This window comes from Astatotilapia calliptera, chromosome 9, assembly GCF_964374335.1.
Source record: "Astatotilapia calliptera chromosome 9, fAstCal68.1, whole genome shotgun sequence".
NCBI lineage: Eukaryota > Metazoa > Chordata > Actinopteri > Cichliformes > Cichlidae > Astatotilapia > Astatotilapia calliptera.
Window position 1 is genome coordinate 3,791,022 of NC_137430.1, and position 144,179 is coordinate 3,935,200.

The 144,179-nt window shown below is 42.3% G+C and overlaps 5 protein-coding genes and 1 long non-coding RNA gene across 12 annotated transcripts in view; 3 read left to right on the forward strand and 3 right to left on the reverse strand.

Moving 5' to 3' along the window:
* Positions 1-1,595, forward strand: part of aoc1 (amine oxidase copper containing 1) — a 5,027-nt gene extending 3,432 nt beyond the window's left edge. For both annotated transcript variants that reach the window (XM_026180217.2, XM_026180216.2), the window contains 2 exons: positions 39-171; positions 659-1,595. In XM_026180217.2, the coding sequence (XP_026036002.1) occupies positions 39-171; positions 659-928 (403 nt within the window). In that variant the 3' untranslated portion in view covers positions 929-1,595. The remainder of the gene's footprint in view (positions 1-38; positions 172-658) is intronic.
* A 3,179-nt stretch (positions 1,596-4,774) lies between these two features.
* ift74 (intraflagellar transport 74) lies at positions 4,775-19,771 on the forward strand. Of its 3 annotated transcripts, XM_026179691.2 has the most exons (21): positions 4,776-4,796; positions 4,875-4,949; positions 5,702-5,835; positions 6,315-6,456; positions 6,543-6,591; positions 6,827-6,925; positions 7,068-7,128; positions 7,421-7,480; positions 7,575-7,636; positions 14,656-14,794; positions 14,895-14,957; positions 15,042-15,185; positions 15,730-15,770; positions 15,852-15,931; positions 16,009-16,062; positions 16,536-16,633; positions 16,706-16,832; positions 16,970-17,133; positions 17,289-17,414; positions 17,538-17,598; positions 17,871-19,771. In XM_026179691.2, exons 3-21 carry the CDS (start codon positions 5,707-5,709, stop codon positions 17,984-17,986), a joined length of 1,815 nt encoding a protein of 604 aa, XP_026035476.1. In that variant the 5' UTR covers positions 4,776-4,796; positions 4,875-4,949; positions 5,702-5,706; the 3' UTR covers positions 17,987-19,771. The 3 variants fall into 3 exon arrangements, with proteins under 3 accessions (XP_080161987.1, XP_026035476.1, XP_080161988.1); XM_080305861.1 differs by lacking the exon at positions 4,875-4,949 and having other exon boundaries at positions 4,775-4,874; XM_080305862.1 differs by having other exon boundaries at positions 4,784-4,949; positions 17,497-17,598.
* On the reverse strand, positions 7,382-12,745 carry LOC113029081 (leucine-rich repeat-containing protein 19). Of its 2 annotated transcripts, none has more exons than XM_026179693.2 (6): positions 12,618-12,745; positions 10,908-11,263; positions 10,585-10,696; positions 10,319-10,406; positions 8,860-9,066; positions 7,382-8,761 (listed from the first exon to the last, which is right to left on the reverse strand). In XM_026179693.2, the coding sequence occupies exons 2-6, from the start codon at positions 11,252-11,254 to the stop codon at positions 8,448-8,450; spliced, it is 1,068 nt and encodes a 355-aa protein (XP_026035478.1). In that variant the 5' UTR covers positions 11,255-11,263; positions 12,618-12,745; the 3' UTR covers positions 7,382-8,447. The 2 variants fall into 2 exon arrangements, with proteins under 2 accessions (XP_026035478.1, XP_080161989.1); XM_080305863.1 differs by having other exon boundaries at positions 10,316-10,406.
* Positions 19,056-38,831, reverse strand: zcchc2 (zinc finger, CCHC domain containing 2). Of its 3 annotated transcripts, none has more exons than XM_026179367.2 (14): positions 37,851-38,831; positions 33,322-33,442; positions 32,876-32,946; positions 31,661-31,732; positions 30,712-30,812; positions 28,814-28,917; positions 28,304-28,366; positions 27,591-27,645; positions 27,366-27,492; positions 26,569-26,636; positions 26,346-26,407; positions 25,184-25,276; positions 23,652-25,106; positions 19,056-22,419 (listed from the first exon to the last, which is right to left on the reverse strand). In XM_026179367.2, the coding sequence occupies exons 1-14, from the start codon at positions 38,640-38,642 to the stop codon at positions 22,358-22,360; spliced, it is 3,246 nt and encodes a 1,081-aa protein (XP_026035152.1). In that variant the 5' UTR covers positions 38,643-38,831; the 3' UTR covers positions 19,056-22,357. The 3 variants fall into 3 exon arrangements, with proteins under 3 accessions (XP_026035152.1, XP_026035151.1, XP_026035150.1); XM_026179366.2 differs by having other exon boundaries at positions 23,652-25,100; positions 28,283-28,366; XM_026179365.2 differs by having other exon boundaries at positions 28,283-28,366.
* Positions 38,832-50,353: 11,522 nt separating this feature from the next.
* Positions 50,354-118,079, forward strand: LOC113029812 (uncharacterized). Its single transcript, XM_026180828.2, has 31 exons — positions 50,354-50,542; positions 50,655-50,791; positions 50,939-51,058; positions 54,602-54,718; positions 54,968-55,154; positions 55,259-55,424; positions 55,520-55,742; positions 59,381-59,554; positions 61,464-61,541; positions 61,681-61,692; positions 61,816-61,887; positions 62,910-62,963; positions 63,044-63,097; positions 63,790-63,843; positions 63,927-63,980; positions 64,628-64,681; positions 65,016-65,069; positions 82,981-83,034; positions 90,821-90,856; positions 90,950-91,003; positions 95,299-95,352; positions 97,508-97,561; positions 99,967-100,038; positions 100,470-100,505; positions 104,316-104,360; positions 108,662-108,694; positions 110,067-110,222; positions 110,496-110,550; positions 111,729-111,923; positions 114,108-114,185; positions 114,677-118,079. The coding sequence occupies exons 1-31, from the start codon at positions 50,464-50,466 to the stop codon at positions 114,862-114,864; spliced, it is 2,799 nt and encodes a 932-aa protein (XP_026036613.1). The 5' UTR covers positions 50,354-50,463; the 3' UTR covers positions 114,865-118,079.
* A 7,022-nt stretch (positions 118,080-125,101) lies between these two features.
* Positions 125,102-127,093, reverse strand: LOC113036897 (uncharacterized). Its single transcript, XR_003274518.2, has 2 exons — positions 126,909-127,093; positions 125,102-125,972 (listed from the first exon to the last, which is right to left on the reverse strand). It is a non-coding gene; the product is annotated as an uncharacterized LOC113036897 (long non-coding RNA).
* Positions 127,094-144,179: the final 17,086 nt, after the last annotated feature.

Consider the following 144,179-nt stretch of genomic DNA (forward strand, 5'->3'; position numbering starts at 1 on the left):
GACAGACAAATGTTTCCTGGTGAAATGTTTCCGCCTAGATATCCTCTGGCTGTGACACGTCATAAGGATAGCGAAGCTACCAGCAGCAGCATATACACCCAGAATGACCCATGGGAACCTGCGGTGTCCTTTGAGAACTACATCCGCAACAACGAGGACATAGTCAATCAGGTGCAGTAGCAAACCTCGATCCACGTATACCTTATTGTCCCATATTTCCACACTGTGCTAACCTCAGCATGAAGTTAAACTGAGAGCTTTCTCATCGAAAATAAACCTGAAATATATTCCACAGAAAAAGCCAACATTAATAATGTTGTTTAAATCTACTTTTTTAGGACAAACACATCTCAGTGCTCGCTAACAGGTTTAGCAAGCTCCAGTAGCTTAACCGATACAGTCACCTATCTCAAATGTAATTCACATCCTGTTTTTACTGGTTTCAGAGAGTAACTATGTAATGAGTGACAATACACTGATGGACAGCGTCCTTGTAAGAGTTTATGTCGTTAGTTTAGCTTTTCTCTTTTCAAAAGAATCATTCATCATCACAGTAGCTCAAGAATGACACAGGTTCTTTCGTTTGGCCTTTAAGTAGATAAAAAAAAACAGCTAATCTGAGCACTATAGTAAAAATTCCACGGTCTTCTGCATGCAGGACCTGGTAGCCTGGGTGACAGTGGGTTTCCTACATGTGCCTCACTCAGAGGACATCCCCAACACTGCAACTCCGGGAAATGCCGTGGGCTTCTTTCTCAGGCCTTTCAACTTCTTCAATGAAGACCCTTCCGTGGCGTCCAGAAGCACCGTCATTGTCCGGCCAGGCCAAGACGGCAAGCCCAAGATCCAGAGATGGACACCCGAGGTCATAGGTCACTGTGTGACAGATCAGCCTTTCTTCTACAACGGCACTTATGCAGGAGTCTAAAAGTGGTTGACACATATCATCTTTATTAAAGAAAACTGAAACAATTGCATAAATGTACATGTAGTCACAGTAATTTGTTGCCAGATTATAAAAGTGGCACTTAAATTCTATTCTGTGTTTCATGCAGTCTTGTTTTTTACTGCCTCAAATGAAGATCAAATGAGCTAAATATTAAAGTATGTATAACACCAGCTCGACCCACTCATGTAATACGGCAGTGGTGTAGAAGCTGAGCCTCGAGAGCTCTGATAATCCTCCGATGCGTCGCCATGGATGAGGTTTAGCAGCAGCGGGTATCCAGGATGCTGGATGCCCTGTATCCGCCCTGCTTGGTCTGAACTGCTACCCCCTCAGCGTGCTCTGCTTGCCCCCATGTCGGGAATGTTTTTGCTGAAAGACAAAAGGCCCCAGAAAGCAAACAGCCTGATTCCAGATCGTTCCCGGCAAACAGTGTGGGATACCACCTAGCTGCGGCGTTGCCCTTGGGAACCTGGCTTTCCATACAGTGCACATGTATCAGCAGCACATGTAAATGTGTTGGCCTTGTGTTATGGCATTTAAAAAAGTGCTACATAAAACTTCTTTAAATCATATTGTGTTTGATTTCATTTTGATTCAAACTGTTTACACTCAAGAGCAACCAATAAAAACAGGTGTTAAAACTCAATTCAATTCAATTTTATTTATGTAGCGCCAAATCACGGCGACTTTTGTTGTATCCATTGTATCCAACAATTGTATCCATTATCATGTTTGATATATAAAAAAGTATCAAAATGAGTTTGTCTGAAAGGTAAACTGTGGTTTTAGTTTGGGGAAAAGGTATCCAGACAACTGTCGTGAGGATTTTTGCATTTGAAAAGGAAAAAAAAGAGAAAGCATTTAATGTGTGTGTGCTGATGTTTAACAGGGCACACGGTAAAGGAGGGACGAGTGTGAAAGCTGTGGACAGCGTTAGAGGAGGGGACAGAGGAACAAGCATTCCTACAGCTATCCCCATAGCAATGACAGCTTTAACATCTGCAGTACTGAACAATAACAGTGTGAAATTTGATTTCACACATTCCTCATGTAAAATTTATGCTTTCTTTGTTTCTTTTTCTTTCTGAAAGTACAGTTATACAAGACCCATGTGTGCTAAAATCTCTATATGAAATACCACGTTACTGTAAACAAAGGGTCAATCTGAATTTTAATACCTTGAAGGGAAGCCAACAAAAAATGAAACGATGAGAAGAAATGTGACATATATTTTGTTTCTTTATTACAACAATAATTAAAGTATTAGTTGCTGAGAATAAAAACTCTCATTACTGTCGTTTAACAAAGAGAGGGAGATGCTGACCTGTTGCCATCTAGTGGTTTCTTGAATAGTTGTTCTGCTTCACGAGAATCATGACGTCGGGGTTGGATCAAAATGCTGACCCAGATGAGGCATAAAGCCCAAACTTCTTGTCTTATCTCTGATTTCTTACATTGCAGCGTTTATCCTGTTTTTCCTCTCATAACATCATGTTTCTCATTTTTTGGTCTCATCTGTCCAGAAAAACATTTGTTGACACAGCCCTGTGATCTTTGCCATCATCCATCAGAGGCCTTTGGTTGTTTACAGGACGTTGTGTGTTCCTGTGACCTTTCAGAAGATTAAACTTGTTGTTCGAGCATGCATGCAGATCCCTTTGGGACCCACTTTTGCTTTTGAGATTCCCTTAGTTCTTCATGGCTGTTATGTAAATTTGAAGTTTCGTGAGGTTTAAATTTGCTTTTGCAAAGGAGCCAGATGTGCAACAGCAGTCTCTGTGCCTTTTGACCGAGAAGAATAACAAGCACAGAAGAAATTGTTCTGTTATCGACTTGCTGTGGTCACAGAATATAATCAGAACATTCAGTGGAAAAGATAACTTGTACAGGTGAGTACATCATGTGTTGAAAGATTATATGTTGACATGATGCTATGGATCAGATTCAGTCAGGACAGCGCCGCACAGGAAGTACACTCCTTCCTGTTGATCACTCACTGATCACACAGTTACATCCCGTTTGGCACAAAGAACAGATCTAAAAATCTAGGTCGGTTTAATTTCTGTCCTTTCTGTGTTCCATGCGGAAAGCAGATGAAATCTGTAACTTGTCTTTCATCTTGGAGGGTTTGTATTCATCACATTTAGGTATTTAGCATCAACACTTAGTTCATACATAATCTACGCAGATGAAGTCCATCATACAATCCTGTTCTGTTGCCTCCGAGTTGACCAGGATGTCGACCAGGAAGTAGAGCAGGTCATCTACTCATCGGAACGTTGGCGGTTTGATCCCTGGCTGCTCCAGTCCGCATGCCGAAGTTTCCTTAGGCAAGATACCGAACCCCGATCATTTGAATGTGAATGTTACACACTCCACTCTTGATGAGAAGCTTGGGCTCGGGGGAGCCCTGATTGTCCTGCAGAGACATTTGCTGCCGGATACTCGATGGTCAGTTTGTGTGCTTGGAGACACTCTCGATGGAGGACACTGAACGAGAGCTACTGTTATGAACCATGGTAACTGAGCTCTGGCTGATCGGAGTTGCCTCTGACCTGGCTTATCGAAGAACAAAGAAAGCGGTTACAGCTTTCCAAAGCCCCACTAGGCTCGCCGACATGGTTGACGATGGGCAAGCTGTGAGTACTCAGACTGTGTTTCTGGAACACCATATGGGAAGCTCACGGCTTTGCGATGGGAAATAGTTAGACCTGGTGTCCGCATTAACCCAAACAATCATCTCCCTCACTCATGCAGCTCCTGAACAACAAATTCTTGTCCCTGATAACCGGACTATGTTTAGTCTCTCTGACCCGATCCTTCAAGGACACCTGGTTTGGCTGAAGGACTGCTGACTTTCGCTCAACCGGGTGAAAGGACACTCTCCCTCAAGTTGAACACAGGATACACACACACATACACGTGTACACTGACACAGATGCACACTCACTCCCTTCCCTATTCCAAACGCCCTGATGCTTGGCCCCCATCTGATGCAGACGGCGGGTCAGCTGGACCTGGGCAGAGATGCCACGACTCGATGCTGCTGTCTACATTGGCTTACTCTAGCCCTACTCATCCAACCCTGTTGCTTGTCACGTGTTTTCATGGTGTCACGGTGTGAAGATTCATGTTTTCTGTTCTCATACTGATCCCCTATCAGGAGCTCAGTTCTCTTTTTTTCTCCTCTCCTGTTTTTCTATACCTTACCTGTTCTGACCTGTCTCCACAATGTGATGTTTGTGTAATGTATGTATGGTTGGAAGAGGTCCGATTTCGCTGCAGGCAAATAAAGGCTTCATCATCATCATCATCATCATCATCATCATCTTCAAAAGAACAGAAAAAAGCGCTTGTATGGATGGGTGTTGAATGGGTGAATGAGGCATACCATAAAAAGAAATACACTAATGAACCATCAACCACTTACTCCTCCCTTACCAATGAAGCAACAAGGCTGAGGTGTAATGTTCCTCCCTAACCTAATGTTCTGTGAAATAGAGCGTTGCACTTCCTGATTGACTGCTCTTATTGGCTGTCAGATAAAGGTGATGTTTAGTCGCATCTTTCACCTCTCCACGAAATTGGGATAATACAGAATAAACAACTAGATTTCTCCTCGTTTCCTCTACACATTTCTCAGTCTTTTCTCATAGACATATGTGAGAGGCAGTACAAAGAACACAGCTACAGTTGCTTTGTTTGTTTGTTTGTTTGTGTGTGTGTGTTTCGGCGTACAGATAGACTGGAACCTCATGTAGTCCCCCTGTTGGCCGGTGGGGGGCAGACGTACATTCTCCAACCTGCATTGTTCCCATTTCAGGTGAAGAAGAAGATGGTTACTGGGGTAACGTCAACATCATCTCGAGCCGCTGACTTTCTCCCAGCTAGCGTTTCATTCTTTTTCGTTTATTTCTCTTTTCAGGTAAACCGCCGCACGCCTGCTTCGACTGGAAGTTATACAGGCGTATAAAACAGACCGCAGAGAGACCATTTTCAGGCAAGAAGCTGCGTTATCTCACGGCTAACGCCGGGACGTTTACCGAGGCTTCCGTAAACGAAGCTAAGCCAAAAAGTGTCAGCTAACAAGTTAGCAATAGCCGAACTAAGCTTCAAAATTGTAGGTTTTAACAGACTGCGCTGTCATAACGATGCACAGCTGCCGGTACAGCGATGCGGGTCAGTGTAATGTCAGTGCAGCGTAGATGCAGTGTTGGTGCACACGAAACAAATCATGTTTCTAAATCAAAGTAAACATGTGACATGTGTTATTATTTAGAGTTTGGTTTAATCACCCCGAGGAGCTTCTTCCCTCTTTTTAGCAGCGTGCACATCTTTATTTCCTTTACAAGCTCTGTGTTACTGTGAGGTACAAATCAGTCCCTTTATTGCCTTCAGCCTTTCGCTACCACTCCTAATCACGTGACCGCCTGATCTGTTGTGCTAGTAAAATCTAAAGTGTCAGTATATGAATCAACAGGCACCACAGGGTTAAAGGTTATTCTTTAGTGTCTTCAAGTGTGGCCCTTTTATTTCACCAACAAGCACCGAACTGTAACAGCATCTGGAAATGATGTGGTTACTGTTGCTCCAAGGCAACAGGAACAGTAACAGACTGAACTAAATTAAATAATACAATAAATTACAAAGTTAAAAATATAGGAAATAACATAAAATGGCTCAATCCAGCCAGCAGCTCCACGTGTCTGATTTGTTACTCAGTGTTCCTGTTTGTGTGTCCACGGGTTTTAGGCATCATGGCAAGCCAGCGGCCTCCATCCAGCATGGGCCGGCCGATGAGCCGCAGCGGATCTGTGGTCCCTGGTGCTGGGAGACCCCCTACAGCTATCCAGCCTCCTCCTACAGCTATGCGTGTTGCAACTGGGGTTAGCCATCAGCAGCATGGATATGCTGTAGCTTTGAGATATTATCAGTCTGAGTGTGTTATGTTCAGTCTGAAAATACAATTGTTTGCTGATTCTGTGTGTTTCTGCACGCCCAAGAAATGAGTGCCAGGTTTTACTGAGCCTACGTGTAACACTATAGACCAGTTTTGGCAAGAAAAAAGACCAAAAATAAAATGGACATTGTGCTTATGATGCATTTTCATTGCATCATGCTTCTTTTGTAATCTTGTGTGCAGTTATGAGTACAGACTCTGTTTTCCCCTCCCTACATGTGTGTTGTATCTAATATGAGAAAAAAGCTGAGTATGAGGTTTAGAGAGAGTAACATGGTTATTGTCAGATGTCCTTTAGATATCGTGATAATATTGTCACTGTGAATTCTTTCAGCTAAAATAATTTCAGAGTGAAAATGCAATTTTGTGACAGCCACAACTAAGGCACTGCATTTCCTCTTCCAGATGGTCCCAGGGACCAGTGCTCATCCAGGTTTGAGGGGTGGCATCCCCGTCACCACCCCCGGAGTCCTGACAGCACAGATCAAAGTGACTGAGAGGCCGGTCACCCAGCAGGGGCTCAGTGGGATGAAAACTGGCATGAAAGGTATGTTTTCTTCTTGGATATTTTTCTGATTGTGTTTAATATATAAATAAACCTGTGACCTCCCTCCCACATTTCCTTTACCAAAGGGCCTCAGAGACAGATTTTGGACAAGTCCTACTACTTGGGTCTTCTCAGGTAACACATACTCACTGGCATTAACAGTAACTACTTATGTCAAAGTAAAGGAGTGCACAAACCATAGGTCAGCTAGACCGCTTCACAAAAGATGCAAACATGCTGAGCACATTCACATTTCTTAGAGTTGGTCTTGAGTTAAAATGTATTTTCTATTTTCACCATAGATTCAAATGTGGTCTTTTTACGCTGCTCGTGAAAAATTCTATCGATGTGAAATTTGTTCTTCTGTCAGGAGTAAGATCAACGAGTTGACCACAGAGACCAGCAGACTGCACAAAGAGATTGAGAGCTACAACCAGGAGAACTCCGTCTATCTCTCTTATGAAAAGAGGTGGGTGGTGTTCTTCTTCTTCTTTTATGACCAAGTTTCTGTCTTCATTCCCGTCTTTAACAGTTATAGTTGAGTGAAAGATGAAATCCACTGAATCCAGATGAACTCTGTATAATGTCCCCGTGATGTGTGTCTGCTGCAGAGCTGAAGGCCTCGCTGCTGAGATTAAGGATATGCAAGGCCAGCTTGCTGACTACAATATGGTAAACAGCAACAATGTTGTTAAACACTGAAAGATTGTATCCCCTTTTTCACTGTGTTGTTGAGGAATGTCTAGCTTAAGCAGTCGGCCATGATGACTTAAAATAGACGATGTAAACTTCCCACTTCAGGGACAGTAATTATTTGATTGCAGGTGTTACGATGTTATGTTTGAGAGCAACTGCACGTTTAAAACCTTTATACTGGTGAGGTTGTGTTTTTAGTTTTCAGTGAATGCGTTAAACACTGGACTCGTTTTTACTTCACTTTTGTACATTTTTATTGTGTTTCCAGCTCGTGGACAAGCTCAACACCAACACAGAGATGGAGGAAATGATCAACGACTACAACATAGTAAGTAATCCATCAAAACAATATAAAAGGGTTTTTTCATGAACTGGAAATATAGGGGAAAATTCTCCCTTTAACTTTTTGATCTTGTGTTTAGTTGAAAGCCGAGAATGACAGCGAGGCAGAAAGCATCGATAACATCTTCACTGAGAGGAGAGAGTAAGTGCACGTGTTCTCATAAAGACACTTGTGTCTCCATTAGACAGTTTTATGTTCACAAATACACTTTAACGTATTTATTTTGTGAAGTATCATTTTCAGAATGAAGTACTAGGACATTATTTAATTTAGCCTGATGGCTAGTTTTCATGTGAGTCATAAAACATTTAAAAAGACTCAGATATGTGCAGGTATGAGACTTTTGAACACAAACACAACAGGAAACGACTGCTTGTTATGTAAAGATGAAGCAGCAGTGGAGTTTTCTTAATAAAAATAAATGCCGTGTAGATCCGTGAGCAAACAAACACGTGGAGTGTGTTTTATCTGAAACACTTGCAAACTGTTTTCAAACCACCGTAAATTGAGGTTTGTATAACGCTGCACATTGCTGCTGGTGTTGTCGAGTCATGAAGAGGTAAAAACTCTTGTAAACCATGTGACTTCATCGTTCTAGTGCCGTGCAAACAAGGATAAAGCTGTCGATCTAACTGGGCGCTCACACACTAACACTAATGGCTCAGATTACAGGAAGTGTTCTGTACTTGAATATTGTTCTTCTAGTGGTCAAAAAGTGGAGTTGGGGTTGTTGCAGACTCCTCGCAGCTGACAACAGTGTACTAATGGAAGTATCCGGGCAACAATGCAGGCCGTGGAGTTAAGATGTTGCAAAGAAACTCCTTCAGTGACCAACAGTACAGCTCTCACACAATGATTTTGTGACCCGTGAAATGATAATACTCAGCGGTGTTTATCAAACAGCAAGGTTGCCACTGAATGGATTGTATTTGCTTTCTTATCATCGTGCATGTCACTCTTCTCTCCTGATATATGGATCCTCAAAGTACTCCTGCTCCTCCTGCTCCTCGTCTATCTGTCTGTTCATTGGTTCAAAGCTGAATGTTTGATGGGTCGGGTGTCTTCCCGTCGCCGAGAACTCTGTTGACACAAAATCCTCGTCGCCCTCCTCGACTTCTTGTTGTAACTGCCGATGCCTGTAGTTGTGGAAGAGCTTGTACCAGGACGGCCCCTTGACGGCACACACGATGAGCATGGAGGTGGCCACTGCCAAGATTGCGACGGATGCTGTGAATTTCCACGTGTTGCCGAGCGCAGGAGTCGGGTCTAGTTTGGGTTTGAGGATGGAGACGGGGTTATAAGCTTGCATTTGTGCGTCCACATATTTAAGTGGAGAAAATGATCTGCAGCTCTCGATGTCGTACCTTTGCTGGTGCTGTTGTTCTGACCGGTTGACTGTGTGGTTGTCATAATAACTGATGGGCCCGACGTCTGTTGAGGGTGGACCGGTGTTTTTGGTTTCTGAGGGTCTGGAGTGACGCTGGGTAATAATGTGGAGTACAGTGCTGCAGCATTAAGAAGATCTCGTCCAGCCTGCTCTGCTGGAGATGCACAGATGACCTGTGGTCCTCCTGCAGCCACACACCATTTCCTTCAGTACATGCTCTTTAAGTTACTAAAGTTAGAGAACAGTTTCTTCACATAGAAAGGGATTTTAAACACTGGCCTCATTATCTCTCTATACTACACTCCTACTTGTCTCTACTTGTACTTGTTTTCATTCAAAGTAGTGTTTTTGGCTTTAATACTGGGATAAATCTTTAAGAATGATGTGAAAATAATGTAGTTCACTGATTGATCCAAGAGAATCACTGAAATCTGCAACATGGGACATATGATTTAATAATCAAGCTACCAACATTTTCCTTTAAGTAACCAGACCATCGCTCAGTTTCCCCAGTAGACATTTTTGGCTCACTAAGGCAGAGCATTCAACTCTATATGGGAACCAGGTTGTATATGGTGGGTGCTCTCCTGCATATATGCTGCTCTTTTTATGGTACGGCTTTATGGTAACCATCACCAAAGTGTCACCACATCACCTGTCTGCAGTTTAAAAGGAAGCAGACAAAAGCACCGGGTGTTCTTATGTGTTGATCAGCAGTGTGAGCTTTAGGTTCTTTAGGTAATTCTGGCTTCCAGTAACATCAGTTGCCAAAAATCTTTCAAATAAGGTTCAAATAAAACCTCCATACCAGCCGTGCGAGTCTCTTACATGGCTCATAGATTGTAAGTAAAAATGTGCCACTGCAGATTCAAGCAAGATACTCCGTGTCTACTAAAATTCCTTCAAATAAAGATCCACTGCTCAAAGAAAGTTCAGGAACACTTTGAACACATACTGGTCTCAGTGGGGGGAAAGCCATGCTGGATACTGATATGGACCGGGGAATGTTTTAGGAACGAAAAGATGGGAATGAAAATGATCAACCTAGAGAGGGCCGAATTCAAAGACACAACACAAATAAAAGTGAAGCAATGATGCAGCCAGTCTGTTGTCCCGATCCCTGATATCAGGCAGGTGCCGTTGCCTAGCCTGTAGACATCTGTGTGTCCCCCCATAGATATGCCTCCCCAGACCATTCCTGACCCACCACCAATCTGGTCATGCCGAACGATGTTACAGGCAGCATAACGTTCTCTACAGCTGCTCCTGACCCTTTCACATGTGTCATGTGTCCTCAGCACACTCATGAACTGTGTTTGTGTTCCTTTCTTTTTTTGAGCAGTGTTTATAGTTTTCAAACTGCTGTAATTGACTCATTAGCTCCCAGAAAGGGTCACAGGTCAGCCAACATTTAAAACTGTGATGAAAACTACTACCCATGGTAACATTTGCTGCATCGATCTGTCCAATGATGGTCAGCAGTGGACAGGAACAATTCCAGGGGTTTCCCTGTAGGTTCAGTACCTGATGGGACCAGACAGAGCGAGGTAAATGAAATAATAACACATCCTGTACAGGAAACACTTACATGTGCAGCCCTAAATCCCCATACACATGCATGCATTTCTTTATGCATGTCATGTCTAGATTAGTTCTAACTAAACTCTAAGTTAGCAGATTCTTTTTGAAATGCTCGTTTTACCTGTAACTTGTTCAGCCCACTGATCAGCTGTGCAGGGAGGCTTGTTAGCAAGTTGTGGGTCAGGTCCAACTCTGTCAGGACCTCCAGGTCACTGAAAGCCTGAGGGTGAAGGCTACAAAAACAGCACAGCAGAATTATATTACACTTGATTACATACCACACTGTACTTGGATATATTACTAACATGCAACAGTAGTAAGTTTTAACAAGTATGCACCAATATCAAAATCAAACCAGTTTAATGGTTGGTGTTTAACACACAGTATACTTAAAGCAGCTAATTAGCATTTAGCTAGAAGTTAGACTTTTGCTAGCCTACTGACCTGCTGATGTTGTTTCTGGCGAGAGACAGCACTCTGAGGTTTGGTACCACAGAGAAGTATTTGGCTGGAATAGCAGTGATCCAGTTAGCATCCAAGTGAAGCTCTACCAGGCTGGGATAGCTAGCTAGTGCTTGTTGGTCCGTGTCATTCAGAGTAATTAGGTTCCCTTCAATCATCAGTTTGGTAACATTTACATTTTCAGAGTTTTCAGGGATGACTTGAAGATGTTTGTTGGTGAAGTTTGCTGTCAGCTGATGGGTGGAACAGGAACAATTCACTGTCTCATTATTTTTCACGAGCCCTACAGTGAGCCACAGCAGGAGGAGAGGCTGCCAGCACCTCTCCATCACACCACACTGAAAGGAAATGCATACAAAGTCCTGTAACCAACACGTGACAGAGAAAACACGCTCATTCCTTAACAAAACCAGTAATTAATTCATTTTTTGCCTGGTAGAATTCAGCTTTTTGATTGAAAAAGCATTACTACGGCACAGATATCGACGGTTGCAAATTATGTAGTTGGACTAAAATAATCTGACTAACATCAACTCCATTTATACACAAGGTTTGCATAAGTTACAGTTATTTAGCCTGTCAGTAAAATGTATTTTCTGAAATACATGTTTAGCTCCTCCCCCTTTAAGCCAGCGTTCTTTGGATTGGCTGTGCCTCTTAAAAACAAGGTTGCGTGACACGGTAGCACCTGAAGACCACAAAGAGGTGAAAAATCTCAGTGTATGCTGTGAAAAGTGTGAGACAAGATTTTGTAAATAAGTATTGGCCAATGTTTACACTAAGCACAGCATGTCATGAGGACAAATACTCACAAATACTACGAGTGATACAAAGTGCCGTAAATGTGTATTCTAATGGCCAGCAGGGGGTGCTGCAGAAAGTCTAATATATGGCGACAGTAAAACAGTGCTTGGGTCTCTTGATCACTGACCTTATTATCACTTTCACGATAAGCTGATGGTCTCAGTTTCACGTGAAAACAAAACTACACTGATTTTTCAATGATGGCCCCTTAGAATCAAAAAGCAGGATAAAACTTTACCACAACGTCCGTGTGTGCCTGTTACCAAACAGCAGCATGGTGACAGCTTGAGGCTTTACAACATTTTGTTTAAAGTGTTTGATTCAAACAGCAGGTAGGCGGAGCGCAGCTCGCTGACATGACTGTACCTGTTCTCACTGACATCACAAAGAGCAGAAGGAAAAAAAACTGTTCAGAATCTGATGAAAATACCCTTTAGAGTCGGGAGCTATTAAGCCATCTAACCTGAGGATAAAAACATTACCCATCATTGCACGTCATGTTCCTCTTTAAATATACGACTCAGCGTTGGACTCCATTAACAGAAAACATTATGCCCTCATATTTCTATGTGAATTCTTTGTATGTGCAGTGAACTGAGAAATCGGGCACTTTGCAGCATAAGCCCGAGGTCAGAGTACAGTAGAGATAAAGCACCATGTTAGGGAGTGAGTGCACACTGATGCTGGAGTGTCTTTTTCACGTCTTACAGAGAAAAGAAACTTCAGCGCATGTTCTCCTTTAAAGGACACGTGTAGAAACGTGTCTGCTGCCTAACCTCGCACTTCTGCATCTCACAATCACAATTCCTGTCTGGTTTTCACACTGTTTCTCTTTATACTTGTTGTGTAATCATCTTTTACTAATGAAAAGTAGCAGAAGAATCTTACCTGTTCTTCTACACGCACTAAGGTGAACCTTTAGTCCTCTGTTACTCTCACGCAGTCAGCGTACGAGTGACCTTTGTTCCTTGTAAAACAAGTGTGCACTCTGTGCTAACTGTTTATGATTGATCAAGTTGGTCCTCCCATCTTTGCTGTCTTCCTTCTTCTGCCTACAAGTATCTCTTAGGTTACTGTTGGAAATGGCTCATCTAAATATATATGTGAACTAGTTCAAGGTATAATTCTGCAAATGACTGAATATGATTAATGACAAGCATTTTAGTTCTTTTAATGACCTCTTCTTACGGAGAGATGACGGCTGAATGGAAAAGAAAGCATAAAGTAAGGAGAAGAGTGTGAAAGATCAGACGGAGAAAAGAAAAAGTGGATGAAAAGCAGGTAGAAGATGAAAGAGGCCAGTGTTGCTGCTTCTTCGTCTCAGCAAACATACCTGTGCGCCTGTGTGGACACGGCAAACCCAAGTGCGTGTACTCTCACTCTTGATATTGTAAAATGTTTCAGCAACATTTGCAAACTATTGTAAACATTGTAATGATTAATAGTACTGTGAAAGTGAGCAGGCACACCAGCAGCAGCAGACTGGGTTACATACAGCTGAACAAGAATTCCCACATTCCTACTCTTCCATTGAAGTTCTGCTGGAGGTTTCTTCCTGTTAAAAGGGAGTTTTTCCTTCCCACTGTCGCCAAAGTGCTGCTCATAGGGGGTCATATGATTGTTGGGTTTTTCTCTGTATCTATGAAGCGCCTTGAGGCGACTTTTGTTGTGATTTGGCGCTATATAAATAAAATTGAATTGAATTGAAGTAGAGACTGATGTAAATGTGATGGAGCTGCATTGCAGCCCGACTGCACCGTCTCTGGGAAAGTCGGGTTTCAGCACAGAGGAGGGAATGTTGAGACTGGAGGAGCTGATCTACATCACAGGGGTCAGGTTCAAGTGTAACCGTATGATGTGACTATTCAAGAGTTTGGTGCTGTAGTCTTCCTCCACCAGTCCCAGAGCAGGGGTGTCAAACATAAGGCCCATGGGCCAGGATCAGCCCTCCAAAGTCTTCAGTCTGGCCCACTGTGGAAAATGTGAAGGAGGGCATAAATCTTCTACGGTGAGGACGTGCTCCATGACCACGTACTGTACCAAAGTAAATAAGTCGTAGATAAAGCAATAAACGGCAGAAAGTTCCTCGTTTTTCACTGGCTGCTATAGAAATGTATCATTCTTATGTTCGATTCACCAGAAACAGAAACAGAAAGGACAAAAATGTTCATTGTTGAATTACAGGACAGTCTGCACAACACAGAACCCAATTTAACTTATTTATGGTTTAGCTCAGTGGGATGATCAGGAGGTCATACGCCGTGTGGCCGGAGAGCGGTAGGCCCGGGTTTGAGTCCGAGCCGCACTAAGCTGCATGTCTCCCCCCCACACACACACACTCATGTCTCTATGGAATAAGGGCTGAAAAGGCCCCAAAATTAAAAAGAAAGCTTATTTGTTTCTTACAGTTTAAGTGCAAAGACACTGAGATGTATTATTGAATTGCATTTGTGTTTTTATGTTAAAATATCTCAGAGAAAGAGGCGTTTCACTGATGCGGCCGGCTTCACATCATAGTTATGCTTCAGTCCTGTGATGTAGCTGAGCAGGAAACAGGAGGAAGCTTTGACCACCGCTGCTTGATTCTGTCTCCGTTTGTCGTTGGTTGGTGTAGTAAAGAATGAAAATTAATTTAAGAAACAACAACAGTTTTTTAGGTTCTTCGTCTGCTTTGCCTTATTTTTCATGTGGAACGTTTTGCTTGTGCAGTGTTCAGTCAGGGCCTCCGTAGACTCAGAGGAACCCGAGGAGGTGGGTTGCAAAGCAGCTTGTGCATGTGCCACAACTTAAGCAGCTTAGATAGCCTGACCCGATGTCAGCTGATGTGTAGAAGCATGTCAGCTGATGTGGGCTGTTATTGAACTGTATACTCTTTGGCTTCCTTTATCTGTCTGCGTGCACTCTGTCCACTCTGTTTGCTCTGCAGGAGAGAGGAGGCAATCAGGGCCATCGAGGAGGAGATCAGGAGAGAGAGGCGCGTTGCTGATGAAGTCGTCCAAGCAATGCCGGCAGCAAAGCAAGAGAAATATTTCACCATGACAACCACTAATGAGGAACTGCTGCAGGTGAAGCTGTAGTTGTTATGGGGAAAGAGGAGATTGGTTCATGTCAGGCATGATGAAATCTCACTCTGGCAAGTACTCAGCTGATTCTTTTGTTTTGCAGGAGCTGACTGTTCTCCAGGAGGAGCTGGACGTGCTAATAACGAGGAAGGAGGACTATGAAGCAGTGAGTCGGGTGGAGGGGGCGGTGTGAGCGAGGTGGAGGAACAGCATGGCTGCGGGTGTTTTACGTGAACGAACCTCGTTGCAGGAGCTGTCCCACTCTCAGATAAAGCAGGAGATGGTTCGGCTTCATGAGACCTTGTCAGCGCTGGAGGCCAAACGAGACACGATGGAGGCGGAGCAGAAGAGCCTGGGTTCACCCCAGGAAGAGAGAGAGAAGTTATTTAAGCAGGTGTGCGCGCTGGTCATTGCTACATCAGAGGACGGGAGGGATTTGATGAAATATCACAGAAACTTTTACAAACAGGAAATAGATTTGTTTGTGTTCCTGAAACGGGCTTTTACAAGGATATCACATGAATTCAGTTTCAGTCTGGTTGAGTAGTTTTAGTCATGTTGAGGAATTCGGTTCCTCAGCGTTCACTGCCTCCACACATTCAGGGTCTGCACCGGCAAAAACCCTCTTTCAGCATTAAAAAGCAACTATAGCTGCGACATTTGGGTCCTGGTACTTTATTTTGTTCTCTGATGTTCTCTGGTTAAGTAAACTTAATAACACTGAAGTTTAGATGATCTAATGCTAACCCAGGCTACTGTGGTAATGTGCAGTAGGGCTGTTCTTCATCCTAAACGTGTGCATTGATTCAGAGAGTCAACAGCACCATCATGTGGTCAAACTGATGAATGGCTTGTAAACAGCAGTGAGCAGAGCTCCTGAAGCTTGATGTTAGCAGACGTGAAAAACCAAAGACTGAAGCTGTGCTTCTGTTCTCCAGGTGAAAGAGGACAACCAGGAAATTGCCAGCATGGAGAGGCAGTATGTACTCATTACAAGTACTTAGATACTCGTCACTTCTGTGTGTGCGTGTAAGAATATGTGTATATTGTGTGTACTCAGGCTTACGGAGATACGGGACAGGAGAAGACAAATCACAGAGGAGATCCGACACCTGGAGCAGGACTCAGAAGCAGCTCAGGGTAACCCACAGGATGAAGGTGGACTCTAAACCTGAATCACCTTTGATGTGATTTCAATATTCTGAACATTCCTACAGGCGAATGTCAACAAAAATACAAAGAGCTGAAGAGGAAGGAAGAGGAGATCAACCGTGAGTCCCAGTCGAACCGAACACGTGTGACATAGGCAGCATAGTCGAGCTCATTTAAAGTTAAGGTGTTTCGAGAACATTTCTTACATACTGTGTCCGTTTATTGCAAAAGAAAAAAATGAACACATACAACAGTTAACGGAGCGACTGAGAGGAGACGGTCAGTCGGTCAGCGTCACAGGCGACTGACAGACACACAAACTGCATCTTGATGTCTTGGACTGTGGGGCAGAGTAGTTGAGCAGATGCAGGCTGACAGGCATGTATTTGTTCATCTGTTTAATCAACACTGATGATCCCACATTTGGGAATGTGGGGGCTGATGCAAACACTGCATGTGAAAGCATGAAGCCTAATTGATGACAGTTAGGAGTCACCAAAACACAGTAGTTTGATTTCCACTGTCAGGAGGAACTAGAGGGAACCTACTGTCTACTAGCAGCGCATGGATATAACCTCTGTCCTCTTCTCAGGGTTCCTCGAGTCATTTGAGGAGTCCAGGGCTCAGGAGGAGGAGAGACTAAAGCAGGGCCAGGAGAACATTGTCTCACTCCTGGAGCACTGCAGCAGGGTGAGGAGCACTGATGAAATGGGAGGACAAACACAGCGTGGTCCACTGCACTAACTGTGCATGTCTTTGTAGAACATGTTGCGGCTCCGTCAGGTGGATACAGTGACAGCCAGTGAGCTGAGGGACATGCAGGAAGTGCTGGTAAGCAAGGAGACCGAGGTGGTCCAGTCAGAGAGCACCGCTAGAGGACTGACGACAGGTGGGTGACACGCACACAGTCGGGTTTCCCTCACTTCTAAAGAGATCACATTAATTTATTTCTAACCTTAAAGTCTGGAACATTTACGTCCCGACAACACGAGCACTGAACAAAGCCCCTTCTCTGCCCCTGCACAGAGTCCCAGCGCCTGCAGCAGGACCTGGAGAAGGTGCAGCAGCTGGAGGGGAAGATCACAGGTGAGCTGAGCACCCTGCAGGAGCGTGTCAGCACCATGCAGTCTGAGCTGCATACCTACAGGGACCTGGACACCCTCAGGCTCACAGCTGAGGAGAGGAAGAAGGTAACTGCAAACTCTTTGTGCTGAAGGTCTCTTCCTGTTAAAAGGGAGTTCTTTCTCACCACTGTCCCCGAGAGCTTCCATACTGGAGATCAATAATGGAGCTCCGTTTTAAAAAATGAACTGACTATACTTTGTTTTCTCTCCTTGTGCTGCAGAGGCTGCAGGAGGAGCAGGTGTCGCTGACTCAGCGTCGAGATGCATTTGGACAGCTGCTGGAGGAGATGAACCAGAAACATGAAGCCCTGAAGACCAGACTGCAGGAAAATGAGACTCATGCTCAGGTTAGTCGTGTTTTGGTACACAGGAAACAGACTGAATCTTCTGACTCAGCTCGCTCCTCACCACCTGCCTTCCCGTCTTCAGCTCACAGCAGTCTTGTGTTACTTTATGTGTCTGAACGTTAGCTGGCTAACCTGGAGAGGAAATGGCAGCACCTGGAGCAGAACAACTTTGTGATGAAAGAATGTATCCTTTAGAAATATGACGTATGAATTCATCCACACTAGAAGCCCTCTATTCAGTCTCCAGCATCCAGAGAAAGTGAGATTTTTAAACACTGGGACCAGTTCTTTACAGCTTTGGTAGCTTTTGGAGGTAATTAAAGGAGCAGTACTTGTCAGATGTGTGCATACATTTAATTTTATTTTCCAGCTCTCGGTTTGTGTCTTCTATAAACCTCTGGTCTCTGAGACACCAGGTCTGTGAGCTCAGTGATTTTTCCTTAACTGCAGCGTCAGTCATCGCCTCCAAATCCCAGGAGAGCGACTACGCCTCAGTTGCCAAGAGCGTCTCCCAGCAGGTGGCCGATTACAACAAGAGCCTCATAGAGCTGCTGCAGAACAACATGAGTTAAAAACAAAAGGCTTTATTCATTTGGTTCCAGGTGACGCTTTCTGACAGGCTCATGGTCATTAAAAGCAAAATGTGTTGAGTGTTTATACCCAAATAGCTTCTCAGTCATTCAAAGGCAGAGATTGTGCTGCATTCTGACAGCAGCTTCAAGTAGAGATGTAAATGTAAAACGGTGAGCTAATTTAAATGTTTCATAGGTACTGTCTGTTTATTGCAAAAGAAAGAAATAAACATACTACAATTAACTGAGAGACGGAGACATACAGATGCATCAGTTAAACGAACGTACATGTCTAATGCATCATGGGAATCCCCGGCAGCCTGCGTCTATTGCAGCATAACTAAGGGAGGATTCAGGGTCACCTGGTCCAGCCCTAACTATATGCTTTAGCAAAAAGGAAAGTTTGAAGCCTAATCTTGAAAGTAGAGATAGTGTCTGTCTCCTGAATCCAAACTGGAAGCTGGTTCCACAGAAGAGGGGCCTGAAAACTGAAGGCTCTGCCTCCCATTCTACTTTTAAATACTCTAGGAACAACAAGTAGGCCTGCAGAGCGAGAGCGAAGTGCTCTAATAGGGTGATATGGTACTACAAGGTCGTTAAGACTGTATATAAAAGATGGGCATAGTTTCCAGGTCTAGAAATTGAATGTATAGAAGTGTTTAGGCGTTCCCTGTGCCTGATTTGGCACCGTTCCTTCCTGATGAATCCCAAAAGTAATTTGTGCCGCTAGCTGGAATCAAACCAGCAACTTTTTGCTTACCAACTAAAGCTTCTTAAAGACAACAGTCCACCTTTAGTTAGCCTGCTAGCATTCACTGCTACTTTCAAACTATCGAGCTAGTTAGCTGTACAGAAGCTAAAATGTTGACAAAGCTGTATGTTTAACCACAAAGAGACTGATTGCAGATGTCAGGGTAATCTCGTCTTGTCACAGTAAAAGCTGGAGTTGATCTTGATAATATCTGGTTTTCATGGCTGGTCGTTTACCCAACCAGGAATCTAAACGGTGCATCTTAATGTGCACAGCAAAATACAGGCTGCAGCCAAATCTAAAGGACAGACGGACACGTTTTATTTTTATTTATTGCTTTTAATTACAGAAAAAAAACAGGAACAATTTGCATAAAATCCAAATTCCACTCTAGAAATATTTGACCTTTCTGGTGTGCAGATATCAAAGAGTACAGTAAACATTGATGAACAGTACAGCATTTTTCTAACCATTCAAAGGTCAATAAAATGAAACTTGGGTTTATTTGGTGTCCTCAGTATGTACACACATGAATCCCCTCTTCTTCATCCACATCTTCTCACTGCTTGTGATCCAGAGCAGTGGGATCGTCAAGCCTTGAATGAAAAGGAAGAACTTCAAAGGGAAACATGAATAAAGCCCATCTACAGTTTTTTGTTTTTGTGCATCTCTTCAGCAGTTTTACATGAAATATCTTGTCGTCGCCACCACTTGCTTCTCTTGTCACCCAATTTAAAACATCGGGGGGGGGGAGGATCCAAACATGTATGCATAGATCAACTAATGCACTGACAGCAGGCTGAGCAATGATGGAGGACAGACGCGGCACAAAAACAAGCACCATATCCACAAAGCTCTGAAAACAACCACTGAACAGCCTGAGTGCATCAAATGGCGACCAGAAACGTCAGCGTCTTCATTAATAAATAAAACAATCCTACATTTGTGTTAGCGACGAGTGTTCTCGAACTGATCTCATTTATTTTGTACTGACAACTTAATTGCTTAAATAAATGTTACATATGGAACCCAAAGAAGAGGTGGGAATTATGTTTTTGTCAAACTGCATTTAAAATTCTAATATTAAAATGTGTCAAAGCAAGCTCATCACCCGCTTTCAACTATAGCCAGCTAGCTGCTTGGAGCAAGAACAGCAATGGTGCTGAAGACATTCAATGTGGGAACAGCCTCCTCTGATTATTTATAACCAAGTTTGTTTTACAAGGCAACTCGTGCTGCTCAGTTAAGCTGCCAAGCTTCTGAATGGCTGCTCAAAAGGCTTCAGACGTCACTGGTTAATAAGCTAATGTTAGCTAAACAGAAAACTAGATTATAACCTTATCCAAGTCGTTAGCGCTGCGAAGGAATATTACACTAGCAGCTAGATTCAGCATTAGTTACTCTAAGCTGTGCTGACTGACTAATGTGGGCAGCAGTTTGCTTGGAACAGTAAAGACTGATGTGAAAAGTGAAGCCAGTGCCTTAAACGTGCAGTATTATTCTCAGTGGCCATCAGGGGGCGACCACTATGGTTATCGAGTTGTGACGTGTCACCGACAGGTCATCAAGCCGTGTCACAGATTCTCCTCACCTGCCAGTTTGAGGCCCGGTAACAAACATCACTAACCAGTGGGTGATATCACAGTGGGTGGGCCCATTGTGTACACCGTCTATGCCACAGGGTTGTAGTGGCATAGTTGTAGTTATCAGCTAAAACATAAGGGAACAGCGACAGACAAACTCCATTATAAACTAAAAACAGATTAGAAAAATCTTAGATCCTCCTTAAAAACTTAACATTGGGTTATGAATTAAGCCACCTTTAATTACACTTATATTCTACATGATCAACAATTAATTGATGTACTCTCAACCACTTTGGGGCTCCATATTCACACCTTGCCTTCTTTAATCTGTGTCACAAAAACCTCAAGAGAATATTTATCGCTTTAAATCTGCTGTTCTGCTTTTCCACATCAAAATAACTCTAAAGTCCACCTTAAAATATTCAGAAATCAAAACTGTAGATCTTTTCAATTGATTCAGTTGAATCCAGAAAGTGTCAGGTGTCTGTGACAGCGTTGAGTTCAGCCTGTAACTGTCAGAGGCTGGACCCACCCAGTCTGCGCTCTACAAGTCAGTTTCCATGTTACAGCTTCTGCCCACAGCACGAGCGCTTCGTGGGAACGCTGTATGACACTTTGCCATTTAGTAGATCAAATTAAAGGCTAACTTTGGTTGAAAGAAGACGAGTTTTGCCTTTCAAACACTCCTATGATAATATGTCTGGAGCTTCCCGGATCGATGACGATTCCAACAGGCCAAACTATCAAACTGGACCCACCTCAGACCAGTAGTTGCTGTAAATACACCGGCCCAGGTAACGCTGGAGGAGGGGCCCGAGGCAACACTTCTGCTGCTCGACCATGTTTGGGCAACACAGGGTAGCTAAAGTTGGCCAAACGTGAACATGGTTACAGCAGAGAAAAGGATGTTTCCCAACAATGCAAGTGGCCTAAACTTTAATACTAATTAATGCAAAATGTTGGAGGGGGCTTGGATATGAAGTAAACTGAACACGTTTGCCTTTCTGACACGACGAGCCAGCACGTCTCAGTTTGATGCACACTCCGAGCATGGATGCTAAAAGGAAACAGCTACTAAGGTTTAAGAGAAAAATAAATAAATCAGAGCAACATGTTGAGGACCAAACGTGCTGCCTGGAACAGAACTGGTCTGACTCATTACCTGGAATCTCAGTTTTATTTCTACAGTATGTCGCTTCAACTTTTTCCACTGTTAGCCATCAAAATTGGTTCTACACCTGAAACGACGTTTTACACAAAATGCTGATCAGTTGGCCAATTCATGCAGATTTCAAATGAACACCAATAAAATGTTTACGTGAACGTGTATCCGGTGCACAATGTTGTAGTGGCTCCTGTTTCTCTATAGTGCATCTGACCAAAAAAAAGAACTTTTAAAAAATGGAAAACAATAAGAAAATTAAATTACAAAGCAGCAGCAATTACCCTTCAACTAAAAACACACCAAGTGGCAAAAATGCGTGAGATCCGTCCACTCTGAATCAGCTTCCTCTTTAAACATACATTCAAAAACCTTACAGCAAAATTGAAAACAAAATCCATCTTTGATTCGTAGTCTTTGAAAACTGCTGTACAATAAAATCGTGAACAGTTAAGAAAAGGCATAAATACGCTCTTACAAAGAAGTGTTTAAGAAGCTCCCAGTCGAGACCGAAGGCTCCGCTTAATGTTAAAACTAAATATCCTCAAAATAGCTTTCACTTCCTAAGAATTAATAAGTTAATCATTTCCAACCCTCAGTGCAAAAATATCAAAAACCAACTGAAAGGGGGTGGGGCTTCGAGTCACATGGACAGTTTGCGTGTGCAATGAGTAATCCCCACGGGATGAAGGTTTCTTCCAGGCACGAGTACTCGGGCTTTGTCCACGGAGCCCTTGGCAGGTCGGTCCTGTTCAGAGGATGCGGTGGCGAACACAGAAGCTTGATCACGCTGCTCACAAACAGCTCCCAGGGAAGAGGCTGCCGCCATGGAAACGAGGTCGCAGGAACTTCCTCCATCATCCTCGTGTTCTTCAGTCAGCGTTGTCAGGGCCGTCTGAGATGTGGGACGGTGCGTACTTTAACCGGAACCCACCTGTGACACACAAACGCACAAACATCAGCTCGCAGTGGTTCATCACAGCACGACTACATGACACCAACAGTGTTCAGTGATGCCGAGCGTGTTTGCTGAAGAACAAACAGAGAAAAGGAAAACGTTACTATTTCACGGCCCGCTCTTCAGGTTTGTGTTATGACTGTGGTTCGACAAACCCACACACACTTATTTTGTGCACTACATTACTCTACCTGTGAGGAAGGACAACTGCAACTGTAAAACCCATCACAGCCCTGAAGTGTGAGCTGGTAATACTGAAGATTATACATTTGTACACAGTAGTGCGATTTATACCAATACAGCGTGAATGTGCAACACACTACAGCAAGCTGTGCGGGCAGTATCGCCTGCATCACCTGCCAAGACTGCAGACGCACTAATGCAGAAGAACACAGCAGCGCTAATGGCCAAACAGGAGGATGGAAGCGTGTCACAGAAAACAAAGTTCAATGCTTTCACTCCACAACAGCATCACTGCAGCGCACGAGCATGTCAAACACCGGCACCCTGGAGCTGTAACTCTGAATGGGTCCATGTTGATCCCTTTCATTTATTTTGATGGTCCTGTCGAGTAACGGTAAAAATACATTTGATCATTTTTAAATTCATGCGTTTCCTGAGTCATTAATTTTCCGTGGGAAGACACAACGGGGCGATATTCATAAGTGGGCAGAGAACGCGAGGTTTACCCACAGGAAGTGGAGGTTAGTCGACTACCAAAATAATCTTTAGTTGCAGCCCTAGGTGCCATCAGCCTGTCCTAACCAAACTGTTTCTGTGGAAACGTCAAGCAAAAGTGCAGATAAACAAAAACCCTACACTGCCTCGTTTGTGTTCAAAGTACCTTCAGAAAACCTGACCTTTGATCTTGAGGTCAAGGTCACTGAGATTTGAACTTGGACCCACAGTATCAGTGAGAAATCCCACACCGCCTCATTCTCGTACACTAACTTTGGCCTTTTATGGCTGATAACTGTACTTGTTTGTATTCAGCTATTACTTTGATTTTAACGTAGGAGGTGACACTGCGGTGTTGCACACATGCTGCATCTCACTACAATAATGTGAGCGACGCAGATTCTTCTGCCATATCTGAAAGCGCATGTTGTGAACCATGCACAGCTGAGTAAAGACAGCTACAAATATACTTCATGTGGAGGATCAGCGCTGCCTTCTAGTCTTTGCTGAGTGTTGGGTGTCGCTGTTACCTTGTTGTGTGGAGTCAATGGAGGGCTGGTTGCATTCGTGAGCAAAGTGGCCGCTCACACCGCAGTTATAACAGGACACGTTCCCGTTCTTCTTATTGATGCCACCTCCCCCCAACAGAGAGGGAGGCAGCATCCCCAGGGGAGGGTACACATGCTGGTAGACATGGTGGCAGAACGAAGTGTTTGGAGCCATCGGCTGCTGGAGGCTGTAGCTGGCGGCTACCACTGCTGTAGCCTGCGTGGCCAGCATGTGCGATGGTACCTCTGCATGACTTTGGGTGTGAGTGTTAAGGTAAGGGGATGGATGTGCTGGAGCAGCACTGGGGAAGTAAGGGGGCATGGAGGTGGGTCCGTTGGCCTGGTGAGGAGGGTGAGCCTGGGTGAGGTAGCTGCTATTGCACAGGCTTGTGATCTGGAAGAGCGGTGGAGGAACACTGAACATCTGGTGCGCTGCTGCCATCTGGTGGCCAGGGAAGAATAAAGGCGTCTGACCCGAGGCGACGCTCACACTGCTGCTTCGGCTGCCGCAGTTATTGTGACAGCCACACGTCCCGCAGCCCATTGGCAGCTGCTGCGGTGCTGCTGGCTGCTGGAGAGTGAGAGGGCTACCAGGAGCGACCGGGGTGCTTCCAGTGGAAGCACTGCTGTTACTGTAGGATGTAGAGTCGCTGTGTGCCGTGCTGTGTGTAAGTGCTGGGCTAGAGCTCGGGGCAGGTCCAGGGGTGTGTGTGGGCACAGCTGGTGGAACAGCAGCTTGTACTTGTCCAGGGGCCACGGGTGCCCCCAGAGATGGCATTGGGACGGGGGGCAGGGCGTAGGGAGAAGGCAGGGCAGACGGTAAGCCTGGGCGCTTGCTTTGCGATGTCTCCACATGTGGTAGAGAAGAGGCCAGGCCCGGGCTGATGTTGGCTGGGTCTTGGCAGGTTAGTATTGGAGAAGACATGACGCTGACGGGTCTGATTGGACCCTGGTGTGAAACCTGCGGTGCAGCAGGTGAAGATCCACTCCCCGGCGCTCCGTCAGTGCCGCCCTGGCTGTGAGACAAAGCCGTTTTGAAGCCCTGGATCAAGGGCTGCATGGCAGAAGTTCCTGCAGGATGCAGTCCAGTAGGTGGAATCCCAAAGGTTTGGACAACATCCCTCTTCTCCGGGTCGTCCACAATTCCAGAGACGGCTGGAGGCAGTGTGGGCATCGGAATCATTAGCGGCCCTGGTGAGGGCTTTCCCTCTGGAACCATGCTCTGGCCAGGAAGTGAACCCAATGGGAGCCCAGCATCCGCAGCTCCGTTGGGGAGTATGTAGCTCACATTATGCATGAAGGAAATATGGGGGAAGTCTGCTCTCCCCTCCAGGCTGCTAAAGGAGGCCTCCGCCAGCACAGCAGAGTCAGTCTGGCCGGTGAAGAACATGTCAGAGCCTGGTCCTTTACAGAGCTCGTCACAGGGGCTATCTGTATCTGACAGAGGACAGCAATGTCATCGCTTATCTTTACAGTGGCTGTATTTAGAAAAAGGGCGTGTGTGATAGTTTTACCTTTGTTGTGTTCATCCTCACTTTCCAGGCTCTCTGGTCCTCGGTGCTGTGGGCTGGATGGGGAGCTGCAGCTTTCTGACGATGAACCGCCATCTGCAACAACAACGTGTGTCAAAGCCAACCAGCGCCCATCTACTGTGTATGCAACAGGAAACAGCACGATTGTTAACGTGTCCTTTACGATACGACAAGATTACTGATGAGTTTATTAAACTGGTGACTGAGACTCTGCTTCAGCTGCAATTCATGAGGAACTCCAGCCTGTAAGAGACGGCGTTATTATTAGTCATTTACTGTCTACGAATACCGTACCATGCAAGCAGCCACTAGGGCCATGTCACATGATAATACAGAAAAATAACTAGGCAACATAAAGGTGTTACATCGCAGTATCATTGCTACAGCAATACCATGTGTTTACATTCCTGGTGCGCACAACAGCGAGACAAGCCTGCACATGCCAGAGAGGGACGGCCTCTGATACAGTGTTGCCAACTCATCAGTAAGGAAAACAGCTATTGGCTGTCCTAAAAGTCGCTAAATGAGGTCATCACCTAATTTGCATAACTGGTCATGCTTATGTTAAAAAAACCAAACCACCCTAAATGCATTTAGAATATATTTAGAACTACAAATGAAATTCTTTTAAAAATTATTGTTTTAATGTCACGATCCCACCTCCTTCATCCAGGCTTGGTACTGGCAAAAGTGACCTGAAACAGGCACTCTGGCAGAGTTACTGTGTGTGTTTACGTCGTTTTAAACCTTCTGATCCACAAAAAGTACTGACTGCGTTACAGTCAGTGCGGGAGCAGCGGCTTCGCTCCTGCGCGATTCATTTGCAGTTTGGGCGCGTAGGGGTCAGCATCTCCTGCTCCGACTGCAGCTGTGGGCGACTGCTACGTGAGAATGACCCGCCGCCTGTGAGCGCTTTGGCACGGGCGGCACGCTGCTTGTTGAGAGGAACAGCGATGCGATACGTGCTTTCACGTCAAAAAGTGGTCATAAGTCTGACTAATAACACCAACAAAAGTCGCTTTTTAGAAAAGAAATAAGGTCGCTAAGTTGGCAACACTGCTCTGATGGACTTGGAGCTGCTTCAAAAGCATTCAACAAAGCACCGTCCTGTTGAAGTACACTGCCTCCTGCTACAGACGCTTACCTTTCCTCGGGGCTGCCACCAAACACCCGTTGGACACAAAGGACTTGCACTTCACCTTCTCCCTGAAAACAGGAGCACACGGGAGACCATGTCATGTTCATGTTAACACAGATGCAGCACACTGTACACTAACGCACAGACTGACAGAGCCAGAGTCTAATGACTGCTCAAACGTGTCACACAGGGTAAACGTGGAGCCTCTTAGCTCGTGAAGCAGACCTACCCTTCTGTGGGCAGCACTCTGCTCTTGGTTTTGGTGGCTGGGTGGCTTCTCTTGTCTGTGTCCTGGTGCTGTAAGAAAGCGAGGAGTCATTAACATGCAGCTCACAGCTCCCCTGGAATGACTCGATTTGCCATTAATCACTTTCAGCTGTTCAGCTAGCAGCGTATTAGGGGATCCCTACCAATTTACACAAATACTACACAGAGCTGGAGCATGAGTCAAAACAACAACAACAAAGAAAGAAAAACGACCCTGTGTAACACCAGTTTACACTGAGAGAAGGATTCTGAGGAGTCAACCCCATCCAGGGCTCTGAAATAAACGGGTTATGAGTGAGATGAAGAATGTGCTTTGTCAGCAGACTGTCCTCCACCTCTCAGTGTTTGAGCGTGTTAGCGAGATAGCACAGAGCACTCCCCTTCACATGGCACGTCCAATCACAGACACAGGAGCAGCTGGGTTAATGCAATCATAGCGGCCTTCAAACCTCTGCAGCCCATAATGATTAACAGTGTTGGTGAAATGGTGCTCACTGTGCTCTGAGCTTTACTCACAGGACTGAACCGAGCTGCTTCTGACAGCGGCTGGTGCAGCGAGGAGCTTACCTGCTGCACAAACGGAGCAGATTGCAGCACAGCAAGCTACCATTTCTACAACACTCGTGCCAGTGTTAGCAATCATATGGCTGCTGTGTGTCTCAGTGGCACGCTGAAGTACTGCTGAGCACGAGTAAGAACTTCTTTAATCAAAACAGGTTTCTGTATACGCAAGACAAAGAGACTGGCAAATAACCCGACCTGCTCGGCTTCCTGGCTGCTTCGCGGTGCGCAGCTCTTCTTCCTCCTCTCTGCAGGCCCATTGAGCTCTGCGGCGTGTCCTCCCCTGCGAGGGTCCACCTGGGAGCCTTTGGCACCCGACAGACCGCTGAGAGGAACACGTGCTTTTGGTTAATACGTTTACGTGCAGCTTTTTTCTGCTTCACTAACAGACAAAAACAGCGGTGAAGCAGAGATCATACTCACAGCTGGCATGGACTCTTGGACCCGTGCTTCTTCTTGTGTCCCTGTAGATACGACTCTAGATTTCACAGGGTTTAAACAAGAAAAAGTCAATGATGGAGGCGCTCATCCAACTCATTGTTCATTACAATTCACACATTATTACCCATCAAATGACAAATGTGAGCACAACTAGGGTGAAGCACAGTGCACAGGTTTGATTACATTCTGACAAAGGAGAAGCGATTCATGTGTACTGTTAGCAGTGGCTGTAGGACCAAAGACTCAAATTTCATTTAATACATCATTTTTTTACAGCTGGAAAGAGATAGCCCATCTCTGTGTCTGTAAGGTAAATGGCTTTAAAACTAAAAGTCGTCCAGGATTAACAAGCTTTATATAAAGTATGAGCAGGACGAGGCCGTGCTGACTGCTGCCCGTGGCACATGATGGGGCAAATATAGCTGTGAAATATGAGGATTGGAAACAGACTCAGCTTTTCCGACTGACCTCCAAAAATAAACACTAGTAAGACTCGAGCAGCAGGCCTGGTTAGCTGGCCACGCCTTTGTTTTGTCAGTGCCCACAATCACTTCTCAATCAGCGATTTACACACTTCCATGCACTCCTCCCCTCATCATGCTGCACTGCCACCAGTATCATAGAAAAACAACCCGCTCCCCCCAAAAAAAGAAAAACCAGAAAAAAGCGCGGACCTGAAAGCTGCTTCTTCTCACCTTCCTCCTGACTGGAGGCATCGGAGCAGTCTCCCTGGTAGGCTGTGCCCAGCTGACAGTTGCCTGTTCAAAAAACCCCCCAAAAACACAGAAAAGGTGAAAACTAAAGCACAAGTGATGAAAACCACTTTGTTCCATATGTCTGATCACTCAAGACCAAAAACTGCACATCTGTAGCATTTTATTACTTTCATTACATAAATAGAGAAAACGAACTAAACAGGAAGCCAGAGAGGTTCAAAATGTAAAATCAATAAATACAACATTACACGAAACAGTTCTTGTTGCTTTCTCCGGCTATTGTAAGGCTCCATACATGAACCTGAACTGTGACTGCGCTCCCTCACAAAGGACCAGAGGACATTATGCTGGTGGACATGCGTGTTTCAGTGAGAGGAGGTGAGACCACCGACTCTTCTGCAGGATGATGCTGCAGCTTTCATTAACAGCTGACCTTTCAGACAATTGCATGATCTAACATGAATATGAGCATCTTGGCCTTATACTCACATCTGCTACAAGTAGGTTTAGCAGCGTAACTGGAATCACAGTTGAAGAAGCTGCAGACCTTCCTGGCCTGCCTGAACAGCGGAGGTGCAGACAGGAACCTCTCTCTACAGGTGAGAGCAGAGAGACGGCATGAGTGAAACTGTTCATGAACAAACAAAAACCCTAAACTTAGACTTCAGAATGACACCATTACTCTGAACACAAACTCCTCCTCTGAGAACGTGTTTGGCACGATTATTCATAGAAATAGTCACTAGGACATAAAAACTGCACGCACAGGGTGGAGCTGACAATATTTCCGTTACATTACACGATCATAAAGGCTTGAAGAATTCACAAAAATATCCATGGACTTTCTTCTGCTTATCAATTTCAGATTTGCGGGAGTGCATGGAGAGGCTGGGTACAGTCTGTACCAGGGTTAACACAGTCACACTAATCACTGGGTGCCCCCGTTCTCGTAATGACTGTACCAACCCCCCAGTCCATAAACATTGAACCTGTCGTGCACTGTGCAAGTTTTAATGGCCCATAACTGCAGCCAACAGTGAAGCAAAAAGCTTTGCTCCAGCACGAGTTAAGCCTCGCCTTATACAAGATGAGACACAAGACAAAAGTCTGACAGTGGGCCGGACTTTGGATGCAAACAAAAACAGTCCAAGCAGATAGGTTTCAGTTTCCCCACTCGCTCCACAGTCTCACTTCACACTAAATGAAACTGGTGGAGAGGCCACACCCACTGTGTGGGTGTGTTTTATCAGGAATGAAAGGGAAAACAACAACAAAACCCTCTCTGGGTTGACTATCCCTTCAACCAAGAATGAAAACCAGCCCTGTTTAGCACGCCTGACATGTATTACAGGGACCCTTACAAAGCTTTGCAGATAATGGTCAGACCCATTTGACAGAATATCATGTTCAGCTGTGCTTTCTAGGTCAAGGGCCCCCGCTCCTTTCCCCACCCTCCAGTACTGGCATGATGGGGGTGACGGGGGTCCAAACACAGCCCCAAGTCATGTTTTACAGTTTGTCCTGCTGGTTTGTAGCAGCAGCAACAATAACTGACACACAGCACACTGACGGAAACGAAGGTACTTAAAATTCCCACGGAGCTGCTTGTTCACAGCTATTTTAAGCTCAAGCTTTCAAAATAATACAGCGATGCTTAGCTAATTGTTTTGGTTTACATTTTAAACTGGCTGTATTGATATATAAAGAAAAGACAGACGATGCTGTTCGATTTGCAAAATCGTGTCAAACAGGAGGATTACAGTCTGACACTAACATGCCCTTTGTTTCTCAGTCTGCCCTCCTCATCACATTGTGACTACATCTTAATCTCTGGTGACATTTTCCCTCCACACATGCACACACACACCTGAGATAAATAACCGCAGGACACTGAGAATCTCATCCAGCGTTCCTTCACTGACCTGGGGTCATTCCATTCAAGTCTACTGAGCGCCTCAAAATGCCACAAAGCTTCTTGCTTGTTTTCGAAGTAAACTGCGGCACAGTGAGGAGTAGGAATGCATGTCAGATTTTTTACACACAGGAAATGATGCTGAACAACGTCTTTGGGTAAAGCAAGACAGATGGTGACCTCTTATCCTTGGAGAACTCAGAATAACAGAACAAAATGACCACAGTCGCGACTGCGGCAAGTCCTCGGTCAAAGCTGCAGTCCACAGTGTTTCCACGTGATCAGATATGCGAATGTCAGAAAACGCCAAACAAGATGGAGCCGAAACATTTGAACACAAGCTAGCCACAAAAATGCTCAACAAAAATAGATATTCCTCATCAGAAACTGGCTCATCTAGCCAGAGGTCAAAAGGAGAATTTGTCCCGCAGCTTTTTAAGATTTCAGGTGAACAAGTGGGCTAGATGTAAATTACCTGAGGTTCTTCTCCACCTCCCTGCTCTCATACTGGCCCCCCTGGTTCAAAAGACTCAAGATGCTCTTCTCAAAGGACTCCGTACACTGATCCTTCGGAAGCTGCAGAGAAAAAGAGGGAAGGTGAACAACAGGAGGGATGCACTGAAGCATTGCCTGCACATACAAGTTTTCATTATGTGTCTTCAAGACCTCGACTTCCTTTTTGTGCTAAATAACCAGCTTTGGGTTCAATGGCGTGGACTGAAGCTGTATTACCATAATGTATATACGATGGTACATCCCGATCACCTGTGCACAGATTAGTTTCGTACAGGACGACGAATAAACTTTAGTGAAACCTCCCACTGTGAAAATGCTTCTTTTTTAAAAACTGGCCAAACATTTGAAATTGGCATCTGGACTCATACAGCTGTTACTGATGGAGGTAAGACCAATCAGAAAGTGGTTCGATTGCCAATGACAACTACTCCACAGTATCCTCAGCAAGGTTCCCCGGATACAACCGTCAGAGCTGGTGTGCAGATGTTACACAAGAAAAACATTTGTGTAAATGCTTGAAGTACAAACTGCTGAGAGTGCTCAGTGTAGAAATAATCAGTAATTACCAGTGTATCAGTCCTATTTACTAATGACACTGCTGTCACTTTGTTCTGCTGATGTGTCTGCTGAAGTTCTGACAGTGAGCCATTTAACTGTGCTGATTAAATGTTACCTACAGCTTCGTCCATTTGCCACAACGTCTTTGCATCGTTTACAACAAAACAGACCTAGTTGCACATGTGACAGAGACACACTCAGACTGAAACCTCTGTACAATCAGAAAACCGTCTTAATTATATATCTTTAAAACAAATAACAGTTCAACAAATAAAGGAATATAACAACACTCAAAGTCCTTTACATATACTTCTGCAGCTCTTCTGCTTTAATATTACTGCTGTGATTACCTTCAGGAGGAAGTTCTCCAGCTCAAAATGGGTTTTGGTCACTTTGCTGAAAGAGGAGTCGGACCACTTCACCTGAAACAGCAGCAGGACACTCCATCACTGCAAAGCCACAAGAGCCAAAAACACCACACAGAAGGACTGCACTAGAAGTTTACCGCACAGTAACGGCGTGAAGACACCCAAGCAGGGCAACGATACTGAATAAAAAGCAACCTGTGAGCATAAGTGGAAAAAACAAACAAACCATTCAAATAATACAAGAAAAAACAAAACTTGTGTTAAAAGGAAGATTGGCTTACTCTCCTGCTAAGAAATCGAGGTGTGACATCTTTTCTAATCTCAGGAGTTGCTCATGTCAAAAAGATAGAATAGAATTCAAAGTTAAAGTTCTGTTTATGAGTGAGTGCACTACAAAGATACGTCAGAGTGTCTGTGTCTTATGCATCAGCAGCTCCTTCCAGTCCAAACAGAGCTGCTGGCTTTACTGTCAAAGCTTAGAAAAGCCAACAGGACAGTTGGGCTCTTCTCCAATTGTTTAATGATTTCTCTGCACACAAGCAACAATCAGGTTACTTTGTTCTATAAAGATCTAAACAGACTTCTCAAGGGATAAAGTCACCAGCTGTGACACTGACACGCACCACTGAAAACGGGATTTTTCTGAGCGCAACGGCCAAGTAGGTCAAACAAAGTAAAGAAAATACAGGAAACTATCTGGGCGTTATAATAGGCACATAACTGTGTGTGTGACAATAGGGGCACGTGTAAAAGCTGCATTTTTCTTGCATGATCAAGTTCACAGCTGCAGGTGTTGGTGGCAGAGCAGAAAGCAAGTTTCTGTACGTGGTACTGAGCAGGTATACGAACAAAAAAGGAACAGACAAAGTTTCTACAAGAAGGAGGAGCCTTAACTTTCTGTCACTATCACATGTGGTGAATATAAGGGCAAACAAACTTGTTCAGACCCGCCTGAGAAGCAGCAAGTTAGCAAAACAACCAGTGACCCTTTGCCTGTATACACGTGTATTTGGAAAAGCCAACGACAGGAAAAAGACAATTTATTGCAATAACAGACTTCTTATTTTGAACTGTCAATCATGCAAAGCTACTCAAAGGTTAACAGTAAAAATTCAGATTTGTAACTTAACATCACAGCTCATCTTTGACTTGACCTGATCTGAAGCAGTGCCCGAGAGTGCGTGTGCGGTTACCTACCTCAAAATTGTATTCCTTGTCCGTTCTCTTCCGACAGATGCCCCTAAGCACAATTCCCTCGATATGCACAGCTGCACAAACACAGAGGACACACTAATGATATCGTTTTTCCATAAAAACAGCAACATAGCTAATACCGTCTTCAGACACAGTAGTACAGGTCTACTGAAAGCCTGTTGAATCATTTAAGCCCATACAATATCAGGGTCACTTCAGCACCTGCCATGAATAAATCAGCAAGTAGAGAAAAATGTGCATTGGCTTCTCTGCGGCTGTACAAAGTGCCAACATAACAAAAACCATTAGTGCCTTAGAAATGATTACAGCAAAGAAAAAGAGCTACTCGTGAAACTGACTCAGGGCACATATCAAAGCTGCCACGATCTCAGTTGCACCTGCAGCACATAATTGCCATCGTGTTCAGTATGTGCACCCTTTCTATTCACCTTCTCTCTGTGTTGCCCTGCGGCTGGACCGTCGGCTCTGGCAAGGTGGATGGGAGGCTGGACACTCTCCTAGCCCAAGCCCTTGAGAGGCCAGGTAATCTCCCTTCTGGCCCATCAGCTCCTGGAAAACAAACACTCAAAGTTGGAAACATAATAATTCACTGCACGCTGAGCTCTACTTAGAAAGTACTGCATTTCACAAGTGTCACAGTTACCTATGACATTTCAATTTAAACAACTGTGGGTGCAAATTACTAAGGCAAAGTTCGATCAACACCACCAGTGGTTTGTTTTACTTTTCCCACAATACACAGCTGGAGATCAATGAAGGGAATTGGAATACTATCCCAGGATCTCTGATGGACCGATCCGATATTACGTATCAGTATGTAATCCGATACTGACGTAAATTACTGGATCGGATATCGGAGAGAAATAAAAAATGTAATCCGATCCATTAAATATCAAAAAAGCACCTCACAAAACTTGCGACACGGCGTAACTCGGCTCATAACCGTAGCAGGTCGGAGCAGTGTGCTCAGTGATAGAGCAGCTGTGTGTATTTGTAGCCTCACTACCAAACCAGCATTTCATCTCTGAAGTGATCCCAGAGAGAAGTAAAGCAAGTGTGTAAGTTCATCTCTGAATGTTTGTAAAGCTTAACAAGCGATATATGGAGCGACTGCCTCTCTCTCTCTCTCTGCTGCTGCTACTTCAATCGTGAAACTGATCAATGATCAGCTGATCGGCTTTTCTGTCGTGAGTCCGTCTCTCTTGCTTGTTTTTGGTCCACTTTGCACCAGAAAGAGGAAACCAGCAGCTGAACAACAGCAGCACGTTTAAGCTTGATCAGCTGTTGTTAGAATTGATTTAATATTACTTTCTACTCCAGGATCTTTTTCTACAGCTGACGGCTGTAACTGTGCAGGGGCGGATCTAGCAAAGTGTAGCCAGGGGGGCCGATAGGGCATGAACAGGGAAAAGGGGGCACAAAGACATACTTTTCTTTCTTATTCTCATTTAAAATGTCGAGCTTTCAATAAATAATTATCTGACTCTTACACCCAAAGTTTTAATCTGATGTAAAATATATAGAAGTCCATTACTGCATATAGTAACTGTTAAGTCTAATATACTAGTAAGCTATAGTACTTTTTCCTTTGGGAAGATACCATCTGTGCAGTCTGCAGTTCTGTAGAAGAAAGATGTTGAATCTATTTTATTATTGTAGAAAAATTATTTATTTCTGTGCATTTTTTCTTTTTTCCACACTGCATCATATTAAAGTTGATTACATCGATTAAGCATCATGAGGTGGAGGGTGGGGGGGAGCTGCTTACTCTTTAAAATACCAGAATAGGGAGGATGGTGCAGGTTTAAGTTTATTAGATTGATCAGTTTTGCTGAACTATGAAATATTTTGGGTGCAGTGTGTTTTTTTACATACAGATATAACAGAATAGCCTTACTGGGTTTTTTTTTTTAACGTCAGTATGAACTTATACAAAAAGCAGCAAGATATTAAAAAAATCTGTTTTATTGATTAAAAAATTCACTATATTGGATTCATATCGGTATCGGCAGATATCCAAATTTATGGTATCGGACATAAAAAAGTGGCATCGAGCCATCTCTAATCTCTGAGTACATTTTTCAGCTTTTTCTACGGAGTGTAAGACTAATTGCAGTGACTTTATAATTCACTTCTGACACAAAATGAAATCAACGGCCCAAAGCAAATATTAGTCTGTGATAAATTACAAGCCAACAGGAAACATGAACCCACAGAAATGCTGAGCAAAGAAAGGGAAAAGAGCACATATGCATACATAATACAAATAGTACAGAACAGAGCCAAGCTACAGCATCCGTCTGTGGGTACAAGAAGGCCAAGCAAAGCACAACATTGTGTCAGTCACAAGGGATGAAACAGATTATGTATGCATAACAAAACCCCAGAACCCTCCATTTGTTTCAAACCCTTCACTTTCTCTATGTGTTTGCCCACATTTGACAGTGGCACAGTCCAGAGACTATTCTTTAAAAAGGGCACGAGTGATTTTATTAAGAGCAGTGCATCTTCATCAGGCAGGGTTCTGGCTCACAATGACTTCATCCCGGGACTCGTGGAGCAGAAAGCCTTCGAGTCAGAGATACAGACACGTATGCTGCTACTAGCATAATGTGACTGGGCTGGAAACTAAGTCTCATGACCAAACAACTCACACTTTGTTCTATTAAGTATCTTACATGGGGAATAGCGACTGCTATTTCCTGCTACATATCCCCCACGTGTTAGGCAGCAACATGCAAACTCAGATCCCTTAGAGTGGCTGAGACTCTAAAACGAGTGAGGGGTTTCTCATGAGGCAGAGGGAAGGTCTCACCCTTGAGTGGCTACAGAAGAGCTTTGCATTCCTCACATGACTTCAGGATAGTTAACTGAGGTTTTGTTCATTCCTAAAATAAAGCTGAAACAATAGTTTAATAGATAAAACTATTAAACCGTTTTCTCAATACGGCCGATGTTATTATGCCCTCCTGTACGCTTCAACAGAGCCTGTGGTTTGAACTTTATCCACTTATAACACAAACCTGTGGAACCAGGTTTAATGACTGAAATCAACAGTTTGTACCTAATTGGAATCAAATGAACTAACAACTGCTGTTTGAAGACAAGAGGGACCACCATGTTTACACAGAGCTACAGGACGCTCACATCAAGAAACAGCTAAATACTACAGAAACGATATTAATATTTCAGTTTCAGTCATTGGGGAGCAAAGTGAAGCCTGTTAAACAAAGCAGGCTTACGGAGTTGCTTGGATCCTCTTATAGAACAGAGAAATCACTGAAGTCTTAAACACAGACTGGTGAGGAAAGGTAAGAAAATTCAGAGTGGATGTCACAGTAAACCTGCTTATAAAAAAAGAATATTCAGGTAGACAAAATGTCCTGGCTTTGTATGCAACTTTGTGATGCATTTCTATGGTATATCTTTGAATTATATTAACAAATCTGGAAGCAGATTAGACGAAACAAAAAGCAGCCAGTTTAAAGGATTCAGTCATAAATGGTGTTGATAACAGCCCAAGGAGGTATGCTAAAAAAGCTATACATTGATAACTCAATATACTTATTAATGTCACGAAGGAATCACTTAACTTGGCTGGGTTATAATGACACCTTATCCACTTTATAGGAGGTTGTGTTCAGGGGTGAGATTTAAAAATCCAATGAAGAGAAAAAACAACAACAACATTTTTTGCAATTTTTGTTGCCAATAGATGGAGGAAAAACAGATCAAAGGAGCAGGGGTCACACTGCATCTCTGCTGCTCCCACTGATATGTCCGTGATATTGTATACAGTGTCATCAGGTCCCCCAGCAATAATGTGTCAAAAATGTCGTGCTGCTTGCAGGTACATTAACATTACATTGGCAGTGCCAGCAGTGGGAACCTTCTTTCCTTTAGGATTAACATCCACACTGCTCCATGTGCAATGCTTTGGACAAGTGGTTTTACGTGACCTTCCACAGGCATTAGCAGAGAACTACTGAGCAGATAGACCCTCAAATCAGATATGGGGTTTTAGCTTTGTTGAGCACTCCAAGCCCTTTTCACCAGAAAAAGTAACCAAAGATGAAAGCTGAAAAATTTAAAAATGATTTTAAAAAAATACTTCAATGCAGTTTAAGCCTGACATGAGATTTGAACCACACTTCCCCAAGTGAAAGCTTTCTGCATCTTTCTTTTAACGTGCAATTCTTACAGTTAACACTACTCATCTTATCTGGCTGATAAGATTATGAGATACACTTGCAGGGAGTCCATTTCCAACTCGTGCTTTATTTTGTTTGTATATATATTCTAAAGCGTTTTAAAATAAGACACCAAAACATGTTACCAATCCCACCTTTCATAGAAAATCAAGACCACACCAGCTAAAAGGAGTTTTTTGATGGATGGATGGATATTCAGCTGTGTGGCTGGGTGATTGTTGGGAGATCGGCTCTTTATCAAACACCTGCTACAGCACAGAGGCGCTTGGAAAGCGCTCTGTTTGAGAATTAGTGCTGTCAGAGGAGCGCTTGGCATTGCATCTGAATATAGCTTTAATAAGGGCACCACTTACCCTCCAATAAGCTTGTTATCGACTTACACTGTAAATGGCGGTTAGACAGATGATGGTAACCCATACAGTTAAACAGCAGGCTACAAAACAGCTCCGAGCGTGCGACAGCGTGTAACAGCTGCCCAAACTGTAGCTAGCAGCAGGGTAACCGGCTGGCTTTCATGTTAGTAATAGCATAGTATAATGGCAGCTAATGCTAGCAGAATAATGTTTGCTCTGAGCCTACTCTACCAGTATGTGACATCATTTTCATGTTACGTAGTTTGAAATACATGTATCTAACGTTTTCCCCCACTTTAACCAATTCTGCTGAAGAACACATTTTAAAGTTGGGCGAGTTTAACAAGCTAGCTTAGGATTTAGATGGGCTAAAGTTGGTTTGTTGCTCATTACCGTTGCTTGGACGTTTGATCTACGCTGGCGTTGACGCTTTCCCTCCTCCATAGCAAGCTCTATTTTGTCGAGCAGTTCCCGAACAACTTGGCGTTGGTGGAAGTGGAAGGCTGGGTGCAGGGACGCCATAGTAAAAAGCAGCGCAATCTGCTCCAGAGGTCCTCCGGCTGTGTCGTTTGCAGAGAAGCCGCAGTCTTCTTCTGAATCTCCGTACATACTGTCGGCCTGACACGGCGAGTGAACGTGAGAGTCCCTAAATGGAGGGAGGGGGCAGTCGTAATTTCTGCAGAACAAGGCCGGGTTGACATGGCTGAGTATCCGAAAGAGTATTCCAGCACATTCCCTGCTGTCAGACCCGAGGAGGGACAGGCAGACTAGGAGTTTAGACCTGATCACTGGGTCAACCACGTCCGTTAACACTCCCAAATCGCTCGGACTATTTGCTCGAAACTCAAAGTCCCGTAAAACATGGTAATCTTTTCTAGCGAGATCCTCCAAGTAAGATCCTAAAAAACGGAGCTCCAGGGGTTGGCACATATGCAACAGCCCGCACATGAACTCGATACGCTTAGCAGGGTTTAGGTGCAGGCCGAACCACTCAAAGACGCTCTCCTTGTCCAGTTGTGCTGGATGCACCGGAGGTCTGGGCGAGTCCCCCAGCTTGTCATACGCCACGGAGGGAGATGCCGCCCCGAGAACATGTTGGTGCTTCGGCCGATCCAATGAATCGTTCTTAGCCGTTTGGTTACCTCCTTCCTCGCCCGTTTTCGTCGGTAGCTTCATTTTCAGCATTATCAGTGCTACGAGAGAGCCTTCAAAGTGTAGACGACGGACCAATATACATTACTGACAACCTCACACTGCCTCGTAATACTGAGCGAGAACCGAATATCCGTCGTTTTACCGTGTTATTACTGTTAGCTAAGCATCTGACGCGGCGCCACTACAGAAGCCCTTTTCACGAAGTTACAGTCTTCTTCTACTCTGCATTAACGGCAGTGTGGCAACTACTGTTAGCTCATTGCTGCCACCGCGCGACTGGAGTTACAGTGGCACAATGAAATACTGTACTTGAAAAACGTAAAATCAAATTACAGGCCTGTAATTTTACTGTAATAGGCATACTCTAATGCAAAACAGCGTATTCTGCTACTTAATTTGTTCAGTGAGATTTAGTGTAGTGCATGAAACACTAAACTAAATCGAGGGCCAGAAAAAGATGCTTCGTGGGCACAGCCGACATACCCATCACCCATTTTTAAAGTGATCTTCAGCAATAGTTCTCCACTATAGGTCACTGCATGGGCTCAGGAAAACTTCCAGAAATCACTGTCTGTGAACAGTTTGCTGTGCCATCCTCAAATCCATGGTTAAAGCTTTATGATGCACAAAAGAAGCCACACATATGAACATGAAACGCCACTATCTTCTCTGGGTCAAACAAGAACTGAAGCAAAGAGAGAAACTGCTCTGTGGTGAAACGAACCTACATTAGAAATTCTTTTTGTAAAACATGGAGGCTGATGATTCGTTTCTAAATTCCACTTACTGATGAAACTTTATTGAACTTTATTGAAGTGCTGAAAACAAGACTTCATTAAAACACTTCTATTTAAAATATAGGATCACCTCACATTTAAAATTGATCAGCAACCCAAAGGATAAGTATTTCTTTTAATTAATCTGTATCTGTCCAAATGTGTTCCAATCCCTATTTTAGGGGCAAAATATGCTAAAAGGTTAATATCTCCTGGACAGTTTTTCCAGTTTAAAGCGAAGCTCACGAGCCATCAGTACTGTTCCTTGAGGCAAGACCGCCCTCTGGAGGAAACATCTGGAAATTACAAGAGTGGCAGTAACTACCAGCAGCACCTCCCATACAAAAGTGTGACAGCGGTATCCATGTAACTAATGCTGTATGTTGAATCTTGAACTTCAAGCTCATTAATAATGTGTTCGGTATATATATATTAACACATTATTTTTTCACTGCTGTGCTCATATGAATACACATAAATAAAGAAAACAAACAAATTATACTACAAAAAATTATGTCAACTACTATAAACAGCCTCCACTTTGCACTTTTCACAATTTTATTGTGAATTTTCAATTAAATCGATTTTCTTTTAGTAATAATGGGCTGAGATTACAGAGAGACAACACATTAGTTTCTCTCAGAAACATGTTAAACATAATTCTACTTTTTTATTGAGCAAAGGTAACCTCAACCTTCCCCGCTCTGCTGTTTGCTGTTACACACAGTTGAGTCTTTTGCTTCAGCTTAATTTTTAAGTACAGTATATGGTTTGATAACACATGTATCCAAATGTTATTGTAGAAAATGATGCTAAAATCCAAGTTTTCCCATGGGTTGGTCTGTGAGGAGCAGACGGAGTGTAACGTGTCATTTCCCTTTGTCAGTGATCGCGACCTTATCGCAGTGATTCAACGTGAGCCGCAGCTGCTTTTTCATCTCTCGCTGCAGAGCTTCTGTAACCCTTTAATTGAACTCATCTCCTGTACAGCTGCAGAAAACAGCGTGCTGTGAAACCACAGTGCTGCCGTGCTTTATTACACGACTGCTGATCACAGGCTCAACACTTGATCCCCTTTATCTCAGACTCAGAGAAACTGTTGTTTAACTTAACAACCTTCACTGAATGAGGCTCCTACTCTCACTTAGCTCAGTTAAGTTTATTAACTGTTTGTTGTTTATTTCACATTGAATGTTAAATGAGTCATTTATATAGTCAGACTTGTAAGCCTTTTTCACACATCTAGTAGCACCGTGCATGTAAGTGTGTGTGAGTAGATCCACACTGGATATACGTTGGTCTTAGTTGTGTCATATTCCGTGGTGGAGTTGGCCACAGTTTACAAAGGCCGCCCTGACACTCCCACTGCACCCTCTGCCAACCAGGAGGAGGACTGTCACTGCCGAGCCAGGCGTCCTCTCTCTTCAGCGTCTCCCAGCAGAGTCGCATTCATCATTGGCTTGTTGCAGCTGAAGGAGAAAAGGAGAAAGGTAAGGACCTGTCAACACTTCTTTATTACACATGCTCTCACACAGTGTAGCTTTATGAGGAGGAAGCCTGGACAGAGTAGCTGTCCATTAGATTGCCAGCTACTCTTCCTTTCCTGGACTTCTCTGTTCTGCCCATCTCTGCTCAGGATAGTGGTTGTTGTTTCATTTACTACTTAATCTGCGATATGCATGCATCTTGTCTAAAATGCGATGTTACCACAGCGTCAGTTTGGTTTGGCCAAAACTGACCGGCCATCAGGACAACAAGAAGCTAAATATACTGCAGAAGTCATACATCAAACTCTGTGATTATGGGTCAGAGAGTTGAGGTCCTCAGCTTTACTGGAAAGCACCAGCCTCCCTGTGTGTTTCTTGGCATGTTTAAGTTACGCTGTCAGTTATGTCTGTTCCCTGAAATAACTTCTAATTACTGTATCCACTGTACAGCAACACAATAAATTGGAAACGATGGAAAAGGTGTGTGCCGGACAGTTTTTAAGATCGTCATGGATCGCATGGAAGAAAAGTGCAGTTTTCAGATGCAGTCACCAAATATCTTTGAACAAGAGATGACAGTGAAAGTTCTGCTCGGTCACTGCAGTTATTTTTGACATCAGCTGCTCGTTGGTTTTTGACAGAGGAAAGATCGGATCTGGTAAAATATTACCTGGTTTGACGAGCAGGAGATACAAAGCAGTGTATTTGTAAAGGCTGTGTTGCAAACAGAGCTCTTTCACTGATGTCTTTGTACCTTTACCTGTGCTAGCTGTGGCTGGTTGAGCAGGTCTGTAGAAACATTGGTTTAAAATGTCAGGTTACCCTGAGCCAACATGTCATCACTCTGGGCAGACAAGATGAATCTATGAACTCTAACCCCTTCATTGTCCGAACACAACCCTATCGCATTATGTTACTTCACTGGGATGTTTTCCACTCTTCAGATCTTCAGGTCAGTCCCTAATCAGAGCACTAATCAAGTTCATGTAACTGTAACACAAATCTAGAAAAGGCACAAAACGTGCTGTTACGTAGAAAGAAGCAATAACTGAGCAGAGAAGAAGCAAAATGTGACTTGAAATTGAAACAGCATCTGTGAAATCTCAAGTAACTGGAAAACCTGACATAAATATTGAGAATTTCATTTACCAAACATTCTTTAGTGAAATCAAAAGTGTACTGCTCATCTTTTAAACAGGAGGCATTTAATCCGACAAGATTAAATCCAGATGTGAAGTTCTCATCACAGAGAACCTCACATCTGGATCTATATTTCTTTTTGTCTGTTACTGCATATAAGTGTTACATGACAATAAACAGGGATAATCAGGCTGCAGTTCCAACGGAACAAAATGTATTTGAAGGATCAGTCCCTGATCTACCTGTGAAACCGCAGGAAATATGTTTTGGACAGTGTTCAGAATATAGAGATAAATTAATGCCAGGATGTAGCCGACGGCATGAGGTCAAAACCGAAGCGGCCTAGCAGAACTACAGGCTGTAAATAAAAGATGGACACTGCTTTGGGGTCTTACAAAGAGAAAACTTCTTCTCTAAACAATAAGAGACAATCGATATATTTCAACTGTCAGAGTTTTATATTGGTTTTGTGAGTAATATTCATGTTCGGGCACATTAACGTTTCTGTTGGGTTTTGATTACACTCATAAAGTGTCATTATCATCTGTTAAAGCCTGCATCGAGTGTTTGTCGTATTACTGAGCTGTTAGCATGCACGAGTAGAAGGCTAGCTTTTTATGTGTGAAACTGGCTTCCATTCGTTATCATCAGTTTATTTCAATTTAAGAACATCTTGCAAGTTTCTTGTATTGAAGCAGGTGTAAAATTCACTTTTTTTAGGCTTGTCTCCAATTTTCTCTACAAGGTCATGAAGAGGAAGTGGAGTTGCTTGTCCAGATCAGCTCTGGTGAAGCACACGTACCCTCTTTCTTCTTTTTGATAAGGCTCGTACTTATTCTGCTGACCCTGAATCCACCCCTAGTTATTCTGCGCTAGGTACTGGGAGCTTCCCATGATGCACTGCCTCTTCTTCACTCTCTGTGTTTATATACTCCACTTTGCATTTAATCATTAGTTCTTTTCCACAGCGTGTCTTTAGTCCTGTCTCCCTCCCCTCACCACCATCAGGTCACGGCAGATGGCCCCGCCCCTCGCTGTGCCTGTTTCTGTTGGAGGTTTCTTCCTGTTAAGTTTTCCTTCCTACTGTAGGCAGGTACTCGCTCATAGGGAGAGATCGAATTGTTGGAGTTTTCTCTGTATTGCCCTCTTACAGCACAAAGTGCCTTCAGGGACTGTTGTTGCGATTTGGTGCTATAAACAGTGGAATGAATTGAACTGAATTAATGTCAAGCAGCGTGATGCGAAAGAAATGTAGGAGCTCTTTAACATCAGGAAACACTTTCCTGTTGAGTCTGTGGGCACAATCCCCATGTGTCAAGTCACAATTATTCTAAAAATGATATTTAGTTTGTCAAACATGCGCCCACCTTTTAGTAAAATAGACAGTAAAGCTGCTTTAGGGCACGAGTATCTTCTGTTTGATACGTTGCCTCAGAGAGTCACGTGCCGTCTTTGGAGAATACTTTTTGTAAGACGCAGTGGCATTAATTAAATGATGTGACACATTTATTGTTTGTTAAGCTTTCAGAGGAAATGAGTTACAAGTAGGTAAAGTGTGTGTAGAATGCAGGCGTCAGCATTTGAAAGCATTTTCTAAAGCAGATACAATGTGTCTAACTTCACGGCTAAAATAATACCGTTCCAGATTTATCCACTCAAAATGTATTGGAAAAAAAAATCATATTATTTTAACTGAGAAAGCTATAGTGTACTTGAACAGGTTGGGATCCAGTAGCAGTGCTGCTCTCCGCAGTCATCATATTACATGGACCAGTGAAAGGCGCTGAGCAATCCCAGCAACATTTATGCACCAGGAATGTTCTGGGATGCTGAAGCCAGCGGAGGCTGCTCGTGTGGTTGGTAAACTGCACTTCTGGTTTGCTAGAAGAAGAGTGAGGTTTTGGAGGAATTCAGGTTCAGTACACACCTCTCCATGTCTACTGACTGATGTGTGGAAAAGAAGAAGCGAGGAATGGTGGATGCAAAGAGAAGAAGCAAAAAGAGTGTCTGTGTGGTTTTTTCCTGACCTGGTAAAGATAAAAACAGTGAACGGTTATGAATGATCTCCACTGGTGTGTTGTTTCCCTCTTTTACTGTTGATGTTCTGTCTTTGGATGTCTTACATCTGTATCTTTTACTTTCTTTTATCCTTTTCCACCTCAGCCATTTAAAGTTGGGTTAAAAGTCCGCCTACTCTCTAAAGGAATCCAGCTGCTATAACGAAAGAGCTGTTTAGGATTTGTACTTGGACAAATACTCTCAGACAGTCAGCCCATGTTTAATATGAGCATCTGCCATTAGAGCAGCATGAAGACAGAAATGGGGAAACAGCATAACTTTAAATTTCACATCAAATCAATTGAATTGCGTCTTTACGTAATTTGTACATGGTTATAATTACTTGTATTTTAAAGTGTTGATCAGGAGTGTGTACGAATCAAGTTCTGTTCTGAGTCTTAGCCGGTCCCATCCAGTCTGACTTATTGCTCTCAGCTTGGGACTCAGCTTCACTCCAGAAAAGAGGACAGGTTGAGCTGATCTGTGCAGGCAGGCAGTGCCTACTTTTGAATCCAGCAGCCATTCATGTGGTGGAGCTAGTTCAGATACGCTGTTATCTAACTGGACAGAGGCTGCTCAGGGAACAGTCGCAAAGCTTCCCTCTTAGCTTAAATTAGAATTTGCAAAGTCATGGAAAAACTCAAGCATCCCAGTTATGGCAGCGTTCGTGCGATGCAAACATTTATCATTTAGGTGAATTAGCCCACTCTGTAGACCAATCGTTCCCATGTGTCATATAAGAGATGTTTGAATTCAGTGCCCATGTGCCAAACACTTCCACTCGCTATAGTAGGAAAAGCACAGGCACAGCTAATCACCTTAATTAGGGCACTGTGCCATTTAGTTGTACAAATAAGCCATTTCACTGAGCTCACAGGCTCATGTCTGAAGAAGAAAGGGTTAGTTGTACCAAAAATGTTAGTGTCTTGAAAAATACTTGCCAGTGTTAGCAACGATTGCCTGCTTTTATGTGAAACCCACAGCTTATGCAGGTTTGTTTGGTTCTTCTCATTAAAGTGGGAATGTTGTCTCTTTTATGGTCGAGCAGGATGATTTAGAAGGCCGGTGGCTTAATCCCCGGCTCCTCCTGTTGCTCATGATGTGTCCGTCGGAGTGTGAGTGTCAGCAGTGAGAGTGCAGAGGTACAGATGAAAGCATTGTATGAGTGTGTGTGGGGGACTGGGTGAATGAGACTTGTAGTAGAAAGTGTTGTGAGTGCTCAAATTGAATAGAAAAGCGCTATATCCTCCTGAGAACCGAGGGAACGAGAATCTTCCCATTGAACTTTTTTGTGATTTCCTTCCTCTCTGGACGTTGTGGAGGCCACCCAAGCAAATGAGATATCTGTGGAAGGCCCTGCATGTCCTTTATTTAGTAGATCAGGACGTAGGAGGGTAGCTCAGAGGACATAAATGAATACGCTGGTTCTCGATAAAGAGACTTTCATAATAGGAAGCTAAATAACACTTTGGTACTGAGGCTGGTGAATTGTTCAGAAATGTGTAGAAGCCATGATGCACAGTCCAGCTGTAGTTTTATTGAAGGATGTAGGTATGAATATACATCTGTGTGCATATGTGTGTGTGTGTGTGTTTGTGGTTCTGAAAAGAAAGATTTGTACAACAGATGCTTAGTATTCACACATAAGGATGAAACATCCACACAAAGGATACTTTATACTTTCAACATGTTAGCAGTTAGCAAAGGGGGCTAGCAGCAGCCTGACATGAGGCTAAAAGCAGCAACTATTCCGGCGCATGTGGTGCACTAACACTGTAATTAGCACACGCTTCTGCACAGGCTGCACTGCAGCCTTCAAAGAGGCAGGACTCATTTCTACTATTACAGCCACTGCCTCCACATTAATCACAGTTTTCCATCTTTACCCAGGATGCTATACAACTGAACAGGCTTACACATTCATAATACAGCTGTGAGACTTTGGCTCAATTAAATATGTGTTTGCATTCAAACCATCAGTTCCAGTTTTATCAGCACATTCACAGAAAATATAATTGCTGCAGTTAAAATTACCAGGACTCAATATCTAATATTACAATAAACAATATAACTACAAGTATAATGCACACATAGCTCAGTCTGTAGCTTCAGTCTGATATTTCTGCCCCTGGGGTACCTGTGGATCTCCAGACTTGCTGAATGAGTTGAGCTGTCAGGGATGCATGTGCTGAGAGCATGACCTAGTGACAGCTGAGGTCAGATGAAGCTCTCATTTGGACAGATAAACTAGCCTCACTCTGTAGACCTTTTTCATATTTTTGCACATCAGCATGGGGAAAGCAGAGGTATAATAGAGATGACTTATTCCCATTAAGTGTCTCCATTAAGCCTCATGAGACATGACAGTGAATTAACATGCACTAAATGGAATGTAGCTAACATTACTGTAGTTTTTCTCCCTGTGAAAGTTCTATTGAATTATAGTAAATATTAAAGTTAATATTGAATAGTTTAACATTTTAATGTAACAGTGTGTCTTTTCCTTTCCTTAAGTAAAGATTCGGTGTTTGCTTACAGCTGTGCACTCACACGATTCCATGACATAAAAAGTGATAGCGAGGTAACTCTCCCACCTTGACATACAGCGGACAGTGAGAAGACCTGAATAATTATATTTGGGCCTTTAAATGATCAACATGGTCAATTATTCAATTGCGCATGTTTTTTCTTTATTAACGTGGCCTGATAATGTTGCACTGATTGGAAATGTTGCAGAAAATAAAAGCTGCTCACTGTATAGTGGGTGAAAAGTATAAGCACCCTTCAAAGCTTCAGTCAATTCAGAGTCAGTATCTGTGAAAGCCACGATACATTTCCCATTGTTCTTTTTACTATTCAGGGTGCAAAATCCCAGTTAAGACCAGTGTTGAATTTTTACATTTTTACTTATGTCTGCTTATGCAGCTTAATTATCACAATAAAAAGAACATTAGCATCTCAGATTAGCAATTTTTCTACCATTCAGATCAGTCAGAAGCTAGCTACCAGCTGGTCTACTAGATAAAATGAGCAAGCAAGCTATAAAGCTAACCAACTTTAATCTAAACTATACAGTAATAAAATCTGGCACTTTCAGTCGCACTGCTATGGGCAACAAACACAAATAAGAGCTGCCTCCTAAAAAAATCTGCTGGAGTATTTTTAAAAGTAATGATATAGTAATTTCTTGCTGGAAAAGTACAACATATGGTATGTTTTTACCCCAGGACCTGGTATGTTGTCATTTGTTGTCCAACAAAATAAAGACTTTCCATGACATATTGTCCCAAAACCTGGTTCAGTCACCCGTGTAAACAAAAACAAGAATGGACAAGAAGGCATTATTATTCTGGAAGAGATCCTCCCCAACACGATAGAAACGTTTCATGGTCGTTAACAATAATGATTCAGAACAACCTTTATCGATCTTCAGTGACTCTGCAAGTGGCAACAGACCCAAACTACACAGAGATGTTTGCCTGCATCTCATATGTGGCTCGAGGACTCCATGTATCAACCTGATTAACTCACGAGTGATAAAAACAGCACCCAGCTCATCTTTTCAGTGGCTCTTAATTCACTTTAAAGCAGAAACTGGGATTCATTCTAAAACTCAGAACACACCCATGATGAACCCATGCTCCTAAACACACAGAGGCCTTTTATAGTAAACATAGAGTTTGCCCATTTCAAGCCTGTAGCAAACTTACTACCCATGTTACCTACATATAACTTATATGGCGTTTAATTTAAATTTATTCACCAGTTTGATCTTGTAGAGAGGAATATGTAAGCAGTAATACAAAAAAGTTACTTAATAACAATTCTTAGTGATTCCTGTCAAGGTTTTGCACACACTGCCTATTCTTTCGGTGTTTCTGGTTTAAAAATATTTCGGAGAACAAGCATTACAGGGAGAGGACCATGTCAAAGAAAGGTTGTGGTGGCTGTACTCTCTGCAGCCCACGGATCCTCCCCTGTCTTTAAAGCCTGTGCCAGCACAGCGCAGCCTTCTCTGCCATGCCTGTGTTTCTGCTCACGTTGTTATTTTCTCTGGGCCTGCCTTGTGGTTGGTGGAGCCATGTTTGTGCTGCCGAATGAAAACAGGGAAAGCTCCATCATGTGTTGCATGGTATGGCATGCAATAAAAAACTCACAAAAGAATTTTACAACACAGAGGAGGAGGAGGTGAGAGGAGAGGGGACAGAGGAGAGGGAGAGACAGAGATGTAGTCATTTCACAAGACACTCTGGACTCATTCTCACATCATATATCACATGCAGTATGTACCAGCTGCATATTACAACACAGTGTGTCCACTGGACGTGGGCTGAGTCCTTGCATACATGTTTTAGTGCTCAGTGTCTGTTGCTCAGGACAGAGTTCCTCTGGTAGCATGATTTAGCTCTAGCTGAAAACACACACAAAGCCAGTACGTAATGACTGTAATAACACTGAAGCATTTAAAGCAGTTATATCTTGCTCTAGCTGACCTCCAGCTCTTTGACTTCTCGTTCATGCTGTACTGACTACACACTGAGCTCGGTGACAGCAGTGAAACATTTGGTTACATGCAGGTGAAAGCGAATATGAAACAGAGTTTTTCAGCTTAGTGACAAGTTACTCCTTAAAGGCAGGCTAAATGTGCTCCAGGGCTGCAGGGTAACTGCTCACTGGGGAGCTCCCCAAGGTGGCTTAATTGCAGCCAGCTGATGGCTGGAATAGCAGCAGCTAGCAACAGCTGCAACAACATGATGGAGTGTGTCAGAATGGAAGTGTTGTACTTTTTGTTTGTCGTGAGTTTCGTGATGACAGTGGGGTAAAAAAGGAAAGGTTTCTTTCACAAGAGTTCTGCTGGCTTCAGCTGGTCTGAGGGGGGACGGCTAACCTACACATCTCCCTGGTGCACTATGTGTGGCACAGAAAGGGCAAAGTGCTGACGATGAAGCTATTCACGTACACTGATTTACTTTGAAGTAGCAAGTTGAGATAAAAATGTGTGTATTTACGTTTCATTTTGAGAAAAATGGTGTTGTTTTTGTGCTGTCTTGAGTGCAGGGAGCCAGTTTAGCACGTATTAGCGAGCCATATTGTTTCAGCACATGCAGAATATGGTTTCAATCACTTAGAAATGATAACTTGCACTGATTAACTGTTAAAACCCACGTAGTGTTTCACAGAGTGGTGAGCTCCTCCCTATCTGTACTTCTGAAACACAGCTAATGACCTGTTGCCAATCATAAAAAGAGACCAAATCAATGCTCTGAGAGCTTTGATAGTTTCTAGTTCCTGGGCTGGGAAATCCCTCTATGAGTTATGACAATGATGAGCAGGTTCATGGTTTGAAAATCTCTTTAAGCCATAGGCTCCTTAGCTACACAGGAAGTCTCATTTCCTCCTCGTGTTTCCACCACATCTGAGAAACTGTGAACAATATTCAAACTGATAACAGAGTGAAAAACAGCATCAATGACTGTCATATGTTTTCACACAGGAAGGAACAATGTGACAGTCAGAGTCATTGTGTCCTTATTGTGTTTGATGTGGCAGAAATGGAAAAGGAGAAAGCAGGGGTGTTATGGCCAAACCAGCAGTGATTGGCTGACTGATTTATGAGTCTTTATTTCTGCTTCTGTGTGTAACTGCATTGAATTACAGAGCAAACACAGAGTTATTCTTGCTGGCTTTCATTCTCAGCTCATTTGCATATGCCCACTCTGGTTCCCACAACTCAATTATTTTCTGACTATAACTTTATATCTAAATAAATATGTATCCACGGATCGAATGGACCTGCTTTGTGTGAATCCTGGGAAGTCCAGGGAATTCAGTAAAGATCCGCCCACCTAATTTCTTTTTTATTTGAAGTTATTAAAGATGTTGTACAATCATTCCACTCTGGAACAAGAACAAGAAGAGCCCCAAAATCCACATCCATGGTGCGTGTATATAAACGTGTGACCATAACTGTGCATGCAAAGACTTTTCTATGTAAGGAAATTCTGCACGTTCCACACACAAACATGTGCATTTAACTGCTGCAGCATTTTGCCGTGCAGTTGTTTACTTCTTATTTTTACTTCTCATAACTCAGCACCTCAGGGAAGCTCATTTACTCCTGTAACTGCTGTCTGATTGCGTCAGAAATCAAAAGTGTCGAGGAACGTTTTAGCACTGATGGCTCAGCTCACAGCTCTGTGCTGTACAGCGTGCTCGTAGAGCTAATACCTCAGCAGGTTTTGGGGGCGTGGTCATAGTTTAGGCCATAATTTAATGGTAATCTGTTCATAGGTGTGAAAGAATGTTTGCCTAATCGTTACGATAAGAAGCTTTCTTTTTGTTTTTATGTAGGTTGGGCTGGCCTGCGGTGCACTGTTCTCCTACAGAGCCATGTTGCTGTGGTCAGTATGGAGTGTAATTTTACTACTGACGACAGTGGATGCTGCAGAGGAGGAAGATGTGAGAGCAGGTACTGATGACATGCACCTTTGGATGAAAGCAGATCATAAAACTGATCTGTTAAGTCTCCTGAGTGTAATGGCTTCTCTTTAATGACCGTGTATATATCTTTATGTGCACAGGCTGCAGCACGGCTGTCAATGACCTGGTATACATCATTGATGGCTCATGGAGCGTTGGCGTCTCGGACTTTGACACTGCCAAGCAGTGGCTCATCAACATCACCAGCCAGTTTGATATCAGTTCCCACTACACACAGGTAATGCTGCATGCTGTGCATAATGAGAATGATTTGAACAACCTCCAATTTCCTTTCAGATTTACTGCAGTTTTCCTCACTCGAGTTATTTGGTGCATTACACACAACAGAGATCCACTCAGATAAGTTTTGTTGTGTCACCTGTAGGTGGCTGTGATACAATACAGTGACACACCTCGGCTGGAGATTCCTCTTGGGAAACACCAGGGAGTAGCAGAGCTCATCAAGGCCATACGGAGCATCAGCTACCTGGGAGGAAACACACAGGCAGGACCTTTTCTCCTTAAATGTCCTAATTTGCAGAAGAACATATAAAATCATGTATCGTGGGGATGTGTTTAGAATAAACAGATGCAGCAGCATCGACATGTATGTAACACATGCCGATATTTGTATTTCTTGACTTATTCGGTGACTGAATAGAAATGAGCTAACCTGAGGTGAAGGAGAAACTCACAGAGGGGTTGGCAAGTAGCTTTAGCTGCTGCAGGTTGCTTTGGTGTCAATGGGGGAAATCCAAAAAGCGCTTTGTGATTGCTGCAGTCGCCTTAGTTTGCATGGAAGATGCAAACACCTGCTTGCAAACCAGCAACACAAACAGCAGTTTGTCTCCAAACTCTTTGTTACCAACATTTTTCACTTTGAAGGGAAAGTTTCATACTATTTCCGATCGTGGCTCAAAGAGTTGGCAGTTCGTCTTGTAATTGGAAGGTTGCCGGTTCCAGCCCCGGCTCGGACAGTCTCGGTCGTTGTGTCCTTGGGCAAGACACTTCACCTACCGCCTACTGGTGATGGCCAGAGGGGCCGATGGTGCCATATGGCAGCCTCACTTCTGTCAGTCTGTCCCAGAACAGCTGTGGCTACAACTGTAGCTGCCTCCACCAGTGTGTGAATGTAAGAGTGAATGAATAGTGGAACTGTAAAGGGCTTTGAGGGCCCCGAAAAGCGCTATATAAATGCAATCCATTATTATTATTATTATTTCTGTCTTGATGCATTCTCAATCATCCAGGAAAGTAAATCTCAGTCAGCTGAGACTTGGATGAGAGACGAAACGTTTCTCCCACAAAACGCTACGTCCAGATGAACAGAATCAACTTTTGGAGGTTCATATTTCTGCTTCATGTTGCACTCTTCACAGTTCCACACACCCTGAGTGTGTACTTGGCGAGTGGTTACACATCTAACATATTAACCAACCAGACAAACTTACTAGTAACAAAAGGAGTTATGTTTTTCCTGCAGTCACTGTGAAATGAGCTGCAAATAAATGTATTTGCAGCCAAATACACCAGATGACAGCCAGCAGCCCTGACAACCACCTTACCAACTGGTTGGAAATGCACACTTTTCCCTGGTTAATGACCAGACTTTAGGCCTTCATGACTGAGGTACAGCAATTCATTTCACAGTGACTGCTAGCAACTCCCAGTACCCACTCACAACCCACTGGGGAATATTTTTCCCTGTTGATTGATGGTTTCCAGGTGGACACCAGCTGTTCTGTCGGGCTATGTGACAGGGGGCATCACATTATTAATATCCCATTAAATAATCATCATAAAATACAAACATATAACTAGATAATAGATAACTGTCTACTTGTGTATCGGTTAGCACAGGGGAAATGTGATGTGCTAAAACTGTATTGTGATGAACTGTGATTCTTGTGCATTTGTATGTCCACAGTGATAATACTGTGTGACACATGTGCGTTAACTTTGTGTGTTAGGACCATTGCATTTCTACTGTAACTGAATCCCCTCCCTACTCAAAGCCGTCCTACTTCTTCTGTACGATCCTTACGACACGCTCAGTCAGTGCAGTTGTGAGGCAGCCGTCTCCACACACTTGACCTTTGCTTATTGCATGAGCGAAAGGGCAGGCGTTTCTCAGTGCTGCACTGTTTCCATAAGCAGTGAAGCTTTGCTGCCAATGTTATTTTGTTATTACATGTTACACGTTATCATAGCTACGCTGTGAACTTGATCAGTTTTTGTTTTTGCAAACTAATTTAGTAGTTTTAGGAAACAGAACAGAGTATCTCTGCTGTCCAGCTTGTCTGTTATGAAGTATTTTGCAAAACTATGTCTTTAAAGAAGCTTCCCCAACATTGTGCACAGGACATGTAAGCAGAATATTAAGACTTGACATAAATAAAAGGATTAGTAATTTAGATCATTTATATGTAAATAGTAGAAGTGCAACGATACACAAAATTCACGGTTCGGTTCGATACTTTGGTGTCACGGTTCGATATTTTTTCGATACAAAAAAATGTTCATGCATTTTTAATTTGTCATTTATTAAAATTATAAATATATATTTTAACTCAAAGGTACAGTTTTTAAATTTAATGTTGCTGAAACAACAAAGGGATAAAATAATAAATATATCTGATGGAGAAATCACTCATCTTTGGAAAAGAGAGTTTATTACAGAGAAATGGCTCTTTCCAAAATAAAAGCTATACTATACGCTTCTTCTGGGATATATTCTCAGCAGCATATTAAACATATCAGGTCCCCATAAGGAGAATCATGTGCTAACGGCTGTCTAAATGACTCGGGTAAAGTTTGTAGCATGCGTGCTTGTTGTTTTTGTCTGCTTCCAGTTGTCTTTGCACTAGGATGATGTCAGAGTAAATGTGCAGTCATATTCGTTGTGTTCCCACTAGTGCTGTCAGCGTAAATCTGAAATGACGTTAACGGCAAATCTCCGTTAACGAGCTACCGCGGATCGCCCCATGCGTGGGGCTGGATGGTGTCAACACGTTAACAAACAAACTGCGCTAACGCACTAGTTCCCACCCATGTAATTGAGCATTGCGTGGCACATCCAACATACTGTTTTACTTTTGTCCATGAGCACTTACCTTCAGGGTCATACGTCACATGAAGACCAAAATAGTTCCAAAGGCCAGATCTGAATGAGGGTGGGGGAGGTTCAATTTGCCATGTTGCAACGAGTTTAGCTTCTGTCTTGCTAGCTTGCGCTGCGCTCGACAGTGCAGCCTAGGCGGAGTAGTCGAACGCAGATCCACTGAGCGCTCAACACAGACAGCATCGTCAGAAGAAAAGTTGATAAAATAAATGAAAAATTTTGTATTGTTCGATACATATGCGTACCGAACCGAAAGCACTGTATCGAACGGTTCAATATTGATACGAGTATCGTTGCACCCCTAGTAAATAGATATAGGAATATAAACAATTACGCAGAAAAAAAGTGCACAAGTTATAAGCAACACTGCTTGGTTGTAATAGCAGAGTGGAGAGGGAAGGAATGAAACTTTTGACTCCACTGGAAGCGAAGTTAAACAAAGCATATCAAAAATTATGAAACAATCGGTGGGAAAATGGGTAAAGGATAAATTATTACACAGGTGGCCAGCTCCTACAAACTATTCATGTCAAAGCATAGTGAAGGAACAAAACAGACTTTACTCCTATGATGCAACCTTTAAAGCGTCACATAAAAGCAGACTGCACATTTAGGCATGTTCACTGGTGCCACTTGCCAACATTGCATCTGCAGCAGGATGACCACACAACACGGCCACAAGCATGGTCACCAAACAGACTTGCACATGCATCCCTGTAAATTCTGCAGCTGTAATACTCAACTTTTGCATTTCCAAAGACCTCTGTTAAAATGTCTATGCTTGACTGGGAATGGCTAGTGGTTTCATTGAGTAGTCTTTAACATGTTCACTTGGCAGATCAGTCAGGGACACAAATAACCTTTGGGGTTGTGTAAGGTCTGGTGTCTGGTGTAAAATTATTTTTTTTAATTCACTTCTTTTTGTAGACTGGCAGGGCCATCAAGTTTGCAGTGGACCACGTGTTTGCCTCCTCCCAGCGGGGCAATCTGGTCAAGAACCGCATCGCTGTGGTGGTTACAGATGGCAAGTCACAGGATGATGTGGTGAGTGGTCCTTTGCCTCATGGGTAAAACCACGTCAGTGTTTTTGGGTGGCCTTTAATAACAGAGGCAACATAAAAGAAGTATCAACATGGAAAGAAACTTCGGCATAGAAAAGCCACACTGTGAGGTTTTAATACTCTAGCTAACCAGTACTTACCCCCTAACCCTAACTGTAACCGAGACCCTAGCACTTCTTCCCCAGACCTGGGAAAACAATTTAAACCAAAAGATAACCTTTTATATCTGTAGGTTGACGCCAGCATGGAGGCTCGAGCACAGAGTATTACTGTATTTGCTGTGGGAGTTGGCACTGAGATCACCACTTCAGAGCTGATCTCCATTGCCAATAAACCTTCATCTACCTATGTCCTGTATGCTGAAGATTACACCACCATCGATCGTATTCGAGACTCCATGGAGCAGAAGCTTTGTGAAGGTCAGAAAACTCAAGTGTATCTACAAAAGCACAAATTAGAGTGTTGCCAAATATCATATAGCTGAATGACCACTTGACTGAATGAATCACCCTGGTGCTTCCAGAGTCTGTTTGTCCCACACGAATCCCAGTGGCATCCCGTGATGAGAAAGGCTTCGAGCTGATGGTGGGCATGAACATTCAGACCAAGGCAAAGAAGATCCCTGGCTCTTTAGTTTCTGAGACTGCCTATGCCCTTGCTGCCTCCACAGACATTACTGAGAACACCAGGTAACATGCTATCGCTATCATTACATTCATTCTAAACAGCTTTTGGGCTTTGGTCGACAGCTATTTACATTTTTCATTCTTAATCTTTAAACTAGGGAGATTTTCCCAGAAGGACTTCCTCCATCGTACGTGTTTGTGTCCACTCTACGTCTGAAAGGGATCTCTAGCAAGCTGTCCTTTGACCTTTGGAGGGTGCTGTCAAAGGATAAGGCGATTCAAGCTGCAGTAACACTGAGCGGAAAAGACAAAACTGTTACCTTCACCACCACCAGTACGACAGAGAAAGAGCAGAAAGCTGTCTTTAAAACAGGCTTTCAGGTTGGTGTTAGGATTGAGTGTCCATAGAGACCAATGATACCCCCTTGGCTTCAGGATAAAGCTACAACAACAAAAACAAGTACCGTATTTTTCAGACCATAAGGCGCATTAAGCGAAACAAAACAGTCAGATAAGTCAAACTTTACTCAACTCATTCTTCTTGCTTCCTCCACTTACGTACCATTGATTCATTAATGTTGAATCCTCTGCAGCTGCTCTATTCCAATGTTGTTGCAGTACATTAATGACTAACCTCGTATTGTGGATGGATTATCTCAGTTGTTCTCCTGACTGAAGTTTGGTCCGTTTATAGCATCCTGCGATTGCATTTGTCCCTAACCATCAGGGACCCTCACGTTAACTTTTATCGAGGGGAAAAGTATTAGCATTCATCCTCCAGCTTCACTGTGCTAATGTTATGCTAACATAGCTGTGTCGCTAGCGATCATATTGCACATCATTATATACCAGCTAGCCAAACTTCAGTAACCCTACAAACGTCACTGCTGTTTAGTTTTCTGTCTTCATTTATGTTGGAAGTGGTAGCAGAGTTGTACGTTTGAATTTTTGCAGAAATCTCTCAGTCAGAACATGCTATATCATGTTTAAGTGGAAACTAGTGAGATAGCCTCCTGCTAACTTCTAATTCTGTTAAATTTAATAAATTCTGTTTTCATGGATGTCTGGATGTTAAACTTAATTGTTACACCTGGTAAAGCAGCAGCAGCAAAAAGAATTTAGACAGTTTTTAACAGCCAGTGATGCCGCAGCGATTATTTGACTTTGGGACCTGAAGTTAACAGTTTAGGACCTAGATTTCTCCGCGGTAGCCGTAATGCTCCAACAATCCATCAAGCGGTGAGGCTAGTTTACCAAACTCCTACTAAAACATTTGCCAAATTTTTGAGCGCTGTGTACCACATAAAATCGGTTCGTTGGTAAGCACAACCAGAATTCATACATAAGGCGCACTGTCGATTTTTGAGAAAATTAAAGGATTTTAACTCATTCACTGCCAGCCATTGGCAGTGAATGAGTTAAACCCATTGACTCATTCACTGCAATTGACGGCTATAGACGTCAATGGCAGTGAATGAGTTAAGTGTGCCTTATAGTGCGGAAAATACGGAACAGTTTTATTCTTTATGTTTTGATTTTAGAGATGCAAACTCAACCAGTTTCTCTAACCATACCGAAGCTAAAAATAAACCATAGGATTTTATGTAAAAGAAGACTAACAGCTGTACTGTTCATCTGGCCACTGAGTTTGACAGATTGAATAAAAAGAATAGCTTTTCCATGTTGTATATACAGTGAATATTTTAAAGTAGTAGTTTACCTTGATTTGGTTCAGAAAAAGTAAAAGTAAATCAGTACCTCAGTACATAAAACGTAATAAAACAACACTTATTGCAATAACAGTGTCTCCACTCTGCTCTCTAGAAGTAAAACATTTGTTGATGCTGCTTTAATAAGTGTGGCTAAAGCAGCAGACTGAACTAGAATTGGTATTAATATATATATATATATATATATATATATATATATATATATATATATATATATATATAAAAAACACCCAGCACGCCCCTGCGGGCGGTTTATCCTTCAAGCTCGGGTCCTCTACCAGAGGCCTGGGAGCTTGAGGGTCCTGCGCAGTATCTTAGCTGTTCCCAGGACTGCGCTCTTCTGGACAGAGATCTCCGATGTTGTTCCCGGGATCTGCTGGAGCCACTCGCCTAGCTTGGGAGTCACCGCACCTAGTGCTCCGATTACCACGGGGACCACCGTTACCTTCACCCTCCACATCCTCTCGAGCTCTTCTCTGAGCCCTTGGTATTTCTCCAGCTTCTCGTGTTCCTTCTTCCTGATATTGCTGTCATTCGGAACCGCTACATCGATCACTACGGCCGTCTTCTTCTGTTTGTCTACCACCACTATGTCCGGTTGGTTAGCCACCACCATTTTGTCCACTTGGTTATGGCGTTCCATGTATGTCTTGCCTGCTAGCATCTTGCACCCTGCTGTTATGTGCTGGATTGTCTCTGGGGCATCTTTACACAGCCTGCACCTGGGGTCTTGCCTGGTGTGATAGACCCCAGCCTCTATGGATCTTGTGCTCAGAGCTTGTTCTTGTGCTGCCATGATTAGTGCCTCTGTGCTGTCTTTCAGTCCAGCTTTGTCCAGCCACTGGTAGGATTTCTGGATATCAGCCACCTCCTCTATCTGCCGGTGGTACATACCGTGCAGGGGCCTGTCCTTCCATGATGGTTCCTCGTCTCCCTCCTCTTTCTTGGGTTTCTGCTGCCTGAGGTATTCACTGAGCACTCGGTCAGTTGGGGCCATCTTCCCAATGTATTCTTGGATGTTCCTTATCTCATCCTGGACTGTGGTGCTGACACTCACCAGTCCCCGGCCCCCTTCCTTCCGCTTAGCGTACAGCCTCAGGGTGCTGGACTTGGGGTGAAACCCTCGATGCATGGTAAGGAGCTTTCTTGTCTTTATGTCAGTGGCTTCTATCTCCTCCTTTGGCCAGCCTATTACCCCAGCAGGGTACCTGATCACGGGCAGGGCGTACGTGTTGATGGCCCGGATCTTGTTCTTACCATTCAGCTGACTCCTCAGGACTTGCCTGACCCTCTGCAGGTACTTGGTGGTTGCAGCTTTTCTAGCGGCCTCTTCATGGTTCCCATTCGCCTGCGGGATCCCCAGGTACTTGTAACTGTCCTCTATGTCTGCAATGACCCGAGATTATATATATATATATATGAGTAAGTGTCATAAAATGATTAATCTGAATGTGAGAAACATAAACATCTAAGCAGGATGTAAGAAGTGTAGTTTGCTGTACTGCCTTGAAAGGACTCATTGTGCTATTAGAGCATCTCCACCTACCTCAGCTTTCTCTTCATATTAGTGAATGAGTCTTGGCAGCTATTTAAACATCACTCCACATTTACTTCAGTGGAACCAGAGAAGATGCAATGTGATGCCAGGAGAAGCCCAAAGAAATTGTTTCCTACTCTAAACCACTGTATTTTCCTGGTGGAAACCATTTATTGGATGTGTAGAACTTGGAGCGCATGTCTCTATTTCCGAGGCAGTTCTGGGTAATAATCGCCAGGTTCAGTCTAAGAAGCACCCACCACCCTCCGTCCTTAGACGCAATGTTCAATGTGTAGGCCTGAACAGGGTTGTAATTATATTGAATTTGTGTTTGCATATGTTTGATTTGGTTTGATGTGGCACGAGCTAGGAGCTTGTGATTTGTCCTTTCAAAAGTGACTCTCAGCCCCAATGGAACAATCGCTGCTCTGTCTCTCTCTCTGCCTATGGCCTGAAAAGTCCTCGGTCTTAGTACCTGGTGTGTCAGAACTATTTGCAGAGCATTTAGGGAACACACGTTTTTGGTCTTGCCCACAAAATTATATTTAATGAAATGCATGAACACAGTTAAGGCTGGCAACAGAAACAGAAGACTGACTGAAAGAAGAACTGTAAGGTTAATAATTGTTTTCACATCCAGTTTTACTCATGAATGAAAGCTTGACCAAAAACGTGCTTTAAACTCTTAATTAAAGCATCTTTTTGTTCTGACAAAAGGCATTTTTTCATGAAATTTATATCATCTCTCTCAGACTCTTTATGATGGAAAATGGCATCAGATTAAAGTACTAGTGAGGCATCGCCAGGTCACCGGTTTCCTTGACGACCAGCGCATCCAGGAACTAATGCTGAAACCGGTGGAGCCAATTTACATCAATGGGGAAACGCAGGTGTCTAAGAGGCGAGGAACAGACATCACTGTACCTGTGAGTAACACATGTAATTACACTGGAGCTTTGAGCCCTGACGCTGATCTTTTACTTGATTTGATTTGAGGAGATTGGAGTGTTTTTATATGCAGAAAGAGTTTAGATCATTGGCATGTTTAGCTTACTTTCTGATGATCCTTTTTGTTAAAGCAATACGTTATTTCAGTCCAGTACATTCATTCTGGGAGCTACACCACACCTGACCAAATATAGTATAGGAAATGCTTCTGGTAAGAAATTAGCCATGATAATCATCCATCAACTTCCTGTCACTTACCTGAGTTGCAGAGGCAGGAGCCTAAGCAGAATATTTAGATGTCCCCATCCCAGGCTACTTCCTCCAGCTCTTTTAGAAGGATAGTGAGATGTTCCTGAGCAACCATGCTTTGGAAAAGCTATTCCAGAAGCTTAATGGTTTACATTCCCAAACCAGTTCTGATGTGTTTCTGGGATCACTGTCCTGGTGGAACATCCACTCGTGTCCTGGGTTTAACCATCTGTGGTGAATTTGGTGAATTTTGAGGTAGCTTCTTGTTTTCATTGTTCTGTCCACTTTGTGCAGTGTACTGTAGCACTGGGAGCTAAAGAGCTCCAGAGCATCATAGCTGGTGCAATGTTCTTGGGAAGGCTCCCCTTTATTTCTCCAGACATATCTCTTGTCAAATAGCTAATCTTTGTCTTGTCTGACCATAAAACTTTCCCAGAAATCATTTGGCTTGTCCATGTGGACGCCCACTGTGAACAGTGACACTGATGCTGCAGCAGTTTCCAGTTCATGGCAACCCTAAGCCTGGGTGGTTCCTGGATTTTCTAAGCAATTTCCTATTATTTTAGGGTGACATCTGGGTATCCTTCCAAAAAAAGGAAATCTGCCATAGAAATGGCTCCAAGAGTCCCTCCCAGTCTATAGTGTATAAAGCTACAGATTTCCTTTTCAGACTTTCTGTGACTTCTTGCACATGATCAATTTTTAAGTATTGGTCATTCAAACGAGCCAAACGAATTCTGTTTTATGCTGGCACAGACAAACTACCAGTCATAGTTAATCATGATCATCAGTGGGAAGTTAATAGGCCTTGTCAAGTTAAAATGTATTGCAGAACCTTCAAAACCACTTCCTAAAATATTTTCAAGGAGATGTATGTATATATTTAAGCCTGTATGTAAATAAATTAAAATTGCACAACCAATGCTTTTTATTTAAGTAACTTAGGATGTATGCTGTATAATCATTCCACCCTGGAAAAAGAACACTTCAAAGAAAGCCCAAAACAGGACAGCCATGCCCATGATGAGTGTATGTAAACCTCTGACCACAACTGTATATGACAACCAGACCTTTGAGTCTACATGAGGGGAGGACTGTTAGCTGGCAGAGCACTATTTTACCTGAGCAAGAGCCCAAAATACTGGTGCTCATCCAATCAGAGCAGCAACACATCCCCAACCTCCGGAAGACAATCCACGCTTTCACTCATTTTGCCATGACTGATATGAGCATTCACTGCTTCAACGCTTTATATACAAAAAGAAATATGGAAAGCATAATTGGACCCCTTTAAAATGTTGCCAGTAGGTTGGATATATTTTGTTTAATATGCTTGACTGTCCAGAGAATGATATTCTGCATAAATGATCCTACAATTATTATTATAGTTTGCAAGGTGTTACAATCATTAGGATACCATGCAACATTTGTTTTGTTTTTAACACACGGCTATTGCATGTATGGATGTAGATATCATTACTATTATCATATGAAGCGCAGTTTGCAACATTTGTAACATTTACATGTTGCAAAATCAGCCTTCAAAGCATCGTGTCACGCATCAAAGATGACACTAGTTTCTGTTTTTACAAAAAGCATGTTTGAAATAATCAGATCGTCCATGTTGTTTCGATTCAGGTGGAGATTCAGAAGCTGCGTCTCTACTGTGATCCCCATCAGAGCGAGAGGGAAACAGCTTGTGAAATCTACTCCGTCGTAAGATCTCTGCTCTCACTCTCTCTTCGTTTCCACTTCAAAGGCTTTGTACTTGAAAGGCTGTGTATGGCTGCGTGTATGAGCCTGCGATGACGATAACCATTATGTTTTCTCTTGTCTTGTCTCTCCTGATACGCAGGATGATGAAAGGGTAAGGGTGAATTCACACATATTTAATCTGAGGTCGCTAATAAAAGTTTCACCACTGAGGTGTTGTCAGGGTAATCCGTTTGTGACCCACTCTGTTAATTTAATTGTGTATGTGTATCTTCAGTGCCCTCTGAATAGAAGTGCCACAGTGGAAGAAGAAGACTGCGATTGTGTAGTCGGCCCACCAGGACCCACGGTAACACACATAAAGACCTACATTTGATAGATTACATGTCTGTTTCCTTTCCTATGGTTTTAACACCAGGCTCTGATGTCTGCAAGATCCCTGCTGCTCAACAAAGAGTGTGCTGATGAGTGTGATCCATCATCATTCTCATTTAACAGCTTGGTTATTCTTTGATTTTGATGTTCACATATAGAATGTGCTGCTAGTTTACACAACATTCTTTGTTGCTTTTTTGGATGCAATAATAATCAGTTCTTTACTGTATCATTATATTGGAGGTCATTACACACCCATCTAAAATGGTATATGCTACATAGAGACCACAACAGGGCAATTGGAAACTAGGAAACTGCTAGTTTATTTGATGTGGATTTGGAGCCTCATTCAAAAAACATACATATCAAGACTTGACTCCTCTACTAATTACCTCTAATGATGTGTGGTTGTGATGAAGCCCAGTTAATGAGTCACAATAGTATTTGTTTGGTAAGGAAAGTGCTGGAAAGTGTCCACGATGTAGACAGCAGTGCACGCCTAAATCGCATCTCTTGCAAACTTGTTATGTTTCCTGAAAAGTCTCCATCGTGTCTGCAGCCAAAGCCATGTACAGTCACGTTAGGAACATTAAGGTTTCTGATTTACAAGGATTTGAAAAATGAATTCTTCCTAGAATTCATGAAAGATATTTGCAGCCAAAAGATCCCTGGTTCAAGTCGCACCGTTTCAGGGGGTCATGAGCCGGTGAACTCCCAGTGCCAGTCCAAAACCCAGATGGGACACTCGCATCAGGAAACCACTCGGTGTAAAATCATACCTGTGATTCCATCACTGTGGTGGAGCGTCTGAAAGTACTTTCCATTAAATGTTATGGGATCAGTTGTTCCAAATTTGAAGGCAGTTCATTGTCATATTCTGGGACGGTTGAAGCGATGGGCAGCCACAGCCTTGGTATTCATAGAGCCAATGGCATAGCTGCTGTTGTGTCTTAATGTAAGAAGAAAGTTTCTGATTAGAATATTTTTATATTACAGGGTTCACCAGGTGAGAAAGGGACACATGGGCCACGAGGGCCTGAAGGCAAGCCTGTAAGTACGGATATCTTTGGACGTTTTTCATTCTGTTTTATCTTTGGATGCATGTTTGAACATGATGCAATTGTTCTCAGGGTAAAGAAGGAAAACCTGGTGATCCTGGCCCCCAGGGGTTTCCAGGGATGAAGGTATAAGGAAACACCACAATAATACCTTTGAATAGACGCATTTCACTTCTCTGTTTCTGTGTGAGTTGTACAGAGCTGCATGTCCTCAAAGAGTTACTCCTCCCTGTATTATTCACCCACCCGCATCCTTTATAGCACATTATATATCAATTTGGTTGTCTTTCCCTTTGATTAATAATAATAACAATAATAATAATACAACATTATTATTATTATTATTATTATTATTATTATTATTATTATTATTATGTCTGACACAAGGAAGAAAACTGCACTTTACATAAAGCATTGGAGACTCATCGATTCGCTGTTGGCTTTAACTCGCTTTTTAAGTCTGTGTTTCACCAGCAAATTAATATTTGCGTGATGAGGAGTTCAATGCAGAGCGATAATTATTGTGTACCCAAGAATGTACACACAACAGCCACAATTTCAAAAATTAACATGTGGTGACTGTCATGGATGATCTGGAGGAAAGTCTTTCTGCGTGCCTTTGTTCATAAAGGACGTCTGAAATAGTGACATCACACATGTTTGTTCAGATGTGATCAAACTATAAGCCTAACAAGTTATGTCTTTGAATATCCTGCAAATGTATTAAGTTTTAAATGTATTATAGAAAACAGGCAGATCAAAATACTTTATGCTGTTTATTTCGGTGAACACTTTTCTGACCTGTCTTCCCTCTGCAGGGTGAAGCAGGTCCGACAGGAGCAAGGGGAGCACCTGGTCCTAAAGGTGCAAAGGTAAGTGTTAGAAAACCAGGAGCATTCGTGTGTGTTCTTATTCACACTGGTTGTTTTATAGACAGTTCTTCAATGTGTTGCAGGGAGACAGAGGCGAGCCAGGCTTAACAGGAGAACCAGGTCTCCCAGGACCTAAGGTAAGACTGGGAGAGCAACAGTCCCACGGACGTTTTGAATGATATATATTATAGATATATTTCTGCAGCTCTCTCTCGTTCATTGTGTCTTGGCCACTTTTTCTGTTTTAGTGCTGCTTTGTGTCGCTGTACTGCAAGGCACAAGAAGCCACTGATGCTTTACAATATTTTAGACAACTTAATGATTTGTATAACAAATTGTTAAAAACAAAATGAATTGTTAAAAAATAACGTTTGAAATTAGAAGCATTTGTTTTCCTTTTTTTCCCCACAGCTAATCTTATAACATTGTACATGCTGCTGTAGCAAATAAAAACAAAATCTTTCTGCATGATTCTTAAATTCACTCTTAAATCTCCTAAATTGTAAGAAATAAATGTTCGAAAAAGTTCAGGTTCAAGACACGAGTCTTTAAATGCTGCCACATTTAGCACGGACATTTAAAACATTCACCATGATCATCCTGTTGAATTTAATTTGTTTCTAACAAATTTTCCTGCACAATAACAAAACTTTGCTGTTAATGTGAGTTTGAAACTCTAGAGAAACTTTTTCTATGTCAACCAACAGAATTAAAATTAAAAGATGGTGAAGTTATTATTTAAAAGTGATCACATTTGAATGTTAGCAACATTCTTCATGTGCAGGGTCTCCCTGGTGAGAGAGGAGAGCCAGGACCTCCAGGAGAAGCTGGGCCGATGGTAAGCTCTAGAGGGAGTTAGCTGATGCTCATAGGATGCTAAACCTTTCAAATGTAGGGCTCTGTCTGATGTCACGAGATCATCAGATTATTCCAAAACACTCGATAAGAAAGCTATGATAAGTTAAAAGCAGTTTAAACACGGCAAGCAAAAGTATTTCAAAATGTAACAAATCAAAAATATCTTGAATGTGTTTATATGATATTATTTCTTCTCCTAATTGAACAGTAGTGAAGAGACGAGTTTGCTTGTGGATGGGATTTCTTCCACCTTCTGTACCATTTCCAGGACCCTGTTGTTTCATATTGCCTCACAGAATTTTTCATCCTCCTAGGGGGAGCCTGGAGCTCCAGGCCGTGTCGGACTGGTTGGCGCGCTGGGACCAAAGGTCAGTGCAGACTGTAGTTTCTGAGACATCAAGTCCGCTTCACGTTGCAAACATTGCACTCTGTGATTGTCAACATCTCGTGCCAACACTATAGAGAATATTTCTGTTACAATTAACATGTGTGCTGCTGTTAACAGCTGCCAGTGTTTCTGTAAGCTGTCTGAACAGCTCGATTTGATTTGACCACAGTGGCATTTGTGGTCCAGCATCTGTCTGCAGCTTCATCACAAAAGTGTTGGGAAGCACCACACTCTGCATACAGGAGAGTTTGTTTGGCAAAGCAGTGGTTTTGTAGAACGAACCTCCTTTAAGCTGATCTTACAAAGCTGCACGTTTGTCTTTATGGATATTCATACTGAAACTGAAGGCAATGAATGCCAGCAAGTGGCTGCCATTTACTTTATGTGACAGTTCAGACGCTGACTGATAGCAGAACTGAGCAGGACATTAAATGTTAAAAACATTTCCGACCTCTGTGTAAGCTGCCCTCGTTTAAACTTTGCAATAGTACCAGTGCATCTCAAAGACATTTAAATATTGTGAAATGTTTTTTCATAATTCATTTAACAAAGGTAACGATGACAATTACACTCTGAGTACTTTTTTGGGACTCCTTTATCACAAATGACTCTTTCAGTGTGCCGTGGCCTGGAGACAGTCAGCCTGTGTCGCTGCTGAGCGGTTACTTTATAGCCTCACTGAGCTTTGCTGTATTTGTAGCCCAGGTCTTTCTCATCTTCCTCTTGACACATTTTAACAGAAATCAGAAATTTAAATGTAAACATGTTTATTTGCTATATGTGTAATAACATTTATGATGTCATTAATTGCACATTGATAAAACTAATGATAGTGTGGAGTTTAGCTAGCTAGCTGTAACTTGGCTATGTAGCATAAGTGATTGTAAGATTAGGTGACAGCATTACTACAGTAGTAGCAGACGGTGGGCTAGCCTTTTCATTTCATGAATGATCCTGTTCTGTCAAGGAATTAGATTTAAGAGTTGAATGTGGATAATGTACCACAGCTAAATTTGAATTAGAATTTAAGCTTGTATAGACGAGATCATAAAACAACTGAGAAGCGCAAACATATTAAACAAAAGAAGACTTTAAAGCAGCTTTATTGTCTTAGCGTAAGTTAATGCAAAGCATGCTGTGGTCTCAGACTTGAAAAAACCTAAAAGGTTTTAAAACTGCAAAGTTGGCAGAAAGACATAAAGATATTCAACTTCCTACTTACTTTTTTGTCTTCTGGAAAGCGAAATAGTTTATAAAGATCCATCTGGGTGGGATAAATATTTTATATGGGAGGCAGGGAATAAGATACTCCCTGTGCTCCCTGGTAATTTTAAACTTTACTGATAGATATGTACATTTGACAGGACAAACAAATAAAGGTAAACTCTTATATAAAAAACTAAAAAAGGACATTAGGCCCCACCTAAGACTCAGCACATTTACAAGTTTTCTTTAGCGGCCTAGAAAAGTAATCCAGCGACAGTCGTCCATAAATCCATGGGCTGCATTAGAGAGGATCTGCTAATAGCTATTTCAGCATGCTCCTAATGGGAGTAATTTGACCAAATGGAAGCTCATGCAGGGTAAAAATAAAGGGCCATAAAGAAAGAAATACCTGTAACTTAAAAAGTCCATGAATTAATTTTGTAAACAAATCTCTTTGACAGATTTTATTTCTCGCTGCTCTGATATGAGTCATAGAGTCGGGCTGCATGTTGTTATAATCTTATCCACCACCATTTCTGTCAGTTAATTAACACTAGTAGTGGGCTACAGCCACACACTACATGGGATGTTCTCCTGTGGCAAGCTGGCTGTGGCTAAATGAAAGAGCAAATGCACACATCTGCAAGCGTGTGTCCACACCCACCAGCTACAAGTGTGCACACTGCTATTTTGAGTTTTCTCTGAACTCCACGCTGACTCTCGGCCACTCTGCTCAGTAATTTGGGCCTGTTCCTGCTATCACAACAAACTACTTTCTCCAAGGATCTGGAAGTGTTCTCTACCAAGTGGAGGATGCTGGTACACATTTGGTGTCCATGTGTGGGAACATGTGGCTGCTACTGTCTCCAGAGCACTCCCTGTGGAACGTATCTGCATTTTTGGTCATCTGGTCATGAAGGTACACGTTAACTAGCTTAATTTAGCATCAGACTAGAAGCAGTCTCTGCAATCTGTCCAGCATCAAGGTGATTGTTGAACAATTACTTAATAAACAATAAACAATTACTTTGTAAGTGCACACATTTCCAGCTGTGCATCATTACCAGAGACCAGGCTGTTGATAGGAATTAAATAAAGGAAAACAGGATATAAATATGAATAGATAGTAGAGATGGCACGATACCACTTTTTTATGTCCGATACCGATACCGATATCATGAATTTGGATATCTGCCGATACCGATATGAATCCGATATAGTGTTTTTTAATCAATAAAACTGTTTTTTAATATCTTGCTGCATTTTGTATAAGTTCATACTCAAGTTTAAAACAACAACTACACTAAAGCTATTCTGTTATACCTGTATGCAAAAAAAAATATTTCATAGTACAGCAATACTGATCAATCTAATAAACTTAGACCTACACCATCCTCCCTATTCTGGTATTTTAAAGAGTACTTAGCAGAAATATTAAGCAACCTAACTAATAGGGTTGCAAACTACCAGCAAAAAAAAATAAAAAATAGGGAACCACCCCCCACCCTCCACTTTGTGATGCTTAATCGATGTAATCAACTTTAATATGATGCAGTGTGAAAAAAAAAAATGCACAGAAATAAATTATTTTTTCAAGAATAATTAAATAGATTCAACATCTTTCTTCAACAGAATTGCAGACTGCACAGATGGTACTTTCCCAAAGGAAAAAGTACTATAGCTTACTAGGGTATATTAGACTTAACAGTTACTATATGCAGTAATGGACTTCTATATATTTAACATCAGATTAAAACTTTGGGTGTCAGATTCAGATAATTATTTATTAAAAGCTCGACATTTTAAATGAGAATAAGAAAGAAAAGTATGTCTTTGTGCCCCCTTTTCCCTGTTCATGCCCTATCGGCCCCCCTGGCTAAACTTTGCTAGATCCGCCCCTGCACAGTTACCAGCCGTCAGCTGTAGAAAAAGATCCTGGAGTAGAAAGTAATATTAAATACATTCTAACAACAGCTGATCAAGCTTAAACGTGCTGCTGTTGTTCAGCCGCTGGTTTCCTCTTTCTGGTGCAAAGTGGGCCAAAAACAAACAAGAGAGACGGACTCATGACAGAAAAGCCGATCAGCTGATCATTGATCAGCTGATCGTTAAGCAGTTTCATGAAGTAGCGGCAGGAGAGAGAGAGAGAGAGAGAGAGAGCACTTGCTCCATATATCAGTTGTTAAGCTTAACGTGGGAATGCTTTACAAACATTCAGAGAGGAACTTACACACTTGCTTTACTTCTCTCTGGGATAACTTCCTCGGAGATGAAATGCTGGTTTGGTAGCAAGACTACAAATACACACAGCCGCTGTATCACGTGACCACACTGCTCCGACGTGCTACGGTTATGAGACGAGTTACGCCATGTCGCAAGTTTTGTGAGGTGCTTTTTTGATATTTAATGGATCGGATTACATTTTTTATTTCTCGCCGATATCCGATCCAGTAATTTAGGTCAGTATCGGACCGATACCGATACGTAATATCGGATCGGTCCATCTCTAATAGATAGTAATGGCCCTTTAAATCCATATGCTATTTTCTCATAACATCTACTAGGTGACATTAGGACCATTAGGAGAAGGATTATGGTGGTAGTAGTCTTGTGCTAAACGAGCAGCGTTTCAGGAATGATAACGTCTTCCCTTTCAAACAGAGTTTACTGCATGCACTTTGATCTTAGAGCTCTTCTATTAAGATTTCCATTTGTGTCTGACAAACATGTTTACATTCCATATGAAGGACAGATGGGAACATTACCCGACCCTAAAGAGATTAAGTATCAAATTCAAATTCAAATTTTATTTGTCACACACACACAACCATACACAGTATGACATGGGGGTGAAATGCTTGTAGCTGTACAATGCCCGACCATTAAATGACAGAAGAAAAGTTTTACAATATTTACAATTTACAGTTTACTACAAAATTTACAAATTAACTTAGGAATTTACAGTAAAGAATGTGCAAATAGCAGAAGAGATTATAAAGATAAGGATTATAAATTATAGGAATTATAGGATTGTGTGGTGGTGCGTGTGGTGACGTGTGTGGGAGAGTCCAGTCCTACACCTGGTTCAGGCCCCGAATAGCCTGGGGGAAGAAGCTCCTCCTCATTCTCTCTGTTTTGGCCTTAAGGGAGCGGAAGCGCTTCCCAGACCTCAACAGTGAGAAGAGTCCATTGTTGGGATGGGAGAGGTCCATCATAATCTTCCTAGCTTTGGTTTTGCACCGCTTGGTGTAGATGGACAGCAGGTCAGGGAGCTCTGATTGAATGATGCGTTCTGCCGAGCGCACCACCCTTTGCAGATCTCGTCTGTCCTGCTTGGTGCTGTTCCCAAACCAGGTGCAGATGTTTGCCGTCAGGACGCTCTCGATAGTGCAGGAGTAGAAGTTCTTGAGCACCTTCAGTGGCAGATGGAAGTCTCTAAGTCTTCTGAGGAAGAAGAGACGCTGACGGGCTTTCTTAACCAGGGTGTTGATGTGACAGGACCATGACAGGTCCTGAGTGATGTGGACACCCAGGTATCGGAAACTGTCCACTCTCTCCACTGGCGTGCCACTGATGATGAGGGGTTTGTAATTCCTCGCCTGCTTTGTAGTGAAGTCCACGATCAGCTCCTTAGTATTGCTGATGTTTAGGAGGAGGTTATTCTCCTGGCACCAGGTCTCCAGGTTCCTAATCTCCTTCAGGTAGGCCGTCTCGATGTTGTCGGAGATCAAGCCCACAACAGCAGTGTCGTCAGCAAACTTGACAATGGAGGTTTTGTCTGATGTGGCTACACAGTCATAAGTGTACAGTGAGCAGTGTTGGTCAAGTTACTTGAAAAAAGTAATCAGTAACTAATTACCGATTACTACCCCCCAAAAGTAATCCCGTTACTTTACTGATTACTTATTTTCAAAATTAATTAATTACTTAGTTACTTAGTTACTTTTTAAAAACATGATTTACAGCCTGAAGAGGTGATAAAGCGATAGATCTTTCAGCCCAATTCTACTTTTTCTACATAATCCATCATACAAAATGTAATCAAATGGAAAAGTCTCTTTTTTAAACTTGTTTTGTTAGTTTTAATCTTTTAACTTTATGCATCAAGCAAAAATTTAATTATATGCAACATTCTCTGACTGGAAGAAATTAGTTTAATATTTAAACCTATTTTCTGCACATTCCAGCACATAAAATAAAATATTTTGTGTGTTTACACTCAGTCTTTCAAATAGATGCAAGTAAAACACAGCAGAAAATAAATAAAGTCAAAGACTCAGCGGTCCTGTTGCTCTATTTTCACCTGTAAAGCAGGAGTTGGGTAGGCGGAGGTTTACCCTGGTGCAAGTGTGCCGCGGTCAGTTGAAGAATCCGCGAGTTTCTCTGTGAGTTTCCCATTACGTCGTAGCTACTCGGTGCTTGCTCAGAAGTTTAGGGGTTTTTTTCGGTGTAAGGTCAGTATTTCCACGCTTTAAACACTGCACGCTCATACTCTCTCCCGCACTCGATATATGATCCACTGTTGATCTGCACACAGCTGTTGTCACGAACGTCGCACTCGCTTACGTCACTGTCGTGAGACATTCTCGCAAAAAATCACGGTTTTAGTAACGCAGTAACGCAGCGTTCCTACAGGAAAGTAACGGTAATCTAATTACCATTTTTGCAATAGTAATCCCTTACTTTATTCGTTACCTGAAAAAAGTAATCAGATTACAGTAACGTTACTGCCCATCTCTGACAGTGAGTACAGCAGGGGGCTTAAAACACAGCCCTGAGGCACTCCAGTGCTGAGTGAGATGGAGGGGGAGACTTGTTTTCCCACCCTCACTGATTGGGGTCTGTCTGTGAGGAAGTTGAGGATCCACTGACACAGTGATGAGCTGAGTCCTAGATCCGTCAACTTAGAGGGAATTATTGTGTTGAATGCTGAACTGTAGTCCACGAACAGCATCCTAACATAATTCCCTCTGCCAGTGTCCAGGTGACTCAGGGATGTGTGGAGCAGGTGAGATATGGCATCGTCTGTGGAACGATTAGTCCGGTAAGCAAACTGAAGTGAGTCGATGGTGGCAGGAAGTGAAGAAGTGATGTGATCTCTCATCAGTCTTTCAAAACACTTCATCACAATTGAAGTCAGTGCTACTGGACGGTAGTCATTGTGGCAAGCGGGCTGTTGTTTCTTTGGAACAGGAACAATGATGGACTGTTTGAAGCACGTGGGAACCACAGCTTGGGCCAGGGAGAGGTTGAAGATCTCCGTGAACACCGGTGCTAGTTGATCAGCGCAGGCTCTAAGGACCCGGCCAGGGATTGCATCTGGTCCTGCTGCCTTCCTGGTGTTCACCCTCCTGAAGGTGTTCCTCACGGCATGCTCTGTGATGACGAATGCATTTTCTTCACTGGTGCACTCCGAGCGCGCGCAGCCGTTTGTTGTTTTAAATGCTGCGGCGTCGAAGCGAGCATAAAACGTGTTCAGCTCATCAGCCAGTGAAGCATCTGCATTCATCATTGAAGAAGCTGGTCGTTTATAGTCCGTTATAGTCCGCAGTCCTTTCCACAGGCTCCTAGAGTCGCACTGTCGTAGCTGTGACTCTAGTTTTTCCCCGTAGCTCCGCTTTGCCTTTCGGACCGCGCTGCGCACGTTGTAGGACGCAGCCTTGTATAGGTCCATATTACCGGAGACAAGCCCTTCATTGTAGGCAGCGGTGCGTGATCTCAGAGCGTCGCGGATGTTTTTATCCACCCACGGCTTCTGGTTGGGAAATGTTCGGATGATAGTTCTTTCTGCTGTGTCGTCCGCTAGTTTCCCGATAAATCCCACAACCGCTTCCGTAAACATGTTGATGTCATCAGAGCTGCGCCGAAACATGTCCCAGTCTGCGTCATCCAGTGCGTCCTGCAGCGCGGCCACCGATTGGTCCGTCCAGCGAGCGACCTCCCTCCTGATTGGTGGTTGCTGCTTTAGCCTTTGTTTGTAAGCAGGCATGAGGAAGATGGCGGAATGGTCTGATTTTCCAAATGCCGGCAGGGGTTGAGCCTTGTAACAGTTCTTGATCGGGGTGTAGCAGTGGTCTAATGTCCTCGTGCCCCGGGTGGGGCAGTTGATGTGCTGGTGAAGGTTGTGAAATGTCCGTTTGAGATTCACTCTGTTAAAATCTCCCATAACAATGAGTGCGGCATCTCGGTGAAGTGTTTGTTGATGTGTGAGAGCCTCATGTAGCTCACATAAGGCAGTGTCCGAGTCCGCGTGAGGTGGAATGTAAACAGTGCAGGCAATGACCGCAGTGAATTCCCGAGGGAGATAGAAAGGGCGACACTTAACGATCAAAAGCTCCAGATTGGGCGAGCAAGAGCGTGTGAGTGGGGAGATGTTTGTGCTGTCGCACCATCTGTTGTTCACCATCAAACATACTCCATCACCTCTTTTCTTCCCCGACTCCATTGTCCTGTCCATGCGGTAAACCGAAAAGAACCCCGTCGGCTGCACGGCGTGGTCTGGTATCGCTGGGTTCAGCCAAGTCTCGGTGAAGCAGAGGAGGTTGCAGTCCCGAATGTCTCTCTGGAACTTGATTCTGGCTCTGAGGTCATCAAGCTTGTTCTCGATGGATTGAACATTGGCTAGCAGGATACTGGGCATGGGTGCGCGGTGTGCGCGAGCCCGTAGCCTATTCCTGATGCCGGCTCTTTTACCTCAAGGCCGTCGCTTAGGGTCGCGTCTTTTGTTCTCTCTCAGGATCTCCTTTGGCCAGGTTGGGTCCGGAGTTAAACATGGTGAAATGCTCGTGTATTGCAGACCAATAGAAACCAAAGTGTCTCTACTGTAGCGGATTTGTGTGTTTTGCATGATGCCCATGCAAGATTATGGCAGATATAGCAAAAAGTGACGAAAAACTGCAAAAAGTGGAGAAGTTAGGGCAGAGCATCCAGCACGGCAGCCGACCTCACCGGCGCCAAGTATAATTCTGAGATAATGTATTTCTGTATGCCTAATTTATAGTATTTATAAGTAAAGTAAATTGAGTAGAAAGTGAAGTAAAGAGAGCCGCTGAGATTAACTAAACTGGTGACTTGAGCTGCATCACCGATGCAGGAAGCCTAACAAACAAATACAGTTTCTTGCAGCAAAGTCAGGGAAGACTGATCATCATAATGATTACCAGGAAGCACAACATACCAACATACTTTGAAGGACTGATTGTTGAATGAATACATCTTTAACAACCTAAAAAAACCTGCACAAGTTTACATTTAATTTGTATTTTCTGTAATCCACAGAGGTTTATAAAAATACTTACAGGCTCACATTTGGAAATACTGTGAAATGATATTGTTCTTCATCCCTGATACATATTCTCACTTAAATATTGGAAGAAGTGGAGTTAAATATTTTATATTGTTCTTTGACTCGGCAGGACCTGGCTCTATTCACTGCTCATCCTCATGATCAAGTCCAAAGAATTAGATGAACCTAGATGAAAGTAGCGATGGCAGCATCATGCTCTGGGGCTGTTTTGCTGCAGTGCTACGTTGCACAAAATTGATGGAATAATGCAGAAGTGGAACTCAAATCCATAGATGGTTGAAATTTGGACACAACTGAGTGTTCCACCAGGACAATAATCCCCAACACACATCCAAACTTACAGTAAGCTACTGGAATGGCCTTCCCAAATCCCTGACGTCAGCCGTCTTGGAAATATGGAATATGCTTAAAAGCCGTGTCCATGCTAGGAAGCCAATCAGTTGAAAGGAACTCTGCCAATATTACTAAGTAAAGTGGTCAAATTTTCAAGCAGAATCATGACACAAGGTTGTCGACACTATCAAAGCATCTGACGGAGCTGCAACTTGCTAAGGGACATTACACCAAATACCAAAGTACATCTTTGAGCCTGTATGTTTAACTCTGACCTGATGTGTGTTAAAAAATGCAGAATAAATAAAAGACATTAAATTCATTCTGTAAATGGTTAAAGATGCATGCTATACAACCAGCCCACCCTGGAAATAGAGCAGTTCAAGGAAAATCATTCCAAGCCAAAAATTACCACAGAAACCTCTGACCGCTGTGTATGTTTGACTTGATCTCTTTTTCCTTCCTCCTCTTACCAAACTGGAATTTAAACAGAAATGTACAGAAAATTATTTTGGGTACACAATTGAGTCTTTCTCTAATATTTGTTGAGGTCTGATGAGAACATTTATTTTGGAGCACAACCACAGGTGAGATGGACAGAGCTTCCTTTCAGGTCTGACACAACAAGTCAGCTGAGCAAAGCAGCCTTTCTCCTGCCACAGGGAGGGACTCATGACCTCAGCACACAGGGGTTCATGTTGGACAATAAACTGCGGTCCAAGATTTCTATAGAGTGTTGTGGTCTACATTTGTTCAGGTGTCATGTTGGATAGCGCTGTCGTACTTCCGCACTGGTTTCCACCTGGTCTGGCCTCCTTCCCGTTCAGGTTTCCACCTGCCTTTGCAAATAGCAACCATGTAGCTCATATAAAGGATGACTGACACCCCTGATCAGTTTTAGGTGTACGTGCTTCTACCTTCAGAAATGTTAGTTTGCTTGCTGATGATAAAATGAAAAACCAAACAGAACATTGTAATGGGGACGTCTAATGGAAAAGCATGAAGCATCATTTAAAAAGATACACAGAGAACAACTGAACAGTCGTTACTGAATAAATAGTTAGCTCTTAGTCTGTAAAAGCCCCGTTCTAACAACTTCCACGCAGTTAACAAAAAGTGATGTATAGCAGTAAAAAAGCTCTCAGTGTGGTCACTGCCTGAGGTGGTCTCCCTCATCAGCTGTAAAGAATTTATTTTCACCGATCCGTGGAAGCCCCATTGAATGTTAATGATGCCTAACGTTAGATATACTGTAGAAGGCTTTAGGCTGCTACTGTGGCCTTTAATCACACTCATAAAGCTGCTATCTTTCAGCATCACACTTTCAAAGAGTTTAGGATTTGATGTTTCACACTCAAGTGAAGTCAGATAGAAATGATCAGCTCAGTGCTGGCAGTAGGTCTCTTATTACCAGATACCGAGTGTTCTACACCCAAAATTATAACATTTCAGATGCAGCTGTGTGAGGTTTTCATGTTACGAGAGATAAAGAGATAAAGATACTGTATGCCAATCAGTGCTGCCCTGTAATTACTAACTGTATAACTATTATCTGTTGGAAAACAGGGATGGGGAGATTTCAAATGGGGCTAGGCTGTCCATATACATTTGAAAACCCATTAATAATATTAGCAGAAGCATGTTCTCGGGACCAACGAAACCACAGGATCCTTTAAATGATGTTGCTTAAATGAGCCAACAAATGACAATCGTCTACTTACACAGATCAAAAGGAAGCCGGTAGCATTTAGGTTGGGTTTATTTTTAACTCTGTTTCTTGTAATTTGGAAGCGAGTTCAGAGACCTCTTAAGTACATGCATAAGTTCGAGTTTCCCTCTCCCTCAGGCTGACAGGCCCACAAATCATCAGTTGTTACCCACAAGTAACAGATGTATAGACCATGTCGGGGAGTAACGGAATACATGTACCGCCGTTACGTATTTAAAATACAAAATATGAGTAACTGTATTCGGTTACAGTTACCGTTTAAAAAGGTGGTATTTAGAATACAGTTACTTTGTTGAAATAAATGGATTACACTGCGGTACTTTCCTGTTTCATGTTGTGGTGGGTCAGGACTGTTTGGGTTTTGTTTGACAGCTACGTTCTGTTGTTCCAGGCGGCAGCGTTACGGTTGCCATGGTTACAGGGCGACGCTCTCTCTCTGCGTGTTTCCTGCATGAGAGAGCGCCTTTTTGTTGTTGTTGTTGTTGTTGTTGTGCTAAGCTAACAGGCAGAATGCTACAGGTATAGCTCTAAAGAATGTAGCATCATGGGCAGTGTAGTCCGTGTTGCAGGGAGAATGGACTGCCATACACGTTATGTGTCTGTGAGCGCGAGGAGGGAGAAAAAGGAAAAGTACGAGTTGTTATCAAGCAGAAACGGGAGCTGGAAGCATGTAAATATAATAATAACCACTTCAGCCAAGAAGAGTGCCTGATGAGCCCAGTTGTAAGTAAGCTGTCAAGACTCGACTGTACACCGTGTCCGTGTTTTCCTCTGAAACAATAAGTTCCTTTCAACGCCTCTCTCTGTCTCTCGCAAGAAAAGTTGACCCACACAACAAAGTAAAGCGATTTTTCGGCTACAAGCCCGACACGAACCCACCATATTAGCCAGAGGTCCCTTTACTACGGTTTGTAGCCGCTGACCTTCAGTAATAGTGATAAATCACAGTGCATGTGTTGGGAATCTGTAACGGAATACGTTACAGAATACATTTTGGGGCATGTATTTTGTAATCTGTAATGGAATACATTTTAAAAGTAACCTTCCCAACACTGTGTATAGAGCCACTTGAGGGTCCTTGGTTGAGAATGAAAATGGTCAGCTGGGCATTTGGGGCATTACACACATAAGAAAGCTGTAACAAAATGTTAGTTAATATGAGAATATGTAAAATCAACTGCTCTTTGTCTATAACAGGAAAATCAGAAATTTCATCCAAAATACTCTTTTATCATGATATAATTTTCTACTTTAGTCAAAATTAAAAACACAGATTGAAATATTTTGTACTTAAAAAAATGATTTGTGAAGCACAGATAGATACTTCTCATTAATATTTCCTCTTTTCGTCAGTTCAGTGGGTTTGTGAGTATCTGCGCTGCTTACAATAAAATCTATATTCTTCTATTTAAGGCTATATGGCTGACTATTACACATATGAATTCTTATTGCCATGTCCTGTTTGTATTTTGCATTGTATAATTTAACCCGTGTTATTTTTTAATGCCAGCAATTCCCAAAATGCATCACATCAAGGCGGTCATAAAGTTACTGTTTGGCAAGAGGAGGTGTGTGTGTGTGTACCTGTTTAGACATCTTTGCGGGGACCAAAAATTGGAAGTTTACTATACTTCTGGGGACCAAAATCTCGGTCCCCACTAGTGCAAAGGCATTTTTGAGACTTAAAATGTGGTTTTAGTGTCAGGGTTACAATTAAGTTATGGTTAGGTTTAGGGTAACAGTCAGGGTTAGGCATTCATTTTTGATGGTTAGGGTAAGCGGCTAGGGCATTATGTCAATGAGATGTCCCCACTAGGATAGCAACACCTGATGTGTGTGTGTGTGTGTGCGCACACACACATATATGTGTAAAATGTGGCTGTGAGGGACAGGAGCTTCAGTAACTACCTCAATTTTCAGAGGAAATCCACTTCAGAAGCCTAAAGAAAAGGCATCCCAACAGCATGTAGGGTACTTTTTTGTTTAGTTTTCCTAATCAAAAAAAGAGGTTACCAGGGGGCCCGAATGAAAAGCAGTGGGCTGACATGCAGTTAAAGGACTGACACTTATTTGCTATGACTAAATTTGGAATACTCTGTGATTATCCTCTCAAAGATGTATGTGTGTGTGTCCCTCCACCTACACACAGAGCAAAGCAGGCAGCAGCTCAGAGTGAAGCAAAAAATGTAACAAGAAGCAAGTTTTAGCTAAAGTATGAGAGCTACTTATCCAGCAACATCAAAGGCAGTGCTGCATGGAGTTGGCAGGAATACCTCATCCAAGCGGACAGAATGAGATAAGTGAAGCCTCGGCTGGGTTGGTGGCTTTTGGAGCATTTCTAATGACATTATCTCACAGACTGTCCAAGAAGTTTCTGCTTCAGTTTTGCTAAGTTTGCTGCACTACTTAGCACTAATAAACAAGTATCTGTGTTTGTGGGAAATAGCCGTGCAGCTTGCTAATCAGTGTTTACTTTACTACAGTCAGTTACCAAAGTCTGTAGGAAATAAACTACACTACCCCAGTGTGACTGAAAGAAGTCCTCACATGTTGCCACACAGTTAAATACCTCCTCAACGACACCGAACTGTTGCAACTCACACATTAAGCTGTTTAATGAGGTGATTAATTGTGGTAAATATGGGGAGTATGGGTGCTGTTTATTCATTTAAGGAAAATGAGATGCTTCCCTTATACAGAATATTTAGACTCCACCAACTTTGAGAATATGCAAGTGGAAATGCTTTCTGGAATAAAGTAGCCACTAATCATTCATCCCAACTCTTGGGTTTTTTCAGTTTGTAGCTACACAGCTGATGAACTGTTATCTTAGCTAACCTACTGGTATCTGGCCATACAAGTAGTTTTAGCTTTGTTATTGGTCCAGATTTGAAAATTCCTGTACTTTTAGAGATTGTCAGTACAGTTTCATATACACTCTGCTACCTTACAACTACAGTTGCCTTTTAGTGTAAGACGTATGATTGGGAAAGCCAACAAGCAATGAGCTGCACCTGGTGATGCTGCTCGTTGTTGAATTCTCTCCAGTACAACGACGGGTGGTTGAGGGTTTGGAGAAAGATCCAGATAGCTCTAAATCTGTTATTACTACTGTATGCATCAGCAGGGGAACATCTGATACAACATGAAAGGCTTCCCAAGAGCATCATGGGGGATCCCGGAGCATTCCCGGGATATGCAATCATACCAGCATTTTCTGGTTATGCTGCATGGTCTCCATTCAGTTGGATGTGCTCAGGAAATCACTAAAGGGAAGTCAGGAGGAATCCTTATCAGATAAAATTACTTCAACTGGAACCTTTTAACAGAAAGGATCAGTAGTTGACCCTCCAGGTAAACTGTTTCTAGCTGCTCCTCCCAGGCCTTCCTAGTGGATTTCAGAAGGAGTTTCAGGCCAGAATGCCTGTAATCTGGTTATGCTCCGTACTTTGAAGCAGTACCAAGGTGCTGGTCAGATGCTCAAACTGCTCACGATCATTGGTTATGTTTGACATGCAGATCAGCTGGCCAATCAAGACTTAAATCTGCTTTTTCAGTCACATCTTTCCCTCATTCATTCACCAGCTCTTGTTGTTGCTTGAAGTACATCACCACTACGTTTTGGGCTTCTACCCACCCCCAGCCCTCAGTGATCCTCTCCTATAAAAAGATGTGGTCAGACACAGCGTGTTCTTACATTCTTGTGCTTGCTGCCTTTATCTCTTACAGACTTTTTCTTTCAAATCTACAAATATTATGTGTCTAAGTTCGGTTTAGCTCAGAGATATCAACTTGTCACTGGCTCTTCAGTCTTTAACAGCGGGAGGCAGGGTGAAGTGCTGGATTAGTGTGCTTACATAAAAGGACCGTGTCAGGCCAGCTTCTGTGTGTTGTCTATTTTCTCTTGTTCTAGACACCCAGAGATTTATGTCATCTTGTCATTTATTGGGCTGTGGTGGGCGTCTTGGCTGTGTAATTATGAGGTCTGCTGCTCTTATGGGTTTATGTGCGTAGTGCGGCGAGACACTTCAAAAGAAAACAGATGCAACAGAGAGCTAATTCAGTTGTTTCCTCACTGCCAACTTTCATAACCGTGCACTCAAAATATACTGTATCTTAGGGACCCGGTAACCTCTGTGTTCAGCACAGAGCTCGAACACGAGAGAAATGTTTCACACCTCAAACTGTCATACTTGAAGCCCCGCAGAGTACCCAGGTCTGAAGTTAGGCGCTGCTGAGCTGAGGTTAACAAGAAGGCCTGGCTTAATATGTCAGCGAACATTACCGCACAGGACTTTCTTTGTAACTGGAAAAGGAAAAGATATTTTAGGACCAAACAAGCAATTAGGTGCTATGTGAGAAGGTTGAATAAAGGTTGCATAAATATGATGGAATATAGCAAAACATCCTCGAAATGATTTTTAGGCGCCTGTGCAGCTCTTTGTAGAAATAAATGTAATTTATTTAATTAGATTAGATGGTCAGCTGGTTACTAAGGTAATACAACTGTCCTTTAAAGGTCTGTATAAAAAAGATAGATATTTGTTAGCTGTTTCAGCTAAGAGCTACGGTGAATGCTGTACAGTAAATTATTTCCACTGTTGTTAACATGCTGCTGTTGTCACACATCTGTTGACTCTACAAAACCTCTCAGTGTCCTTTGTGGATCAGGCTGACCGCACAAGCACTTCTGAAATGCTCTGATTCAGTCGTCTGGCTATATCACTTTGGCTCTTGTCCAAATGACTTTGGTTTTTACACCTGCCCGTTTCTTCTGAGCCGACCCCTCAGCTAATATATCCCAGACTTTGAAACGGGCCCTCGTTACAAAATGCTCAGAAGGTTTTGGCTTATCGGTATAAATATTCGAAGATGTTATAATTTATTTCCAAGAGCAAGAATCTAATCTGACAACTGAGGCTGCTCCGGGGATGCTAATGCTATTGTTAGCTTCATTTACGATTTTAGTTGGTCATCTATTATTAAGTGCGAGCGCTGCAGTTTACTGTCAGGCTCACTTTAAGTGCTCACCCTTCTTTCACTGTTCGGATGATGCAGACACATTGTTTTCTTCATCTGCAGCAGACAGCTGACATCAAATCCTTTTTCTTTATAGCTAACGTATTATTGAAAAGGTCACTCATGCTTCAGTTTGCTCTTGGGTTTGTTGCAGTTTTTCCAAGCATTGCACAGTCTGGCCTTGGGGTGAATTTACTGGAACATCCACTCCTGAGAAGACTGGCAGCTGTCAAGAATGTTTGCCACGTTCTCGCTGTCGAATGATGGAAATCAAACTGTTGGGAAATGGACTTATATCCCCACGCAGACGGACGTGCAGCCACAGTAACATCTTGTCTTTCCTCTGTGGTATGCCTGAATTCTCCCCATGTTCTCATCCCAACATGCAACATACCGACGCTATGTGACAAATCGTCGATATGATCCGAGGCATGAGAGCGTATTAGAAGGGATCTATAAATGTAAGGTTAGGGTTAGGGCTGTAATAGAAAGCTGCTAAGTGAATAACGGGAAGCGCTTCAATTAAGAATCCGGAGCGTCTCGTAATGTGGAAGGGCACCTTTCGCGTTACTGTGACACGTCTCGGGCCGTGACGAATCGTCAGTATGGGGTTTTGTTTTGTATACTGCAAACAGCAAAACTTGTGCTTTTATAAAGGTGGTCCTCCTCGCTGATTTGATCTGGTTAGAGACACCTGGCTGCTTCTTCATTTCTATAATGTACTTAGTTTTTCACACAGCGCTTCCACATTGTGGTCTAATTTTTGGCAGAGAAAAAAATGACATGGAGTAATATGTCATACTTTGTAGTTCTTCTGAGGTTGTACCTGCCAAGTGCCAGGTTACTTTTTCTTATTATGTTGTGACAAGTTTAAAGAAGGGTGCTTTGTTATTTAACATGACTGGAGGTGCATATTTTTCAAACTCACATAGTTGGTGCCAATCATTTTCTCTTTTTGTTTATCCTTTGCTGTTTAAGATTTTTTTCTATCAAGTGAAACCTAAAAAAAATCTTTAGCAAAACTTACTTTGTGAACAAAAGGTGCTGCAGATGCACAACAGGAAATCCACAGAGGAAAGAAACAAAACCACGAGCCCAGGATACAAAGAAGAAAAAGTCACACTGACAGAAACAGTGGAACAAAAGAGAACAACTACCATCGAAATACAGTTTATGTTTCTGCATACTGTCCTGTATTAGAGCACCAATCCACTGCTGGAGCCCTCCCCAACACATGCACTGGTCTCACACAGTAAACACACAGTGTGCACACTTGTATAAAAGTGTTTATTTGTAACCAATTTCAAAAGAAGAAGGCCTACAGTAAGATCTTTGTGTGTAGATGAACAAAACACATTGTGCAGGAAAAAAGAGAATATGTATGAGAAAGAGGAAACCATCAGTTTTTAATATGATGTTCACTGGATTCAAGTAACATCAAAGCACTCAAACACACTCATAACATCGAACCAAAGGCTGAAGAAAAGCTTTTAGTATATTTGGGTTTCATAATCTTTTTTTTGCTCTTTTAAAAATCTGAAAAATTCTTTTCTCATACATTTCCTCAGCAGGCAAAGCAGCTTCAAATCTTCACAAATGACTGGCCTGCAGCACCAGAATACATTTTACAGCTTGTTTCGCATGTTCATTGCCGTTGCCAGTGTATTAGAGCGGTCCACGCTGGAACCAGTTCACATACCACACAGTCAACAAACACGGTATAGAGTGGTCTCGGAGGACTTTGCTGTCTTGCAGATGGCTAAAACTTTATATGCACGTTGTGTTGTGGTTTACAAATGTGTTTGTTTGTTGCCTTATATTTTTGTTTTAACAAGAAGTGGGCTCAGTGCGAGATCTCACCACAGGACACGCTGCACAAGTGCGTCAATACAGAGCCGCTACCACGACATAACAATTCCCAGCAGTTCTCTCACACTCAAGTGGCACAGATACATATAATTTCTCTTTGTGGAGCTTACAAATACAAAAGCAGATACTTTTATGAAGATGCAAGCTAGACAGACATCTTTCATGACTGGTTGCTCTTCTTAAATGGGGATTCCACAGATTCTACACGTCAACGTTATTTTTCCAGGTGCTATGAAGTCCTGATGTTTAGGTGAAACAGTATATCTCCTGTGTTTGCAGGCTGGAAGCGCTGGAATACATTATTTTTGCTTAGGCTACAAGTTTGATGCATTTTTTGTCAGGACTGTAGACTTCAGGATGAGGCGGTATCCAGTTAATGTCTGGATACTTCCAAGCTGGAAGGTACTGACATGTCTGTTGTGTCCACAGGGAGAGAAGGGTGATACTGGGCCAACTGGTGCTGCTGGAGCTCAAGGTGCCCCGGTGAGTTGATAATGATTTCATGCATTAATATGTATTTGTACATAAACAGTTAACTCAGTGCTGTTGTTGATTTTAAACTGACACGTAAAGTTTTGAAGGAAAGTGCAATCAGGACATTAATACCAGAGCTGAAATTAATTGCAGCCTTTTAAACGCTGCTAGTAAACACACACACACACACACACACACACACACACACACACACACACACACACACACACACACACACACACCAGGAAACAGGAGATGGTAAAAGCTGTTTTAAAGCTCTGTGCTTGAACAGGGAGCAGTCAGGTTACTCATCTATTTTACGGGGGCAGTCACTTCATTGTGGAAGTCACTTTCTCCCAATAAAAAGTCTTTTATCTATTTACCGAACAGATTTACTGCATCTCATTGATTAATGTTGAATATATTTCTCATCGAGCAGTCCATCCTGGATACAAACTCTTGTGTAAAAGAATCAGTTAAACTCAACAGAATCGATCATTTTTTACAACAAATTGAAGGTTAGATTTGACGCAGCTTCAGAAAATACCTTGAGCTTCACTCACAAACTGAGTCAGAAAAGTGTTCCAGCATTATATATATATACATATATATATATATATGTATATATATATATATTAGGGGTGCAACGATACACAAAATTCACGGTTCGGTTTGATACTTTGGTGTCACGGTGCAACTACTTTTCCGAGAATACCTGCTTCTTTTGTGGTTCGGACTCCTGACATTTCTTTGGAGGTGGAGGAACATCACAGTAATTGCTTAAAGGAGCTTCTTCGACATCTTTAAGAGTTTTAAACAAATGTCTGTCCTCCTCCAGAAAATCTTATGTACGCAAACACGCGTTGCAACTTCTTATCTTGTGCGCGTTTTTTATTTTGACAGCGAATGCGCACCTGCGGACCACTTATGTGCAGCCCTGGTTATTTAGCTCGTCATATTGCAGCCACAGAAATTCTTTTGTCCATGAAACCATAAAGCTGCACTTTCTTTTTGCCTTATAGTCTGATTTGTCATAACTTTTCCGTTTTGCGGTAAGCTTTTCTTTGGCTGTCACTTCTTCACCCTGACCTGTCTTATTTGGCTCAGCAGAACTGAAATATATATCCTGCTGCTTTTACACTTGCACTCACATAAAGCTCAGCGATTCTCTGCGCGATCAACCTCTCACATGTTTAAGCTGCGGGAGATTTCACTTGTCATGTTTGCATAGTAAGCTAACGATTGATAAGACGATGTCAGAGGAATTGGTGCACAAATTATCATCACTCACAGATCAGTGCTGTCGCTCTCTATACACAGTTCGCACGATTGCAAAGTGAAAGCAAAAAAACAAGCGCAAATTCAAACGCGATTTCAATATGTCATATATAGACAGTGGCTCACCGATGCCAATGACATAATTACCCAGCTACATTTCCAAAAGAATGCAAAAGCATTGACATATATTTGCATTGCGAGCCCTGTATCTGATTGAGGAATCACTCATCTTTGGAAAAGAGAGTTTATTACAGAGAAATGTCTCTTTCCAAAATAAAAGCTATACTATACGCTTCTTCTGGGCTATATTCTCAGCAGCATATTAAACAGCTGTCTAAATGACTCGGGTAAAGTTAGTAGCATGCTTGTTGTTTTTGTCTGCTTCCACTTGTCTTTGCACTAGGATGATGTCGCCGTAAATGTGCAGTCATATTCGTTGTGTTCCCACTAGTGCTTTCAGGTTAATCTCGTTGAAATGACTTTAACGCCACAACACGCAAATCTCCGTTAACGAGCTACCGCCGATCGCCCTGTGCATGGGGCTGGACGGCGTCAACACGTTAACGAGCTAACTGCGCTAACGCACTAGCTCCCACCCATGTAATTGAGCATTGCGTGGCACATCCAACATACTGTTTTACTTTAGTCCATGACGCGCTTACCTTCAGGGTCATACGTCACATGAAAACCAAAATAGTTCCAAAGGCCAGATCTGAATGAGGGTGGGGGAGGTTCAATTTGCCATGTTGCAACGAGCTTAGCTTCTGTCTCGCTAGCTTGCCCTGCGCTCAGTGAATCTGCGTTCGACTACTCCGCCTAGGCTGCACTGTCGAGCGCAGATCCACTGAGCGCTCAAAACAGACAGCATCGTCAGAAGGAAAGTTGATAAAATAAATAAAACATTTTGTATTGTCCGATACATATGCGTACCGAACCGAAAGCACTGTATCGAACGGTTCAATATTGATACGAGTATCGTTGCACCCCTAGTAAATAGATATAGGAATATAAACAATTACGCAGAAAAAAAGTGCACAAGTTATAAGCAACACTGCTTGGTTGTAATAGCAGAGTGGAGAGGGAAGGAATGAAACTTTTGACTCCACTGGAAGCGAAGTTAAACAAAGCATATCAAAAATTATGAAACAATCGGTGGGAAAATGGGTAAAGGATAAATTATTACACAGGTGGCCAGCTCCTACAAACTATTCATGTCAAAGCATAGTGAAGGAACAAAACAGACTTTACTCCTATGATGCAACCTTTAAAGCGTCACATAAAAGCAGACTGCACATTTAGGCATGTTCACTGGTGCCACTTGCCAACACTGCATCTGCAGCAGGATGACCACACAACACGGCCACAAGCATGGTCACCAAACAGACTTGCACATGCATCCCTGTAAATTCTGCAGCTGTAATACTCAACTTTTGCATTTCCAAAGACCTCTGTTAAAATGTCTATGCTTGACTGGGAATGGCTAGTGGTTTCATTGAGTAGTCTTTAACATGTTCACTTGGCAGATCAGTCAGGGACACAAATAACCTTTGGGGTTGTGTAAGGTCTGGTGTCTGGTGTAAAATTATTTTTTTTAATTCACTTCTTTTTGTAGACTGGCAGGGCCATCAAGTTTGCAGTGGACCACGTGTTTGCCTCCTCCCAGCGGGGCACTGTATCGAACGGTTCAATATCGATACGAGTATCGTTGCACCCCTAACATATATATATAACACCCAGCACGCCCCTGCGGGCGGTTTATCCTTCAAGCTCGGGTCCTCTACCAGAGGCCTGGGAGCTTGAGGGTCCTGCGCAGTATCTTAGCTGTTCCCAGGACTGCGCTCTTCTGGACAGAGATCTCCGATGTTATTCCCGTGATCTGCTGGAGCCACTCGCCTAGCTTGGGAGTCACCGCACCTAGTGCTCCGATTACCACGGGGACCACCATTACCTTCACCCTCCACATCCTCTCGAGCTCTTCTCTGAGCCCTTGGTATTTCTCCAGCTTCTCGTGTTCCTTCTTCCTGATATTGCTGTCATTCGGAACCGCTACATCAATCACTACGGCCGTCTTCTTCTGTTTGTCTACCACCACTATGTCCGGTTGGTTAGCCACCACCATTTTGTCCGTCTGTATCTGGAAGTCCCACAGGATCTTAGCTCGGTCATTCTCCACCACCCTTGGGGGCATCTCCCATTTTGACCTAGGGACTTCCAGGTTATACTCGGCACAGATGTTCCTGTACACTATGCCGGCCACTTGGTTGTGGCGTTCCATGTATGCCTTGCCTGCTAGCATCTTGCACCCTGCTGTTATGTGCTGGATTGTCTCTGGGGCATCTTTACACAGCCTGCACCTGGGGTCTTGCCTGGTGTGATAGACCCCAGCCTCTATGGATCTTGTACTCAGAGCTTGTTCTTGTGCTGCCATGATTAGTGCCTCTGTGCTGTCTTTCAGTCCAGCTTTGTCCAGCCACTGGTAGGATTTCTGGATATCAGCCACCTCCTCTATCTGCCGGTGGTACATACCGTGCAGGGGCCTGTCCTTCCATGATGGTTCCTCGTCTCCCTCCTCTTTCTTGGGTTTCTGCTGCCTGAGGTATTCACTGAGCACTCGGTCAGTTGGGGCCATCTTCCCAATGTATTCTTGGATGTTCGTTGTCTCATCCTGGACTGTGGTGCTGACACTCACCAGTCCCCGGCCCCCTTCCTTCCGCTTAGCGTACAGCCTCAGGGTGCTGGACTTGGGGTGAAACCCTCCATGCATGGTCAGGAGCTTTCTTGTCTTTATGTCAGTGGCTTCTATCTCCTCCTTTGGCCAGCCTATTACCCCAGCAGGGTACCTGATCACGGGCAGGGCGTACGTGTTGATGGCCCGGATCTTGTTCTTACCATTCAGCTGACTCCTCAGGACTTGCCTGACCCTCTGCAGGTACTTGGTGGTTGCAGCCTTTCTAGCGGCCTCTTCATGGTTTCCATTTGCCTGCGGGATCCCCAGGTACTTGTAACTGTCCTCTATGTCTGCAATGTTGCCTTCTGGTAGTTCAATCCCCTCAGTTCTGACTACCTTCCCTCTCTTTGTTACCATCCGACTACACTTCTCCAGTCCGAACGACATTCCAATGTCATTGCTGTATAGCCTGGTAGTGTGGATCAGTGAATCGATGTCTCGTTCACTCTTGGCATACAGCTTGATGTCATCCATGTACAGGAGGTGGCTGACAACTGCTCCGTTCCGTAGTCGGTATCCGTAGCCAGTCTTGTTAATGATCTCACTGAGGGGGTTCAGGCCTATGCAGAACAGCAGTGGGGACAGAGTATCTCCTTGGTAGATCCCGCACTTGATGGTGACTTGTGCTATGGGCTTGGAGTTGGCCTCTAGTGTTGTACGCCACATCCCCATTGAGTTCCTGATGAAGGCTCTTAGGGTCCCATTGATCTTGTACAATTCTAGGCATTCCAGTATCCAGCTGTGGGGCATTGAGCCATAGGCCTTCTCTTAATCAATCCAGGCAGTGCCGGCGTACATCGCCCTTTGAGCTTTTTTCTTTAATCGTTTTTTTTCTACTTGCTCAAATCCATGTATTAAATATAAATTCCAGCTCCACAACAGCGAAACACCAGAATGAGCCCTTTTTATTTTCATTTTAGAGCCAACAGAAACACACATACAAACAATCTTACTGCCATTTTATGGACTTTAGTGACTGTATTGCAGAGTTAGGTGTAATGGATTACCATGTAGTACTAATTTACAAATTGGGCGTGTTTGTAGCTTGAATATACTTTTATATGAGGCAGTGAGGCAGACAGAAATACACTCGGGTTTATTTATATGGGAAGTTTACAAGTTTACTTGAAAACAATCTCAGGCTGCTGTAACATCCTGTAGCTCCTCATGTTTGCACTTCTACATCCTACGTCTGTAAATGTAAATGAGTGGTAAAACTCATCACTGCCATACCCCACAACCACACACACTTCCACTTTTTAACAGGACACATATACACACAAAGTGTGAAGCTAGTTTTTCCACAGCTGCACGTGCTGATATCCAGACACCAAGTAGCATTTTGCTGATGCATTGCTTGCAAAAAAGTCTATTGCAGTGGATACCCACATTTACAAGTGAGCGCACACTGCAGGCAGTATCGCGTGCTGAACAGCTCCCCACTGCTTCCCAAAGCCAAACCCTCTCTTTCCGATCAAGCTGGTTTACACATGCAAGGCTGGTGAATGTAGGTTTTATTATTGTAAGTAGTTTTACCATGCTGTGTTGTCCCAGTAGTTATGGCCTTGTAACAGAGGTCCTGCACAGAACTGTCTCCATGTCCATGTTAAGCTGTCTGATTACCACACAGTCCTAGCTATAGACACATAAGATCTTTAGTGATGACAGCTGGGCTCAAGGTGATTTTCTTTAGTCTTCTTTGGCTGAATAAATAGGATTGTTTGTGAGTTATAGGATGCTTTCATTAAAATCTATTGGAACTTTGCTAAAAACTCTTTATTAGACATGCAAAGCTTCTCTGAGCTTCTGTGTGGTCAGAATGTGAAGCCATGTGAAGTCAAAAGCAAAGTAATTTGTCACATGCTTAAATGAATCTGGCTCCTAATAAGAAATAGTTCTGCTAACCAACCATCAGGTCAACAGTTAAAGAGTAACGTGCTTCACTCTCCTCCTCCTGATTCACCAAACTCATCCTCCCAGTTTGGTGACCTGACCGTCGGTGTTACTCAGCTCCTCTACCCCAGAATCCAGCTTTAGGTCCTTTTCTAGATGCCAACGTCTGTTCTAAAATGATATTCATTCATTTTATTCATATATTTACAGAGCGATATGCAAGTACAGGCAGTACTGTTGTACCCAGTGTTTGACCTTTAATCAAAGGAAGACCTGTCAAGTACAAAAACATGAATGTCTCCATCATAAAGGTTCATCTGAAACAGAACTTGGTACAACACTGAAATCGATGCTATCCTTGAGGAAACGAGTGCGATACCATGCTGCAAGTTAGGCGTGATTCTCCAACACGTCTCTATGTGGTATCGGCTTGTTTTTCCTGTTCCAGCTGTGAGATTAGAGCTGTGGTTACTAACATATGAATCTAATCTCTGTGCACCTGCGATATATCAAAGCTGTTTGTGCTGCAGCACTTTTCTTGTCTCTCAGTCCATCTGTCATTCCACCCTTTCCCTGTTTGGCCCTCTGCTCACTTCAAGGTGAAAGTATGATGGTGTTTCAGGCTCGCGGCATTGTTGAAAGATGGATGAGAATGATGAATGTTCTAATGCAGGACCCGCTTCACTCTGTGTTTATGTGTTGGTTTTAAGGTTAGAGTACTTGTTGTCTCCCTGGCCATCTTATTGGTACCTTAACTCTTTCTCTCTTGAATGCCTGTTAAAGTTATTGTCTAATGTGGTCTTTATTGGGAAAGAGTTAAACCAGTTGCTGAAATACTAAAACACTTCCACGTAGAAAGATTAGGAAAGACGACAGGAAGCAAACAGGATGTGTTTTTGATGAGATGGCCCTGATGTTGTCTCTGAATCAAAGCCTGTATGTCACACACCTGCCCGTGTCCACATTTATCAGCCTTATTTTACACAGCTGACTCTATTACACACTTACACAACCACAACTAATTTATCTGCATCAGTAAAGATTCACACTGGGAATCCAAAGTATGCTGATACACCAGTGCACACTTAACAGGTGGGAAGTCAGTGCTTCAATAATTCTGCATCTCTTTAATCAGAGCATTGTGTAACGTAACCACCTAGTGATAATTACCTCAATCAGGTTAAATTATTATATCTACAAAGTTTTTCCAAGCAGAATCCAAGAACCACCACTGTTAGCTGTAGTGGAAGATGAACACCAGCGTGAGCTGAATGCTTGAATGCTGGAACGTGAACAGTTGCCTCCTGCATATGCAGACAGCTGTAGTGACAACAGCAGAACCTTATTTGAGCTGGACAGCTTACGTTTGATCTCTGAAACAGCAGTTTACAAAAAAAGTTCTCTATTCAAGATCTGTTCGCCCGCTCGGTCTGGAGCTCTCACTCATTCTGCAAAGGCTTTAACAAAAAGAGTCTAACAGACGGAGCTCAAGGCGAACGTTCTGTCAGCTGCTCTTTCTGATGACACACGATTTTCAAGCTAAACTTTCAAAGCCAGTGATGATGAATCACTAAGATGGTGAGAATACAGGAACATTTGGAGCAATATATATGTCCTCTATACAATTTACATATTTAGTGAAGCAGCAGTGGAATTATTTAGAAAACTGTCATAACAAAGCCCATATTTCATTATCAGACACTGGCTCCCACCGTTTCACAGTTTCAAATATAAACTCGATCTTTATTTGACATCTGTAGACAGTTACTACATCATTGTCACATTAGCTTTGCATGTCAATGTTTTGAACAAAAATAAAATGCAGTTCACTGAAGCTGAGCTGAAGACTAAATACAGCTTTATGTAATCATGTCCTTCTGTTACTGTAATCCACAGGGGGCGCGGGGACCTCCTGGTGAACCAGGTCAACAGGTACCTCTGGTAAACTCTGAAACTAACTCGTGTCAGAACTGTTGGTGACACAAGTTGGTGACCTTAACTCATTTCTTGTGTTCTTGCATTTAGGGTGAAAAGGGGTTGCCTGGCCCACAAGGTCCCCCTGGAATAAAGGGAACACTGGTTAGTATGACATCTCTTTTCATTTGCTTCCACTTTTTAAAATGTTTCTTCAAGTATTCACAGCAAATTAGGACATTGTTAACTAATGAACATCCCTCAGGTCGCCCAATAAATCACTGAGGGATATGATTAGGGTAGCCACGTTAAATAAAAAGGTTTCAGAGACTACAGCTTTTAAAAAAAGTCCCTTGCATGCATTCTGCCTTTAAAGCTGATCAATCAAGTTGTCTGAGTATTCTGAGTTAGCATTAGCCCAGAAGCTAGCTAATGCTATTAAAAGCTATCACTAGCAAACCAGCATGACAAATGTCACCTGCAACAGTAACTTGATTGCTTACCATTTGTTGCAGAAGTTAATTTTATATAAACACATTTTTTCCTCACGCAAAATTGCAACAACAACATGATTGGTTAGTTGCAATGTTGACCCTGGTGGTTAATAAAATGATGCAGGAACAACACCAACACAAGGATGTCAGATACACCAGCGGTCCCCAACCCCCGGGCCTCGGACCGGTACCGGTCCGTGAGTCGTTTGGTACCGGGCCGTGAGAGTTGAGGCTCAGGTGTGAAATGTCTGGTTTTCAGGGTTTTTATCGGTGTTCAGCGTGATTTTGTTATCGTTTTTCTCGTTGACTCTGTTTTCCTGGGTCTTTTCACGTGTGTTATGAATAAATCTTCTTTTTTTCGGTACCGGTACTAGTTTTATTTTGTTGTATTTATCCGCGACACCTTAACCCTTTACAGCCGATCGGAGCGGGCACGCTCTGTTTTGCGTAACTATTTTTAAATCCCGGTAGCTCTGCAACCAAGTAAGCTAGCGCAATAATTTTTTTTGCATATGAAACTGGAGGAGTTGTACTTACATCTTATGCCATCAGCTTGTCCTAGGTCACAGTTTCCTTCCACATATAGCTTTGCAAAAACTGCATAAAAATCACTTGCAGCAACAAAAACATGATATTCCAGAAACACGCTTCGCCGATCCATCAGCTGTTTGTAACACTTCCTACGTCCATCAGCGCGAACTATCACATGACCGCATGACCTGCCCGAAACCGGAAGTGACGTCATTTTGCGGAAATGTAGTTTTTTACGATCGGGGCCTTATGAGCTTGTGTTTTACTTGTTATGTGTTTTAAAAAGTTATGTTTGAGTTTATGACTTTCTGTGTCGTTTCTGGGATGCTTAGGACTCATATTGCACTGCTGGAAATAGTTTATTTTGATGCATATGCTGTTATTTTGCAAATTTGCACTATAATATTTATTTTCGTTTTTCCTGCAGTATATAAAAATTGGTGTATTTCAAAAATAAAACTATGAAGACACTCAAAATAAATTTCCTGTGGTGGGAAACTAGTTTGTGTAACTTTTTTGTATTTACAGTTTTGAGGGATAAGCCTCTTAAATTTCTCTAACTAGAAATATATGTTAAAAAAACAAAAACGATTTTCAATTTTTTTGTAGTTTATTGCACTTTTTTGCAATTTATGTAATTACTATGCACCTAATGCAGACATATTATTAAAGTTTGGGCTATAATGGTTGTATTGATGTATAGCAACTTGAAATGCTCCCAAAAATGGCTCCACAGCATGTAAAAATATAATATAAGCTCTGGCGAACTTGGTTCTATGGTAGGTCTTAAAGGGTTAAAGGCCGGTCCATGAAAATATTGTGGGCCATAAACCGGTCCATGGCGCAAAAAAGGTTGGGGACCGCTGAGATACACCATATATAAAATTATTCTCCAAAGTTTTGGCAATTAGGGGATAAATGCTCTAATCATTTAAACTGACACACATCAACAGCTGTTTAGTATTCTTACAGAAAAAGACCTTATTGCTGTTCTTTTAAAAATATAGGGTTGCAAACCTCAGAGTTTAAGATATTAATACCACAGTGAACATAGTTCCTTAGGCTACTTTGTAAAAGTGCAATCACAGCAAAACATTTGTCTTAGCTTTTCTCTCGTCTATAGAGGCTCCTACTTTTACACAGCAAAATCTCCAGTGTTAAATTAACACTGGAGAGTGTCTATATGGGTCCACACCTCTAAGTGTTAAATACAACACTGTTGAGTGTTAAATTAACACTTTTGACAGTGTTATATGTTTAAAAGTAACCTAGTCAGTTTTGAAGATTAACAATGGCTAACACTGAGCAGTGCTGATTTTCTAACACTGGAATATTTCTAACATTTTGAGTTATTTTCCAGTGCTAATTTAACACTGGAGATTTTGCTGTGTAGAATCACAGTATCCAACATCATTTTTTCACCATATGTGTCTGCAAAACAAAATATTTCGGACTCAGAATGAGTCTTTGTGCAGTTTTATGTGTGCCATCTCCAGAACACGGCCGTCCCTGCGGTTAGCTCATAATGAGATCATTAATTTAGCCACGGATCCTTATGAATCCATTCACTGATTTATTTGGCAATATCATTAAAGCTGCAAGTGCCTGTTGCTGTAGACCAAAAGTCAGACCAGCATGTGCTGTGGGTTATAGCTGTACACACAGTATGGAGACCCCCCCTCTGGTAAACAAGATTACACACAGAGAAATGCAATTACAGCAGAGCCTGGAGAGCACACGCTGCTCAGTGATAATGGCTGGACACGTTGTTCACAGCTTTGTCACCCTCCTATGGCCAGAGTGGGACAGTACAGCTGGAGTGAGGGAGGGTCTCAGTGAATCGCGCTGAGACCTAAGGACACATCTACACTGCAGAAAACTGAATCAGACATGAGATTAATGGCAGATATTTTCTGCATTGGTCTGTTTTTTGCAGACTGCTCTACAATGTGAGGCTGCACAAAGGTCACCTTTCCACAACCACCAGCTTCATCTTTGAGTCTTCATCCTCCTCTTCCTATTTGTGTCAGTACAACAGAACCCAGCTATGACGTTATGCCTGCAGTGGGCCTCTGACTTATCTGACACACACAACACATATACACACAAATACACGCACACTGAGTCAAGAGGGAGGAGGAAAGTGTGTGGGCGGGATGAGCCACCCCTTGTAACTAGGCAACCACATACATTCTTGTGATTATAAAATATACAGAGATTTCAAACTTACTGTTAGCTGACCCAGTTGACACCCATTATGTTTGGCATTTCCAATGTGCCTGTTTGTGCTTTGGCTCCTTATATATCATGTACAGTCATGTGTTTCCTCCAACTTGCTGGATAAGTAAATACATTCAGGTAGCCTCTGGTTGTGACAGGTGAAGTACCTTAAGCCTGCATTCTTTCCCACTGGCCAGGTGGGGATAATATTTGAGATGTTCCAAAAGAAAAATGTCATTCCCTGACTGGTGGGCACTGGTTTTGGAGGTTGCTGGCTTGCTGGACAAAATCTTTGCACAGAAGGTGCTGCACCAAAAACCTCCTTGTTCTGGTTGCGAGCAGAGTTGCAGGGTTGACACTAGATTTTCACATTTGTCTGCAAACACACAGTAACTCTGAGCTGACAGCTGATGGCCCCCGAAGGATGCGGATTGCGACATAACTAAAATCACCCCCAATGCACCCATCATGTTTGCATTTTACAAAGTATCCCAAATTTTGGGAGTTGGTTTTGTGACATCAGCATATCCACGTGCAATCACTGCTTTTTACATTCAATGGATGATCCAGAATATATGGAGAAACTTAAATAATACAAAGTAAAACATCAAATTTCTATTTGACAATAAACAGATATTTACTGGAATAGCATAACACATAACAGAGTTAGAAACAGATCAATTCCAGCTCCGTTTCTGCAGCCTGTATCTGTAGACACACGAATCAGCAGTAACAGCGATAAGTGTATTGGGTATTTTTTTGCCTTTTCCTATCTTGACTGTTAATAAAAGAGCTCTGCTGCCTGTTCCTCCCTTACAGTCTCGCATATTTCAGGATGGTAGAATTTATTTGTGTTTTTTTTTCCTGTTGTGAAGGCATGTGGGAAGATAGAGCAGCTAACACACAGCTTCAAGCTGCGCTCTTGATACAGCAGAATGCTTTGTTGAATATGCAAACTCTGTGTGTGTTTACGCACACCACTGTCCAAATGTAGATGCCCTGTGTGTGTGTGTGTGTTTTCCTGGTGTGAGTGGACCTGAGCCATCTCATTTCTCCCTCAGTGCCTCCTGACTAAGCCGTCACGCACTCTGTCACATTCAGCCCAAAGCGCTGTGTCTGTCTCTTTCATCTCATTCTCTCTTTCTCTCCTCCTCCTTCCCTTGCTCTCTCACCCCCATCCTGCTCCCCCTCCCCCTAATGTTTGTCTCCATCCAGGGAGCCCCAGGGCCCCGGGGGCCGCCTGGAGAGATTGGCCGAGATGGTCCCAAGGTCTGTGTGTTGAATGTTTTTAATTAGTTATTATGCTAATGGCCTGCTACTCCCCAGCCGCTTGGCTATTCTCAGCCCGTTCTGATGTTGCACCCTTCCTCTCCTCTTGATGTTCCCGTGGAGAAAAGCGCATTTTTCTAAGCAGGAGTCAAACTGTTTGGAATCAGTGTGTAGATGTTTCTGAATAAATGCCAAAGATGGTTCATACTTTTGACTCTTAATGTGCAGATACTCAAATTTCTTTACAGCAAAAGCATTTGTGCAGAATTAGGCTTCACACTATGAACTCATTTAGGTGCTTATACACAAATTACACAAGCCTAATTGCTATTGCACTTGTGTAAAGTTGGATAATTTCAAAGAGACAAATTCAAACCAGATTGTTCAAAATCAAAAACTGTTTTTTTTTAAACTTGTGTGAAAAAGCTTCAGAAATTAGATCAGTCTGAGGCTCCTCACAGAGACCAGCACAGGGGGCATGAGGACACATTCATATTTCTCTGACCTTGAAATGCATATTTCCTAGCCCTTTGGAATTTGTATACTCAGCACAGCATGCATGGCACAAAGATGGAAGGAAAGGAGGGGTAGAAGATGATTTCATGCATATCAAGGTGAAAATGGCCTCTTTGCTGTTGTGCTGAGCAGGAAAATGCTGCTTGATAAAGTGGTCATGCCAACCTATCTGTAAGGCAACATAAATAGACATTAGTCAGTGAGATTAGACTTGTATCATTAAAGCAGTCTGTACTGAGCCCAGTATATTTGTTGTAAAGGCTTACATGCACAGCGAATGCAGGTGAAGGCCTCCTTGCCTTCGCATCACCCCATTAAATTCCTGGAAACTTCCGAGGGCCTCTTAATATACCAGGAACACGTGATGAGAAACGAGGAGCTGGGGTTGGACAGTCTGCTTAGTTTGTATTGATTCAGGGGCATCTGTTAGTAGAATTGTTTGAGATTCATAATCATGTTGTTATAGATGTAAGTATGCAGAGCATGAGCTATTTATTGAGTTCTCCTTTCACAAAGCCAGATATGTTGTGCTGCCATGTTTCTAAAGTAGTAACTGATCCTTGAGAGGAACTTTTACACGTTAACTTAAAGATTTAATTTTATTTGAAATCCCTGCCAAACAGCACAAGTCTGAGCCGTCTCTCACTCGTCACAGTGTGACCGTGTGAACGCTTAGACGACTATAACCAAATCACTGTTCTGCTTGAAACCAGTGGATGTGACCGCGAGGTCTAAGATTAAGTTTAAATTCATCAATCAAGCTAAACAGATGACTGAGTTCATTTGTTACTGTGCTGTACTCAAGCACAGTTGTGGCAGTGTTTACTATAGTAGAGGTGCAATGGGAAAGCAATATTAGTGTTAGCTAGTGTTATTGTTAGCCACTGTAGATGCCTACAGCACACACCTCTTATACATTAACATTTTCAGCACAAACATGACCAGGAAACTGTAAGATTCTGAGAAAGGTTTGAATATCACGCTTCTCTCTATTTCTTTAAATATAGGATGACAATGTGAAGTGAATGTGAAAATGTAGTCATATAAATTATGCACATTGTATCCTTAAGAAAACACAAGGCTCCTAAAAAGGAAGCAACTTTTGTAGTTTTGCTTGGTGAAGCTTCCAAACAGAAGGTGCAGCACATAAAACCTCTTTCAGCTAATTCAGTTCTGCGATTGAAGACGGCATAAAAGTAAGCGCAATCAACTCCATATCGACCAGCTGCAGCATTAAAATAGTGCTTGCAAGCAGCACAGTGTTTGTAATACTCAAATTCCCACATTGGCACTGACAGCACTGGTGCTTGGAAAAGCTCTCTGTCCTCTAAATTTAGTCAGACACTTTTGTGATGTGCTACTCTGATTAGCACAGCTGGTTAACAGGGACGAGAACAGTAATGGGACTGGCTGAGAGGATTGTGATGAATCACTGTGCTGTGTGATTTATATTCACCTTCACTCATCTCCTTTGCAGCATGTGCAGCTATATGAATGCAAATAGCAGCCATGCACTGATGTGCCCTCCATGACCCTTGTGCCTGTCTTGATCTTCAAAAACTGCATCAGAGCTGAGAATGTGGGTAACAGATGACCCTCAGCAGTACGCTCAGACGGATGTTGTGTGTGTTTCATTTAGGGGAGCTGTGGAGATCCAGGAGTGGTTGGTCCTGTTGGTCCACCAGGCCTGACGGTGAGTGGGGGGCTACCTTTGTGTTGCGCTTATGTCGACAAAAAAGCCGTTTATGTAAACAGTGAGAGCAAATGAGTGAAAACTGAAGGTATAATGAACCAGAAGGTCCAACACAGCATCTCAGTGCATCATGGCATGCCCTCCTAGGCTACGTCCACACGTACCCAGGTGTTTTTGAAAACGCCGATTTTTCTATGCGTTTGCACCTTTCGTCCACACGTAAATGGCGTCTTCGCTCACTGAAAACGGAGATTTTTAAAAACGCCTGCCAGGGTGGATATTTTTGAAAACTCTGTTTTTGCATTTACGTGTGGACGAGGAAAACGGAGAAAACGAAGAAAACGCAGCGTCAAAGATGTGCGCCTTTTTTGACGTCACACTGTGCGCCACGTTATTGTTTCGGTGAAATGAATTTCTACAATACTGTTACTGTTACTTGTAATCTCTGCAGTGTTTAAATGCTTACATATACACACAGTTACTGTCCCTCCACACAGACGACCGGTTCTGCTTCTATGCCCCATCTTTGTTTACTATTTCCCACCGAGGCTTCTAGACTTCTGATTGGCCAACATTTCTACACGGTTAGGAATATATCGCCACCTGCTGCTTTGGCATGTTCATAGCAGCGTTTTCCTTCATTTCTGCCTTTATGTGTGGACGGGATTATTTTTTAAAACGAAAACGGAAAATCTCCATTTTCAAAAATACCCGTGTACGTGTGGACGTAGCCCTAGTCTCAAACTGAAGGTCATGGTACATATACCAAAAAGACAATGACCTCAAGCGTACTTCAAAGCTTTCCAAAGACTATTTGACCAGTAAAAAGGAACACTGGAAATGGAAGTGTGACTTGAATCCACAGATTTGAGATGCAATGGATTCAAAGATAGCAAACAAGCCAGCGTCCGGGAACAGCCTGGAACTATTTGGACCTTAATAATAAACGATACTATCGAAAGTCCAAAAAACGCTGCCAGCAGTAATGACAGCTATTATCAAGGCCAAAGGAAGGCATGTAAAATATGAACTTTTATGGTTATTATATGAAAATAAGGACTGCTTACTGGTTTCATTTTGTTATTTGCCTAATAAATAATATCATTTTCAGTTTTAAACAATTCTTTTTTTCTTCTAATATATTTGGGGTTTCTTGAATGTTTTTATGACAGGTGGTCTAGTAACTCTGTTAAGCACTGCCATATAACGTCATTCTTAGCGTTGCTAAAAAGGCCATTTTAAGCATTTTCTATTATGTTTCTGTTTTTTTAGTCGCTGTTGGGTCTATTAACACTTTTTGTTGTTTTCTTATTTTGACATGTCCCCATGACCTGTTCTGCAGACTCCTGCTGAGATTAAATACAAAAACGTGATGCTAGATGAGACGTCTGTTGATCTGCACAAGTATAAACATTAACACACTGCCTGATATTCAGGCCTCCAATGTGCTTTGGTGGGTCCTGCGGCACAAGTGGACTCAAAATTGTACAATAATGCTAAATGTATTTATTACTTCATCAGATTACGTCTCACATGTCTATGAATAGTTTAGTGTTGAAATGAATTCAGTTCATTAATATATTATTAAAACAAGACATCGACTTCACCAGTTTTTTTTAACCAAGGGCTCAATCCACATGTCCATGCTTTGCTTGTTGCATTGTGGACTTAACAGGCCAATCTACTCACAAGAAAATGTTTATAATATATTTGTGTTTTTGAAGCATGAAGCAAACCTGACCAAGTAGTTTTGCTTCCTAATCCTAAACCTAAGCATTCGGTGTTTGAGGTTCAAACACAATAGCAACATAAAGTGAAGTTTCATCTGTGTTTGCCTAACACAAAGATACAGCAAACATGACGATATTTGCACAATCTCCCAGTTCCAGCAGTTCCAGCCTACATAAAGGTGACAGTCTGATAATTCAGCATGAACCCACATTCCTGCTGTCAGCTCGTACTTATTTCACCAGCCTGGATCTTCCTGCTGAGTGACAGCAGCACTTTTTATGTCGCTTGTTCGTTAAGCAACATGTTACTGAAGAATTACGCCCACAAATGTCAACCGTTTAAAAAAAGAACCCAAGTTGTCTTTGCTGCTTAATTACAGGTACCTTTGTTATTTCCAAGGTGTCATCCTTCAAAGCACAATTTGCTTCAGCATTTTAGAAATGATAATTTCACAAGCAAAGGAACACTTGAAATGTCTTCGCTCAGATATCTTTATAAGCCACGTTTACCTACGCTGATGATTATCTGGAGCCCGAGGTATTTATTGACCACGTTCCAAAGATCCTGGCTTTAATGTGTCGGCTCTGTGCTGGACACCAAACAATCACAGACCTGGTTTACATTCTCTGCATCTTTTCTTTTCTCCCACATCACTGAAATGTTCACCCTCTCAGGGATCAAGTGGAGAACCAGGCGTTCCAGGGCTGCCAGGGGCCATGGGTCTGCCAGGGTTCAAAGGTCATAAGGTGAGAGTCAACTCGTGTAATTACATACAAAAAAACATGGTTTATTTGTCCATAATGAAGTCTTGAAAAGGCAGCAGAGGCAGCACTTGATGAATGATTTATGGCTCTAACTGTCAGGAGCTTACATGATTTACAAGCTGTACTGTGGAAATGTTGACAGCGTAACATAATACATGCTTGTTGATGTATTATTCATACTGTGCTTAGATGGCATGATTAATTTTAATGGTGCTGAAGGTTGTCCTTCACACTTCAAAAGCAGATGCCCAGACACATAAAGACACAATAAACAGCCCTGATCCAGAACATACGGCTGTGTTTGTTGCGCAGTGTGCAATCCACAGGACATGTTGTTTCTCTCTGGTTAAGTCTTCGCGCTGTCGCCACAGTGTAACGTGGGCGTGCTCTAACACTCAGTGTTGTGTCATCAGGGGGAGAGAGGTGAACCTGGGTCCAAAGGAGCACAGGTACGGTCGGTGGCTTTTCTTCCCGACACTCATTCACAGTGTGTAATCACATCCAAACTAACCAGCTTCATGAGAACATACGATCCATCATGACTCCACAGACTCTAAGCTCCATCTCAGCACAAGTAGGTTTAGCTTAACTAAAGAACAGCATTAGTGATGCAGCGCTCCATCGATCGTGTTCTAGGGCCAAACAACCGTTAGCCTAGAGGTATGTTTCTGAATCATTTTCAACAAAAACACATGTGCCATGCTAATTCATGAAGCAGCGGGGTTATTAAAATATCTAGAAAAAGTGAGGTACCCTGTTAATCATTCTGTTTCATAACAACATAGTTTTTAGCAAACTTAAATACCCAGGGGCAGTATTCAAATATGTGAATGTGAAGTCAAAGTTTCAGCTAATAAATGTTAAACAACAATGACATGAATATAAAAGCAAAGAGAGCGACGCTCTGCCTTCTGCTTCTGCAGACGGGGCCAGAAACATGAAACTAGAGAAAAGCCAAAGGTTACACCGACAGCTCACTGGCTACAGCATTAGCATTATGATAAAACCAGTTTTGAAAAAAAGATTTTAGCACAATGGTTTCATGTGTTTGTTTGTGGCGTGGTATATCGCCGTGAAGTGGGAACAACAAACAGTTGTGATACTGTTGTTCCTGGGAAGGGGAATGTCAGGTTTTTGGTCAGTGGTCCTGACCTCTCATTGAGTCCCGTGATTGGTTAATCGGCGGTACATCTCCAGCTTTACTTATGTGGCATCATGTCAGATGAAAACAGCTGGTGCTGCATACCAGGGTCAGGACTTTACACTGTTATGGAGAGAAACAACAGTTTACCCACTGAGCAGTAGAGGACAAGGAAATCAGAGACATCAGAGGTTTACACAGGTGGACATCAGAGGTTTACACAGGTGGACATCAGAGGTTTACACAGGTGGACATCAGAGGTTTACACAGGTGGACATCAGAGGTTTACACTGGTGGACATCAGAGGTTTACACAGGTAGACATCAGAGGTTTACACAGGTAGACATCAGAGGTTTACACAGGTGGACATCAGAGGTTTACACAGGTAGACATTAGAGGTTTACAGAGGTGGACATCAGAGGTTTACACAGGTAGACATTGGAGGTTTACAGAGGTAGACATTAGAGGTTTACACAGGTGGACATCAGAGGTTTACACAGGTAGACATCAGAGGTTTACACAGGTAGACATTAGAGGTTTACACAGGTGGACATCAGAGGTTTACACAGGTAGACATTAGAGGTTTACAGAGGTGGACATCAGAGGTTTACACTGGTAGACATCAGAGGTTTACACAGGTAGACATCAGAGGTTTACACAGGTAGACATTAGAGGTTTACAGAGGTAGACATTAGAGGTTTACACAGGTGGACATCAGCGGTTTACACAGGTAGACATTGGAGGTTTACAGAGGTAGACATTAGAGGTTTACACAGGTGGACATCAGAGGTTTACACAGGTAGACATTAGAGGTTTACAGAGGTGGACATCAGAGGTTTACACTGGTAGACATCAGAGGTTTACACAGGTAGACATCAGAGGTTTACACAGGTAGACATTAGAGGTTTACAGAGGTAGACATTAGAGGTTTACACAGGTAGACATCAGAGGTTTACACAGGTGGACATCAGAGGTTTACACAGGTAGACATCAGAGGTTTACACAGGTAGACATTAGAGGTTTACAGAGGTGGACATCAGAGGTTTACACTGGTAGACATCAGAGGTTTACACAGGTAGACATTAGAGGTTTACACAGGTGGACATCAGAGGTTTACACAGGTAGACATTAGAGGTTTACACAGGTGGACATCAGAGGTTTACACAGGTAGACATTAGAGGTTTACACAGGTGGACATCAGAGGTTTACACAGGTAGACATTAGAGGTTTACACAGGTAGACATCAGAGGTTTACACAGGTAGACATTAGAGGTTTACACAGGTGGACATCAGAGGTTTACACAGGTAGACATTAGAGGTTTACACAGGTGGACATCAGAGGTTTACACAGGTGGACATCAGAGGTTTACACAGGTAGACATCAGAGGTTTACACAGGTAGACATTAGAGGTTTACAGAGGTAGACATTAGAGGTTTACACAGGTAGACATCAGAGGTTTACACAGGTAGACATCAAAGGTTTACACAGGTAGACATTAGAGATTTACAGAGGTAGACATCAGAGGTTTACACAGGTGGACATCAGAGGTTTACACAGGTGGACATCAGAGGTTTACACAGGTGGACATCAGAGGTTTACACAGGTAGACATCAGAGGTTTACACAGGTAGACATCAGAGGTTTACACAGGTGGACATCAGAGGTTTACACAGGTAGACATCAGAGGTTTACACAGGTGGACATCAGAGGTTTACACAGGTGGACATCAGAGGTTTACACAGGTAGACATCAGAGGTTTACACAGGTAGACATCAGAGGTTTACACAGGTAGACATTAGAGGTTTACACAGGTAGACATCAGAGGTTTACACAGGTGGACATCAGAGGTTTACACAGGTACACAGGTGGACATCAGAGGTTTACACAGGTGGACATCAGAGGTTTACACAGGTGGACATCAGAGGTTTACACAGGTAGACATCAGAGGTTTACACAGGTGGACATCAGAGGTTTACACAGGTAGACATCAGAGGTTTACACAGGTAGACATCAGAGGTTTACACAGGTAGACATTAGAGGTTTACAGAGGTAGACATCAGAGGTTTACACAGGTGGACATCAGAGGTTTACACAGGTACACAGGTGGACATCAGAGGTTTACACAGGTGGACATCAGAGGTTTACACAGGTACACAGGTGGACATCAGAGGTTTACACAGGTGGACATCAGAGGTTTACACAGGTGGACATCAGAGGTTTACACAGGTACACAGGTGGACATCAGAGGTTTACACAGGTGGACATCAGAGGTTTACACAGGTGGACATCAGAGGTTTACACAGGTGGACATCAGAGGTTTACACTGGTAGACATCATCTAATTTAATTTATTTTGAACCTGCAGGACAATCAGATATAGTGTTACAGATGATCTATTTGACATTATTTTACAGCAGAGCTTTTGCTTGTTAACTAATTATCACTTTTTTAAATAGCATGAGTACTGAGTGTTCTCTGATACAGGCTTTAACTGGTAGATTTTCCTCAGTTCTTCTAATTTTAATAAGAACATTTTGAACACCCTGTTCTGACAGGATGACACAGCGGACAAAGATGTTTGCAGCAACTATTCAAGCGATTACTTCACTAATATGACTGCATTGGACTGCAGTGAGTATGTAGTATATTTAAGTAGCTCCAGTTTCTTAGAGCAAGTGTAAGAGGCCAAAGATGTCTAATGTAAGCTGATCTTTAATATAAAACCTCAGCTTTGCTGCAGCCACTGTTGTCTGCACTGGTTGCTTTTACATGCACTAATGGCAGACAGAGTGATGGCCCAGAGGAACAGAGAAAGCTCCTCTGGGTGCTTCCTCTGCTGCAGGATGTGGTTGGAAAACCACACAAATGAGATAAAAAAGTCAGGTTTGTTAAAGGTCACCAGCAGCCAATTCTTATCCCTTCTCACTCTGGCTTTCCCTTATTGGCTGCTAGTGGTAATCATGACCTTTTCTCCACTCCCCCTGTCCCTCTCTCACACACACACATATAAAATGAAGACATTGACAGGCACACACCAGTGCATACACACATTCAGCCCCACACACATGCAAACAAATTCACACAATCCTCCAGTCAATGATGAGGTATCTCTTTTGCAGGGGGAGCGAGGCAGAGACGGAGATCTCGGGAGTCCCGGCGTGTCGGTGAGTGTAGAATCCTTCTGCTTCCACTGGGTGGCAGCGGAGCTTATGTTTTCAAACACTGTGTTCAAAATGTGTGTTTCTTGTGTGTGTGTGCACAGTTACTTGAACCAAATGTCCCCACAAGGACACAGGGATGGGACTTACACGGAGCTAATTTAGGCTTACATCATGAGGTTACTTTAAACTAGTTTAGGTTGGGGAAAAATAGAGAATTGATGAAATTTGACCAAACCAGTATCTTGTTAGAATTTCTTTTCTTTAGCTATCTGTAGCTAATAAACTGGAGCCCTCATAGAAATTCTCCCAAAGTCATTACAGTCCTTACAGATCAGGTCAAACGTTTGCACACATCCATCGTGAATGTGACTGTAACTGTAGGCTTTCTTTGTACTGTTCAAACGGTGGAATGATTGCACAGCATACATGCTTAGTGGCTGCTGAAAACAACAATTGGGTGCAAAGGTTTGAAATTGTTTTTGGATTTTTGAATTGTTTGATTTGGCCACCAACAAGCCACCAAACTCTAAATACTTTTTTAAGAGACCACGAAAGTGGGTGAGAATGAGAATTATCACAACATTCATGCTCATCATGAGTTACTTACTGCCTGATTGTGATCTTATAAAGCACCTTAAAAAGCCTCTGTAAGAGCAGTGTTATATGGATTTCTGCTAAAAGAAAACAGTACATTAAAAACACAGTAACACCGAAAAGAAAAAGAGGGGAGTAAAACAGCAACAGTGCTTTACACAAAGAATCATAAAATCTAGTCTGGAAGCACATATTCAACAGCCACTCAGAGAGAGGTGACTAAGCTGAGTTAATATGCCTTGATAAGTGACCCTGGAGACAAACTCCAGGGGCCCTCGTGGCAAAGCCCCAGCCAGCTTCGTTGTTCAGGCTCAAGCTAAGATCCACATTATTGAGGATCACAGTGCCACAGTTCAGATTCTTGGCAACAGCGAGGAGGGCCCAGAGGAGACACCGTGTCAGAATAGGCTGAAATACAGACGTTTAACTGAAAATCAATGGTCAGTTTACAGGTTTCGATGGCGTGAACTGGCGAACAAATCTGAAGGTGATGATTAGAGAGACAGACAGCAGCTCTAGGACTGCTGGAAGTGCAATAAAAAGACACATTTTACAGCTCAGTCTAATAACTTTAGCTCACACAACACCATGATTGATTTGCTCAGGGAGGTAAAATTAATGATATTTTATCTATGTCTAATAACATCAGTCATACATGGAGAAACCTCTCGTTGCTCCGTTAGCAGCTATTTTCTCTCAGGTTCATTTGTTTCTGTGTAAAATGCTCCGCAGATGTAGAACGACATGTACAAATATATCTTTAAAAAACACACAAGCAAAAATAACGTGTGAATTTATATTGACGTATGTGTAAACAAGTCACTAATTACCAAGATAGCTTGTTCACATACTTGCTTTGGCAGCTGTGACTTGTCAAAGAAGAAAAAGCAGAAGTATTACTAATAACATGAGTAATATCAGCATGTGGAACCTGAAGCAGATAAATATAATTTAGCTACTTTGTTGTTCTTATCGTGACATGGAGGAAGGCCTGCTAGTGATAAGCTCGCTAGATACAGGAGCTGAAGAACCACTCCTGGGTGGAACGCAGAACTGACTGTCAGCCATGTAAAGTATTGTTTGTAATAAACAAACAATAGGAGATCTACATGATATTTACTATAAGAAGAAATCTATTAGATGTAATTGTGAAACACTCCGTTATCCATCAGAGAGAGGCAAGAAACAGCTGCAGAGACAGAACAACTGCTAATGCTGAATAGATGGAATTGTTGTAGTTGGGGAGTATTTTCAAGCTGTTGGCAGATGATTGTTCCTGGCAACAAGGTGAAATGAGATTAGAGAAGCAGGGCAGTATAATAGAACTAGCATGTTTTCCACATTGCAATTATCATCTTTAATGAATGTCAATAAACACAATAAGAAAACATAAAAATCAGAATGTTTCCACCTAATCTATGTAATTGAAGTGTTTATCAGTAGGTATTGATCCCTGAGGCATTGCCCCTCATGTTCCAAGACAAGGATTTGACAGTAAACTTGGAGGTGTGTGCACTGCAGCAGCCATGTTGCATCACACTGAGCCACGGCTGTGTGGTTATGCGTGCGACACTGGAGACACATGAATGTCTCAGCATGCAGCTTAATGTTCACACTCTGTAATTCCTTAGTGTCGAGAATAGCCCAGCCTCCATGTGATGTGCACTCTAGGCTAAATGCATCAGCGGTGAGTCACAAGCGTGTCACCTCTGAAATGAATTTGATATTTTTGTCTTCAGACACACTTCCTAATTCCTGCTGGCTAAAATGAATATGATTGTAGTTCGAGGGAACAAGGGCGGGTGTGCCCCTGTTTCCCAAGAGGAAGTGATGAAGCTGTCACTTTGGTACCTAAGGGATGTTTCTTGTGCAACATACTATGTCATTGATTAGTCTGTTACTGACCCTTATTATGTCTGTATTGCACCCATGCACTTTATGGCTACAGCTTGCTAAATTAGCTTGCTAGTGTTAGCTGGTGACGTCCAAAAATCCATCACTGATGCTCCAACAGGTGGCATCATGGTGGCTACAATACCTTTCACACACAGTCTGTGGAGTTTACTGCGTACATTCAGTGCTAGCATTTATGAGGAAGCTTTTAGAGACCAATGAGGTAAAGTAACAAAGCAGCAAACTTAAAAACCTTTATCCCTCTTGTCAGCACTGGCTCTTTACTTGGAATGACTCTAAATCCATAATTATAATTCTTTAGTAAGACCCTACACACACACACACACACACACACACACACACACACACACACACACACACATGATGTTACTGCAACAGAAAATAAACAATAGTAATAATGCTATCTGTCAGATTTCTCAATAGCTTTGTTTGGAGCATTGATTCAAGTCAAAATACAAATGCACAGAGGTGGTTTTTGCAACCATAATTACACAGAATTACACAATATTTATGTGTGTACATTTGTATGTGGTTTTTGTGATAGCCACGGGGTTAATTCTGCTGAGAATTTCTGGAACCTGAACACATTAACCTTAGTTTGCTGAGTTGAGTAACTGCTGTAGTGGACGTTGAGTCTCCCGAGCTGAACATTTTACATTGCTCAACATGTAGGGTAATTAAAGATGTTGGGTTAGGGGTTATTTTTTTGCAGTTTTCAATCCTGTCTTTCTAAACTTCTATCCATGCTACAATAAACATTCCCTACGTAAAACAAGACCTTCCGTCTAGACTAAATTTTAACAACACAAGACATGGGCTGTTTTGTTCATTAATTCATTGAATAATTCAATTGAAGGCTCTTTAATTATTCTACGAAGTGTAAGCTGCAAGGTCTTGCAAGGCTGTTCATATTAGCTTTATGGATTTGTGTGTTTGGTCTATATTATTAACCTAAAAAATGATGAAACACTTGTGGACACTAATTGATGACCAATGACAAAGAAGGGTAACTGAAACTCTTGAATTCTGTAAAACTGAAACCACAAAAGCTGTGAGTCCTTTGACTGGAAAGCTCAGTTTTTGTGTGAAGTGCATCCACACAGTGACTTGAATAGAAAGCAACAAAGAGCTGCAGTTTGAGCAGAAACAGAAACGGCTACTGAACATGCATGAACATTTCCCAACACCAACAGTGTCGCACTGCTGGATGCATTCTCGAGTCTTTGAGTGGATGTCTGTAGGGTTTTTGACCTTAATTTCACATTGATTTTCTTCCTGTTACATCAGCAGTGCGGGTGATTGAGAAAGTTCCTTTGGCAGATTGTGCTGTAAGCCCCTGGCATTATGGCTTTAGTAAGGTTTCTTAGAGTTTCTTTCCTAAAATGATTGAAATCAATTACCTGGTCATGAAAGAAAGAGGAAGTCTGGAGCAAAAAGGGAAGCATTTCATGGAAAATGGAACATACCAACCTATCTGTAATTCAGCAGTGTAGAAGCTTTATAGAACTGTGGTTACCACTGGATCGTGTTTTTAGGGGCTAAGAAATCCACATTTTCATCACATTACAACAAAGAGAAAGAGGTGGGGAAAAATCTTTATAAAATGCATTACAATAACCAATCTAAGTCATCGGTTTGACAGAAAAGAGCAGTTCTGCATCAGCAATGCAGAGCAGCTCATGTAGTTTCTCTGACATACTGTCTTTGATGTAAGCAGAAGTTTCTAACTGTCTTTCTCTATTTTCCCCTCCTCTCGTCCTCCCCTCCCTCCCCACTCTCTTTTCTTCTTCCGTCAGGGCGAAGTGGGACCCAGGGGATGGAAAGGAGAGGTTTGTCGAATTAGACTTTGCGGTATTAGATATAATCCATTCTGTCTTATTCTGCACCACAGTGAGAAGGCCTGTCAAGCCTGCATGGCTGCTATAAAAGACTTACAGAGCCAGTACCTTCAGGCCTGTGGAAATCTGGGCCCCCGGGCAGAAATATACATCACAAAAGCACTCTTTCCCTAAGATGCACACATCTGCAAATCAAACACTTACTCTACTGTCTGCAGAATCACAATTTAAGGAGATACAACTTCCCTCAGTCGCTGCCATTTGTAGGACATCAAAACATATCTGCTTTTTGATCATTAGAAAAGCAGATATGCAAAGCTTCACTGTTATTCACTGTTTACTAAAGCTCCTTTAAGACTGTCATTGCCCTACACCTATATCTGCCAAACCTTTCGCCCGTGCGTGGCACACCTGCAGGTTGACAACAACAGCAGCCTATAAAGTCATTGTACTTGTTCTTAGGCAGGTTTACAGAAACTAGTTTCTCTTGACTGACAAAGCATTTGTATTTGTCACAAATTCTGTCAGTTGAAATACCAGATTCGATCAGTTTCAGCTAGCTAGCTGTTCAGCTAGCTAGCGTTGGAAACTTTTATTGTTTCCAACTGACTTGATCTAAACTAAGAAAGCTGTAAAGGTTTTATTACACCCTGGTATAGCAGATGTCAGAAGACTGAGGTAAAAGCTGTATGTCCGAGCCATGTGGATGAAAGTTGCTGTATTAACATGTTTTCACACCCAGGGTGTCAAATGCTGCTGTTTTTGTCAGAGCCACTGGTGTATCAAAGATTTCGTAGACCGGCTGCTGCGATATTGGACTGAATGGAGCAAGGCAGAGAGGAATGAAGGATGACAGAGCACCAGTGCTATTGAACTATTGTGGTTTTGGTTCAAATGTCTTCTCACAGCACCGTGAATGTTAAAAAATCAAAAAATCTCATTCTATGTGTACATGTGGCAAGTTGGGATACCCACCTCACTATTGCTGGAACAGCTCAAAAGAGACCTTGCGTGTCACTCATGGACGCCCCAAAAATGATTTGAGATTGAGGATGAGTTTGCAGTGTCTGACTGCCGAGCTAACACCAATGTTGATATGTTACGATGTTTTAAATTCTTACATTACAAGAGAAAGGCTTTTGAATGAGGACAAACCTGTGTTTGACACAGGTAACAGTATCCCAGGTAGTTCACTGTTATTACCTATTACACAACCTTCCAACAAGCCTTCGTATTATTTATCTGCTTATGCAGTTGTTAGGAGTGTTAAGAAAAAGTGTTTAGCAGTCAGTAATTGCAGATCAGTTTTACTGTTTCTCTCTTTAGAGTGTGACTTTTTTGTGCTCTTTTGTTGCTGCTTCAGAAAGGAGTGACAGGTGATACAGGCCCCAGAGGACCCGATGGAAAGAAGGGTGACATGGGCCACATGGGTGTCATTGGTCCCAGGGGATTTCCCGGACAGGATGGGTCGCCAGGCCAACCGGGCCAACCAGGCCAACCGGGATATCCTGGCAAACCTGTAAGTGTGCCTCCTTTCTTATCTGATGTTAACAACCATAGCAGTGAGAATAAAAAAGGACTGAAAAATGTTGGAGAAAGGACACTTTCCTGCCACACCTGGAGAGGTCAGGGTTGGGAGTTACTGTGACACTGCTGTCAGTGTGTGTGAGCTACATGAAGATGGAGAACTGAGCATTGAGAAGATCCTCTAAATCTGCAGGCAGGAGCCAGAGCATGTTTTCCAAGTCCCAGAGTGGCTTCAGCTGAATCAAAGTGTAATTGTGTGTTCCAGGGTAAGCCTCCCTCAGACGAACATCTCGTAAAGCTCTGCACTGATGTTCTGCGTAGTAAGTATTTGTTTGTGTTCACATCACTCTGCGGTGCAAAAACCAAAGCCGCAGTTGTCTCAAACATGCATTTCACACAATAGCTTTTCATCCATATCCACTTGTTGCAGTAAATTGGCGAATGGGCTTAGTCTAGTTTAAGTGCAGTTGTTTTGTAAAAGACAGTCTTAAACTCAGAATGAACGTGTTAGTCGTGATAAATCACCTCCTTCCTGTTTTTAGCCTTTGACGTAAAGAAGAATCCAGTGAATGTTTTTTTCTCACAGCTCCTTTTTTCCCACCCATAGATAAAATAAAAGATGGATACTGTACTGTCACCTGCTGGTTTGTAAAGTCCTGTTCTGAAGCCTTGAGATGACATTTCCAATGTTGCCATCTCAGTGTTTTGAAACTGGATGTGACAAATGAGGCGTGGATGTGGCTGTGAAAGCATACACTCATGGACACGAGCTGAATAATGTTCTTTTCTGCCTCTTACAACGACCAAAGGTTTCAGAACTGGTTTAATGTTGGATTCAGTGTAACGAAATGAGTATTTCAGTATTTTGCTGACTTCTGTAGGGTCAAAAGGCTTTTTGTCTCTTAGTGGCCATTTCAAAAATGCAAAATTAAGACAATTCAGCATGTTGTCTGAATAAAGTCTTATGTTGTCTGTACTATCAGGCTTTTTAACTGCTGCTCACAGTCCTGTCTGTCTGCTGTTTTGGGCTAAGCTTTTAGTACAAACCTAAAAAATACAGAGACTGCCTATAGATTCATATTATAAGACTGAATAACTGCAACTACGAGTCTAACGCTGGCAATTACATGCTGTAGATTATAAGACGCATTAAGCAAAACAAAACAGTCAGATAAGTCAAACTTGACTCAGCTCATTCTTCGTGCTTGCTCCACTTCTGTACCATAGATTCATTAATGTTGAATTCTCTGCAGCTGCTCTATTCCCGTGTTCTACTGCGCGACTGACAGCCTTGAGTTTGAAATCCGCTTCGTAAGCATGTCTCTTAACAGGTGCCATTTTACAGCATGGCACAACCAGAATTCATACATAAGGCGGACGGTCAATTTTTGAGAAAATTAAAGGATTTTAAGTGCGCCTTATAGTGCGCAAAATACAGTGTATTGTTAAAGTGTGTAACAAAAGCAGATTCTTCTCATGTTGTGGCTGTGCCCTACAGACCAGCTGCCAGCATTGCTACAGAGCCTGACTCCTCACTCTAGGTGTGAACCCTGCCAGGGTGTGAAGGGTCCTCCAGGTGAGCCAGGAGCACCGGGACCCAAAGGCTCCATGGGAACTCCAGGCTACCCTGGCAGAAATGGCGCTCCTGGTTACCCAGGACCTCCTGGAATACAGGGCCCCGCAGGCCTCAAAGGTTTGATATGACACAGTTTCTTAAAGTTATGAACCAGTACCTTCAGACAGGTTTATGTTGTCTATACACAAAGCTTCCTCTCACCAGTGTTATATCTGCTCCACTGTGACAAAAAGCTCCATTCTGGCTCCTCACTCTGATGAAAACAAGGCAATAAGTAACAACACAGCATCACAAAGAAGCGATGGGACAAAATTTACGACCGCTTTCATCAACAGTTAAAATCAAAACAGTGTCAATGATGAACAAATTGGATGTGTTGATGTTCACTATACCCCATAAAACAAGATCATTAAACAAGCGAACATCAGTGAAAGTCAGCAGAGCAAAAGACAACAAATGCTCCACACCCATCTCAGCGAGCTGTCTGTGATTTATCACCACTTCAACACAGAGAGTGGCTAATCAGCTGTGGAAGATACCACTCCACTGCTGTGTAGCATTTTAACTTGTTAGGCCAGCCATGCAGCGACTTTGGAGGAGCTGGTTGAGAACATTAAAGGAAGACACTGAATAATTCTGTGCCCTGGATGTGCACATATCCAGTGTACAGGTAATTGTACAACTGTCAGTAATAGTTTAATTCATTTTAAGTTTATTTATGTATCACAAACCATACTGAGTGGAGAAGGCATTTTTCGTCTGAACTCTGCACACATCTGAATCTGCCAGTAGCCCTTTGTTAAATGCAGTGTGATTAAAAAAGCGAGCTATGCCTAACCAATCCAGGAACTCCTTGACCCGGGATATGGGATAACAAAACGTTCTCACTCCCAAAGCGTCGGAAGGTTGGTGGTTCAATCCCTGGCTCCTCCAATCTGCATGTCAAGTATCCTTGTGCAAGATACTAAGCCCCAGTTCTCCGATGCATCCATTGGAGTGTGAGTGCAGTTAGAAAAAGCAGTAAGTTCAGAGAAAGTGTGATTGGGTGATCATGGCTTTTTTATAGAGCACTTTGACGACTCCGGGAGAGTAGAAAAGAATAAGAATCAGTCCATTTCCTATATTACGAGTTTGGAAAAACGAGGAAACATGAGAACTGTTTGGAATGAATCTACACATGTAGGTTTATTTTACTTAAATCGCTTTGGAAAACACCATCTAACACGATTAAGGTGGTGGTTAAGATTAGGGATAAGGTTAGGGTTAGGGCTGGAATACATGGCTGGAGCGTGTATTACTGCGGGAGTGTCATTGTATTCGATGTCATTCACAATCCGCCGTGTATCATGGGAACGGCCACCTTTCGCGTTCCCATGGGACGCCTCGGGATGTGACAAGTTGTCGGTATGTTACACGTCGGGAGTGAGAACCACCTCGGGATAAAGATCAAACTGTGACACCTCGTTCACCTTGCGATAGTCATTACAGAATCCTATAGACTCTTTTTTTTCTACCACAGGAACTATGGACCGTGCACTGTGTGACTCTTTCAGCCCTATGAGTAATTTGTCTTTTGTGCTCAGGTAACCAATAGGGCCTTAAACATACTGTCACGCCAAGGCTCTCTGGGCCTGTGTGAGATGGCAGGCAGCCCACCGCCATAGCCTGAAACACCTCCAGGAAGGACTGGGGGTCATCTGCCTTCCTGTTTGGTGTAGCACCACCACCAGAGCAGGAGGCGATGAAGTAGCCCCAGACTGAGCAACCAGGTTCTCCAGCACCCATGTCTGTCACTTAGCCTGGGTGTCCAGCTGCCGCTCATTTGCGACCATCACCACCATCTGAGCCAGTGCCTTAACTGGCTGCAGTACCTGTGGGTTCAACATGTCACAGTCATTCAGCCGACCCGACCATTAAACTCCTGCCACCATATTGGACTCGACTCATATGCTGTTTTTCTGATATGTTGTGTTAGTTTTATGTCAGACAAAACATGATGGAAAGATTTCAGAAAGTTTAGCTTTTTAAAACTGGGAAGGGCGCAAATCGTTTTTCACAGTACGGTATACGAATATCTCCCACTGCGACCTCACTTTTGGAGTCAGCCTCTAGTTGCAAGGAGAGCCACTGAACCTTTTGGTATCGTTTCCTTTTTCAGCATGGGAAGTTATTGTTTGCATGGAAAACAGACGTAAAATGTCCCCAAAACTCAAATTTACAGAAAACATGGCATTTTTGTTCCCGAAGCTCTCAGTCTGAATCTAATGTTAGTTTTTAAACACAGACCTATCATATCCCCAGGTGACATGGGACCCAGAGGGTTGAAAGGCAGAAAAGGAGATGGAGACCAGGGACCACCAGGACCACCTGGACACCAAGGTATGTTTCATTGTGCACATATTAACCTATTAACTGCTTTTACAATCCCATAACCTCCACACTGGTACTACCCTCTATTATTCACCTATGCCAGGAACTTTACCTGAGAGTTCTGGAAAATGTGTGAAAGCTCTTAGTAGTGTGGATGTTTAATAAATGCCACAAATATACCACGAAAATGAACTTGAATGATATCCCATTCTTAATTTTAATATAGTGCACATTTATGTACACTTATAAATGTACATTTAAGTACGTTTATAAGGCTCTTCTATCTGCTGACCCCACTCTGTCATTTTATGTGGTTGACCACTTTGTGGCTGAGTTTTTGTTGTTCCCACCCACTGTGTCATAATACCACTGTGGAGTTGTTGCATTATTTTGTAAACCTATGATCTAACTGACTTGAACTTCCTAATTCAATTATCACTGACCTAAATTAGGCTAAGTACAGAGGTGGTTCTTATTTCAATCTTTTCTTTTCCCTCCAGGGATTCAGGGTCCCCGTGGCTTTGATGGGATTGGCCAGCCGGGCAACCAGGGAATCCCAGGCAAACCGGGCCCCCCGGGAGATCCTGGCAAAAGGGGTAGCCCAGGACTTCCAGGGGTTTGTGACATCTCTATGTGCTATCAGACCTACAATCTCAGGGAACACTACAGCAAAGGACCACACATCTGATGACATGGGAGTGAGAGAGGTTGCGTTTGACTTGGCCCACACTGCTGACACCTTTAAGACAGAGGCAGTTGTAACCTCATGAGCTGGTATGAACAGAAATAGGGAGGGCATTGATTCATGATCACTGAATTCATGATCAAAGAGGGTCAAGCTGGCTAGCGTCCTAGATATTTTAAACTTCTAAAGTTTAAATAGTGAATTCTAAATCCTGATTGAGTCAGACGAACACCAAGAGCTGTAACTGAGTCGCATTGTTTTTGTCAGTGTAAGAGGCAAGAAGGCCAGGAATCTGAATAATAATAAATATGTCTACCTCCTTGTTTACCTGAATTACTGTTTAAGTTAATGATACAGAAGGCAAATATGATTAATACCCTCAATAAATATGTATAACCTCTATTAATTAAATCGTGGGCTAATGTGAGAAAAGCACAATTACTATAAACTGCATATTAAAATATTAAAGAAATAGAAAAGGATCAGTTCTTATGCTGTGCTTGGAACCTCTGCTTTTCTACTGAGGATCAGCCAGTGAGGTTATTTCTGTCGTCTGTGCAGCTCTGCCTCTGAGAAATGATGCCATCTGCAAATGGTAAAAAGTGCAGCACCTGTCGCGATGATGAATCAGGATCTGTTGTATGGAACACATTTTCACATGATTATGTTGTGGTTCGCTAAACGCTTTGGTCAAACATATGAATTTAAACAAAGTTCAAAGGTTCATAACTGATAAAGATCTTGACCTCCTTCAGGTGCACAGTACATGTAATCACTAAAGGTGGAAAAACATATTTATGTCATGTTTTGTGCACAGAGCATCACAATTTGTTCAAATCCAAAGCTGTGACAGATGGGTTGTTTTTGTTTTCATGAAACCTGTTACTGCTTTTAATCTGTCATATTTGTTTTCTTGTTTGCCAGTATTATGTATTCACTTTGCATTCCTTTTGTGTTCATGTGGATTACTGTAAAACCTCTGTCAGTGGCCTTAATTCACCTCATCTGCAGAATGAACAAGTCCTTTATATTTGAAGCTTAGATTAAGTTCTTTCTTCTTCTTTCAGGTGTGTATTTTATTTTAAAAACAAACTCTAATTGTAATATTGCTGCTTAAGCCACTTGCAAGTGAAAAGGTCATCCATGTCTTCAACATTATCCATCGTGTTTCTGCTTTGGATTTCTTTTCTCTATTTTTAATACCGTTAAAATCATTAATTATTTCTAGTCACTTTCCTTTTTCAATCATTTATTCTGCCTTATAAATTATACAGCTTTTTTTTTTTTATCTTAACAGTCTCCAAACACCTCACAGGGCACAATCCATCACATCCTAGACCCCCTTTTAATTTGAAATTACTGGAGGAAGTGTGGAGTTTTATTAATTTCAACCTGAAAAAACAAAAACTAAAAAAAGATATATGATTCAGACTCACGGGAGTCTGACTAGTGAGTACTGTAGTAATATTATTATTCAAACACACCCTTATAGTTGAGAATTAAAAACAAACTATTCCTAATGATAAAGCTAAGAATAAGAAAATTTAGCACAGGTCAATGTACTGATAAAAAAAACATCTATATCGTGGTTTTCAAAGATATATTATTGCAGCAGTGAATATATTTGGCAACATGTTGCTATTTAGAATTTTTTTTACAAAAATGAAACGCCTATAACAGCGTTGGAACAGAAAGTTATGATACGGACGCAATTTACAAACATCAAAACAGTATAAATGTTATTTTTAAATAGGTTTTACTTTGTCAATGCATACAATGTCCTTTTTTTTAATTTCTTCATATTTGGAGAAAACGCTCACATTTACTGTAGACAATCAGAATACTGCATTAAGAGGAAATGTCTCTGTGACCTCATGAAGCAAAACTTCTTACCCTCATTATGCAGACTATCTATAAATATGTGAACTGACCAACCTTTGGTCCCAGGCTCAGCTGGAGCAGCAGCAGTTGTTTGGACTTCAAGTTTGGGTTCATAGGCTGCCGCTTGGTTAATTGTTACCACAAAGGCCCCAGTGCTCCATAGAATACTTTCTTGGTCTTACACAGCGTCACAGTCACAGAACAATGAACTGAATTAGGCATCCTTCTTAAATGTAAGTATGTTTAGTCGTCCTACAGCAGGATCACAATGTGAACAAATTCATTTTACAATTATATGTTAATAATTTTGCGATACAGTACAAAACATAGCATTTTAATGCTAACAGGCTAACATTTAAATATTCCTTTTATTGTGTTTTTTAATTAACAAATTCTCTCCATTCTTTACCCAACTGATAGCTAACAGTTAACAAAATCAACTCTGCTTAGCTGTGTACAGAAATGAGTGGAAAGATGGAGCCTAATAGGGCAGTTTTATCAGATCCAGGTAGACGGACTTAGCATGATGCAGCTTATCCTTGCTAACTGTTCTAGACAAAATTCAGTGAGCATTTTCATACAGGAATAATCAGTGAAACAATGAATGCAAGTACTGGGACACAATATGGTAATTATTTTTTCACACAACATCTCCGTCAGCATTTGTACAAGGTGTTTGTTTTCATAGGGAACGGCTCCCAGAGATCCCCAATTCCACGTATGGTTAGGATTGATAAGGCATGTTATCACTTGTAGACTGGAAGGCTTTACAATTTAGGAAGCCAATTTCCCAACAAGTCTGGTGTTTAAGATTTTTAATTTTTCACTTGTCAGAATAAACTTGGCAAGATTCATATGACTGCTGCGAGTGGGGATAGAGTACAGTTAAACTGAGTTTTTAAAACCCCAGCAATAAAATTCTGACCAGTGCCTTCACCATGATGAACGGCTTTTAAAACATCCAAATTCATTTTTGCAGAAAAATTAGTGTCTACAACAAGTGAGTCCAATATCCATTAATATGTGTATAGGCTATAAATAGATATGAAAGTGGTTTATCCTCATTTGTCTGAAAATGAAAAGCATTTACCCATTTGTAGAAATAATGGGATTTTCATCAGGAAACTCTTTCAGATTAGAACATTTAAATGCAGCCATTTTGCATTCATTGGTTTCCACTGAGTAATATGACATAAACATTAACATAATGTTAATAAGTTTATATTGCGCATAGTTATTAACTGATCACTCATCTGAATTTGTTTCTTTGTTTGGTTCCTGTTCAAAGTGTAATTATTGTTGAATATGTATAATCAGAAATGTCAGTTTGGGAGTTATTTCCTGTTTTCACCGTCCTATTTATGCGAATGTACAAATGTGTGTTAACAAGCGTGTGTTTCTCTTCAGCAGTCAATGCTGTCAAAAAGATGCTAAAACTTTCCTGTCATTGTGTTGCTATACACAATGTGCTTTGAGGTAGCAGCCAAGAAGGGTGTAGTTTGTGTCTGTGAACACCCGTGTGTACACCTGTGTGGATGAGAGCACTTGTATTCAAAAGGTTTCTCCATGTAACGATATGCTAGGGAGTGTGGGGAGCTATAGCCCCGTCCCCCAGGGCATGAAGCAGGTATGAAAGAGATCCAGGCCCCAGACATCCAGAGGCCCCAGAGTATGACAACCCAAGGAGGATCACCAGGGGGGCAACCGTGCCATCCTCCTGGGAAGAGCTGAGGAGAGCCCCAGATGAGGGGTCACCCAGCAGCCACGGAGCAGAGGCCACAGGGGGTTGCAGTGATGTGCCTGTGGGCTCTGCCAGCAGCCAGCTGTGCCAGAGAGGACCGAGCCCTAGGCCCAGAGACCAGAGGGCCCCCCACCCCCCAGGGCCCAGTTGAATCACAGGCGCCAGGTGCTGCCAAGCAGCCACCTGGAGTGAGCTTGTACATACATGACCACCCAGCCCCAGACACCAAGAACCACCAACGCACTGACGTCTGAGGGCATCCGCCACCGGCAGGGAGTGTGGTGGGGAGATAAGCCCTCATACCTCGGAGGGCCTGAGATGTTCCCAGAGAGGTGGAGTCTAAGACCTGACCTGACACATAGACACAGACGAACAGGCGCACACAGACAAACGTGCATTCCAACCCTCATGCACACATATACAAATACTCGACAATCACCCGATGTGGAGAAAGACACAAATAGACACTGTACACACAATCACACTCCCCAAACATACTTTATACCCCAGGTCCAGGTACCCTAGCCCCCAGAGGGGGAAACCACACCTAGACCCAGGAGATGTAACCCTTTTCCCTGGGTGGAGGCAAGCAGACCGCCGCCGTATCTGCAGTAGCAGGGAGGCCCCACATCCCAGAACCCAATCGGACGGCCAACACCTCCCGACGGTTAACAGAGAACGGGGGTGAGTGAGGAACCCCAACCCCCCTCCACCCGCTCATATGTAGTGTTGCTGCGTGCTGTTCTAAAGTGCATTTAAAACACAGGAGGGCATGGTGCTTCCTGCCAGAGAGCAGCACGGCTCCTCCCGAAAACCCTCAGCATTTAAAATTGAGGGTAGGGCACCAGCGCCAGAGATGGGTTTGAATACACAGACCATCCTCTGGACGCTGTATAACGTGCACACCCCCCCCCATGTGGATGTCTAGGTTTCGGAATAAAATTGAGGCACAGGCGGCCAGAAGGGGACAGAGGGGGAGTGCCTCTCCTGCACCCTGGTGAAACACCTGCACCCCTAGCCTTGCATGTGTGGTTGATTGTGGTGGAGCAGGAAGACGGAGGCAGTAAATATTTCTTTCAAAATAAGACACACAACTACAACACGGGAAAAGACCCAGGGAAACCGAGTTAACGATAAAAACCCTGAAAACCATAAATTTCACACCCAAGCCTGAACTCTCACGGCCTGGCACCAAAGAACTCACGGACCGATACCGGTCTGTGGCCCGGGGGTTGGGGACCGCTGTTCTAGATGAGCTGAAGGCCTTTCAGGGAGCTTTTAGTAATAGTCCTGTCTATAATTAATAAATGCATGAACTACCTTTTCCACTCCAAGACAGAATGTTTCCAGTTTTTATGGATACTGTGCAAATGCAAATAACAAATCATGAAGGGCTCAAACGCTTTTTCACACTACTGCATGTGTTTACTACACGCATTGAAGGTCATCCTGGCCCAAAAGGACTCCATGATTCCTCCCAGTGTTACTGTAGTCCAAAGTAATGCCATTCGGAGTAAATATCTGGTTAGGCACCATACTTCTAAAACTTCTGAGGGTCAGGGTACAATAACATCAGTTTTATTTGAATTTAGAAGCAAGAAATGAGAAATCATCCAGGACTTTATGTCTGTAAGACATTCTTGGTTCTAATTAATTTTAATTTTGGATGGATAAAGCTGGGTATCATCTGCATTGTAATAAAAACTGGTCCCAGCACAGAACCTTGTAATCTCTATGATTCACCTGACGTGTGAAGAGGACTCCCCAGTTACATAAACAAATTTGAATCTGTTGAATAGATATGATTCAAAGCAGTATCAGTGCTGTACCTTTAAAATGGACAACATGACCCATTAGCTGTTTTATAACTAGAGAGAGTATAAGACTGCAGCGCTGCTTCCTGGTCTCAACTCCCGATAGTCACATTTTGGGGACTTAATACATTTGGCCAGGTTGTGACTGGAGAACTGCTCCGCCCAAAGTGGGGTGGATGCTGTTTGTCCTTATAATTGCCCAATAGACAGTCAGCTTTCTAGACAGCCAAGTGTTTAAAAATATTATGTGGCTAAACATGTCTCTACTGATTCACCTTGAGAGGAAACCAGCACAAACTCCAACATTGTTTTTGGTAAAGTTGCACAGTGACTCAAAACTGATGTTGGTGACCTGTAATTGACCTAACTGGATCATTACTGCTGATGTGATTTATAATTTTTCACTAGTGTCTCCACTTTCACGTTTCCCTGAGTTGCTTGTAACCAGAGTGTTATTCCTCGGCGGGTTTGTCTCAGAGTAGGAGGGGCTTCAGAAGCTTCAGTGTTTTGAACTGTGTAGAGCATCTTTCCACTAAGTGACAATAAGATAAGTTTGAACATGATGGAGACAGCACTGACCGCTGACATGTCAACATACATTTGCCACACACAAGACAAATTTCTCATTTTACAACTTCAACAACTGCAGATAAACGTCATACACAAGCTCAAAGTAATTGGAAATGCTGCTTTTAGTTAAATATACAGTTGGGCAAAAAAGTATTTAGTCAGCCACCGATTGTGCAAGTTCCCCCACCTAAAATGATGACAGAGGTCAGTAATTTGCACCAGAGGTACACTTCAACTGTGAGACACAGAATGTGAAAAAAAAATCCATGAATCCACATGGTAGGATTTGTAAAGAATTTATTGGTAAATCAGGGTGGAAAATAAGTATTTGGTCAATAACAAAAATACAACTCAATACTTTGTAACATAACCTTTGTTGGCAATAACAGAGGTCAAACGTTTACTATAGGTCTTTACCAGGTTTGCACACACAGTAGCTGGTATTTTGGCCCATTCCTCCATGCAGATCTTCTCGAGAGCAGTGATGTTTTGGGGCTGTCGCCGAGCAACACGGACTTTCAACTCCCGCCACAGATTTTCTATGGGGTTGAGGTCTGGAGACTGGCTAGGCCACTCCAGGACTTTCAAATGCTTCTTACGGAGCCACTCCTTTGTTGCCCGGGCGGTGTGTTTTGGATCATTGTCATGTTGGAAGACCCAGCCTCGTTTCATCTTCAAAGTTCTCACTGATGGAAGGAGGTTTTGGCTCAAAATCTCACGATACATGGCCCCATTCATTCTGTCCTTAACACGGATCAGTCGTCCTGTCCCCTTGGCAGAAAAACAGCCCCATAGCATGATGTTTCCACCCCCATGCTTCACAGTAGGTATGGTGTTCTTGGGATGCAACTCAGTGTTCTTCTTCCTCCAAACACGACGAGTTGAGTTTATACCAAAAAGTTCTACTTTGGTTTCATCTGACCACATGACATTCTCCCAATCCTCTGCTGTATCATCCATGTGCTCTCTGGCAAACTTCAGACGGGCCTGGACATGCACTGGCTTCAGCAGCGCAACACGTCTGGCACTGCGGGATTTGATTCCCTGCCGTTGTAGTGTGTTACTGATGGTGACCTTTGTTACTTTGGTCCCAGCTCTCTGCAGGTCATTCACCAGGTCCCCCCGTGTGGTTCTGGGATCTTTGCTCACCGTTCTCATGATCATTTTGACCCCACGGGATGAGATCTTGCGTGGAGCCCCAGATCCAGGGAGATTATCAGTGGTCTTGTATGTCTTCCATTTTCTGATGATTGCTCCCACAGTTGATTTTTTCACACCAAGCTGCTTGCCTATTGTAGATTCACTCTTCCCAGTCTGGTGCAGGTCTACAATACTTTTCCTGGTGTCCTTCGAAAGCTCTTTGGTCTTGGCCATGGCGGAGTTTGGAGTCTGACTGTTTGAGGCTGTGGACAGGTGTCTTTTATACAGATGATGAGTTCAAACAGGTGCCATTCATACAGGTAACGAGTGGGGGACAGAAAAGCTTCTTACAGAAGACGTTACAGGTCTGTGAGAGCCAGAGATTTTCCTTGTTTGAGGTGACCAAATACTTATTTTCCACCCTGATTTACCAATAAATTCTTTACAAATCCTACCATGTGGATTCATGGATTTTTTTTTCACATTCTGTCTCTCACAGTTGAAGTGTACCTCTGGTGCAAATTACTGACCTCTGTTATCATTTTAAGTGGGGGAACTTGCACAATCGGTGGCTGACTAAATACTTTTTTGCCCCACTGTAAATAGACTTGAAAAATACTTTTGAACATTTTACATTATTGAGAATTGAGCACCTTAATATGGAAAGGCTGTGTACTTTGTAGAATGAATCTTCGTGTAATTAATAATAGCCCAAACCCTATAACTCTAAACAAGAATAGAAATATACTTCTTAATGATCAAAACAACTTGACATCTAGCAATAAGATACTAAGGTTGCAAAACAAAGTTGAAGGTTAGGATGCACGTCTATCATAAAAGCCACCAGTTTTGTACTTCCCACTCTGGCTCCTAAATGTCATGCTACTTTTGCTTTTGCTCATAAGTAACTTCCTGTTATTGTGTTGAGGATTCTCACCTTATACATGAGTGAGTTGGTTATTTTTACCATTGCTGGTGCTATCTTGAAAGTGATGTCTTATCATTTCACCATCTTCAGTGCAAAAGCAGCACGTACTGTATGTGTGAAAACCTTTTCCATTGCATACGGTGACATCACCACCGGTACCTGTATGTTATGTTTTTTTCCCCTGTATTTATTATATATATTGTAACCTAATGTTAATATTCATAAATGCTGAAAAATATCATGTTACAATGATATCACACACACACACACACACACACACACACACACACACACACACACACACACACACACACACACACACACACACACACATATATATATATGTATAAAATCTACAAATGGCAACATTGTATTTTTTGTAAAAACAAATAATATTAAAATAATTCTGGATTTTATCACTCTGACTTGTTTATCTGCGTTTTCATTTGTTATTTTGACTTTAAAAATGAAGGTTTGGATGCTTCAAAGACAACTGTCACAAATTCACAACAAGGCAGGGTGCCCCGTTTCTTAATCCATTTGGGAAATGAAATAAACTCTACTATGTGTTTGTGGTAAACCACAGAATATTATGATAAAATTCATGTGGGCATCATTTTAAATCTTCAAATGTGCTTATCAGTATCGGAAGTGCGCTCTGATTCCTGTAAAGGAAACATTTTGTGCATGATGTAAAAAGCATCTTCTTAGCTACACAAAACAGTTGGCTAGAGCAGAAGACAACAGCTGACAGTTCTAAGACTTATTTATTCACCTGCTGAAATAAAACATAACAATGTGTTTTAAAAAGGTTTAACTGTGCACATGCTGGGTTAAAATCTTTACACAACTAGTATCTTCAGTTGTATATAATATTGCATTATACTGTATTTTCAACCTGAATATATAATTAATAGTTACGACAATATTATTATTTTGGAAATAAAATAATAACAACTATGCATATACTTGTATTTTCATATATCACTTGTTAAACAGACGTGGTTTCCATTACTTGTATCAACAACCAAACATTCATTGAATTAGATGAACTTAACATCTTTGCATTCACCCAACAAAATTATATTGAGTTCTGTTTATGTAAAGAAGTGAGCATTTATGTTTTCTTGTATTTTTATAAATGTAGCAGATCTGAGTCTGTGAGTGCACATTATGTGTCTGTTCATCATCAGTACTAGACTGGATTATTAATCATGCACAGTGGAATATGAAATGTCTCCTTTTTGCACCAGAGCTTCACACAACGTTTCCATAGAATCTGAGGACAGAATGAAGTGCAAGTCACCGCTGCCTAAGAAACACTCAAACTGCACTCTAATAAATAAAACATTGGTTCAAATAAAAAAAACATGTTAACGTTTTCCACTAGAATTTTTGAGTTAAGCCAACTTCTGGCAGAATAGCATTAATTCAAAGCAATATTTTTGAGTATGGTGAAGTAGCTTTTTTGGCCACAATTAAAAACATTCTTAAGTAAAATTAACTTAATAATTTTCGACTAGAACACAAAAATTTAAGTTGATCCAACGTGAATTTTACGTATAGTGAAGTTACTTTTTGGCCACAAAAAAAAAACACATTCTGAGTAACATGAACTTAATAATTGTCAACAAATACACAGGAATTTAAGTTGATCCAAGATTATATTTATGTATGGTGAAGTAGCTTTTTGATCAAAATAAAACACATTTATAATTAAAATGAACTTAACTGTCGGCATAAATAGTATTTATGTTGGTCAAATATGATATTTTGGTTACAGTGTAGTAATTTTTTGGTCCTACAGGAGATTCTATAAGGGCATTTACCTGTTTCCCAGCAGGCTAAGTCGCTCCAAAATACAACCTTGATCAAAAGCTGTGTCTTATAACCATGACTACCGCGTGGGCAGGCTCATGCATGGTGGTGCCTGCCCACAAAGAAGTCAAGGTTCTAAGACCTTAGAAACTTGTCGATCACTTTTTTCCCCAAACGAAGGTCAGCCTTAACATGCGCTGTGTGTGCTCTTGTGTCATGACCTTCAGAAAAAGAAATGGATGTTGTGTGTATTTGTTTGAATGCGGCAGATGTGATGCCAAATACCTGGACATCAGCTAAGGGACTCGTACCTGGTGCTCAGAAAGAATAGAAATTCAGAAAGATGTATTCAAATGAGTTAGACCCATTTAATTACAATAACAAACATCACAATTCTTTAACGTGCGTGTGAAGTGCAAGATTTGTGGGCTTCAGTTTCCTAGAACACAAGTTGCCTGCTGAAACTTAATGAGCTGTGTATTAAAATTGTAATACAACCTACTACTTGAATCCTCTTTTTTTTAACTTTAACATGTGACAGTGAATCAAAACAATAGATGACAGGCTGCTATACATTAAATGCACTAATTTAAACATAAAATGAGCAAAGCTTCTTTCATTCAACTTTGTCAGCACTCTTACAAAGTATTCTTGATTCTCTTCTATATTTGACTTTTCACCCTCAAGATTAAGGCCAGCTAAAGAGGGCATTACACAAACTTTAAAACACACCAATACCCTCAGAACACAGGTCATGGGAGAAATTAAACGCATTCCTTAAAAATGTGCAAATAACAGCATTTAAGGCACGGCAAAACATTAACTCAGAAGACTTAAGAACAGCGCTTTAAAATTTAGTAAAACACATTGAAGTAGTGCCAGAAATGCAGGAATAAGGTTTTTGTGAAACTCACTCACGAATGGTCTATCAAGTCTGCTCTAGAAAATACCAAACTTAAGATTCATTACTTTAGAGCTGGCTTTTTGTCCATCAAGCTCAAGGCATAGCTTTTGAAATACCTCAAAGGTAAATTTCAGCTGCTTGGGATAGGTAAGGTTCAGAGCGTAGATTACTCCCATCATCAAAGCACAGGATCTGGCAACATCAATCCTCTCCAGGATCTTGGATCCCTCAACGATGATGGTTGCAGGCCCATCACCAATGATAGCAATCTTCATGATTTGCATTGCAAGGTCTGCGTTGAGCTCCTCCTCATCCCTGTAGGAGAAATTAAATGTTAGGATGTATAAAATACATAGCTCAAGCACTTCAGGATGACGTGCATAAGGGAATGAACTACTACAGGTAGGAAAATAAGCTAAAACAGGTTGTCTTTTGTGTTTTTCAGTGATTTTACTTTGTCATTCTGTAATTTTTAAAAGCTAAATTAAACCATAATCCAACGTTTAAAATAAAAAATGTCTTGTTTTTCACAGTTTTGTTTTTCCACTTTGAAAAGAAAATCTAATAAATCATTTTTAAGGGTTATTCCACTTCTAAGTGAAATTTTATCTATTGCCATATTGTCACAGTTAGAAAGTGAGAAACAAGCCTTTTGTAAACAGCACACTAATTCTCCGGAAGCAATCCATTTGCTTTAGCAGAGCATAAACAATGTAAGTGAATAGCAGGTGCTAGCATGTTGTGTGCAAAAGTGATTAAAATGACTCAGTAATGAAAACAAATATTTCTTGGGAGCTTAGTAATCATGTTCACGGCAAATGAAAAGTGCAAAAGTAACACGGAAGATTTGCAGAAGCTGATTTAGACTTGAGACTACATTGCAGTTACGACAAACACCGCTGTAAACATCCACTGTATGGTGCATGGATATAACGCAACAGTTGAAAAAGCCTCCAGCTTCCATAAACAAACACACACAGCCACTACTATACAAGCATAGTAAGCTGCAGTAACAATGGATGGATCTTTGATTTGTTGAAGAAATATTGCACAAATAGCATGTTGGTTTATAGACACTGGTCGGCAGTGGCTTCAACTGCTGTGTTATAACCATGTGGAGGCTTACAGCAGTGCTTTGTCGTAATGTAGTCCCAAGTCCAAATCGGCTTCTGAAAATCCTTCATGTCAATTCATACTTTTCATTTGCAGTCAGCATGATTCATGATTCTGAATTACTCAATTCAAGCTTACTTGTTAAGAAGGTCCCTTGGTACCAGGAGAAGATGATGGTTTGAGCCTTTGTCCTGGCAAGAAACACAGCAAAGTAACTGAATATTTCGGTGAGATTCCCACTTTCTTTAGAAGGCTGACCACGTCTTAACTGGAACCCCTAGATCTGCAACGCCAGGACAGTGTATAACACCAGAAAGTTGTGCCTGCACAAAAATACAAAAGATGGTATTTTCAACTTCACCTGTGAGTCTTCAATACAGTGAATAAGTTTCACCTGTCAAAGCTGTGTGAGCTAGAACCAAACATTCAAAACTACATAGACCTGAATACACTGGGTGCTGGAAAGCCTAACGTGGCTTTCCATAGATCAAATATACATAGAGGTGACATGGACTGGGCCAGTCTGTTGGAGCGTGTATCCCCACCGATCGCGATCTTGGAGGGGTCTCCACTCGCCCCCAGTGCATGTATTTCTACTGAGGAATGTGTTAACTCAAAAAACAAACAAAAAAACTAATATATATATATATATATATATATATATATATATATATATATATATATATATATATATATGTATTAGTTGTTTTTTATCAACAAAAGCAAACATAAGGTGTGGCATGACAGGACAGAATCATTTCTGACAGTAAATACAAAAAAACCCCCAAACTTTTTATACACAAGCTACAATGTCAATAATCCCACTTGATCTGTTTTAATTTCATTCTCCAAAACCAAATTGGAATCAATGCTGAGTCAGCAGCTATGGTCATTTTTGTGCACCCTAGTGTTGCAAAAACTGGCATACTACTGAAACCATATGTGGGATTATTGACCTTTCTTGCCTTATCCGTTTGGAAAAATATTTAAACATTTTCCTTATTTACCATGGGTGAATACATTCCTCAGTAGAAAAAATGCACTGGCGGCGAATGGGGACCCAACCAAGATGGTGTCTGGTCTTTTACCTGTGAAAATAGGCCGAGCAGACGGTGAAGAACCGCTCTTAGCGGTCAACAGACACACCGGACTAATGGCGACCGACTGCGCAGAAGCCAATGGGGTTGAACTTCACCCCGTAACGTTACGAAAATTTAGAAGCGTTTCTTATCAATTACTAACATAAAATGCTTCCCTTCAAAAAATAAATTTCACATTTCAAAAATAAAATCACAGTGAACACAACTTAGCTTGGCTAGCTACGTTAGCATAGTAGTTAGCGCCGGGGCTAACAACGTCCGCTATCTTTTAATAATTATAAGACAATTACAGTGGTCTGCATTAGAGTAACGTCAGTGTTAAATTTTCCAAAAAGAGCCCAACAATTTATGCTATCGTGGAATTAGCTGCTGTGTGTATATTGAAACACACAAACGCGGGGGCAAGCTAAGATGTATGTTATGTATGTTACGTCGTTGTTTTAAAGTAAACTAACAAAATCCAGAGCGACTGCAAATATGTGTAATTTCGCATAAAATTACTCACCGTTCGCGACGAACACAGCTAAAGACAGCTATGATAAACCTTGAACACGTGCTGTTGAATATGTCCGCTTGAGTAGAAGAAGGGAACTGTGAGCTGTTTACACATCATCAAGTTGTATTTTACATCGACAGAACTTAAAATTATATTGTTTTTTGATTAATAGAAGATTTTAAATTCAGACAAATCACGATTATATATTGAGTAAAGAGGCATAATTTATGTGTCACCCGAACTCAATAAAATAAAATTTTTAATTAGGAAGTCTAACAGTATTTATGAACTTGATTTTTCATTTCACAACAACATATATATGTAAGTAATGACTAAAGGTCACATTAATTACTTTTTAGAGTGTGCCTGTGAGGAAACATGTTTCTGTTTAACAGTCACTGACCTTGAGTGGACTGTATTATGAATATCGCTGCTTTTTTTTTTTTTTACCATTTGACTTAAGTTGTTTATTTTTGGTGTATTTATTTATTTTGTTTTTTTAAATTGTGAAACTGCTTCTACTGGTGTCTCTACACAGTAGATAAATATATACACTGCTCAAACCCAGAATGCAAGGCCCTCAAAAGGCTCCTCCACCCCTTTTATTCTCACTTTGTTGTTGTAAATTTGTTTGTTCTGTGATTTTCAATAAACTGGATACTACACTATTGACCGGTTATTTACATTTTTTTCATGTATAAATAATTATGAATAATAATAATTCATATGAACCAGGCTGTTTTTTCATAGTTCCCCTGTCCTCCAGGTGCACCAACTGTCCTTTCTCTCTCTTCGCCCTGTCTGTGCAATTGTGGGCATGACTGGATATCAACCAGTCTCTTCCAGCGTGGGTGTGGTCCTTGGACACCAAGCACACCTGTCATCCACCAATCAAGCTCCGTATTTGAACTTCGACTTCACTATTGCTCATGGCCAGATCATTAACCTGCTCTAGCAGGACGGTTGTTCAGGCCTTTAGTTACAGACTGTTTGCTCGAGTTTATTCTGTGTAACACCCACTCACCTTTCATTTCCTCTGTTTAGGAACCTCTCGGGAGAACATCATCTGCCTATCCCACTTTGACTTTGCATGCGGGAAAATGACTTGTCTCATGTAAGCAAATGGTAGGAAGGTATGAGAGAGCTTTGTTCACTGGGGCGTTAACTCACCTTCTCAGGAAACACAGTGAGCCCTTATCGTGACAGTATGTAAACCTTTTCTACCTAAATGCCTTTTGCCTAACCATCCGCTCAAAGTCTCGGTGGTTTAACTATCAGCTTATTCACTTGCTTAGTTTTAACCTGTGAAGAGTTTTGGTTGCTTAACTTCCTGAACAGCATAGCTTGCAAACCCAGCTGTATTTCTTTATTGACATTAAAATCAACTAAACTTTTCATGGTATTCTGTGATTGATTCCATTTAGGTAACTTGACAGATTTATAATGAAGTGATGCTAATAATCTCATTAACCTACATAATGCTTCAGTTCTTTATGTCACCCTAGAACTGTGCAGCAACACTGTCAGTGAGGGGAAGTGTTACATTGTTTAATTCAGCAAAAACAAGGTAATTTACACCCTAATAAAATTGTGTTACCCTCATATCTTCACTAAATGTGTAAAAGCTTATTTGTTTATGAAACACATGAGGGTACCGATAATGCTTCAGCTTCATACACTGTGACCTGAACCTTTTAAAAAAGGAATTTCATTATTAGATATTTGGTAAAACACAAATATAAAGTTGTGTATCATCTGCAAAGCAGTGAGATTTGACATAATGACAATAATGTTCCTTCCAAGGTGCGATGTAATGTGAATAGGACTTTAAACACTTCCTTCAGAATGTACAAAACAAATCAAGCCATTTCATATCGATTTATTTAAGCTGCTCACTCGCCTCACATGTAAGTGATGCACTGTTAAAATCAGATGAATGATAGAATTCTAAACTGATGTGAAGTGGGTACAGGAAACTAGTAAAAGCTGGTCTCATGCAAATTAGTTTGTTAGTTTGGGGTTTTCAACAAATTTGTTAAGCTTCATAAAGGAGATGTCTATCACCAGTTGATGTGGGAGGTATTTACTGATTTTCCATGGAACCCCCCACTGACTCTCTAAAGCAGAGATAGCCTTATCAGACAGCTCTGTTCAAACTTAATTAAAGTATGTTTACGTTTTGTTTATTGTGCATGAGTGCATTTACCTCAGAAGTGCTGGATGCCATTTGTGACATTAGCAAGATACGGTTTAACAAGAGAATCGATACTGCACTTAAAGCATCCTGTAAATAAAGAAATCTGTGAAAATATGCAAATAAATAAATGAATAAATGTAATAAAATATAGAAGATAAGCTCAAATAAGGTTGTACTTTTGTATTTTATGGTGATGAGGCTCCTAATATAAGTGTGTCATAGATGAGTGAAAACATCTAACAGCTGATTGTATCAATGTAAAAACATTGCTAGTGTACAGACCACACAATGCATATTGCAGGAGAATGTGCCACAAATGTGTTTGCAGTGTGACAAATCCGTCAGAAATCCAAATCCGTGTGAAAAACATTTTCACATTCCTATACCAATGCTCTCACTTAGTGTTGGCACTCTTTGTGGTGCAGTATCACTTCCTGTTTCTGTTACAATACACAGTGGTGTGTTTGTGTAGCTTTTTTGTACAGCCCATTTCATTAAAAGCTTTTAGAAAATGTCTTATTTCATATTGTCATATTGTAATTATATTTACAGTATTCATTCAGCGAGAAAGCGAGATACTTCAACAACTATGGTGTATTGTCTTGCGGTCAATACTGAAGCACTACTGCAGCTGCTGGCTAAAGGCAAGCATAAATTCTGCCAAACAGTAATTCACATCAGCAGTAATGAAACTCGGTTACATGAGGTCACTAAAATTAATATTGAATCGACTTTGCCAAAATTCTGTAGTCTTCTCTGGTTCTCTCGCTAATCAGACCAGGAATCACATGATTAGCTGCATATTCTCTTTAAAATGCTGTTGGTCTGAATGGTGTCCAAAAATGGTTTGGGTTTTATAAATAGTGGGAAACTTTCTGGGGCAAAATTGGTCTTGTTAGGAGCGAAGTCATCCCTTGACTTTGTGTAGAACAGCTCTCATTCTAGAAATCTGGCCAAATTTATTAAATCCCCTAAAATCCAGAGCATCCAGAGTTGGGACCAGGAAGCAGAGTTGTAGTCTTGCACACCTCTCTGCAGATTCTCTCCTGTTATACCCCCAAACCGCATCCCCTTAGAGAGTGCATCTGCTTCTAAACCAACACAAAACAAATCAAAAATCAGCAAAATCAACAGAAAACAGTTTAAACATTCAAAATAGAATCACAAAGTAAGAACAACACAATATCCATATCTACAAAAAAGAGTGAAGCAGTGAAAGGTGGATTATTAACCATTAGGTCTCTCTCTTCTAACCCTGTCATGAGTGTCATGAGAGTGAGGTCCGCGAAAGTCACGTGGTCTGTCAATCTCTACCACGTGACTTTCGTGCATTGCATGCCGGGAACTTGTGGCAAAACAATCCAAGTACTGCATCAAACGCAAGCATTTGCAGCACCACAAAACGTTCATTCTCCAGTTCCAAAAAAGTTATGTACAAAACAAAGGAGAACAATGCCGATCCGTACGAAGACAGACTTGATGAAGAGTCAAAGAAAAGATACGAGGAAAAACCAAAGGAGAGAAAGGGTTAGACCCTTACGAGCACACAGAGTGGATAAAAGACGTTAGCGTGCTGCCCAACTTTCACCACGCGCAGATTTATAATCATACGGTTCTTGGAGTGAGTGCATATGTTACAGGTACCGGGTGGCAGCACCTGTAGACAGCTATATATGTGTCCTGTAAACAGGAAAGAAATGATCAGACAGGGAGACGTGGCTTGCCGTTTCCTGAATACTCCGCCATTATTTATTCAAATTCACAATTATGCACTCCTTTCATTACTTTTACAGTATTACAACTGTGTATTTACTTATTCTTAACATAGCTCACACACACATTCTCCATAACACATTCCAATGTTATAAACATGACCAATTTTCTTGTAAGACTTGGTTCAAAATGAATTCCAACAAGACAAATCTCTAAATCTCAAATAGCTTGAAAGAATGGTATAATCAGCACCATCTTGACATGTGCACTGAATTCACGGAAACACTTTATGGCAGAAACAAGATACTAAAACAATACAGGATAACGGTGGAGCCGATCACTAACATCACAGAGCATAGGAGGTGTGCGACCCAAACTAACATGCTAACCTTAGCATGCTGCTAAAGCCGTAAACAAACACTTACAAAAGTGTAATTTACTGTACTACACAATGTTGTACGCTTTCACTTTCCAACCGTAATGGTTAGTCTATGCTATATAATGGATGTGATTGCTATTATATTCTATTTCGGGCACGATACGAACCTGTAAACAGGAAAGAAATGATCAGACAGGGAGACGTGGCTTGCCGTTTCCTGAATACTCCGCCATTATGAGAAAACAGCGCGGAGCATGCGCTTCAGGCTGCTAACAACAGGCCAAACCATGGTCTCACACTGCCACCTATTGGTATAAAAATGAAGCGTCCACTACAAATATCCCAGGGTAGTTACCAAGTTTCCTGTTACAATTACTGTAGTTATTTAGGGCATTTCCAAATGGAAATATCACTTACATTGAAAGTGAAATTACTTAAATTAATTCACATAAATGTGATCACACATTAGTGGGTATCACACACTCCCTGACAAAAATAAAATGGCTCCCAACATTCACAAAATCATGACATTTTTAACTTTTGCTTCTCAAATTTTTATTAACTCTTATCAGTCCAAGAACTAGTTATGAAACAAGCAGTGGGGGTGGTGTGTATGCAGATGGGGTCAGTGATGCGTGATACTGGTATGGTGAGTATGGTATTGGGGTGCAGTACATTGGTGACTGTGACATGGGCGGCACAATTGCCAATGGTGGGTATGGAAATATAGTGTATGATGGTATGGTTGTGGCAGGTAACTGTGGTGCTGTGTGTTCCCCAACTAGATTAACTGCCGCATGTGACTGCACTGAGGGTTTACCCAGTGATTCATAAGTCAGAAACTGTCGTAGCTTCCTGTGACGGGTAGATCTTCTAATGTCCGTACAAGTATGTCCCGGTGGTTGAACCTGTACGTTAGACTGCGAATGAGTTTCACACTCCTCACCAGACCCTCTGGGTTCAGATAGGTTGTCACTACCCACTTCCATTTCTTCCATCTCCTCTCTCAGAGAACATGGCAGGTGTGAGCATTCTCTCCCAGTTTCCTCTTCGATTTGTTCAATGCTGACGGATGGTGAATGCTCAGGCATAGTCAGTATGTCTTCCATCGTCTGCACAGGTGAATGTCCATTTTTTGTGTTTGTTGTCACTCTAATAGGTTCTTTGGTCTGGTATGACTGAGATGCAGGGTGTTGCTCATGGTCCAGGTTCCTTCTCACGGTCCTTTCAACAGGTGCTCTTAGCCAGTACCCCGAGCAATCACTCTCAGAACCGCTGTCAGAGTTATCCCACATGTCTGTTTGTCTTTGTGCATCTGCAGATCTTTCCATCCTTCGTCTGTTGCGTGTTGTCTTTCCAATCGCAGGCTTTGCCAGGGGGGGAGTGACTTGAACAGGTAAGTCATTTACAAGTAACAGCAGATTGCGATGCAATGTTCGGGTTCTTTTTGGGTCTCCAGCTTCAGGATGAACTACGTAAACTGGGCTATCTGCTAGCTGCTCTTTTACTATATAAATAGTCCTCTCCCAGTATGATCTCAACTTGCCAGGTCCTCCCCGCTCACTGAGGTTTCTGACCAGAACTCTGTCTCCTGGCTGAAGCATGACTCCTTTTGCCTTTTTATCATATGTTATTTTGCCTCTTGCACTAGACTTCTTGCTATTTTCACTAGCAATCCGATAAGCTTCCGACATTCGTTCGGCCCATTTCTTGGCATATCCTGTAGGTGAGTATGTTTCATTCTCCCCCTTCAATCCAAACAGCAGATCAACTGGTAGATGCGGGTGTCGTCCATAGAGGAGATAGAATGGTGAGTAGCCGGTGGACTCATGTCGAGTACAGTTGTACGCATGTACAAGATGTGGGAGGTGGTCTTTCCACTGTACTTTTTCCTTTTCGGTTAATGTTCTCAACATCTGGAGTATTGTCCTGTTGAGACGTTCAGAAGGGTTACTTTGAGGATGGTAAGGTGATGTTCTAGAATGTCCGACACCAGATAATTTCTGTAGTGTCCTGAACAGTTCATTCTCAAATTCACGACCCTGGTCGTGATGTAGTTTGGATGGGTATCCAAATCTGGGTATGAAATCCTGGAAAATCCGTTCAGCAGCTGTTTTCCCACTCTTGTTCCTTGTGGGGTATGCTTGAGCAAATCTAGTGAAATGGTCAATTACCACGAGAATATACTCATACCCTCCACGGCTGGCTTCCAAATGCAAAAAGTCAATACACACCAGTTCTAAAGGGTAGTCCGATCTTATACTACCCATGGGAGCCCTGACGTGTGTTACTGGTTTCTTGGACATGATACAGGGACACTTCTGGGTCACATAGGCTTCAATGTCCTTAGCCATAAAGGGCCAATAGAATCTGTCCCTTGCGAGATGTAGCACTCGGTCTGTCCCAACATGACCCATCGTGTCATGTAAATGTCTTAATGCTAAAGTCCTGTACTTGGCAGGAAGCACTAATTGTCTTCTGTCACTGGTACATCTATACAAGAGGTCATTTTCAAGATGTAATTTACCCCACTCGTGGAGGAGTTTATGGGCAGTTCCTCTTACCATCTTGCGTATTTCATCTGTCAGTTTTGCTCCATCTAGTTTCAGCTTGAGGATTTGGCCAATGGCTGGATCCTCTCTTTGAGCTTTAACTAGATCATCATGGCTGATGCTCAGCGAGTTGATATGAGGCTGCTGATGGGGGTCCAGAGAAGAGATATTGAGCATGGCTACCCAAGCAACATCTTTCTGTCTGGCCACCTGGCTTCCATCCCAGACTGCCTTCACTGCCTCATCTGGAAATCCCTCTGTACAAGCAGTTTCATATTTCTCTATATCCAAGGGGAGACGAGAAAGAGTGTCTGCGTCTACATTTGACTTTCCTGGCCTGTATCTGATGTCGAACCGGAAATCTGAGAGCTCTCCAACCCACCTATGTCCCACTGCGTTTAACTTTGCGGTACTCATTACATAGGTTAGGGGGTTGTTATCTGTATAAACTGTGAAGTGTGGGGCATAGTACAGGTAGTCACGGAATTTTTCACATACAGCCCATTTCAACGCAAGGAACTCTAATTTTCCACTATGCAGGTGGTAGTTGCGTTCTGCTTGTGTCAGAGTCCTAGATCCATAGCCAATTACTCTCAATTTCCCATGTTGACGCTGATACAGGACAGCTCCTAAGCCCTGGTCAGATGCATCTGTATGCAATGTGAAAGGCAGGCTAAAATCAGGATATGTCAGAACAGGGGGGTTGGTGAGGAGGGTTACCAACTGTTCTAACGCTCTCTGGTGTTTTAGAGTCCACTCAACGTGCTCTCGAGAGGACAGCTGTGAGTGTTTGCTGTTTCTCACAGATTTTGGACACTGAGTTTTGCCTGGCTTGGTCTGAAGGAGTTCATAGATTGGTTTAGCTATCCGGGAAAAATCCTGGATATACGAGCGGTAGTAGCTTAGAAAGCCTGCCAGCTTCCTCACATCACCAACTGTTTGAGGTGTCTTAGATGTCAGGGTTTTGACAGCCTCCAGGTCTGCCGGGTCTATTCTGACTCCTTCAGCGGACACAAGCCGACCCACATATCTGACTTCTTGTTTGAAGAGGTCACATTTCTCCGGCCTCAATTTTACTCCATGTTCTTGGAGTGCCTGGAGAACCTTGCGGAGGGTCTCAACATGGTCGTCAAATGTTTTTGCATAGCAAAGTACATCGTCGAGGTATGGGATGCAACATTCATCTCTGAGAGAGCCAAGCATCTCTTCCATGCTCCGCTGAAAAGCAGCTGGGGCATTTGTGAGACCAAATGGGATGCGAACCCATTCATAAAGACCCCATGGTGTTATGAAGGCAGTGAGGTGGCGAGAGCCCTCAGCTACAAAACCCTGGTGGTAAGCTTTTCCTTGGTCTAAGATGCTAAACCACGAGTACCCACCCAGAGTATCAATCAGATCCTGTATCCTGGGCAGTGGGTGTCGATCAGGAACAGTCTTTTTGTTCAGAAGGCGATAGTCTATGCATAAGCGTAAACTGCCATCTTTCTTTCTGACACAGACGACTGGGGCGGTGTACGGGGACTGAGACTTTACTATCCAGCCTTTTACCAAAAGTTCTTGTATGTACTCTTTAACCTCTTTAAAAAGTGGCTTAGGGATGGATGAGTAGGTTTTCTGAACAGGGATATCATCTTTCAAGTTGATTGCCATTTGCAAACTGGGTATGCAGCCTATATCACTACTGTCACGAGCAAAAGCCCCAGCTTCCTCGCAAAGCATTTTGTTAACTGTTGTTCCTCATTAAGATGGCTGATGTCGACAGGAGGCTGCCATAGGGGTAAGTTGGTATGAGTAGATGTAGAGGTGGCACTATTGGCTGTCACTGTGGGCTTAGATTCTCCTAGTGAGTCCATTGTAATCACCTTCTCAACAGAATGAATACTGCCAAGGGCTGTTTTCCTTGGTAGTGTGATGTTATGTTTTGTGTTGTTGCCCACAGGTACCTCTACAAAGGGCCTCTTGGTGCTTTGCACTTCAAGCAGTCCTTCACAGACATCTAGCTCAGCAAGCTGTGTGTTGTTATCATCAGGCTCAAAGAGGAAAACAGATTCGGACAGGTTCATGGCAGGTGAGACTGGACACTTAACCCAAATCACCTGACCCGCTGGAATAAGGGTGTCATACCTGCCAGTCCGCAGGCGTCCACATTGTGCAGGGGCTTCATCAGCCTTGATGAGGTTTACCAGGAGCTCTGCCTTTTCTGTTGGTATTGACATGGCATTGCAAAGCAGGGTGACGAGAGTTGGCATGAACCGTCCTGGTTGTTCCTGCACAAGTTCCTCCATCACATTGAAACCCAGCAGCGGTCTCTCCAAAACAAAACTGCTTACAAGAAAAGGCACAGTTATTGACAAATTAGGGTCTTCATTCCCTCTCAAATTAACTGTGATTGGCACCCAGCCATCAAATGGGAGAGTGTCACCATTCACAGCACGGACTTTTAACTCTTCTTCATTATCAATGACTTCATCAAGTGACCTTACAGGTGTATCTGGTAGATACTTATTTTTACACTCTCTGTCAATCATGCTCACTTGAGCTCCCGTGTCCAACAAAGCACTAACTGCTAAACCATTTAGATGGCACTGGGTGAGCGCTTTTTTTCCAATTAGTTTGGCTAATTTTTCACTTTTACTGTTGGGTGAACTGCCAAGAAGTATAGCAGATTTATTTTCTTGGTTATTCTGTCTCTGGGTTGGCACTACATTATGTTTGGTGTCAGCGTCACACTTTGCCAAACTTACAGCAACAGTCTCACTAGTACTACATAGGTCAGATTGGGACGGAGCGTGGGACACGGTCACTGTTTGTCCCGTTACAGGGACCGGCTCCCGTTTCCCTGACGTATTGTTTTCTTCATGCAGCCAACTGCGCGGTGGCCTTCCTCACCACAGTGAAAACAGTGGGGACAGTCGGGGCGGTCTTGTTCTATGCACTTTTCACAGCCATACTTTCTTTCTCTGTGGTGATCGGTTTTGATTTTCTTGTACTGGCTGCTCTGTTCAGCTGTTATTTGTAGTGACTGTGTCATTTGTTCAACAATGCTTGCAAGTTTTTCGACTTTCTCTGACAGCTGCTGGATCATATCCACCTTAGGGCTTTTTCCTGCAATTTCCTCTTTCAATACAGGACACTGCATACCGTTAATCTCAACTTGTGTGCTGTGCACATTGGCGTTTCTCTGACGGGTGACTGATCCTAGACGACGCTGTCTTTCACTTTCATCACTCATTACTTTCTTCATTTGTTTAAGGATAGTCTCATCTGTGACATTGGCATCTGCAAGGAGTGGCTTTAACTCTCTACGAATGTCACTATGTTTGTGGCCCAGTCCTTGATACACAGTATGAAGAAATACATCCTGAACTGTACTGGCTGAGTACTTTACATTTGAGTTGGTATGCTTCGAGGTGAGCAAGATCTTTTGTTTGAGACCTATGACTCGATACAGAAACTGTTGTGGTGTCTCACTGTCACTTTGTTTGGTGCACATGAGTTCCTGGAAGAGTTCTGTGTTGTTTTGCTCACCAAGGTGAGAATGGAGGAAGTCTTTAAGCTCCTCTACTGTCAGTTCATCCTTGTTCATTAGCATGTCTTTGAAATTACCAGGTTTGATAACTCTCATGACAGCCCTCACAATTTCGGCATCATTAAACTGTTCTTTGAGACCCTCTTCAATCTGGCGGCAGATGCTGTTATAACTGATGTCTGATCCCTGGTCTCCAATCTGGCCCCCGTAAATCTTAAACTCCCTGCGATGGAGGTAAGACAAGTCTCTTAGGGACACCACCTTGTCATGTCTCATGGGTGCTTGAGTTTCAACTAAGTTGTCATTGTGTGGTGTGCTTCTACAATGAGCCTGTGATGGTGTCTGAGAGGTGAGTTGAGAACCTGATGTGGGCATGTACTGCTTAATTTTCTTAGAGAGCTCTTCGTAACTGAAGAGTATTTTTTGTAGTTCTATATCACGTTGGGAAACAGCAGTAGAGCTGGTATTCTGGGTCACACTGTCAGTTACTTCTGTACCACTATTATGACCATCTTCTAAAAACATTGCATTAGTTGGACTCATTTCAACACTGACATCATGAGGCTGAGCATTTGGACATAGATCACATGAATCATTACCAGTGGCAGCCTGTATCTGCAAATCAGAAACATGACCCTGGGTAACAGCATCAACAACATCTTTCAGTGACAATAAGTGTGACATGCCCTGATCTTCTGACTCTAATAAAGCCTTACTGCACATGAAACCACTGATGTACTCGAAGCAGCTGTCTTCATCCCCTGACTTAAGGCAAGACTGATCCACTCCTGGCACTGGACCCAGAGACTTGGCAATCTGGAACAGTTCATCAGCAGAGAGGGTGAGAAGGTCTTTCTTGATGGCCCACACCAAGCTCCTCCTCTCACCTTCCGCCATGGTTGCTTCCCTATCCCTTGCAGTGGGTCACACAATGTCAGCTTTCGTACAGTTTTTGCCTTGATGGGCGATGGTCCGAGCACCAAGCAGCACCAAGCAGCACCAAGCAGCACCAAGCAGCACCAAGCAGCACCAAGCAGCACCAAGCAGCACCAAGCAGTCCTTATTTATCTTTTTTTCCTTACTACTTGTCCATTGCGCTAGTTGTGACACATGGCCAATGCATTTCCTGCACAATCAGTAGTATCTATTCTCCATCAGGCAGCAGCAGGTGTAGGTAACAACCAGCAGACTGGACTTGTTGGTGTTTTCTTGCCACTCTTGGCCCAAAGTACCGGTATTACTGGATCAGCTCCCAGCCTCAAAGGCAGGACTGATCCCGGACGAGCCCCCAGAAAACTGTTACAGGTACCGGGTGGCAGCACCTGTAGACAGCTATATATGTGTCCTGTAAACAGGAAAGAAATGATCAGACAGGGAGACGTGGCTTGCCGTTTCCTGAATACTCCGCCATTATTTATTCAAATTCACAATTATGCACTCCTTTCATTACTTTTACAGTATTACAACTGTGTATTTACTTATTCTTAACATAGCTCACACACACATTCTCCATAACACATTCCAATGTTATAAACATGACCAATTTTCTTGTAAGACTTGGTTCAAAATGAATTCCAACAAGACAAATCTCTAAATCTCAAATAGCTTGAAAGAATGGTATAATCAGCACCATCTTGACATGTGCACTGAATTCACGGAAACACTTTATGGCAGAAACAAGATACTAAAACAATACAGGATAACGGTGGAGCCGATCACTAACATCACAGAGCATAGGAGGTGTGCGACCCAAACTAACATGCTAACCTTAGCATGCTGCTAAAGCCGTAAACAAACACTTACAAAAGTGTAATTTACTGTACTACACAATGTTGTACGCTTTCACTTTCCAACCGTAATGGTTAGTCTATGCTATATAATGGATGTGATTGCTATTATATTCTATTTCGGGCACGATACGAACCTGTAAACAGGAAAGAAATGATCAGACAGGGAGACGTGGCTTGCCGTTTCCTGAATACTCCGCCATTATGAGAAAACAGCGCGGAGCATGCGCTTCAGGCTGCTAACAACAGGCCAAACCATGGTCTCACACTGCCACCTATTGGTATAAAAATGAAGCGTCCACTACAAATATCCCAGGGTAGTTACCAAGTTTCCTGTTACAATTACTGTAGTTATTTAGGGCATTTCCAAATGGAAATATCACTTACATTGAAAGTGAAATTACTTAAATTAATTCACATAAATGTGATCACACATTAGTGGGTATCACACATACACTCATGAAGTTTAGTAACTTCAGGTCACTGCAACAAGCCCAGGTACAGTTTACCGACGGATGGGTACAGGACCTTGAAATGCACTGTGTAGAACGAAAGACCATCGTACATATCATAAGTTTACCAGTCTCACAAATTGTCTTCATAAATACACATTCGTTAACCGTTTATTAATAGGACCTTTAAGCTCAACTGTAATTAATTAGTAGTGGAAATAATTTCTGGTTTGCATCACAGAAATGTAGCAGTGACAATAATACTGTATGCTGTAATCGTACTGGACAATTAGTGATACAAAAAACCTGTTTTATCCTGTGAATAAAAGTATATGTTTTTGTCAATGTACCATAATAACAGAAGCGAAACGCAATATTGAGTCAGGACAATTCACTATTTATGCACAATAAACAAAGGAGCATAGCGCGACAATTTCTGTTCAGCGCCAGACTTGCTTGTAACCTATATCACTAATTATGTTATGAAAATGACGCATTAACTACAACAGCAGACTGACCTGTGAGCTGGAGTGTTCTGGGACGTTATATTTGGTCTTTGAATGGCTGCAATCCAGGCCATCCGTCGCCTCTTTGTTACCTCGGAAACATGGCTCGAACAATTTCTCTTCAACGACGTAATCCGATAACAACCGATCTCTTTACCCGTCGGCTTCCCGTGGCTGTCATGCGACCGGCTATTGCAGTTAATAATACAACAGCTTCTTGACATTTTTGTGTTTCTTTTTATCGCTGTGTGACTGATTTCAATTGAAAGCCTGCGTGCGCTAGTACCTCTTGCCACGAGTTCCCAGAATCCTTTGCGGTTTTACCCCTGAATGACGTCACATTTTCAATCTCTATAGGATGCTGTTGTTGGGGGTGGGGAGGAGTGAGCAGGGTGAGTAGAGGAGGTGTGAAGTATCTGAGGTGTCAGAGGTGGAACAGCAGCAGTGGGGGTGGGTGAGTCTGCAGCAGATGTTGAAGCTGCATCCTGGATGAATCAAATCTGTTGAAGAAACGATTCAGTTCATTTGCCCACCTCACATCTCCCCCAGGCAGAGAGTTCTGATGTTTGTGGCCCGAGATGGTTCTGAGGCCTCTCTAGACTTCACCAACGTTGTTTTGTTAAAGCTGGTTCTCCATCTTCTGCCTGTAGCTGTCCTTCCCTTTCCTTATCAGTCCCCTCAGCTCTCTCTGCACCCTTTTCACCTCCTTGTCTCTAGATTTGAAGGCCCTCCTCTTCCGCTTGAGGAAAGCTTTCATTTCTGGGGTAATCCAAGGTTTGTTGTTGGAGAAACACCACACAGTCCTGGTGGGTGCAGTGTTATCCACACAGAAGTTAATATAGTCCGTAATGCACGCCACCAGACTGTCGATGTCCTCTCCGTGGTCGTCACAGATCAACTCCCACACAGTAGATTCAAAACAGTCCTTAAGAGCCTCCTCGCTCTCCTCCGACCATCTCTGCACTGTGTGGGTGGCTGGGCTCATACACAGGGACAAGATGCACCAGGTTGTGATCAGATCTGCCCAGGGGAGGGAGAGGTGATGAACTTAATGCTTTTTTTGCATTGCCGTACAGTAAGTCCAGTGTTTTATTGTCTCTGGTGGGGCAGGTCACATACGGGGTGAAGGTGGGCAGTGTGGAGTCCAGTGAGACATGATTAAAGTCTCCTGATATTAGGAGAAGGCCTGTCAGAGATTGCGCTTGCAGTCTGCTGGCCACAGAGTGATTTAGGTGATTTTAAAATTTGATCTTAAAAGTAAATGATCTCAAATGTAATGTATCTATTAATCAGTGATGTAAAGTAAAAGTACCTAAAGTAGAGATGGCACGATACCACTTTTTTATGTCCGATACCGATACCGATATCATAAATTTGGATATCGGCCGATACCGATATGAATCCGATATAGTGTTTTTTAATCAACAAAACTGTTTTTTAAATATCTTGCTGCATTTTGTATAAGTTCATACTCAAGTTTAAAACAACAACTACACTAAAGCTATTCTGTTATACCTGTATACAAAAAAATATTTCATAGTTCAGCAATACTGATCAATCTAATAAACTTAAACCTACACCATCCTCCCTATTCTGGTATTTTAAAGAGTACTTAGCGTAAATATTAAGCAACCTAACTAATAGGGTTCCAACTCCCAGCAACAACAAAAATAAATAAATAAAAAATAGGGAACCACCCCTCACGCTCCACCTCATGATGCTTAATCGACGTAATCAACCTTAATTTGATGCAGTGTGAAAAAAAAATGCACAGAAATCAATTATTTTTCAAGAAATATTAAATAGATTCAACATCTTTCTTCAACAAAATTGCAGACTGCACAGATGGTACCTTCCCAAAGGAAAAAGTACTATAGCTTACTAGGGTATATATATTAGACTTAATAGTTACTATATACAGTAATTGACTTCTATTCATTTTGCATCAAATTAAAACTTTGTGTGTCAGATAATTATTTATTAAAAGCTCGACATTTTAAATGAGAATAAGAAAGAAAAGTATGTCTTTGTGCCCCCTTTTCCCTGTTAATGCCCTATCGGCCCCACTGGCTAAACTTTGCTAGATCCGCCCCTGCACAGTTACAGCCGTCAGCTACGTAGAAAAAGATCCTCGAGTAGAAAGTAATATTAAATAAATTCTAACAACAGCTGATCAAGCTTAAACGTGCTGCTGTTGTTCAGCCGCTGGTTTCCTCTTTCTGGTGCAAAGTGGGCCAAAAACAAACCAGAGAGACGGACTCGCGACAGAAAAGCCGATCAGCTGATCATTAAGCAGTTTCATGATTGAAGTAGCAGCAGGAGAGGCAGTCGCTCCATATATCGTTTGGTAAGCTTAACGCAGGAATGCTTTACAAACATTCAGAGATGGACTTACACACTTGCTTTACTTCTCTCGGGGATAACTTTGTCGGAGATGAAATGCCGGGTTGCTATCCAGACCACCGACAGGTCCCGCATGCCACAGCCGCTCTATCACGTGATGCATACTGCTCCGACGTGCTAACGTTCTGAGGTGAGTTACGGCGTGTTGCAAGTTTTGTGAGGTGCTTTTTAAAATTCTGTTTCTTCCTTATTCTGTTTCTTTTCACTCCGGGACCGTGTGTACATAATTTCCTTCCCCTCATGTAAACATGTGATACGAATGACAATAAAGCTCCTTGAGTCCTTGAATCAAATT

What these genes read in the sequence shown, in the direction of transcription:
- LOC113029812 (XM_026180828.2), top strand. Translation starts at nt 50,464, where the DNA reads ATGTTGCTGTGGTCAGTATGGAGTGTAATTTTACTACTGACGACAGTG. An exon ending in CTGGAGCTCAAGGTGCCCCG is followed by an intron (nt 83,035 to 90,820) that starts GTGAGTTGATAA and finishes TGTAATCCACAG; the next exon opens with GGGGCGCGGGGACCTCCTGG. An exon ending in TTGGTCCACCAGGCCTGACG is followed by an intron (nt 97,562 to 99,966) that starts GTGAGTGGGGGG and finishes TCACCCTCTCAG; the next exon opens with GGATCAAGTGGAGAACCAGG.
- zcchc2 (XM_026179365.2), bottom strand. Translation starts at nt 38,642, where the DNA reads ATGCTGAAAATGAAGCTACCGACGAAAACGGGCGAGGAAGGAGGTAAC. An exon ending in TGGAGAACTTCCTCCTGAAG is followed by an intron (nt 30,813 to 31,660) that starts GTAATCACAGCA and finishes TTTTCTCTGCAG; the next exon opens with CTTCCGAAGGATCAGTGTAC. An exon ending in GAGGTGGAGAAGAACCTCAG is followed by an intron (nt 28,918 to 30,711) that starts GTAATTTACATC and finishes TCTCACCTGTAG; the next exon opens with AGAGAGGTTCCTGTCTGCAC.
- LOC113029081 (XM_080305863.1), bottom strand. Translation starts at nt 11,254, where the DNA reads ATGGAGAGGTGCTGGCAGCCTCTCCTCCTGCTGTGGCTCACTGTAGGG. An exon ending in GTGGGCTGAACAAGTTACAG is followed by an intron (nt 10,407 to 10,584) that starts GTAAAACGAGCA and finishes TGGTCCCATCAG; the next exon opens with GTACTGAACCTACAGGGAAA. An exon ending in GAACAACAGCACCAGCAAAG is followed by an intron (nt 8,762 to 8,859) that starts GTACGACATCGA and finishes AACCCAAACTAG; the next exon opens with ACCCGACTCCTGCGCTCGGC.
- ift74 (XM_080305861.1), top strand. Translation starts at nt 5,707, where the DNA reads ATGGCAAGCCAGCGGCCTCCATCCAGCATGGGCCGGCCGATGAGCCGC. An exon ending in GATGAAAACTGGCATGAAAG is followed by an intron (nt 6,457 to 6,542) that starts GTATGTTTTCTT and finishes CCTTTACCAAAG; the next exon opens with GGCCTCAGAGACAGATTTTG. An exon ending in CAACTTTGTGATGAAAGAAT is followed by an intron (nt 17,599 to 17,870) that starts GTATCCTTTAGA and finishes CTGCAGCGTCAG; the next exon opens with TCATCGCCTCCAAATCCCAG.